Source organism: Leiobunum rupestre, chromosome 2 (genome assembly GCF_980474605.1).
Source record: "Leiobunum rupestre chromosome 2, qqLeiRupe1.1.hap1, whole genome shotgun sequence".
In the NCBI taxonomy this organism is placed as follows: Eukaryota; Metazoa; Arthropoda; class Arachnida; order Opiliones; family Sclerosomatidae; genus Leiobunum; species Leiobunum rupestre.
Window position 1 is genome coordinate 510,132 of NC_143385.1, and position 144,179 is coordinate 654,310.

The window sequence follows — 144,179 nt, forward strand, 5'->3', positions numbered from 1 at the left end:
AACGGACAAGCTCAATCGACTAGCCTTTAACCCGATTATCAAAAGATTTGGTACTCGATAGTCAATGTGAAATACAATTTGTATAATTGAATTCGTTTTCGGGTATTGTTTCCAATAAAACTGACCAATCAATATTTATGAGGGTTATTAAATAACCTTAACTGAGAACAAGAGATACAATAAAAAAAATTAAGCGAAAGACGGTATTATGGATGATTTTATTTTAATTACAATTTTTTTACGAATAAATTGTTTTTATGATAATAGTAAAAAATCTTTTAAATAGAAAATCTTACCGGTAAGTCGGAAACAATATAGTTATTCGCTTGAAAAATCCAAATATAAATTTTAAAGAAATCTGGTGCCTATTCAAGTAAGATTTTGAATCTTATAGGTGGTTTAGTGTTTTGCTGATTGTTCTGATCAATCTTTTTAAATATAAGTAATTGTCACCGTTTAGGATTAAAAGCATATTTTTATGCATTTTGGAAGAACTTGTAATTTATTGAAACGAGCGACCCATTTGAAAATTTATCCTAAACTCACCTCAAGTCAATCATTTCGCGTAGAAAGTGATCAGTATATTTCCCGTAATATATTTTTCGAGTAACAAATCCAAACGTTATTTCACTCAGGAAAAAATTGTTAGCATTTATAGGAATGTTTCCATTTTGCAATAACTTAAAAAAGAAAAATAAAACGTCTCGGGGTGCAAAAAAAACGGCTTTTTTCTCCAACATCATTCTAAATGATGGTTTTATTGATCCTCCACTAAATAAATTTACTGTAGCGATACGATTTTTCTGGATTTTCTCGCAAAAGGTATGATTACTTTCCAAACACCACTAAAATATAAAAAGGTTATAAATATTTGAACTAAGAATACGATTATAAAAAAGGTTGTTTGAGGTGTAAAGTAAATTGTGAGGATTAGCTCCGTTAAAAGTGCACCATTTAGAAGGAAGTTTTATCTATTCATGTTCCTCTTTTTCAATCACACAGTAAGCAGAACCATCTAAATTCATATATTCGTACATGATTTTATAAAATGTGTGATGACTAACCATTTCGAATTCCAATTATTGGAGAGAGATTTCAAACAAAATTTTCATCTACCTAACAATAATGTACGCATTCTACCATTTTTGGGTTAAGATATTTATTTAAGTACAAATAATTCATATGTGGAGTCAGCTCTGTGTTGCGTGTATTAAGTATGTTTATGTCAGTTCTATGTTCATTAAATTGATTAAAATGTTATTTTTGTTTTGTTCGGTGAATAGAATACTATCACCCTAATACCCTATTCAGACGAGGCTAATAAAACTGGGTTCAGTAAACCAAAATTAAATTTTTATAACACATTTCAGTATAGCTAAATAAGCTCTGGTTTCAAAAACGGGATCTAAACCCGGGTTTATAAGCCTCGTCTGTAAAGAGTATTAGCATGCTTAATTTAAAAAGCATTAAAATTGAATGAAACAAGAACTTTACCCGATATAGGTGCACCATGGCGTGTGTTTTGTATGGAACAAGGACTAAGCAATTGTCTTTTTCTACAACTTCTAAGAAGGATTTTAAATGTTTAGATGAAATTATTGAATACGAAGCTTTCAGGCTACATAAATATGCCGTTGAAATAATATATGCATACAGCATCCAAAGCAGATAAAGAAATATATCGCATTGTCTGGAGGGAAAGAATTTACCACCTGAAAAAAACAGAATTATTTATTTTTCGAATTAAAGAACTTCAAAAATATTAATAAAGTGCATTTAATAAGAAGATAAATATTTAAACCTAGACGTCATGAAACGACATTTTAAGCCTTTAATTTAAGAGGCAAGCCCTACATAATACGTGAGCTATCAGCTCCCTATACTCTTTATTAACATTAAGCGCAAGAAGTTTTTATTGAAATCGGAAATCAAAGAACTCGGGGAAAACTGCTTTACGTGTAAGGATAAAACTTGTTTACTCTACGTTGAAGCAATTGTTTCAAAAATTTAATTTTTTCGTATTGTCTTTTTTCATTGAAAAATTATCAGTAATTTTTACATGTAATGCTGAAAATATGTTTTCTCACAGCTCCAAAAAAGGTTTTGCCTCCTAAAACAAACTTGTTCATTTTCATGTCCTTATCTTCGAACCATCCTGGTTTTTGTTATGAAAACCCTTTTCAAAATTTCTGAAAATTTTAAGTTAAATCGTTCCCCACTCAAAACTCTACCTATAATTGTAAATAAATTCAACGTCACTGCGAAATCAGACGCCATGCATATTTAAACCATCTTTCCGTCGCGAGAATAATCGAAAATAAACTGTGTCAAATTTTAAGGTACCGAAGCAAAGATATCTGAAGAAAGTCGTGGAATTATTTATCTCACTGCAAAATTAAATAGATAGAGAAAGAAGGAAAGGTATTCGTAAAATAGACAGATGAATCCAGTCTTGTAGCTGTTGTTAATAAAATAAAGAAAGACGAAGTACAATTATGGCATCGACATTCGAAAGCGGTGAGAAGTTTACGAAATTCTAATGAAATATTAGTTAGTCCAGAAAAGGCAGATGATAATTTTAACGCGGGGAAATGAACCACTTACCATATAAATCAAGGAAAACGCTAAGAACAAAAAAGTTCTTTAATTTTTACCTTTTCTTGTAGTCGGACTTACAAATCTTGTAGCGAAAGATGGATCCAAATACATTATCACATTATAGACAAATTTTCAAGGTTTGCTATAAAGCGGAAATGCGAAACCCCAGACAGATTTAAATAGTAAAAAGAAGATGCGCGGAAAAATTAAAGGCTCTGCGAACTGACACCGGATGAGAATATTGTCGCAACGAATTTGACGAATATTTGAAAGCACTAGGAATAACGAGACCACCAACAGTCCCTGGAACTCCCAAAAAAAACGACGTTGCAGAGCGGATGAATCAGATATTAATGGATATGACCATATGTATTTTTCTACAACCTCAACTTCCAAATTATCTATGAGCTGACAACAGTGGTGTTCATAAGAAACAAATTCTTATCACAAAGTACTACCGGAAACATACCCGAATAAGTATGGATGGGAAGTAAAGTAAACCTACGCGACTTGAAGGAGCTTGGTAACCGTGTATAGGCCAGAGTACACGAATCACTTAGAAGAAAGCTCGATGATAAAGCAACTGAATACGTTTTGTTGGAAATTCGACTGAAACTAACGGATTTAAACTTTGGAATGTTGAGAAGGACCTTTTTGTATGTCGACCCGTAAATTTCTAAGAATACGTGTTGCCGTTCATAATTATGAAAGCTAAGAAAAATAATACAAAAAACAAACACAAAGTAGTTGTAGATAAAAAACGTTCTTGGAAAAGGAAGAAACAGCAGATAATAATACCGAAATAAATATTGAAAACAATAAAGAAATTTTTGAGGAACATAATAAAGACCAGCCCGAAGAAGTTAATAAGGAAAATGAAAGATTTGTAGGACTCTTTGATGAAACCTTTTCACAGAGAGAACGCTTCTACAATTCCCTTAGCTAGCCGTGTCAGCACATGACACAGGTGTTAGAACCTCCCAATGACTATCGGAAAATAGATTTTTAACTTCGAGCAGTATTCTCTGAGGGTATTTATCCCATAAACGAAGATACACAGAGTGTTAATGAGACGTTGTCAGGACCAGAAACAGATAATTAGAGAAAAGCGATGATCAAAGTAAAAAAATACTGAAAATAAACGAAACATGGGATTTAGTGATCAAACTCGACAATGTTATCAACAGAAACTAAATATTTCTAAAAAATCACGTAAAAGATAATCATTGGAGTAAATGTCAATCATTTGCCAGTCATTGCAAAAAGCTTAGCCACTTTGGACGAATTTGGACAGAGGTTAGCCTCAAAATACGACGTTAGAAATTTAGGAAGAATCAAACTACTTTTTTTCATTCGAGTAACGCACTACGAAGAATAGATAAACATGCCTTCATTTACAAAATGATATACAAAATGAGAGTAGCAAAGTCGGTTGTAAGCAGCGTGTTTTTATTTGCTCGAAAAAATATATATTTTTTTAAAACTAGGTTCTCTAGAAAGTTGAAATTTTTATGGTACGTTATACATGCCTGGGTTCACTCGCTGACAACATGTCATCGAAAACATGAATATCGTTGGTTCGAAAGAATTAAACGATTTTTTTACTGAAAAACAAGACTTTAAAAAGTGACAAATTGGGCTAGCTAAATGTTTTTCCTTTAATTTAATTATTTTTGTTGTAAAAAAATACTTTTTCAAGCAAAAAACCCTGTATATATTTATAGAATAGCTTTTATTGTGTAGCAAACAGTTACAAGAACCAGCAAGTTGTTACACAGTTTTTCACTTTGTTAAAAAACATTTGATTTAAATAAAATTATTAAAAAATGTTTTAACGTCGTTCAACATCCTTTAGTGTAAAAACATTTACAGAACACCTTAAATTGTTTGAAAGTGTCTACTTAATTCCTAATGCTTTTAAGGTTGTGTATGGAAGGTTATTTTCAAACTCATGATAATTAAAATTAAACATTATATGCTGCATTGCAGGAAGGGTACGGGAATTGTAATAAAATAAATTTATTTTTCTACACTTATGTGTACAAAAAAAATACTTTTGGTGTTATTCTTGTATGAGCGACATTTTTTAATAATATAGTTTAACTTATAGCCATAGTACTCTTTACAAATATTGTATCATGGAATTAAAAGATGTTTTTTCGTCAAAAATATTATTCTTTTGATCAATCGTAAAAAAATCTAATGTTATTTTAAGACTCGGTCAACTGTAAGAGTGAAAGCTTAAGTTAAGTCTAAAACTGGATAGCTTCCAATTAAATCCAGCATGTTTGCAACTTGTTAAGTTAAGACAAATTATTTGTAATTCTTCGAAGTACCAGAAAATATAAGATAAAGTTGCCTAGGTAATCTGCACAAGGGCTGAAAACTAATTTTTTACCACCCTTATTAGTTTTTTTTATCTTGAGATATATATTTTACAAATTGTTTTCCACTTACTTTGATTGAGAAAGATAATGAACATTTCGTAGATGTAAAGGAAATATCGAGAAATGTAATTTATGTTTTTTCCAACATTCTTCTGACAACCATAATTCACAAAGTAATACAAAGATACGGTGAAAACTGACAGTACTGTATAAAAATAAACCTGAAAAGAATCAGAAAAAAATTATTTATCAAGAAATAAATCGAAGAAAAGAACAGACCATGTAAAATGTTTAAGAAACCCGAAATAATAGTGAACATTTATTTAAGATGAAAGGTTCGAAGTCCCTTTATTACAGTGTGGCTACGTAAAACACTAGTCGCTATCTTAGTCTTTTTGTTATAAATAATTTGAAGTTAAATTGCCATTTTTTCAAATTATAATTTCAAAATTATGCCCATTCTCGTTTTCAAAATATTTCATAACCAGAGTATCTATATAATAAAAAGCTGTTGGTTGGGTGGTAGGTAGGTAGGTTCGTCAACCGATTTTCGGGATTTATTTCTCGCTTTTCTGACGCTTTTCGCGCGCGCGTTAAGGGCGCGAGCGTCGCGTGGCATTTTTTTACGTACGCTACGATTTGCGTTTTCGCATCGAGTCGGCTTCGATTTCCGATTTGGTTTTTAGTTTTTTTAATAAAAATTTTCAAAAGTGAGGCAAATGTCAGTTTCTAAAAATGCTCGAAATCTTTTGCCCCTGAGAGTGGGGCCGTGTTTGTCCCAACACGCAATACACCCGAAAATTTTCTCTCTTGCGGCCGCAAATTTCGGACGGGGAGGTCGGGATCGTGCGGGATAGTATCAGAAGGCCTGTGACTCTGAGTTTTGGAAACGGCGAGGGGGGGGGTGGTTCGGGTTAGTTCCGACGCTCTCTCGACGTACGTTAGTCTCGTGGGCTTTATGCATCAGCCATTGGATACAGGGGGTTTAAAGGGGTACAGGGATGTTCGGAACGACTGCGAGTTTGAGTTATTTTTGCGGGGAAAAGTTTTTTGGAAATTATCGCGTTGGAAATGGGGAGGGGAGTACTACGGAAATTATCACATGGGAAAAGCGGAGAGGGGTACCAAGGTAATTATCACATGTGAAAAGCGGAGAGGGGGTACCACGGTAATTATCACATGGGGGAAAGGGGGAGGAAGGGCCTTACTGCGGTGGTTCAACTATGGGGTAAAGGGTGCCACGGAAATTCTCGCGTCGGAAAGGGGGAGGTGAGTACTTCGGAAATTATCGCATGGAGAAAAGGGGGAGAGGGTACCACGGTAATTATCACATGGGAAAAGCAAAGAGGGGTACCACGGTAATTATCACATGGGGAAAAGGGGAGGAACGGTAATTATCAAATGGGAAAAATGGGGAAGGGTACCACGGTAATTTTCACATGGGAAAAAAGGGGAGGAACGGCCTTTATGCGGTGGTTCGACTATGGGGTAAAGGGTGCCATGGAAATTATCAAAATAACCGGCTCTTGCAGCCGCTTATTTCGTTGACTTTCCGTTTGCAAACGTGACGTCAATCCCAGAAGTGAAAAAAGTCGTACAGTAGCGAATGCGCATTCAACGGTCCAACCGTTTTCTGTTACTGAACGCGGCCCTAGTTTAATTGCCTAGGATGGTAGGGGTAAGCCCTTTATGTCACGCGAGCCAAAAGCCAGTTCACTCACTATTACCGTTAAACTTAACGAGTGTTATTTTAATTGAAAACTCAACGTGGAAGGAGTAGGACCGAGTTTTCAACTGCTTCGCCAAACTGATATCGAACCCGGCTCCTCTTCGCGATCGTACTTTAACCAAGTGCCAGATCGGATAAAGCAGAGCCAAAATAAACTATTTGAATTTCATTTTAAATATAAGTAAATATTTTTGCTGAACAAGGCAAAACCACTTCTGATAGAAAAATAATTTAAGGGCAAACGATAACTTGCAAACTCAACGCTGAAGGATTTCTTCTAAGTTTTCATCCTAAGCCACAAGTTAGGATCGAACCTGGCTAGTCTTGTTTTGAGGCAAAATGCTAACAATTCCGTTATACCAGTTCCAAACTCCCTCCTTAACCGGTAGAAAATTTTAAGAACTTTATTTCTTTTTTCCTATTGTTTTAATAAGTAATTCCTATTTAAAAATATACAAAAATCTTCTATGCTGAATTTAGCTAAAGCAAAGTTTTAATGAAAATATTTATGTCTTGATGTTGAACTTACATAATTGTCGCTTTGAGGCAGTGCCTTCCAAATTCCGTCTTTTTCAGGAGCAGGACCCATTAGAAATGTATATTCGCTTATGTAATAATACGCTGACATTACTCTCACGGTATCGATGTGACTAACAAATGGAACTTCATCGCCTCGAAATTGATTTTGGCCGTTGAAATAGTCCGATGCATCGATAAAGCTGTAGTTGAGCTGTAAATAATAAATGAAAGGCTATTTTATACCCTTATAAGCAGAACGTTACATCATTTCCAATTTTTTATTGAATTCAAAATTTTAAGGTTAATTCCAATTTGTTGAAGTCTAACAAAAAACGAAATGTTTTGTTTCTATTTTACAAATATGTATTATATTCGATTGGAACTCGTTGTGACGACTTTTATTATGCTGAAACCTTTTGACTTTTGAGAATCGAAATAAAACATCATGGGTTTCGCAACACAGACAACACTTTTCATCACAGTCCCCAACAGGTTGAGTTGAATTAGAGGTGAGCGGGCGCACCACTTTTAGCAGGCTCAAACGCCCGCGGGCAGAGTCCCTATGGGCACAATCCCTGTTAATGATGTTTGAAAATCGTGAAACGGGTCATATTTGGCTACGGGCTATTGCCCGTTTACGATATCGGGCTTCCTCCCGAAAGGAAAGTGTTTTATCAAATGCAGGCCCCCAATGGCACCCGTAAGAATACATTTTGCAGGCAGATTGGCGTTATTGTGTTTGAAATGTTTTTTAAGTGAAACAACGGGCTTATTATGGTGAATTTTATCAAGTGCAGGCGGTTGTAAGGTCATACATGTATAATTTTGTATATCAAATAAAATTAAAAAAAATTGAGGGCGGACGCCTGTGTTTCGTAATGCAGCATGGTTTGTATCCGCGATAATAAAATACTATTGCTGAAGCTCGCGATAATAAAATACGCATTACGAAATAACATGATACTAAAATACTATTACCGAACCGCCAAAAACAATACTTACACTGAAGATCTTTATAGTGAAATCGAAGTGCTGAAGCCCCAGATAATTAAGTCCTGTTACAGAAGCGCGCAATAAACAACTATAATTTGCAAAGCCCGTGATCTTACAAGATAATGGTAAGACAAGTATAAAATTTGAACAGGTAATATTGCAGATAAATCTAGGTGCACGTTTGCAACGAAGCCCTCCTAAATGCGTATAAGGTTGTAAACTGGTACAAAAGTCGGTTTTGGCTCCTTATCCGAATATTTTAGGAGCTGGATCTGCCAAGCACTAGTTTTTCAAGCCCAAAAACTTACATTTTGAAGTCCCAATTTCGCCGCTAGGAGACACAGCTTCAGAGGGGCTCACCCAGCCATTTTAAATGAAATAAATATGAAATTTTTAGTTTCATCTAACCATTATTTAATTTTAAAGAAAAAATCCATTGCGCGTCATAACGTCGTTTGGTCTGTCGTCTTCTGTCCTCCCTCTCCTGACGAAGGGAAAGTGAGTCTCCACTGACTTTCGGAATCGACCTATTCTAACTTTTATTCTCAAGTGAAGGTAACAATAGGTGTTAAAATGTAGCAAATTTCTTAACTTTTAATTTTTATAATTTTAAAGTGAGTCTAACCCAAGTAAGTAATGTCCGCTACGCAGGGCCGTAACCAGGGGGGGGGCACTCGGGCAGTGCCCTACCTAGAAATTTGAGATGAAATTGAAATCTGAGGAAAATGCCCTACCCAGATATTTTGGTGATCATTAAAGTTTTTCAGTTGAAGGCATTATTATTTTAATATTAGAAAATTTAAATTTTTTGGTTACAAAAATTATCGATGAGCAGTATAAACAAATAATTTTTTTTAAATTTGAATAACTATAAATGTTAAAGAAAAAACTAGAAAACTAGCAGTGTAAAGAGAAAATGATGTACTTTTGAAAAGGATTAAATAGTGATATCTAGTCTGAAATTTGAATTTCATAGTTTTTACGCCGCCGAAAATTTTATTTATCAGTTCTCAAACATTCTATGGGGCGTATGCCGCGTACCTAATTTATTCAGTTTTGGGAAGCATATCCCCATAGAGGGTATATTTCTTTACTCGAAAAATTATTATGAACTTCCCTCGTTACAAGCTCTGATCGACTGCCCATTGAGACTAAAACATTATAATTTTCATCAATTTGAAAATATACATTGCGGAGCGCCTCGCTCACTCATACTAAGCCACCAAAAACAGTGCCCTACTAGAGCCCTACTCAAATTTTAAGGCCGGTTACGGCGCTGCCGCTACGACGAATGCGGCTATGATCTTTAAGTTTGTAAATAAGTTATTTTCGGCACTATCCTGCTAATCTGCATCTTTAAAGTAGGAAGATTGCCATTAATGGAAGATAAACACTTATCTTCCAGATATAAATTATATAATTCTGGCGTAGCTTATTTTGTTTATGAGTGAAGCGACGGCGAATAAATGGTTCATAAACGTGATTGGCAGATTCAGGACACTAATGTAAATTTGTAATTTGTACACGATGGAAGCCAGGCTCTAGGGCTGTAATTTAGCAAACTCTATTTATCAGTGTATGAAATTCAGTATTAAATTTGCAATCCCCTAATTTCAAAATGTAATTATTTGAGTTAATAGGCTTTTTTGTCTCTACGTGTATGAAGCAATTTCTATAATGACAATTCCAGGAGGGGGGGTATGAAATCTTAGTAAAATCAACAAAAACCCGTGAAACTACATAACTACGGCGGACGAGTACAATTGTTTACGCACTGTGCAACAGTCTATTCGTAGCATATTCGTAGAACCAAGGTCATTACAGTATACCAAGCAACCCCGAGGTTTTTTTTCTGTATTCATAGTATATTAAAAATCAGTTTGTATATGATGCTGCCGGGGGCACAACAAATTTTCACTTTCGTATCAGACTAAAGACTTGCTAATTATTAATTTGAATGTCAGTAAGTACCAACTTAGAAATTAACACCTCGGGGTGGCACTTGCAACAACAGTTACCTGTTTCTTTTATACTATAAGAGGTGAACTGGCCACGTGGGTGAGTAACGTGGACGAAAAATGATAAAACGTCCATGAAAAAAGGGTACATTAGGCTAAACCCTAACAAATATTATAAAACGATACGCGAACCAATAGGTCTTCGTGCTAAAAATAAATGCGCGAAACTCCGACGACATAGACCTTGGAGTCAAAAATTGAAAAAGACACTTTAAATAGCCAGAAATTATCGTTTATTCCCATTCGACCGAAAGAATTTTAAAATGTAGCCCAATTGGCGGGGTGATTTGGTATTTTATTTATAAGGTATGTACTATCGAAGCTCCATGTTTACGTTAGGTTAGGTTAGGTTAGGTTAAGTTTACTATTTCAGTTTTTACTTAACACATCGCGTTTCGGCAAGAAAAATAGCAATTTGTATCTTTCTTTTTATTAAGACGGAATAAATTATTATTATTGAGGTATAAATACCCTCCTTTATTAGCTATCCGCTCCATTGCAAACGACTTCAGTAACTTCATTGAAAACATAGCAAAAGCCAATTTATATAGCAGCGTTCGGTCGAATGGGACACATAAAAACCGCACGTTTCGGCGGAATTCGGTCGAATGGAACACCTCAAAAACCACCTTCGGTCGAAGGGATTTCGGTCGAATGGGACTAAAGCGAAATTCCAACAGAACTTCAGACTGTTTACTCGAAGGCCTATGTGGTCAGAGTTTTGCACATTTTTTTGCTCGAAAACCTATCGGTCATTAACAAAGTTAATGAAACGTGCTTATTATATGTCAAACAAAGTCGGATTACACTCTTTTCTCAAACTGGGTTCAATACGCGCTACAATATGGTCGTCACCGTTACAATTACTTTTGGTCGGTTATGACATGAACATACCATTCACTCTAACAATTGAACTCACGAGGCTAGTGGGTTCAGTGGGTTCAGTGGGACAGTTCGCAAGAGACTAATCGGGGTCGAGAGATGTATAAAGACTACGCCCATCGGTGGGATACCAAAGGAAGTTTGACCACCTCATTTGACCTCATGAGACCCTTAAATCCCCTCCCTCCCTAAATGCGTGGGATAAGTCGAGATTGCCGTCTACGCGGCGCTCGCTACCTGATAGCAAGAATCAAGCATGTCGAGATACGTTACTTTTGAAAGTATTTCGAAATAAGAATCTTCAAATGAGTTTACATAAGAATGACTCAATTCGTCACTTCTAATATCAATTTAAACCATCTTTTTGTACCCATCAATTATAAGATTATCATTGTTATTATTCTAGATTTAAAACATAAAACTCGTTTCTCTCAAATAAAGGTATTTAGATTCGCTTGAGTATCGCTCTAAGGTAGCCTTTCCTATTACTATATTTTTCTGAACTGTAGATGACGGAACATCGACGTTAAAGTATTTCGTAAAATATTTCGAAAATTGCGCTGTTGCTAGTACAGCCAAGCCAGACGAGTATATTTGGTCCGAGTAAATGACGTATAACAATATTATTAATTAATGTGTAATCGATATATATCGCGGGCAATTATCGCCATAACAATGGAGGTTTCTGCACTGTTGTTGTAAAACCGTCTTGCGACTGTTAAATTTGTATGTTACAAGCTCGCGCCCAATATATGTTGATATTTCATAATCCAACCCGAAATAAGTGCGCGCGCCGTACCCAATTACCTGCCCGTGGAGGTTTGTGGGGTTGTAGCCCACGCCTGAAATATCCCGCGGGCGTAACACCGTATGCCAACATACGCTTGTTTCAATGAATCAGTGAACCTGCCCGTGCCCACTTTTATTTTGTCTGATAGGGAGTCCGCCCGCCCGTTTTTTTCAAAACTCAAGGTTTTTTAAATATCCGCCTGCATAAGCAACGGGCCGACCGAATTCGACCCGCGGGCTTTGACGGATTTCGGGCGGCCCGCTCATCTCTAAGTTGAATGTATAATCCATTAAGTATTTAATGAAGTCTTATATAATCCATAAGCCTAAGGTAAGTCAGTGAAATGAAAAATGATCACACTTATACGCAACCAGCAAGTTTAATAAATTTCGACGTTTTCTTCAAGTTTAAAACACCACTTTTAAATTTAGTTTAGAAATTAAACTTAAATAGTGAATGAGAATGTGAGAGCTTTTGGATGGCGCAGGTAATGCAAATCGGGCAAGCCCCTTACAACTTGTCTTTCTCGTTATTCAACGGGAATGACTTCTACGTAAGGAAATAATTTCCACATCGTTCCGAATTTTTATGAAATTTATTTTACCCGCTATATAATTGATTGTAGGAAAACCTGCATAAAATGTATCTACTCTGCGGAAGTAGCGGGGGTCTTACTTATTGTGGGACAAGCGAATTTATGACTGAACAAGCGAATTTATGACTGAACAACACGCTAAACTTATTGTATGGACATTTTCAGCTACAACCACCCAACGTCGCCTTAAAACCAAATCAATGTAACTTGAGTTATGTGTTTTGTTTGAAATAAATATTCAAATTATATGAAGAATTATGCGGATAGTGCTAAAAACCGGTACACTTTTTTACATATATTCGCAAAGATATGATTTTTATTTGAATAAACACGAAGTCTTTAAATCTCCCTAATTTTCAAACATGTAAATATTTTTTTATTAAAATGAATTAGTTTCAATTTGACGAAAAATTTAAATAACTCTATCAATGATATTTTACGAAACATCGTTATTCAAAATCAAAATGTTTTGCAAATCCCGGCCTTGAGAAGTGTACTGGAAAGGAAAATTGTAAATTTCGAGGATTCTTTCTCATTGACATAATTTGGTTGGATTGCGTATCGAATAATTATCAATTCTCCCAGAATACTGTGTAATAAAAATAAACTTAAAAAATTAAAAACTAAGTTTGGGAGAACGGGCAACAAAGAAAGCGATTAGTTAACTTATGTTCATTAAGAAAATATGTACAATGTTTGGGTTCTTGTGACTTCAAGCAAGAACAATAATACGATATTTATCTAGAATACGCAACTTTACTATTGGCCCATCACTTTATTTTGCCTTCAAATTAAGCAACTTGATGTCGTGCACGACCGCAAAATAAGCTTGAGCTTAATTCTTCTATTACACAGCTTCAGCAGCTAATAACACAACCGTTATCCCTATCGTCTACGACTTTCCTGTTCCAAAGTTAGGAAAAGTCGTTGACGTTCGCGTTTGCGCCTGTTTTATAAGCTGCTAAAAATGTCAATTATCTTAAAGTGTAGAAGTCATTTTTGTAATAAGATGATTAGTGGGTGCAGCCGTTAGCATCGTTGGTGCATTCGATTAGGCACGTTTGAATTATTGAAATCTGAAGTGGGAGAAGGGGGCTGTCGTTAACTTAGCTCCGACTTTAAATTTTGAATTTCCTGCCTTCCCCTGATGGTGCATAAAATATTTTTGGTGATGCACTACGGTGCTTGATGGGTGCAATTAGATGCACTTACTTATTTGAAAATTGCATGCTACGAGAGGCTAACTAAATGGAGCCATTATATTATACACTTTTAAAAAAGTCGTTCTGAAGATGTTAAACTTAGAACAGTCAGTTCAAAAATTAACAATAGCTTTCTAAAGGTATGTAACAGAGAACGGTGTGTTCAAGATATTTTTTTCGTTCAAATAAGAACGAATGCTCTTTCGCCTTCTGGAGGAAGGCTTGTAAACTACACAAAAGAATAGATTTGTTACCATTAGAACAGCTTTTATACCCAATCCTACATAGATTTCTTTGTATTGGTTTCATGTACATGTACTAACAAATAAGTCTGACACTATTTTGCGGAAAACGTCGTATGGCCAAAAGTAATAAATGAGTGGTTTAGAGTGCGCTTTGTTATAGGTTTTCTTTTCGTACATTGTTGTTGTTTTAAGTTAGTGTACTGGTTGATTAAACTATTACTCGTTGTTTTTGTATAGGATGTATAAAATGTGCTTCGTAATTTATTTACAGGATGAGTTAGAACATGTTTTAATGAAGTTGTTTTGGCATTTGTACAATGTGTTTCGAAATTTAACGAAGATTCAATTTCATTGTTCGAGCGTAGCTCCTTCACTAGCGACTCAAATGGCGTTATGTCTGTAACGCTGATTATCAGATATAACGATATAAATAACCTTCGTGTCCTAACGAAGCGGAAAACGAAAAAAAGCTTGTGAAAGGTTCGAATTTATAGAACACGCACCGTTCTTCTCAAGAATTTCTTTTTGATTGGAAATGTAGACGAAATTCGTTCGGAAATGTAGTTGCCCAAGTTCCAGAATCAAAATTTACAGAAAATATTTCGTAATATACTGCAATTTGGTTTGACGTGTTCAGCATATAAATAAATTATAAAATCGTTTGTTACCAGTTCTCGGCCTATAGGCGCTATGAAAATGTTTATTTTTTTACGCATATCATTTTCGTGGTAGATGTTTTAAGCTTAATAAGATTGTTGTAGTTGAGGTTGGAACTAAATTTAAATAATCTGGTTTCAGGCCTTGTTTTCCTTTTGGTGGGCAATGGGTTAGGTTGGGTTACTTTGATTAATTTAATATTATGAACCGCTGGCAGGAGACATAAACTAATTGCTTTAAAAATTATAGCTCATGTACTCTTTGTATTGGATAACGACAAAGCATTCCAAGGTGAACGAAAAAATGATCCACGGCTAACGACAAAGCGTTCCACCGCGAACAAAGAAGGTTTGTTCAATATAGAACACTAGCTGGGAAGCCAGTCCTTCGGTCGGGCCCCAGCTAGAACTAACATCCCGTAAAGACGGAGTCAAAAAAACTCTATCCCCCCCCCCCCCAGCGCAACAACTAAATTGACTGAGGCAGAAAAATATTGGTTGTATTGGTGTATCTAGGTTGCATGATTCACGGCACCTTTCCCGGGGCAAAAATACGTAGATTTCGACTCGCTTTTTAACATTATTTAATTAATTAACTAAACCCAAAATTGGAAATCTATGAAAATAGCGCGACTCGCTGCCTTTGCGCCTTACGAGTAGCTGTGAGAAATTTAGAGGTCCTAGGTTGAACGGCTCGGCCGTCTATAGAGAAACACACGCAAGACAGACAGACAGAAGACACTTAGTATATTATATAGTATACTAGCTGAGTAGCCCGCCCTTCGGGCGGTCTCTCAGCTAGTTTATTTTTGGTGTATGTGTAAAGACATTAACTATATGTTGATAACGTTTAATATCTATTCCTTTTTTATGTTTTTTTCTGTTATAAACACTTACAGAAAAAAAATTCGATGAACAACATTAATTTGTTATGGCTTGCAAATAAACAATTTTTCGGGTTTTTGAACTCTCAGCCAGTACGTATAAATTTTTACCCGATCTGACTCTTGATACGGCAACTTATAATTGTCCGTGAGTGAAGCATTCGCTTCGAAGGTCAATACCAGCGACTGTAAGAGACTGACCCAGCGATTTGTTGATAGTGACCGCAAAAGCAACGCGCACCGGAAATTGTAGTCTTTTAAACGCGATTATTGTGTCTGATGGCATTAAGGGAATACGTGGAATAAATACTTCATCACCTTTGCCAGAGCCCGTTTGTATGATGGCTTCAATTGTATTTGGGCTCAGCTTTTTAACACTAAATCTTGTGCCCTTGCACAATTTAGGAGCATCTAAGTTCCTTAGAAGCATAATTGGCGATCCAATTTTTAAAATTAAATTAAGTGGTGGCAGGCCGCTTGAATTAAGTGAATTAAGGAATTCAACAGGGTACCGAATGGCCTCGTCGATTTCCACGACTGTGTCAATAGATTTATAAATAACAGGATTACCAGGCAAGAGCTCTTGAATTTCAAAATTAAGTGCATCTACCGAGTCATTTTTTGGTGCAAGGATAGCTCGTTCATAGAGCCATTTGTGATTTTGGAAGATTTGTACGATGTTAGCAAATACTCGCGTTTTTAATTCCTCTATAGAGTTGACAGTATTACAAAATCCAGCAGGAAAGGTAATTGTATCAAATGTACTTGGTTCCTTTGGAATTTTTCCGTTTCCAATATAAATGAGATGGTCCGAAAATACCGCAGCGTTTTCATCTTGCATTAAATGAACTCTCATGGTTGTTTTCAAATGGATAACTTTGACTAAATACCATAGCCTAGACGACTTTAAGCAGGCATGAATTTCATCTGCCATTGACCCTCGAGGTATAATTGAAAGTGTTTGCCGGAAATCACCAGCTAGTACTACAACGATTCCACCCATGACATTCTGGTTCTGCCTAAGGTCTTGCAACGTTCTACAGAGTGCTTCAAGACCGTGTAGATTCGTCCCATACTATTAATTCGCATTCTTTTAGCACTTGCGCTTTGTTAGTACCTTTACTGATATTGCATGTTGGGACTTCACAGCGAGCTAAATCAAGAGGCAGTTTGAAAACGGAATGCGCCGTTCGTCCTCCTTGTAATAACGTGGCTGCAATCCCCGAAGTCGCGACAGCTAGAGCAATTTTAGAGCGTCTAATTTTTGACAACAGCAAATTTAACAGGAATGTTTTACCTGTGCCACCTGGGGCGTCTTTAAAGAATAGAGTGCCCGAATTATTATCGATTGCTGCTAAAATGGATTTATAGGCGATATCTTGATCTTCGGTTTATAATGGTTCATTAACCGCTACAAATTGCTCTAATTCTATTACGTTATAGCTCGTTTCTTTCAACAATTCTCGATTTTGTAACGTGAAATCGAGATTGCCATTAGGACTTGTAAGGCCGACGTTTTCGAGAGTTTTTCCAATTGTGTCTAAAACCTTGTCTTCAATTATAATTAAGGCTTCATTAAACATGGCTTCCGAATATGATATTTCTAAATTTGGATTCTGGCGACTTACACGCATCAATATATCTTCCGTCATGGATTCCTCCACAAGTCGTTATAAGAATTACGAAGAGTGATCAGTTTTTTGGGGGCGACTGCGACAATTCTGCTTCTCTCAAAGTTTTTTCCCAATGATTGTCGTTTTCCAATAACCCTTGTTTTGGGCACACTTCTAGATACGTTGCGCATATTTCACCTTCGTAAGTTTTCAAGGCTTGAAAATACGTAGGACCCCTAACTACGTGCAGTAAAAGTCTAAGAAAATAGCATTCAAAGTTGTTCGGATGTACTCTATTAACTTGGCCTAGAGCATCGCTTGATTTAACTCCACTGTAGCCTGGTACAGGTTTTCCCTGTTTTCTTCGTTGGAAAACTTTCCTTGTATTATCCCAGGTGTAAAATTGGGACACCTCGTTATACAAAAGAGTTTTAGCAATGGCGTCGTCGTTGCATAGTTCAAAGAATGAAGTTAAAGTGGTTTTTGGCGGCTCCAAAATCTTACTTTGAACATTATTTTCCGTAAAGTAAACCCTTTGTCCATTTTTGAGGTGGACATTCAAATGGAGAACAGTGGGATGCCGCTCGTGAATAGCGATTTCCAAGATGCGCCAAATTGCTTCGTGGCTGCTTATATATCGCCCCGCTTGATATTCGGAAATTTCATCAGTAATTTTCTGATTTCCAAATACTCCTTTGTCTGACCCCTTATTAATGTACTTTAAAATGTACTTAATTGCTTTAACGGAATTGCAATATTCGACATTTATGTGAGCGTCAAACATTCGGCACAGCAATGGTGAGTAAGGCACCACCCACCTGTTATCCACTTCTATTTCTTTATTACCGTCAATAGTAGCTACTGAGCCTCCATCTTCTGGTTTCCTTCTCCTATATAACGGGAAACCATCTTCTCCAGTTAGAGTTTGTTGGATAAGGTTTCTTGGATATCTCTTAGTGCAGTTCTTTTCCTTCATGCAAGGAGATCCTGGGTTAATTTGACCGCAAGGCTTGTGGAACATATTTTTAATGATAATGTTGTGCAGCGTTGGATCACTTGTTGCGTTTGGAATTTCAGCAGAAATGGCACTATCAAATTGATTTGGTCTAATTTTTTCAATAAGCCAAATTAAAAGGTGGGCATGAGGCAACCCCTTTTTGCCATTCTATTGAATACACCCAAGACCTTGATTCACCAAATATTTTACCCTTGTTAATAACGTACATGAGCTTTATGACCTTTTGGCGGAACACTCTGGCTATAAGATCGTGACGGTCTGTGTGATATTGACCAGCAACCAATTCCTCTTGAATTTCGGGCCATTTGGGATTGCAAGTAAAATTAAGAAAAAGGTCAGGCCGACCATAGTTTTTAACGTACGTCATGGCGTCTTGCGTGTATTCATGCATATATCTAGGACTTCCAGTGAAAGACGAGGGTAGGATTACTAATTGTCCTCTGTTTTCCGAATGACCATCAACAACTACGGCATCTCTTAAATGAATATATTGCTCAGCCCGCAGCTGGGATTGGTGCAATCGAAGGAAAAGTAATCGCTCGCTTTCGATTTTCGCGTACATGTAAACTACGAATTGATGGAAAAGTTGCCGACAGTTAATAGTATGTTTAAACTTATCTCGAACCATTATTCCGTAGGCGTAAAATTCCATAGCTGAAACCATCTTATTTTGAGCAGCGCGTGTCTGTGGATGAACTTTTGTTACAGAGATTTGATAACCGTCTTCACCCCTAGGTAATAAAAAAGGATATAGCAATGAATCGTAAGATTTATGTGTTTCTTGAATCCGCTGAAGTTGATTAATTCTTTTTTTTTAATATAATGTCTCGGAGTTCGAAATCGTTACCGACAATAATCACAGCTACTTCGTTTGTTACCGGCGCGTTGTAAACGCGTCCGTGCCCACCTTCTGGACGCTTATCAGCTCGTGTAACCAAACGCATGTCGTGGTGAGGCATTTCGTCTAAAGCGGACATAAAACTTTGTACGTACGGGTTAAATTGGTGTAGCATCTTTTGAAGATTAAGCGTCGTGGCTCTATTTGTCTCAGGGTTATGAAAGCAGCGTTCATTTAACTCGGCTTCTTCATATCCTATAAAATACATTTGTAAAAACTTAGGTTTTTCATTTCCGAGAGGCAAAAGCGATCCGGCTCTATGATATATTTGGCCTTGTACTTTGAACGTTGGCATAAGACCCCGATTTAAAGGAATCGGAACTGACGTCCCTAAAGATGTTATTTGAAAGCAAGAATTGTATTTTCGAAGCAGCTTTAGAAACGCTTTCGAGTCTGTAGTCTCATGTCTCATGAGGGAATTTAAAGGTTCAGGAGGTTTTATGATTTGTGGTAACTTTACCTAACCACCAGGTCAGCACATTCCCTTAGTTTCGCCACTCCACTTTTTAGCGGTACAATGTGGGCAAATGTGCGACATGTTACCAATATTGATTTGAGGCAAGCTCTCGTATTGCACTGTCGAATCATATTTTAGACCTTCGTTGTGTAATGATTTCCAGTTGGAGAGTCTTAAAATGGATGTTTGGGTTACTTGCTGCTGAAGCCTATTTATTCTTTCCAACTCTGATTCCGCCGCAAGCAAATTTGATAGACGTTTGCGATCGGCAGCTCTCCGCGTTTCACTTTGTTTTGAAGTTTCTTTACGGCGGGAAGTTGCTTTTATCAATCATTTCCGTTTCTCGCGCATCTGCGTGACGCTTTCTGTCATTGACTTTGCGAGCCTGTGATGTTTCCGGACTTTCCTCCGATCGCAACTGTGATGTCGGCGCCTTTTTTTGGAGTAAAAAGTGCCCTTTTTTGGGCGGCATTCTATAATTCCATTATTTATTAAATAGTGCCCTCCTACGCATTGTAACCCGGCCACCTGAATTAAGAGCTTCAATAGTCGCATGATGACTTAGGCCTAAGGTGGTGCCTTGGGTATTAGCCTAGCTGATTATTATCTTATCTTATCTATCTCGTAAATAGCGCCCTTTTTACGATAATAATACAAGTTAAAAATACGTCAGAAACTTCCAAACCAACTAGAATCCCGTGAAGCGTCGTTCTTTACGATAATAATACACGTTAAAAAATGGCCTACTAAAACCCCGTGAAGACTGAGTCATAAACCAATCCCAACCCCCCCCCCCCCTCCCAGTCTCCATTCTCTAAGTGATGCTGACGCAGCCGCGAAATTGACTGAGACAGAAAAATATTGGTTGTATAGGTGTATGTAGGTTGCAGGATTCACGGCACCTTTCCAGGGGCAAAAATACAAAGATTTCGACTCGCTTTTTTACATTATTTAATTAATTAACTTAACCCAAATTGGAAATCGATGAAAATAGCGCGACTCGCTGCCTTTGAGCCATAAGAATAGCTGTGAGAAATTTGGAGGTCCTAGGTTGAACGGCTCGGACGTCTATAGAGAAACAGACGCAAGACAGACAGAAAACACTTAGGAATATAGTATAGATATAAGTTCAATATTGAACGAATATTTTTTGTTCATATTAGAACAAATTGGCGTTCTGTTACAGGGACAACCTTCTGAACGGCGATTTGTTAAAATTAGAACAATCTTTTTAATAGAGTATAAAAATCGACAACGATCAGCTTATTTCATAATATTAAGTAGAATCTTTAAAAACCAGCATTAAGTTCCACAAGGCTGTGATTGAAATATGCATAAACCGTAAATAATTCGATCCATTTACAGTTTTACAATAAAAGATAAATCTTTAAAAGCATTATGAAAGCTAGAGTTGCCCTTGCCTGTCCTCTTACTTATGTTCATTTGAAAAACCCACCAAATATGAGAATGCGAGTTAAGCATGAGATTGAGAGTTCAAGCGTTAAATGTTTGATAGTTCCCGTCCTATAGGTAAGGTAAAACACGAGGAAAAGTATAGATATAACACGAGGCCAATTAAAGCTAATACACAAGGAAAATTATAGATCTAACACGAGAAAAGGTATAGACTATTTTCGAGGAGAAGTAAAGACTATACTCAAAACAGAGTATAGATAGTACACGAGGAAAGGAATAGACTAAACACGATGCAAAGTATAGACTTTAATCAAATTCAAGTAGAGACTCTAATCAAGGCAAAGTATAGATAATACACGATAAAAAGTATAGAATATACTCACGGAAGTATGGGCAATATACGCGGAAAAGTATAGATAATACACGAGGAAGTATGAAAAATATCTATAAGATGTATTTTGATCTTAATAATATTTAAGTAACACGACAGACACTTCATGGTTTTAAAAACATTACTTTAATGTTAAAAACGTTAAAATTCTGCAAGTTTTCGTGTATGTGATCCCTTGTCAAGCGCTAAATGTGTTACTTAAATGTTATTATCATTTTCACCATGGACATGAAATTTAATTTATACAACATTATTTTGATCTGTTTTGCGTGCCAAAAAAGTATTGCAGTTGCACCAACTATGGTTTTGTGGCATTTTAATTTCAACTAAAATCAATTGCAATTTTAGAGCAGCACACAACTTTTAACAAAGCTATCACTCATTCAAGGGAGGAATATGGCATTGTATCCATAGAAAACGTATGTACTGATTTGCTCGATTGGAAATTTAACTACACTGTGAGTCGTGGTTTGGTTATCATTTTTTATGGTAGGTCGATTTAAAAATAGGGCTCAAAAACTCAAAAAATTAAGTGTCAAATTAGATGTGTTTTTTTTACTTTGATCTAGCTTAAATTTAAATACACTGATTGTATACTCAATGATTTTCATAATTGAAAGGCCCAAAGTAAGTACATTAATTCCTTTGTTAAAGACCACTGAAAGTTTATGAGGTCAAACTAATATTTTTCATAGGCTTACCGAAAGATTGCACTTAAAGGATTGCCTATAAGGGATTTTACAGTGCAGTTTCCGCGTTATATTTGAAATGAAAATGATCTCCAGTTTTCATTTTTGGGATCTGGTAATCTTAGCATCAATTGAAAGCCTTTTCATTGCTCTATATTTCAAGTTATCTGAGTGTCGTGAATATGATAATTTGAAATCGTAACCACATTTTCCAGATAAAAATTCGCGGGCATTGTTCCAACGATGGTTAAAATTTATAAGTGCAATAATCCAAACTTAAAACTACTTAAATGTTGATAATATTATTTACGGAAAGTGGTACATTTTCATTTGGTGAAATTTATGACACAGTACGTAATCTTTTCATAAAATATTTATGTGCTCAGTGTCCTACATAATGGGTTCTACTTTTGAGATCTCTGTTTTAGATTTCTTAATTAAGTTTTTTTTACAATTTTTATTTCCGTCATACGTATCTCAAAATTTAATAAAAATTATCTTGATTGCCTTTTCTTACCTCAAACATTAAAGCCTCCCTTCTTTCACCGATTTCGTTCCATAAATTTTACTGACTGAAAATTCTGGCCCGAAAAAAATGATTTACCACAACGGATATGATAAATTACTATTATTATTTTTCTAAGCTTATAAGCAGATTGTTCAACCGGTATTTTGAGTTATCGAGAAAAACAATTTTTGTTAAATTCATGAAAAATCATATTTTACAGATTCTAACGAAAATCTTTACTGTCATTAAGATATAATGGTATTAAGGTATGTTAAAGAACACATTTTACAACTATTCTTTTAGTAGATTTAGAAACGATTAAAAATTTAATATTTAAATACGGTATGTACATAAACATCTGGTGTAGGTAGCAGTGGTCACTATCTAAGATGGCGGCAAAAGCACTAATTCGCCGGGTTACCTATGTTCAAAGCCTTACTTACCGTGCTTGCAAAACGATTTTTTAAACGATTAATAACCATTCCTCATTTTTCTAATGCTTGATTGAACAATGTTTTTAATAAAAATTTAAATAATTCCAACTATATATTCGCTTCCACAGATAATTTTTCTCTTATTAATAGCTCAAATGAAAAACAATTGTATGGCATATTGAGAATCAAAGCCTCATCATTAATTATTTGTTCGTTTTTAAGTATGCTCTAAAACGTTATCACGAATAATTTCATGTATCACCCATGTACATATTTTTAAATTTTAAATATTTTTTGAAATTTTATAGTTCTTGACGTTTAACCTTTACCCTAAAAATTTAATAACTAAGCCAATCTTCTTTCAATACATTTTAAAAAAAAACACCATTTCCGAGCAAAAATAGACACCCTGTAATGAGCGATTGCGGGTTTTACCCAATGTGGCTTTAAGTTACATACCAAACAAAACGTTGTTCGAAACTTTTGTTTTTAAAAAAGTAAATAAAATAAAAACTTTTACTTACATCCTCATATCGTTGGAAATTTGGACATTTTAAACCCCAAGGAGTTGCACAAAACCTTAAATAGAAATTACAAATTTGGTTTATAATTTATTTTCAAAAACATTTAAAAATATCTTAAAAGTTGAAATTCAGATCGATCGAAGTTACTTTTAAAAACAAGGCCTTGGATTTTAAACATTAAACCTGGGCGAATTTAACAAAACTAATCATATTAAAAACAGTTTTAAAATATTTTTACACCAAACTGGACTAACAACAAAAAGGTGGTCACGAATATTCGAGTCTTAGTTTTTACTGTTGACCTCACATTTAATTGTTTTAAAATTATATTACCCAAGTCAAAAATGGATTAATAGCTAAAATTGCATCGCCATGTTGCATAATTTTTAACAAACATCTAACGCGAAACGTTTGGCACTTTAAGAATCACCCTGTTTCATAAGTCTTAAATTAAATTATATCTAATTTTGTTCTAGTCCAGTCGGGGGAAAGGGGATGAACTAATCCCCTAAAGGGAACTCACCTGGAAAGGTCATTGTAGCCGGTGATAAGAGACGCTAAAGCGATATCTTGTACTTCGAGAGAGTTAAGGTTAATTACCAGAATGAATAAGCAAACTAAATCTTTTATTTAACTAATGCATATATGTATATATCGTTTAGAAAAAAAGCAAACATTTTGTTTATAAAATAACTTAAAAGCTTAGAAAAATGTACACAAACATTTTCTGCAACCAAACAAATATCCTTATTAGAAACTTAAAACTTGAACAATTTAAAATCTTTTTTGGTTAAGTAGGTTTTTTATAAGTGAATATTTTTAAAATTGTTAATTTAATTTAATTTATACACGATATGCAAATATTATAAATTAAAACGTATAAATTAAAAAAAATTACTAATAATGTCTGTAGTTTTCGTTCAAGAGATGGCGCTCTATCACTAAGAAATAAGGCAAGGCATCGCTATAATAGCTACAAACTACAGTCCCAAATTCTTCCTGGCGCAAATCGGTTAATAACAAATAATAATCAGCTAGGCTAATACCCAAGGCACCACCTTATACCCAAGTCATCTAGCGACTTTTAATGCCTTTAAACAGGTGGTCGGGTTAAAATGCGTAGAAGGGTGGTGGCAAGCTCTTCAGGCCACGCGACGCAACAGCAACCTACACTAACTATTACCGTTAACCTCAACAAGTTTTAATGAAAGGGGAAACCGAATAGCTCAGGGAAAAACCCCCTTAACCAGTGGGGACCCAACACACAAACTCAACGCAGAAGGAGTTGTTTCGGGTTTTCACCCAGTGCCACAATCTGGGATCGAACCCGGCTCCTCTTGCTGCGAGGTGAAAGTGCTAACCACTCCGCCACCCCACCGTGTAATATATTTACAGGATCACTTAGTTAAAAGTAAAGTTTCATTAAATAAAAAACATTAATCGAAAACCCCGAGAAAATCTCAACAAAAGCTTAATGTTATACTTAAATGCAGTGTTTATTAAAATAAGTCAGATCACGTTATTTAAATGTTAAATTTAGTTTTAAAATCCAACAATTTTAATATTTTCATGCATTTTGTATTTCTTATATTATTCGACATACTCCAATTAAAGTGATTGTTTAATATTTAACTTCTAGATATTTTACCCTTAAAGCTTATGTTTAATATTAAGCAATGTCCAGCGATGTGAGCAATTTCATAAAGACTATTTTAATAGATGGTCTCAGTACTGGAATATTTACATTAAATTTTAAAACTCTCACCTGTATGTGCCATTGTAAATCTCTGGCCACTTCATTAAATCATGAAAAAGATAGTGGAACATTTCTCGCTTTATGTCAAAAGTGACTTTTTTAGGAAATGGATTATTCTTCTTTAGAACATCCCAATAACCATGTACCTAACGACAATACAAAAAATTATATAATTAAAATATACCCTCTATTTGATCCTTGTTTTTAAAAACTAGTTTGTGAAAATAAACCATTTAGGTTAAAAATAGTTGAAGTTCAACCGAAGTGTAGACAAGTTACTGATTTAGCAAAATCACACATGTATGACGGTTAAAATTACAAGTAGTTCATCCCTGAGAAATGAGAGAGTCGTCTATTTCAACACACTAAGGCGCTTATTTATGCTTTATTGATTTTGTTATTTCATATGATTAATTAAAAATATTCGTGATTTAGGAGTAGTGTTTGATGAAAAACTTAGTTTCTCATTTTGAAAATAGGTAGATACAAATATTGCTTTAGAACTTTATGGATAGCGCCAAAAATTGCGAGAAACATTACCTCTCTTTTATGTTTTGAGAGATTATACTCGAGTAAAACCAAAGTGATTATAAGGAGGGTCCTTAGTTAATAGTGGCTTAACGTAATCACAAATATACAAGCTCGAAAGAATCCAGTAGAACACGTTTTACCAGCAACTTGATTACGACCAAGCATTAACCTAAACGCTCTTTGCAGCTATAAATTAAAATCGATAAAGGTCCTTCACAAAGTTTTCATAATAAAATGAAAGAGATTGTAAAACACTGCACATCCCGAAGTTGATGAAGAAATAGCAAAATTTATGCCTTTGCATTAAATTGCACCAAGATTCAACCTTTCATCAAAAATTAACAGCAAAAACTAAAATTTAGATCTATAGGCCCAAATCTAAACACATTCACTGAAATAATTTCCATATGCATTGTCAAAGGATTCACCTATCTAACAAATTGTTAACAAAACAACGGAATTCTAAGATAAAAAAGTGAAAGTGTTTTGTGTCGTTTGATGAAGTATCTTTATTTACATCGGGCACATTGAACGAGGCTATTTAAATTTTCGAATCGAGACTCCAATCGAAAAATAACAATGGACTCGAAATGGGCTTCAACATATTCCCATTCTTTTGAGACAATTTTATAAATGACTTTGAAACTAAGCTCTTAAAAAACCATTAAACGAAATTTTGGTGAACGCTTTGTTGACTATGCGCTGGCAAAAAAGGAGATAAACTTTTAATGATTAAGAATTATTTATTTAATATCTTAATACCATCAATAGTAAAATTAACTGGACATTTAAATATAAATTTATAATTATAACCCTTTTTTAGATATACTAATCAAGCGAGCACCCTACAAATTCGTACCGCCGTTTATCGCAAACCCTTTTCTATTGTAGCTCCCCCTACAAGAAATCGGCTCATTAAGAATCCCAGAAAAAACGGCCATTTGTGGCTTTATAAATTATATAAAAGCTTCAATGGCATACATAGGCCAAACGATATTTAATGAAGAGACTTGATGAACACTAGGCGGACATTAGACATAGTCGTTCAATGACTTGAGTCAAAGGTGGTGCCTTGGGTATTAGCTTAGCTGATTAGAACGTAAAAATACATCTGCTAAAGCTAAAAATTAGAAAAGAAATTATATAGATTTTAAAGGACTAGAACTTGTAAAGAGTACGAAGAACGGTTAAACAACTAGAACTAAAACCATCAATAATCAAATTAATCTGTATGACCGCCCATAACACCACCGAATATTTCCCTCTGCAAAAAAATGTAATAATAATCATAACCCTGCACCCCTCTGCTCATTTCCACCCATTCCTATGTTTTTGCTCTCTATTGTAATCAATTAAATTAATTTAAGATCAATAGTATTATTCTATAGATATTGTTTGTTTATTAATCATAACAAACGTTTGTGGTTTTTTATGCGGTCGTGATCTGCAGAATCGTTTATGGTTAAAGTTATTTTATTGACTAACGACGACTTGACGTGAGATCAAGTCGAAACTTATGTAGCATAATGTTGTCAAAAAACGTTTTTGTTTCAATCGAATTTACAGGGTGTTATTTTTGTTCGAAAGCCATACCTTCTAGAAATTTCAAATTTTTACGGTAAGTTATCCGTATCAGGGACACTCCTTGGCAAAATTTCATCGATTTATATATAATTTTTCCACTGCTAGGTGCTGGAATAAACTTGACAATGATAAACGTAGGACTTTAAAATATAATAATAGTAGTAATTAGCTAGGCTAATACCCAAGACACCACCCTAGGCCTAAGTCATCAAGCAACTTTTAAAGCCATTTATTTCCGTAGCCGGGTAACAATGCGAAGGAGGGTGGACTAGGTTGCCAGCCCTTCATGCCACGCGAGCCAACATCTCCCTACACTAACTATTTCCGTTATTATAAAGGAAAAAGGAAGATATCGGAGGAAACCCTTTAAACGTGTGGGGAGAGAACTTGCAAACTCAACGCAGAAAGAGTTTTTCTCGTTTTTATCCAGTGCCGCAGGCTGGGATCAAACCCAATTCCTCTTGCTGCAAGGCAATATTGCTAACCACTCCGCCACCCCAATTCCTATAATTTCCGAAATTGATTGTTGGAAAAATTGGGATACTTTTAAAGGGTACGTAAAAAAAGTAGGTTGGAAAATAATTAGGATTTTCAACCAAAAAACATTTTCCTTTACCAAATGTGAAAAAATCATTTGCTTAATACGAATTTTTTTCATAACACTCCACCGTCGGTTGCGATGTTAGCTTGTTGCCTTGTTCATATTTGGTTTAGTAAAATGTTTATTTTTGAAAATTCTAATCCTTTTCCAACAAACGTACTTTAAATCAAAATATATTTTAAAAAGTATCCTACTTTTAACAATAAACGAAATATTTAAATTGTGGAAATAATTGGACGAAATAATTTAGGTTGTCCAATTTGACTCATTTCCAAGTCGAAGTGTTTTAAGTGAATAACTCGTAAATTGTTTTCGAACCAACGATAATTTTACGTTTTCTATGACCCTCTAGAAGTTAGTTATTGGCAAATTTATTCCAGCACCTGATGTGGGAAATCTAAGATTTCAAGAAATGTGGAAACTTTATCCGAAATCGATGAAATTTCGACAACGAGTGTCCGTACCTCAAAAATTTCAAATTTCTAGGAAACACAGTTTTCGAAAATAACTTTTTGAGCACAAATAAACACCCTGTTTATGCACAAGTTATAGCGAGGTTTCGACAAGGATCTTACATTTTCTTTTAAATATATACACGAGTAGCGAAAAATATAAAAAAAAATTATTTTGCTAATTACTTAATTTTATCATTCGGTACATCATTTTCATAAAAAAACTTTAATCTTCCAGTATGAAGATAAATTTTGGAGTAATGTTAAACAGAGGTTGAAATTTACTAAACATATTTTTAGGGAAACATTAAACTTGATAATTTCAGATAGCTAAATTGCCTGGATCTAGAAATTCCAAACAACTTGCTTACTAGTAAGAATTCTAAAAATATATCAGCATTTACTACAAAATCATAAAAATATTTTAACCATTATAAAATAAGTTTAAAAGTGATACTCGTTTAAAAGTAATTTTCAGTAGTTTTAAAATATCATAATTAAAAGATCGTCGGGAGATTTAGCGTTTAGGGTTATTAAGGGACTTAAACAAATAATTGGAAGAATCAATCTATTCAATAACTGCCGTGTGCCTATCTTCCGCTACAACATCGTCAAAAAATATGCTTAAATAAGTAATTGTTTTTAACTAAAATGTAAGAAATATTCGATCGAAATGAAACAAATAAATTACTTACAAAAGCGTAATAGAAAGTAACGTATGGTTCCATTTTCCTATATCAAATAAATCAATGAAATTTGAATTTGAACTTATTTTATTTGATTTTAGAAATCCTGAAACCAAATTATATATATATTCATTACTATTAAAATTCATTTGACAAAGGTGGATTGCTAATTAAAGGTTGAAAGAATTTCAAGTGATTGATACTACGTGATTTTTAAAATAAGTTTTGGGATACAAAGAGATCATCTTGACTTGATATTCGTGGTCCGGCCCTCAAATGGATAACGCTATTATCTCCATAGGAAAAGAAATAAAACTAGAATAAAAAATGTGTCTTCTCTGAATTTATTATCTGTGGTGGCCACTGGGCTCAATACTGTCTTCCCTGTTATTTAATCTCTTTGTTAATGGTATCTTAAATATAGATAAAAATGACTTTTTAACTTGATACGCTGATAACTCTCTCTAGGTTGATTCTGATGAAAGTCAAAGTATACTAGAACGTAGAATTAACTTAACAAAAAGTGGTAATATAATTTTTCCGAACAAAAACCAAAATTTTATTTCTTATCCGTAAATTTCTTCAGCCCTTCTCTGGACCCCTCGCTACCCAGACTGAATTTAAGAAGGGTTAATACGAAGGTCTAGATAATCGTTTCTCGTTAACAGCAGTTGCTTTCGAAACTCTTGGTTCTTTCGGGCACGAAGGCCTAACCTTATTGCACTCTAATGGTTGGCGAATTCAAGAGGCCACCAGCGAGCCCCATTCATCAGATAACCTCATGCACCAAATCAAATTTTCGGTTGAAAGGGGAAACGTGGCCTCAGTTCTGAACACATTTCCATCCGATGCCTCGCTATGGGGTCTATTTTTCAACATTGTAAAATTCTCTATTAAACTTTACTTATATTAATACCCTTTTATTTAATATCAATAAAATAGGTGGAATAAAAAATTATAAATATCTCGAAGTCTGGTTCGAGGTAAAGTTAACTTGGAATATACATTGCGCGGAAACTTATCTTTGGTATCTACACTTTAAATCGGATTTGAAAAGTTTTGTCTACACTACGCGTAATGGGTGTACAGGCACCGATAAATTAGTATTTAATCACGGCGTACTCTGCGTCATCCACTATAATCCACATAATCTTGACGTTATCAGCATATCTGCGTAATCTCTCATGTTTATCTATAAACCTATATAACAGTCAGACAAACTCTTTACTCCAACAACCATAGATCTTTTTGTGTCTAAATCAAAAACGTCAAAAAAATTATTTCCCTATTTAAGAACGTTCTGAAGTCTTTTAATATCAATATCCATCGAATGTCAATGCCTATAAAAATATATTAAAAGTAATATTTAAATTTGTAAAGTTTAAATAAATAAAGGAAAAAAGTATTGGCGTAATCCGTCTTTCCATAATTGATAATAAAAAGTCTTTTTCATCCTTGAACACTGGCTATTATGAGGCCTAAAGGTCTATTAATACTTGACCATACAAACTCTCTTGTACAAACTATTACATGTATGTGTAAATAAATAAACCTTTGAACTTTTTGATTGGTTGTGAACCTATTTTAATGTTTAATTTCATAAATGAGTTCTGTGGAGTTATTTTTTTTTCCTTTGTGTTCTTTTACTAGGTTGCCAATTTTATTCTGAAAAATTTGGCTACTGGTTGTGTCGACCATTTAACAATTACCACGACAGGTCGAAATTCAAGGTTATTTTGTGAAGTTTTGGTGGACTATACAATCCAGGGGCTGAAAAGTAAAACACAATTAAATGTTTAAAATATTATAACGATAATTAATTCCGTAATCTTATAGTTTTCTTTACTTTTTAGTAAAAGGAACTTGTGTTATCTTTCTTAATTATATTATAAGGATTAGGGTCACGGAGTAGTTCATTGTAGCCGTTGATATGGTCAGTTTTGTTAAAAAGTATAATACAACCTCCCTTATCAGCACGAGTAATTATTAAATCTTCATTGTTTTTCCTTCCGTCAAATGGGAAGAAATATTTAATTTCAATCAATTTTTTATTCGTTCATGAGATTTGATTTTTATTTAAGAGGTTTCAATCAAATGGTGAAAAACACTATTTCTTAAATTTTACGAAAGCCCCTAAAATGACAAACAAGTTGACAGAACAAGCGGAAATTGGAAATCAAACGACCAAATTTCAAAAAAATTCCAAAACAAACCGGTCGAAACCACAAAAAAACTAAATCGCTCAAATTTCATTGGTATATCGACCATAGCTGTTGAAATTGAAAAACAAAACAATGAACGCACAAATGACGAAATAATAAATAATGCCTTTCTTACGAAATTCGACGAAAGTGCCTTGAATGGATATGTGCATACCGCGCAATTTACAAACTTTGCCCAAAATTGCAGAAATCAGCGAAAACGAGCAAAAATTGAATTAATCGACTCTTGCGAAAACCCTCACCATTTAGCGTCGGTGGTTTTCCGCTATCTCATCGAACGTAACAGTTACATCCATTTTATATCATAGAAACCAGGAACTCCCATTTAATTACTAAAACATAATTGTGAAGTATATAAACGTTTTATAATAATAGTTTTTGTGAAGTTGGAGTTTAATGATTTTTATGTGTGCAATAGCAATAATTAAAAAAGTAGAGCAATTACATCGTTAAGAATTCTCTTTTAATGAATCTTAGTAAACCCAATCGGTTTACATTCAACTAAAATTTAAAAAGTGGGCGGAAAAAAACATAATATGGTTCTGTGTCATTGATCGAGTGACAAAAGAAAAAAGAGGTAATGACTGAAATTCAAACAATCATTTGTTTGAAAGTTTTTAAAAGCGTACTGATGATTTAAAGCGTACTTTATTCTATGCTATTTAAATCATAATTTAAACAAAGGAAAATATAAGTTAAAAAGTTTAGAAATTAAAAGAACTTTTAAACATTGATAATAGTTGAAATTATTTCAACTTTATTTTTAAGTTAAATAAAGAACATTATAGAATTTTAAATTTTAAATCGTCAAATGGTGTGTCATGGAAATTTAAACAAAACTTTCAAGTATTATTTAAGTGAGGTTTTTTATCACCGACTCAAATGCATAATGATCGTTTTTAAGGCAAAGAAAAACTGACCTAGTTGAGTAACGAGAACTAGGCACCAACGGTCCATGAATTATAAATAAAGTAAAGGTTTGCAAGAAAAATCAAGAAGAACTTTTCGTTTACTTATTAAAATTGACAGTTATATTCCCATTAAAAAACAACTCCACAGTTTTCCCTTGCCGTAGCATTATTTTTCAAAATTCCACATTGGTTCAAGATATATAACACGCAAATCGATTGGAACCTACTTTTTCCTAAAAATGCATTTATTACTCAGCTCACATTAAATATTTCAGAATTTCCGTGATATTTTTTGTAAAATAACAATGCTCTCGACAATTTGAAAGAGTAAATGGGGGCGGATTTTGAAGCACATGGAAGATCAATGCAAGCACTTCGATCTCCGCCCTTGAGATAACAATTCCTAAACACTATTTACAAAGTAGCTTATTTTGATTCAGAATCAGTTCGAAAGAGACAACTAGTGTAAGAAATAATATTTAAAGAGTAGCATTCTAGTTAATTTACATTTAAGTATATTTTATTTGGAAAATATTTCTGGGCCAAAACACCATTCCGTGGTTGATTATACTTGAGTGTGGGAAAATTCTATGTTATTCGCAAAGTTTCTATTTTTAACAGGCATTCTTCTTAATTTGGAGAGATTAAACATTAAATTAATGCCAAATCACTGTCTCATATTCCTTATCAACCACAGAATGGTGTTTCAGCCCTGAAATTGTTAATCTAATTCCTATAAATTATATTGGGGCTAAATTAAATTTACTTAAGAGGAATTAGATGGCTTATTTGAAGGTTGTAAAAATTGAAAACTCTCGTGAAAAAATATGGATTTCTACATTGTGGTCCATTTTTACAATCCCAAAATGACTGATGACATTTAGATAAAAAATTTCGGGACAACATTTTTATTATGATCTTAAGAAAGGCAAAAAAATATTTAATTGGTCATAAAATTAATATTTCATTTAAAATTTTAAGTATAACGGTTGAAAAAATTGGCAACTCTTGTGAAAAAATATGGATTTCTACATTGTGGTCCATTTTTACAATCCCCAAATGACTGATGAGTTTTAGATTAAACATTTCTGGACAACATTTTTATTATGCACTTAATAAATAAATAAAGAATATTAATTTGGTCATTTCAATTCCAAATTTTAAGTATAACAGTTGTAAAAAGTTGCAACTCTTACCAAATAATAAGTTGGAATTCAGTTTGTAATTAGTTGGCATATACATTATTAGTTGATATTAACTTGGTATTAAGTAGGCTCAAGTTGTCAGCATATTTCAAGTTACTAGTTCAAATGGTAATAAGTTGTTATTCAGTTGGTAGGAAAATTCTTCTTTTGCTAAGTTTGTAATTAGTTGGTTTTAGCAGTCAGGAAGTTACATATTATTTTTAAGTTGCTTTTAAGTAGTTAAATGTAAATATTTATTCTGGTTTAGTTGGAAATAAGTTGATTAATAAAGACGATTTAAGTTATTTTTAGTAGGCATTTGTCCCAAATACAAACTGAAAACCAAGTTGATATACAACTTATTTTTTGGTAAGGGAACTCTCGCACCAAACTACAGATATTATTATGAAAGATTGGTGCGATGGAACATTCTATAAAAATCAACTGTCAGGAAGCTTTTTTTTACAAATAATTTTAAATGTTGATGATGTGGAAACTTGCAACCCTAAGTTGTCTTTTTAACTTAACAATTAGCCAATATTACACCCATGTTCAGGTCAAAGCTTTATTCAAAGCAACTGCTAGCATTGTAAAATCCTCATACATTAAGAAATTTGGCATGAAAAATATTTCATTAGATTTGATTCAATCTTTGAATCGTCTAGATTTGGGGTTAAAGGTAAATGTTGTAACAAGGGAATTAACTTAGATTTTACTGCGCACACCCACATATACCCCTGCCTCGTGTGGGCTATGGGGTTTTAAAGAAGGAGTTGGATTGGCCCATAAGTGTTGCAGAACATGTCATGGTTCTAAGCCTAAAGTTTTTCAGTTCTTTAACGAAGATCATTTCAATTTACGCACAACGGAAGACCTCCTTGAATTGTGTAATATTTTAGATCAAATTTCGTCCAACAAAGCTAAAGCTGATTGGACTAAAGAATATGGTGTAAATCTACGCTCCCCCCTCTAAGATATCAATGGAGTAGATTTAAGCATTGCTACCCATGACCCCATGCATGTTCTCTTAGAAGGTAAGGTTCTCATGGAAATAAAAGCCTTCCCAACTTATTTAATTTCCGAAGCCAAATTATTTTCAATAGAATGGTTAAATAAAGCCATGAATAATTTCAAATACTCGTATCTCGAAGTTAGAAACTAACCACCAGTTATTGAAAACTATATTCTTCGTGACAAAGGATCTTTAAACATTTCTGCAGCTTGTCTGACATTCATAGAGGTGTTACCATTTATTATAGCTGAGAGAATAGATTATGATTCACGGGGCAATTTAGAAAATTTTATTCGTTTGGCACAGATAGTTTACATTGGTACATCTCCTTACGCAACATTAGAAACAGTTTACCAACTGAAAGGTGCAATTGAACTTTACGTAACAGAGTTTCATAGACTATATCTCTTTATTTCGATTAAACCCAAATTTCATTATCATGTCCATCTTCCGAGACAAATTTCTACGTTTGGCCCATTACGACACCATTGGTGTATGAGGTTTGAAGCTTTCTTTTCTATATTTAAAGGTCGAAAATGGGGTAGCTTCAAAAATATAGCACTAAGTATGTGCAACTATAGTTTGCTCAGGAATTGTTTTTATCAAAGTGGTCCTAATGGTAATCCAAATGAAAACTACCTGTATGGTGGAAATGAGATTTCAGTCAAAAAACCGTTTGACTTTTCAATATGTCCGGAAAATATAATACCTGAAATTACAGCTTTTGCTGGATTATCTCACGTTTTGGGAAATTAAAGAAGCTGTGGTACATGGTCATATCTACAGGGAGGGAATCTGCATAGTATTAAACCATGTTAGTGAAGCGCAGCCACAGTTTGCACTAGTTTATATAATATTAAGTGTTCAAAATGACCTGTGTTTTGTAATCCAAAAATCACAAAAACAGAGTTAAATACAGATTATAATCAATATAAATAAACCATATTCTATAGCGCTACAGTCATCTTTGCAAAACCCATTTCATTTGGCCCCAAGGTACTTCAATGATGAAATCTATATTGTAAACAAATATTTATGTCTTGTTCCAAATTTATAATTCCAGTTGCCATTAAAAGTTTAAAAATAATGAATTTATGCAAGCAATTAAAGTGGCATATAATGATTTTTTTTAATTTATTATTTTTCTATGATTGTAAAAGGAACTCAATGCAAAATTTCCAGTTTTTATTAAAATTAATGAATTATTATAAAAAATTGGTTAAAGTGGTATATATATTATACATTTGGTCCAATATTATATTTTTTCTGGAATAATTGAAAATATTTTTTTTTATAAATTATAAGTCAATAACAAATTTTACAATTTTTTTATTTTAAATAAGTTGTGGTTGGTTTTATTTAGTAGATCCCAGGGTTTGAATATTTAATATTTAAGTACATCAGTTTTTTTTTCAAAGTCAAGGACAGATTGTATTTTATTTTATAAATACTACTTTGTAGAAAGATATTAAGAGGTTCCTGCAAGGAATGAGGAGCAGATGAATGCGTAGAGTATCTAAGAAGTGAAGATGTTACAAATAATAATTGTGCATATTGTTGCTGTTCTGTTACTAATCATGTTAAAGGTAATTTTTAGAAAAACAAGTTGGCAAGCAAAAATATACCTCTCCTCGGAAGAACTGTCCCTGGTGGTATTAATCTCTCGAGATAACCATTAAAGATATATCCGCAATTCAGAGTTATTTACTAAAAACGTAATCCCGGTTCAATCCCGCACGGTATACAATTAAATTATAATTAAAATAATTGAGACGAAACAACTGAGTTTAATTTATTCAGAATATTATAAATTAAGTAGTTACAACAGTGAGTTAGACGAACTAGAACAACGCACAATTGAATTTAACCATATTTACAGAACAAGTTTATCAGTTAAATGTAATACGAAGCAAATTTTAATAAAAGAAATATCTACAGAGGGTATTTGTATTTTTCTCGCTTACGAAATAACAACACAAAAAACCTTCTTTAAACCACTTCACACGAAAAAATGATAATTAAAAGCCAACAATACCGCCCAAAAGCTCAACACAATCAAAAAATTAAATTACCAAAACCCAATCGACCAAACTTTGGAGCCAAAACGACCAATAGAAAAATATATAATAACAACCCAATCAATCAAACCAGAGCAGAGCAAAAATAATTAATTGAATAATATATAATAACAACCCAATCGATCAGGCTAAGAGCAAAAATAACGAATAGAAAAATATTTAATATCCCAAATTATCAGGCTTCAGAGCAAAAATAACGAATAGAAAAAAATTATAATAATATCCCGATCAATCAGACTTCAGGATCAAAATAGCTCATAGAAAAATATTATTACGCAGTCGAGTAATAAATTAATTCAAAACCAAGCAATAGAAAATAGAAAATCAAGAAGCGCAACACCTTACCATTCACAAATACGAATTGTCGACGTTATTATAATGAAACCAGATAAGCTTTAAGCCACGATGTAATGACTTTAAAGGTTCCACTAAAACTGAACGATTTCGAAAAATAAGCTTAAAAAACCAACAATACCCAAGATTAGACCAAAAACAACGTTATCTCGATCAGTAAAAATAACATAAAACCCTTACTTTGCCTGAAACCCAGATACTTTTTATATTTTAAAACAAGATTTGACCTTTAAAATTTCATACGTAAAAAATGTAGATTTAACAAGATTAAATCAACATAATTTCATTCGTAAAAAAAAAACAGATTAGGCCTTCATAAATCCATTCATAAATAAATTCAAGACTTTATTACCTATTATGCTTACTATGAGTATCTTATTTTCAGTGAAGCTAAGCAGCTATCGGTGGTTCTGTGATAGAGCGCTCGACTGCAAGCCGAATGGCCTGGATTCGGAACCTGGGTGGCGCATTTGTTTTTAATCAATAGAGAAAACGCTAAATTAGAATTTCTCCGATGCAATAATTTCAATTCTTTTTCAATTAAACCAAAATTTCATACTCTATTAAATACGCTTCCGAACAAACAAAATAAACATCTTCGTAGGGTGTTTATAATCTTCCCACCCAAACAAATATTGCATTTATTTTTATCTCGGTTTTACTGGTATTTCAAGTTTAGGGAAGTCGGTTGGACGTTTAAGGACGTCCAAATCTCCGGTTTGTCCATAGCCGTAGTGCGTCCCGGGGACGAGTTTTCGGACGTCCAACGGCGATTACGGCGGTCGTCTTCTGGATGTCTTTCTATAAAACCTAGAGTTGTCTTTAGGCCTTTAATTTGGTTCAATCATGGCTCAATAGGGATGAAACTAGGACGTTCGTTGGATATCGTATTCTGAACAAATAATTTAAAAAGCCAAACTTGATATTAAAATTTTATTCAAAACATTAAAATACAAGATAATGGAAAAAATCCAACAACAAGTGTACAATTTGATTGTAATAACACGAACTCTGGATAAAAATTAAGAATTTAAATTAATTATATAAAGTTATTAAATATTTACGATAGGTTTTCGAAAGTTGGAAACTCAAGTATTAGCAGTAACTTAACATATAAATTACAAAACTTATATAGTTATTTAATTTTTATATAACAAAATAAATTTCAAACTAAACTATTAAAAAATTAAATAACCTTCCTTATACAAATGTAAAAAAACCAATAAAATTGATTTTCAAATCAGAACCAAAATAAAACTAAGCCATTTTAATACTATTCTTAAAAAAAAATTAAGACTATGGGATGAAGAATGTACTCCAGAAATTTCTGTTTCTCGAAGCTTAATTTTAATATCTATCCAAATCTTACTTTTGGAATAACAATTTAAATACATAAAATATAACAGTATGAAATAAAGCTTTAGGCGAACCGTTCAGTGAGAGTAATGAATAATAAACTTAAAAAGTTAAATTGAAACATGTACAGGTCCAAAATGAACTTTAAAAACAGCGAACCTTCCTTAACTTTCGGAGAATACACTGCAAATCTAACTTTTGGAATTCCAAATTAAATACATAAAATATAACAGTATGAAATAAAGCTTTAGGCGAACCGTTCCGTGAGAGTAATGAATAATAAACTTAAAAATTTAAATTGAAACATGTACAGGTCCAAAATGAAAAGAACTTTAAAAACAGCGAACCTTCCCTAACTTTCGGAGAATTCAACGCAAATTTTACTTTTGGAAATACAAATTCACTAAACTATTCACGGAACACATTTGAGCTATAAGTCCACTATTCAGTGAGAGTGAAGATGAATACTCCATAAAGGTAACGAGTCAAAATAGACTTTTATCAAACATATTTTCTTCCTACCTCTGTAAAAGACACATTAAAAAAATCGAATTAAAATCATTAAAAAAATCAAACAGTTTTTTAATAAAATACTTACTCATATGATACTAGAGATTACTATGTTATAATCTTTAACGTTTGTGTAGAACAGATGATGGACTTTATGGTGACCGATTCCAAACTATCGAGTAATGGCGTCGTACAAAAGCAACTACAAACTGGGCTACCAGATATTTTAAAAGGACTTTAGCGCGGCCAACTTAGATCAGCTTTTTCGCAGTAATTGGCTGTGATTGTAGAAATAATTCATCAAATGAAAATAATGGAAATAAAAATTAAGAAAATAATAATATAAAAATTAGGAACAGATAAAATTAAGTAAATAATTAAGAAGTTTTGATTTAACACGTTATTTCATTAATTCACGTTAAATAAACTCGTAAATTTAAATAATAATATTCATAATAAAATTAATATTTTGTGGTTCATTAATCATTATCAGCTCAAATACAAATACAGGTGAAACAAATTAAAATTAATTGCTGATAAACGCGCCTCTAGATAGCATTGATGGACGAATAGTGGAGATCCATGCGACGTCGATTGGGCTGAATATCGGATGTCGCAAAATTGGTACTACGAGGACTAAAATGGGACGTCGGTTATTCGTCCCGTAGGATGAATTTTGGACGGGACCAAGCTGGGCTCTATGGGCCATGTTGGGACGTCCCAGAGACGATTTGTGTTTGCTGGGTAGTGGCGTAAAGTTGAACGTTTTCAGCTCGGCGTTTATTATCGTCTTTCCGGCATACTTCCCGTCGAGTGTGAATCCAGCTTAAGAAGAAGTTGGGAAAAAACGTGCATACATAAAAAACACAAACACAACAAACACAATCGTCATAAACAAACTCAACGGTGAACGTTAACGAAAAACAAAAACCAAACTCAACGCAATCACAAATTTATCCGTTAACGCTTACCGTCACACTGTGGTTTTGCCAAACTTTAAACTACTAAAACGGTTATTCAGTGAACCAAGAAACTGCGTACGCAGTGATTACCCTTTGCCCCGAAAATGCGAACGCGTTCGCAGGCCTGACAGACAGACCCATAGAGAGACAAATACTGTGAAATTAAGTTCTTATATAGGAAACAAGAGTCAAATTGGAGCTAATCCAGAAAAATGTCCAAGTAACCAACAAATATCAGCTATTTCCAAAAACCAGGATAGTACCGATTTTACCGGAGAAGACAGTTGAAAAAATACTCAAGCACTCGGTCATATTTTTTCATATTTTTAAATTTAATTACTCAACTTTTTAGTAATTAATTTAACTCTTACATATTAATGACTTTGGTGTACCTACTTTTTCGAATTTCATTCAAAAGTCCCTTGAGGATGGAACAATTACCAAACCTCAAATTTGGAATATTTTGGTCAAAGAGTGTTGTTTTTTTATGGTATAAATCCAAATGTTTGTACTAGAACTGCATACACTGTAATTGGATCAAATATGTATGAACTTTACCCAAGCATACAATTAGAAGGAACTACACCATGGGTAATTTTTAAGGAATTAATTTTGGCTGATTCATCATTTAAAGTTTTAATTCTTCTTTCGAAGGCTTTATTAGCCATATACTATAACCTAGAATTGGATTATCCTCAGGCTTTTCAACAGCCAATGGCTCTTTTTGCCAAATGGGTTATGAAGCACAGTTATTTTAAACTGGGAAGTAGAGCTTCTAAATTGGATAAGCAAATAAAAGAAATGTGGGGGAAAGTTAAATATACAGTTTTTTTATATGTAAAATGGAATTTTTTTTAACATTTTAAACACGCTTTCCATCTCATATCCAGTACACTTAAAACGTTCTTAAATTGGAAGAATTTAGAACGTTATATATTTTCAGAACATATTGGGCTCACTTAATACTGCACATTTTAAGTACATTGTTTTAACACTTTAGGAACAATTTAAAATGCACTCAAAGTGTTATGTGTTCTAAAATCGACACTAAATTATGCGAGCTTGAAGTGTGCAATTAGCGTTCTTAGTATGATCCTCAAATTTGCAGTGTAATATCCTTTTTCTTCGTTGATATACATTTTAGTCCTACCCATTGATAGACTTTCTAATCGACCATATCATCTGGGAAACAGTTTTTAAAGTTTCTCTATCCGCACCAAGATTTAAAATAGTAGTCCGTTGCTCATCCGCGGCTTCTCTACCTTTACGACGTAACATTATCACCAAAAGATATTTTTTTCTACCACCAGTTCCAGTGTTTGATCTTAGTACCGAAGCCGAAAACCTCAATGCCGCCTGGAAGAAATGGTGTTTTATGTTCGAAAACTCCTTGATCGCATCTGGAGTTAAATAAACAACTCGACACAAGGCGCTTCTTTTACATTGCGTTTGTGACCCAGTCCAGGACATATTAACGACTTACCAGCTAATGAAGAAGCCACTGATTTTGAAAGTGCTTAAGCGCTTTTTAGCATTTAATTAGCACCAAAACATAAATTTGATTAAGATATTTTCAAGTTGAGAAATACCAAACAGTTTGACAATAATCTATCGACCAATAGCATATTCAACTTAGATCTCTCATCGCTTGGTGATTTCTCGAATTTCGAAAGTTAATTAAAAACGTCACGTCGTACAGAGCTTTATGTCAAAAAAATTAAAGCTGAAATCCTTTCAGGATCCAACCATCGACCTTGACAAGCTGATGCAATTGGAAGGCCTAATGGAAGGTTCAGAAACTCAAGCGGTATTAATTAAGAAAACCAAATGCCCGAAATAGGGTTCTTGCGAAAACCGAACTATGTAAACACACTCGAGACACAAAACGAAAAGGCGGTCTTTGCGGAGGTCATTACCCACAGACTTACTAACCATGCACTGCTAAAGGGAAGAAGTGACATAGCTGTGGGAAACTCACCCACTTTTATAAAATGTGTTGCTCACCATCGATCCGTCAAGAAAATGATAAACGTTGTTCTAGATTCCAATGAGCTCCTGTTCGCCTTATGCAGTCAGTCACTAACCACTTATCGTTATTCTTAACCGTTCATACAAATTGCTGGCCGATTTCAATTCTCATTTATATCGTCGCAACTGTAAACATAGTCAACACTTCTGCAATCAAAGCTCTTCGCCAAAAACCAACGATAAGGCCGTCACATCTGGGAAAATTCCCGTATGGATCAACCACACTATTAAATCTTGTAGCCCAGTTTACCACGAGCGTTTCTCATCACAATAATTCCACCAAGGCTTCATTTAGCGTTGTTGATGACAAAGGTCATACCATACCGTCAATATTAGGATACCAAACTCTACAAGATTTACACCTAGTGCCATCAAATACCTTTTCGAACATTCCACTGCATTTTTTATGTGTCAAAGACATTGCACAGGACCACTCGAAACAGTACGGAGGTACCAGCCATATGAAGGGTGTAAAAATCAAACTAGCAATTGATCCATTAATGAAACCAGTCACGGCGCCACATCGTAGAATTCCGTTTTACCTCAGAGCAGCTTAGGACGAAGAACTGGATTTTTGAACCCGTTACCAGCCCTACATCTTGGGTGTCACCTGTGGAACAACTAATTATAAGGAAATAAAGTGCGTATATGTATTGATATGCGTCTACCGAATAAAGCAGTCGAGAGAGAAAGTCACGTTATGCCAACCATAGAGGACGTTGTAAACAAACTGAACGGCACGACGGTGTTCTCTAAACTAGACTTAAACAAGGCTATCATCCGATAAGGTTAGACGAAAGTTCTTGCTATGTAAGGTTTTCAGTACGAACCGAAGCCCCTACCAATACCAACGACTGAACTTCCGCCTGTACCAAACGATGGAATCTGCGATTAGCTCCATATGACATGTCATTACAATTCCAACCCGGGAAACTCAATCCCGCTGACTACTTGTCGCGTCATCCGATTGAAAGCATCAAGAGGAAGGAATGCAAAGCGCTTTCAACTGTTCGTCATGTCAACATGGTAGTGCAACATGCAATACTTAAAACAATTACATACTCTGAGATCAACGAAGCTACAAAAGTGGATAAGACAATCCAATATGTAGCGAATTGTCTCATGAATGACCGTTAGACAACTAACTTCACGGAAACATCGATCGACTGGGATACGGTCTTATCTCTACAAAAAGTCAAATATGAACTTTCAATGGTAGACGGAGTTTTAATAAAACATCGAATGTACGTTTCTCATTCGTTACGAAAAAGAGTTTTAGCCGTAGCTCACGAAGGTCGTCTGGGTCAAGTCAAGACGAAACAACTGCTACGCACCAAAGTTTGGTTTCTTGGGAGGGATAACTACGTAGATCAGACGATACGATCACTCTAAGAAATAACCGTAACCGAAGGGTAAATTTATCCAAAAATTAGGTCATATGAACGTATAAAATTTTGCCTTAAAATTAACAGTCAAATAAGTGTTGTTACTTAACGGTAATCTGTTATTTAAAATTACGATAAAACGGAACTTTAAATTTTTTAAATTTTTTTTTAACTTCACAATAACACTACATTAAGTAAAAGTGTTGACCGTTGAAATAAGTTTTCATACCTAGAGCTGGTGGGAAAATGTTTAACTATGGTAACGCCAAATAAAATAAAACACTGAAACGTCGAGCAAAATGGTTTAAAGGAAACTTTAAGCTTATGTTTTGAAAGAACATTAAATATTTCTTTTTATAAAGTAACGTGACCTTCTTCTTTAAACGTGGCTCTTACGTCACAGTCTCTAACTTTTACAAGTCTAAGAGTTTGCGCTTCAGACCCGAGGAATACAGGTTTTTCTACCATGCGTCTAAATTGCACGTGCGAAGGCAATATTGAGGCTGTGTCTTGTGACGAAAATTAACAAATTATTAATTATTTTATTCATTTAATTTATAGAAATATCTATTGAAATAAAATAAAACTATAAAAAAATTAAAGCATAAAATATTTTTCTCTACCTCAAGGGTTGCTTTTTAATACTTTATTGACACGCCCGTTTAGTACGTGGACATATCTTAATCGAGTCGAGAATGCGCTCTAAATCTTCAATAACTTTAGCTAGTGACGTATATTAACATTAACACGTAACTCCCGTATTTTATAGAAAATATTTGGCTTAGTAGTGCCAAAAAATCTCAAATATATTGATATAAACAGCGAAGGAGCCATATGAGGCAACTCCTTCAAATTGAATTCAATTTGCGGGTTTGTGAACCGTCTCGAGAGACTCGAGGTGACGTCATACAAAAATAAAATCTAGGTTAGTGTTGACCTCATAATCAACGTTCTTAAACCTATTATGGTAATGGTAGAATTGGGATCCAAGAATTATCTTTTCGCCACGAATGCACGACCGAGCTAGGCGTACTCTAAGCAGACGACGGTTCTTTATTCTTCTAGGAGTCTTAACAACGTGCATTTTAAAATGAATTACCCAAAGGACAGTCACGCCTTTCGCGAATAATAGTTGGTTCTTAGATCTCCTTTAAATATCTCTAGCTCAAATTTAGGCTTGCAAATGTTTTCAGTTTTTTCACTCAATTAACTTCTATTTAAAGAAGAGTGTTTGTTTCTATGTTTGTCATTTTAAATATATATACAGGGTGTCTTAATTTGATCGGCCCAGGCGTTTTTCTCAAAAACTATAGTTGCTAGAACTGTGAAATTATCAGGATATACTCCATCGGGGCGGACCCTTTTCTTTTGGAATTTTCAGAAAAATCGTGAAAATTTTCACGGTTTTGAAAGTTTTATATTTTGAACTAGAGGTGGTAGACGAAAATTTTCAATAAGTTGTAGAGCGTACTCAAAAACCTTTAATGAAATTCGTTTGGTCAAAAACGGACAATTTATTGAAATAATACGTCATGAAAAAAACAAGTTGGTACTACGCAAAAAGGTTTACGTCTCATGAAAAAGAAAGAAAAACCTATCTTATTTGAGTTGGAAATATTAACCGAGTTGGAAATATCAAACGAGTTGGAAATATCAAACGAGTTGGAAATATTAACCGAGTTGAAAATATCAAACGAGTTGGAAATATTAACCGAGTTGGAAATATAAACCGAGTTGGAAATATCAAACGAGTTGGAAATATCAAACGAGTTGGAAATATCAAACGAGTTGGAAATATCAAACGAGTTCGAAATATTAACCGAGTTGGAAATATCAAACGAGTTGGAAATATCAAACGAGTTGGAAATATCAAACGAGTTGGAAATATCAAACGAGTTCGAAATATTACCGAGTTCGAAATATTAACCGAGTTGGAAATATTAACAGAGTTGGAAATATTAACAGAGTTGGAAATATTAACAGAGTTGGAAATATTAACCGAGTTGGAAATATTAACAGAGTTGGAAATATTAACTGAGTTGGAAATATTAACAGAGTTGGAAATATTAACAGAGTTGGAAATATCAAACGAGTTGGAAATATCAAACGAGTTCGAAATATTAACCGAGTTGGAAATATTAACCGAGTTGGAAATATCAAACGAGTTGGAAATATCAAACTAGTTGGAAATATTAACCGAGTTGGAAATATTAACCGAGTTGAAAATATAAACCGAGTTGGAAATATCAAACGAGTTGGAAATATCAAACGAGTTGTAAATATCAAACGAGTTGGAAATATTAACCGAGTTGGAAATATTAACCGAGTTGGAAATATTAACCGAGTTGGAAATATTAACCGAGTTGGAAAAAATAAATAAAATTTGCCAATAGTATTTCCCTAAAGGCCTTTTAACACGAGTGAACTCTTTGACCCAACTAGTTGGTTCGTTGACTTATTCACCAAAAAAGTACAGGAGAAAAAAATGGTTCACTGATACATTTCTGGTAACTCGGCATTTTGATTTGAAAAGGTGGCACATGTGGCTTTTACAACTGGAGGATCACCTGAACCCCTGATATAGAAACCGAAGTTATTTTAACGCTAGGCTGATGACTAGGTTAGCTTGACGACGTAATTCCTCCTTCAAAAATCGATAGCTTTAATTTTTTATGTAAAATTAATTCTCCTGTGTTTCAACCGGACAATGGAAATGGAGTTTTCCCATAAATACTCATTTTAAAGGAATCTTGCTCGTAGCGCCGTAGACTCACGGCTGCTAGGCATAGATCTGTTTTAAAGGGACCCGCCATTTTATTAAGTTGTTTTCGTAAAGAATTTTATTTTTTGATTGCGAATATCTTTTCTTTTAGTTTTCTTTTTTTAAATGTTTTTTTTTTAGAAATAAATTTATAATATTATCGAAATGTTGTAGTGGTTGACCCAACATGGAAGATGGATTTCGTTCGAGCACATTTTCCAAAGGCAGATGCAAAAACAATTAAGGCAAAAGTACTTTCGGTATTCAACAATTACTACGAAAATAGTTCGACCGTACCTTCAACTAATATGAACACTACTGAGGACGTAAATAGTATTTTAGCTTATTTCCCTAAAAGGCCATCGAGATTAGCTAAAGGATCGGAATTCCTTAAATATCTAAAAGATGACCTCCAACCACCAAAAACGAACATTTTAGATTGGTGGAAGGTTTGTTACTTTTACTAAGTTATCTGTTTTTGGTCTTCAAGTAAATTTTAAAATGCGTTTTTAGGCTAATGAAGATATATACCCTAATGTGTCAAAAATGGCTAAAGATTATTTAGCAATTCCTGCCACGTCTGTAACAGCTGAACAATTTTTTTTCTTCTGGGTCTCATCTCGTAACATCGAAAAGAGGACGCCTAGGCTCTGAAACAATATCTTCTGTGATGTGTTTAAAATATTGGTGGAAGTAACTTATCAATCGCAGTTTATTAACGTGTTGAGTGAATTAAAAATATTACTTTAGTTGCATTGAATGTTGTAAATTTTTCTTGTGGAATAATTTTAGGTTTTTCAAGAAACATAATCCTTTTACCATAACTTATCGTCATTCAGGAGAGATCCGCGTGTTGCATTATTTTTAAAATCGTAATCTACCTATGACTTCCGCGCTTCTACGAAAAGTAAACTGTGAAGGTCGTGGCCTCTGAGTAAAACCTAACAATTAATTGTTGCATATCTTGCCAGGGCGGTGCAGAGGGGAGCGGGAGAGGCAAAATCCTTGGGGCTGGGCAGAAAAGGGGCCCACGAGAGACTGATAGGGACCCGTGACTGTAGGGGCCCATCAAAACTCAAAGGGGAGGGATGCAAATCAGAACGATCATTGAAATCGGGGGCGGGGAGGTGCAAATCATAATAGCTTGGGAAAGGTTTTCAGGGCTCAAGGGGGGTGAAAATCGTTGGAGCCCGCGAGTAACGTTTGCCCTGTACCACAGGAAACCTTCAAAATACATTTCTAATAGTGTTGAATAGGTTCTATTAAAAAATAAATTGGTGATTTAAATATAGATATGTAGTAAAAAATTATTACATCAATTATATTCTGAGTACTTTGAAATATTTTCTACTCTTTGGATAGAAAGGAATGTTCATTAAATATGACTTCATTGAGTCTTTCTATGGTTTACGTGAAAATTAGTGATTATATCATTTATATGTACATATAAAGAAGTGCTATTTCATTCCATAAAGTAACAGATGTTACAGGGTGTTTTTTTCCAGAAAGTTGAAAATATTAGTGTACGTTAGCCATACCTGGGGGCCATCGTTAGCGAAATTACATCGAAATCTTTAAACGTTTTTAATTTTTTTTTTAAATTTCATTGTCGGCGAGAAACTTGTAGAGCGTCATCGAAAACATAGAAATATCGTTGGCCCGAAAACAAAAACATTTTTCACGGAAAAAAAACTACTTGAAAAAGCGGAAAGTTGAGCTAGCTAACATAAGTGCTATCAATTTCCATAAGTAAAGTAGTATAACTTTATGAACGCCGCAAGTTCGCAAACGTTTCTTCAATTCGAAATTTGAGGGGACAATGGCGAAAGAAGATATTAAAGGCCTAGGTTTTTTTCTGCCTGTCCCTTTTTAAATTAAATTAGTGGAGCACAATTACCCTGTTGGTAGGCCAACCGCTGAACATGTTGGCCTAATTTTGAGGGGGACAGGCAGAAGAAAACCTAGGCCTTTAAGCTTGACAATTTGCATGTAACACCTAGCGGTGAAAAATGAAATTTTCAAAAAATATTAAAATATTTTACGATTTTGATAATTATTCGCTCACGAGTGTCCCCCGGTATGAATAACGTACACGAAAATTTTTAACTTTCTAGATAACATAGTTTTGGAAAAAAATCACTTTTCCGAACATACTGGTTTTCCCCCGAGTTCTTCGGTTTCCCCTTCTCATAAAACCTTACTGAGGTTAACGGTAATAGTAAGTGTAGGGAGCTGACGGTTGGCTCGTGTGGCATGAAGGGCTTGCCACCACCCTCCTACGCATTGTAATCCGGCCACCTGTTACTTGACCACGCACAAGCAAGATTGCTTATGTGGTCGAAGGCGTTGCCTATTAAAAAAAACCCTGTATATAACTACCATACCAATTTTAAATATTACTTTATTCAATCTTCTACTTAAAATTCCAGTTCGAATTTTGTAATCATTGTTAGAAGTGGAATGAACTGTACTGCTGCTCTTACATTTAGCAGTAACCAATGCAAATGTTAAAATATTATAGTTAACCCATTCAATTGATAAAGCTAAACAATCACAAAATTCGCCATAAAAACTAAAATCCTAATGGTACAATTTTTAAATATAGTTGGGTGTCAGGAACCTCAAACCACAGTAGTAATTATGAAATCCGTTACATTGGCAACGTTAATCTTTTAAATTAGAAAATAATTATAATTAATCGATTATACGGTCTGTTTTAAGAACGAGTGATTTTCACTATGGATAAACCAATGATGATTTTTTTAGTATAATAAATAAAACTAAAACCAAAAAGTTACTGTATATTTTACACTTTCACAACGTGTTTTTTTGTAAACATTAGGCTGGTCATTAATATTTTGACTTTAATTGATACTTTTTAAATGAAATTAAAGATTTATTGAACACTTTAATCGGTAAGAAATTAAAATTTTTTTTCTTAAAAATACATTTTCGAAAAAAACTTTTGAAAATTTAACTTTCATCGAAAAAGGGAGTGTTTCATTTAGTCGATTTAAACCAAAAATAATTAATCATTTATAAGATTTTAACGATAAATTAACTGTAATTTTTCCGATTATTCATGGTTAACCAAATTTTCTGTATTAAACGATCAGAAAACCCCGACCTCTACGCAAATCCAATGTGAGCCTGTTTCGCCCCTTTTATCAAAGTTGATGATAAGCGATTGAGGGTATGTCGCGACGGGTTTTAAAATATCGGAAAAAAACCCCCAAATAGTTCGGTGCCTGAGATAAGTCAACGTTTGTCGTAGTCATTTTAATAGTCTCGAATTATGTTCCTATTTGTATCTTTCTGCAAAAAAAATTGAAATTCGGCGTACACGATAACAACCGTAGGTTCTTTTAAAGGGGTACCAAATCCTACATCTAAGCGTAGCTACCCTATCTTTACGGGGTTCCAAAACGTGACGTCACTGGCCGAATTATCACGAGTCAGATCGAAAGCGTATAAGGCAAAGCCTAGAGGAAAGTCAGCCAACGCGACGTGGTTTTCTTTAGTCTTCGTAGTGTATCCCAGTTCCCGAGAATAGCGAATGATAGGCTAGCGTAAATTGTTTACTATTAAAATTAGGTGTCAACGCTTTCGAAGGGATTTGTTCGTTATCTACATATAGAGCCAAATAATTAAGACCGAAATTTTCAAAATTATTAGAATTAGACTGAATGGACCCATTATACGCTTTGTTGTTGGCAAAACCAATAATGACTCTATTTGGCATGGGACCTAAGAATATTTTGTCAAAACTATCGTTGTGAATCGAACTAGCCAATGTTTTAGCTTTAATCTCGGTACGAGTAAAGGGGTAATTGGCTTTACTTCGTAATAATCCTTGCTGGTGGGCTAATAAAATTTTTGGCATAATTTTCACTTTACGTGCAATTAGAGCAGCGTCTATAAATTCAACTTTATACGCGTCGAGAGTGTCGCTAAAAAAGGTAAAATTGTCAAAAAAAATGTTTCCGTAAAGTTCAATTTCTTTCGAACCCGCGGTGAGGGCTTGACGCTTCGTGAATCCGGTGTTCGTCAGGAGGTTCATACTTCCGGCCGTGTCATTGTACAGTGTGTTAAAAAAGTTTTTGCCCATGGGGTTGGTTTCGGTTTTTCCAAATTTATTCCTCAAGGAAGTGACGTGGGTAAAATACGGTTTTATTCCTGGGCAACTCATAAATTTTTGCATCGCAATGCAAAAAGTCCGAAAGTGCACGTGAAAATAGGCAAAAACACTTTTCAATGGGGCCAATATTTGAAAAGAAACGGGAATGGGACCAGCACCATGGGAAAGATCGGCCTCGACTTATATGTGTAAAGTGCAAACGGTTTCTTTCTAAACCAAACCATTCTAAAGTTAAGGAGCTTCGAAAATCCACCTCGTTCAGGGATAATTCATAATGGGGGAATTTCCCTTGATTTATTATTAATAGCGCTTACTTTATTTACTCAAAGCTTATTAGATTTAACGCATATGTTTTTATCTGAGGAAATTCAATAATTTATTAATAGCAGGAAGCTACTGTGCACCATTATGACAATCACATCCTCATTTGAGGGGAGAATATATAACTTCACGTTTAAACAAGTCATCATCCTAACGATTTTCGGTTCGCGAACGTGAACAAATTCTACTAACAAGAAAATGTTCAAAATATGACGCGTATGAAAATGCGCGTTCCGATTTAAAATTCCAGGAACTTGCGCACCCGGCCTGCTCGTGACCTTTTTTCAAGGTTACTTAGACTGGCGCACTTATTCTTCAGTCCAATTATGTAAAGTGATTTATTTATTCATTGATGTCTATAGAGTCCTATTACTGGAGTTTATTGTAAACTTCTGGTTACACGAAGAGACCAAAAGATTGAATAGCTGTATTTACCAATATTTAAGTTATGGGGAAGCTATCATATTGGTGTGAAATTGGGTTTTTTAGTCTATTATCCGAGCTCTTCAATGTGAAAGAAAAAATTTGTGCCAAGGAATTAAAAAAAAATCTACTTAGCTCAAAATAGTGTTTTACTTGAAATATAACATTTGGGCCTTACCAGCCCTTTTTATCTCTCAAATTATAGCTTATGTAAATATTTATTTTTAATAGCGAGTGTGGCCACCCTTATTCGCTAAGCACGCTCTTCGTCGTTAAATTACGTATGGTTTGAAGTGGAATGGAGTCGTAAGCAGCTTGAACCATGTTGACTAACTCTTCGCGATTGGCCGAAATTCGGTTGTCCATTTGGCAAACCATCAAACTCCATAGATTTTCTATCGGATTTAGGTCAGCAGAGTAGGCGGGCCATTCGACAACGAGGATGTCTTGATCTCTTAAGAACGCCGTAGCTAGTCGAGCTCTATGGACACTGCAATTGTCTTGCATAAAATAAACTCTTGAAAGTGTGGGCTAAATAAATACTCAAAAATAACGCCCGTGATAAAGTGATTATTCTATACTCTGGCTGTTCGTCTTCGTTATGAATAGCGGCCAATGAGAGTAGCATGTCATCGTTTAAGATTTCAGCGTAGCGAGCTCCATTCTGCCTTCAATTACTCTAAGGATCCCCTTCTCTCCATCGCCGATGCATGCCCATACATTCACTGAGAAGCGTCCACTTCTTTGAGTTTCATTTATGTTTACATCTGCTAACCTCGTATTAATTCCTTCGTCTGCTAACCCACAAAACAGGCGACGATGCGCTACTTTGAAAAACCTACGTAAATAGTCGTGTATAGAGTTTGATTTTAATCAGGTGTTACTTAATTACCATACCTTTTCGTCTGAGAACAAAATAAGTCGTCGCAAACGATCTTCTGGCCACGTGTGCAGTTCCCGACCAAATTCACGCCTGGCTACTTTGTGGCGTTCAAGAAGTCTCGGTTTGTTTCTCATTCGTCGTCTTCGAATTCCAGCTTTTTTCAGATGTGACCAACCAGTAACGTGACTGACGCGAGAAGCTTGTGTGCAGTTCCAACAAAGGCGTAGTTGTCGAAGAGAAGACTTTCGGTGTTCTACACTACGTCTAACGAGTCGCCCATCGTCAATCGGTCCAATGACACGAGGTCTTCCAGTTCGTGGAAGGTCCTAAAATTTTAAATTTGTTTAACACAAAATAGTTTTATCAAAAGTAGATTACAATTTAAATTACTTGAACTGTTCCATTCCTCTGAAACTTGGCCCAGTTATATTTAGCGCTTCTTTCAGAACAACCAACGGCCAAAGATATATCAGCCCATGTTTGTCCGCGACGTCGTCTCGAGATTATGTCAACGCGTTGCTTTTCTTTGAGTCTAGGCATTTTGTAGTTTCAAATAAAGCTTTTAATATCCATATTTATATGCGTGGACATTGAACATTGATCAAATGCTTTAGCTCAGCTTTAGTCAGCTAGGCTAGGCTAATACCCAAGGCACCACCTTAGGCTTAAGTTGTCAAAGGAAGCTTGCTAAAAAATATAGCACGCGATACTGCAAGCAACGGCTATGCTTTTATTGACATTTATGGGTGAAATTTTTTAAGTAGTTCCATTTTAGAGAGCAAAATATCTCTAACCGTACGCGTGAACTTGCGGCGTTTAACTGAACCCTTTGTCTTAGCGCGGGGCTTCTTCTACGATTTCTTAGAGGTTTTTCTTCCATTGCGACGACCTGAACCTTCTTGCGCAGCCATTTCGTCCACAGTTTCTCTCATTCGTTTATTTACTGACGCGCATAAGTCCTGACCTTGCAAGACATCTCCGAGTACTTCCCCACGTATTTAAGCCATTTTTACTTAGCTCGTTGTAAATGTACTTTACACCTGACTGTACCAAAGTGAAATGGCACGAATTCACCTAAACTAGTTATATTAATGTCGATACTGTCAAAATAATTTCTACTCAGCTTAAGGTAATGTGGAGAATCGAAAGTTTTTGAAACGGTAGTTCCGTGAGAAGCATTTTGGTCTACAACAATTGTCCGAAAAAAGCGGTGCTAACGTATCACCCACCATTTCATTTCCTACCAAATCGGAATACACGAACAAAAGATCAGGGACGAATAAGTTTAATTGCATGGGTTTATCTGATCTGAATGTTTGCTTAGGTGGATTATTAGTGGCATTATCTCTAAATCCTAAAACTTTCCTTAATCCTTCTGATAATATGAGCGAGCAAAAAATGTTTACTAAATGACAGTGTATTCAACGTGCCCAGAGAGAAGGGTGTCCCGCTGGTGATTGAGAATTTCATTCTCAATCACCAGAAGGACACAAAGCTGTAGCTTGGCTCCCGCCGTTCACCCGCGCCTCTCCCGTTCCTCCCGCCGTTTACCCGCGCCTCTCCCGTTCCTCCCTTAATCACCAGAATTTCTAATCACCAGATTCTCGTTCACCCGCTGCTTTCTCCCGTTCCTCCCTTAATAACCAGAATTTCTAATCACCAGATTCTCTCTCCCGTTCACCAGCTCCTTTCCCCCCAACCCCCATTCACTGGATACTTTATCTCTCGTTCACTGGTTGCTTTCCCCCATCCCCATTCTCCAAAAGTAGTTTTGCTCGTGCAGATATCTGGAGATAAGATTTTTACCCGTTTGCTTATCGCTTCAGAACTCCTTAATTTCTAATCTCTAGGCAATAAAAACAAGAAATATACATTTCCAATTTTATTTTACTTTTAATTACATGATTGCGTAAAACAGGTTCTAATATTAGACCGACAATATAAATAACGCGTTTAAATCGCATTTTATCAATATAAAAAAAATTAACTCGATCTTCGTAAGGAATATGTACAATTTCATTTAAAGGGCTGAAACGAACTACCTTCTGCAAGTGCAGTTGGTATAAATAATTTTATTAAAAGTTCTACCTCACCACGTCTGACCGGAATAGATATGAAATCGTCATCCTCCAGTGCCGCTGACCTTGGTGGTGCCGGGATCTCCCATTCTTGCGAAAGGTACTTTTTTTCCGATGGTGAATTATCCCTCGACGGACAGTGTGGAAAGAATCTAGCATGTTCCCATTCTGGTACGTCTCCTGATTCCCATCCTTCTATTACGCCATGGCACTTGTAACATCGTACTTCATCGCCTCGCTGAATATAGTAGAATCCAGCCTTCGCTAGTTGTTCCTTAGTAACGTGCGGATTTCTCCAGTGACGAAAAGTTTCAAGTCGATACGCTTCGATGTCCATACTGTAAACTGATAGTTTCTATAAGCTATTGTCAACATTCTTAAGCCTAATTGGTTAAGCCTAAATTTCAATAAATGTTTTTCTATTTATTTTGGTTAGACTCTAAGACTATTTGACTAGAATCTAAGTCTATTTACTTCAATTTAAACAAGCCCTAATTTCCCTCTACAGTAAAATAATAAAGTCACTTACTTTTACGGAAATCCTTAAGCCTTTGCCTGTAAATAGAGTCGAGAAGGCGGGGTACGGAGCGCGAAAATCTACGAGTCTCTTCTCGATGAGGTCCAGGAACTAAAAGAACGCTGAGTCGTATATCTAGAGATCAAATAACACTCGAAACTTCAAGTAAATCCTGATTTCTCATTGGCTGAAACCAATTGACGTCACGGGAGATTGTAAAATGTAACCAAAAATAGAGGTTACTGCTCATCGGTTAGCGATAAAAAATTCGTCACGTGTTAAATTAGGCAAATTAGAATAGCTGAAAATACATTGCGCTTACTTCGCACTAATTTACTTCTGATACGACTTTGATAAAAATTAATCCTGTTTCGGGGAACCCACAGGAGGAAATCTTAGAGACTATTAACTCGGTAGTATACACTATTTTAGCAATTGCATATAATCCTTGTTATTGTAATGTTTGATATATACTGAAATGATTATTGTTGGATAGGAAAATAAAAGAATCGTGATAAATGTTAATTTTTTTTATTATAAAATAATTGGGATCCCAATATAATTGATGCTCCAAGACTTGAAGAAGCATCCGGGGACCTCCCTTGAGCTCTCCCACCTCAAGGCTAACAGAACAATACATAAAATTTTAACTTTAGTACAGTATAAATAATTCGTGAAATTTAATTTATTACCTTATTCTAAGCTCAAATTTAATTGAATCGTCGTTTGCGCTTTGCATCACTACACCCTTCAATTCTTCAATTCTACATGAAGAAAATTAAAATCTAAAATTTTTGTTCTAAAAGTTATTTAAATCTTAAAATAATATTTACCTCATTTTGATTTCGTTTTCGGTTTGCTCCAATCAAAGAAAAAAGGTTGGAATAATTTGTTCTAATATTTTTTTACCCCATTTTTGTACCATTTTCCCACCCCACCAATTCCTAGCCCCTATAGCCTATCTCCTTCTTTTCCGTGATGAAATCTAAGTTAGATAGTGTGGAATCTATTCAGTGTGTAAATAAGTGGGTAAAGTCGGTAAATTTTTCCATGGGTTAAATAGTGTTCGTAGATAATTAATTTCGTGAGACTGGGAATTTCCACCATCTTCCTCTTAGCGTACGTCACGATAAGATGGTTTAGGTTCGTGCAAAGTCTAACAAATTTACAGATAAGAGTCCGCATTGTAGTACGTTCTTGCATCGGACTGGTTGACTTAACGAAATTCTGGAAAAAAGGGGTAAGCGATTTTCAATAAAGAGTCTTTTTTTTTGTTACATTTTAAAGTATTTATTAAGAGTGAAAAAAGTTACAAAGGAAAAATTGTTTACAATTGTTTTTTTTTCGCGTACATGAGTTTATATTATTAAATAAAATGGCAGAGTCAAATTTCAATCTTTTTTATCATTACAAGACCCAAAGCTAACTAAATCCCTGTTAAATTATCTAAGGCAATGTTTTTTTTTTCACCAATCTTATTTTGCGTGTACTTAAGATATTTTGTTAATGACGGGTAGAAAACATCTTTCAATGGTTCAAGACGGTAACAGATTTCAATGACTTTTAGAAAATACTTTAAATAGAACGTGCAGGAATATATTTCAACCAATGTTTTGTTTTCATGCTAGATTGCGTAAACCACCCCCTTTGTCCTAACTAGTATACCAATACTTTCTGATTCTATTTTAATTTTTTTGTTTTTGGATGGTTTATTTTATTCGAAAGTAAATGGTTTGGCGCTCGTAGAAGCGCGCGTATGTTTTCGAGACAGGTCGGGTCATATCTCTAAAAGATACCAGATAGCGTGGGAATATATTGTTTTATCCTCTGGACCCGGATTTTTTCCAGTCAGTCACCATACCTCTCTCTCTAGCTAATGGATTCGCCAAATTCGATGTGATGATTTTTCTAGCATGATTTGCGAAAAATAAAAATATCTTGCTGTCGTTTTTTTTCCCAATTTTTGGAAAACTTTTGGTAGTACGTTTTTGTACTCTGTCCTTTAGTTCTATGCAAAATATACATTACGCAATATTCGCCGCAAACGTTACTAGTTAGTCCTTGCAATCGTCTTTTGCTAAATGTCCACGTCTTACACATTGAATTTAAATATTTTCTGATTGGGGGTAAAAATGGGGGAAGCCCCATTGAATCAAAATAGAACCCCCGTTTTCGGCCATCGACGTAGACGCAAATCCAATGAGAACCTGTGTCTCCCCTTTTATCAAAATTAATGATAAGCGATTGCGGATATTTCACCATGGGTTTTAAATTATCGGAAGAAAAAACGCTTAAAAAGTTCGGTGTTTTATACAGTGCCTGAGATAAGTCCACGTTTGTCGTAGTCATTTTAATAGTCTCGAATAATGTTCCTATTTTTATCTATCTGTAAACAAGATTGGAATTATGCGTATACGATAACGACCGTAGAATCTTTTAAAGGGGTACCAAATCCTAAATCTAAACGTAGTTGCCCTCTCTTTACGGGGTTCCAAAACGTGACGTCACTGGCCGAATTGTCAGGGGTTAAATCAAAAGCATATAAGGCAAAACCTAGAGGAAAGTGAGCCAACGCGATGTGGTTTCCCTCGTCTTTGTAGAGTATCCCAGTTCCCGAGAATAGCGAATGATAGGCTAGCGTAAATTGTTTACTATTAAAATTAGGGGTCAACGCTTTCGAAGGGATTTGTTCGTTATCAACGTATAGAGCCAAATAATTTAGGTCGAAATTTTCAAAATTATAAGGATTAGACTTAACGTAGCCCTTATACGCTTTGTTGGTGGCTAAACCAATAATGACTCTGTTGGGCATCGGACCTAAGAATATTTTGTCAAAACTATCGTTCTGAATAGAACTAGCCAATGTTTTAACTTTAATTTCGGTACGAGTAAAGGGATATTTGGCATTGCTACGTAATAATCCTTGCTGATGGGCTAATAAAATTTTAGGCATAATTTTAACTTTACGTACAATTAGAGCAGCGTCTATAAATTCGACTTTATACGCGTCGACAGTGTCGCTAAAAAGGGTAAAATTATCGCTATTTCTAGTGAGTGAAACCTTAAGTTGTACGCCATTTATTAAATATTTGTTGAAATTAAAAATGTCACAAAAAATGTTCCCGTAAATTTCAATTTCTTTTGATTCAGCGGCTAGAGCCTGACGTTTTATGAATCCGGCGTTTGTTATCAGATCCATACTTCCAGCCGTGTCATCGTACGATCCAGATGTCGCAAGGTGAGTGTTTTTTGCATCATACCCAAAGTGAGCAAGGTTTCGATATAGGCCCTATAGGGGTAATTTGCGGCCAATGGTGAAACCGTCGTATCATTGAGTTTCACTTCGCATTGTTTGAATAGCGAATGCAGAGAATTGTTCACGAGCGAAACGTTAGACCCGGCATCCAAGTTGTCACCGTTGGTCTTGACGATTTTGCCAAATCTGTGTAAGAGTCTCCCGTACCCGGTACCACGAATTCGATGACAGAACTGCTATCGATAGATGAAATTGGCTTACACCATACCGTTTGACCTTTTTCAACGCTGAGTTGAGTTGGTAGTTCGTTGAAAATATTTAATTCGATTTTAAGTACTTCCATTTTTAGAGAGCAAAAATATCACGAACCGTACGCGTGAACTTGCGGCGTTTAACTGAACTCTTTTTCTTTGCGCGGGGGTTCTTCTTCTTCAATGCTTTCTTAGTAGTTTTTCTTCTCTTGCGACGACCCGAACCTTCTTGCGCAGCCATTTCGTCCACAGTTTCTGTCATTCGTTTATTGGCTGACGTTTTTAAGTCCTGACCTTGCAAGACGTCTCCGAGTACTTTCTTTCCTGTAGAAAGAGCCCTTTTCCCACGTATTTGGCAGACTGTTTTAGGAATGGGAATACAAACCTAGCTAGCCCTGAAAAAAAGCTACCAATTCCGTGTCCTTTTTGTCCCGCAAACCCAGAGAAATAAGGTAAATCTACTCCGCCCCCCGCCTGATTTAAATAATATTGCATGTAGGGACAATTTCTATCAACGTACTGATAAGCCATTTTTTTACTGAGCTCGTCGTAAATGTACTTAACACGTGACTGAACCAAACTGAAATGGCACGAATTCACCTAAACTAGTTCTATATTTATGTCGATACAGTCAAAATAATTTCTACTCAGTTTAAGGTAATGCGGAGAATCAAAAGTTTTTGAAACGGTTGATCCATTGGGGGTGTTTTGGTCTACAACAATTGTTCGCAAAAGGGGAGCTAATGTATCCCCAACCATTTAATTTCCTAAGAAATCGGAATACACGAACATAAGATCGGGGATGAATAAGTTTAATTGCATAGGGGAATCTGATCTGAATGCTACCTTAGGTGAAATATCAGTAACATTATCTCTAAATCATAAAATTTTCCTCAACTTTGGCGTTAACTCGAGTTGGTAATAATGTTTACTATAGGAAGTGTATTGTACGTGTCCACTTTCTAAACTATATTCAAATTTTCCTAATGAATCATTATCGAACTCTGAATTAGCGCTTTCCTTTAAATCAAGGTTCAAACTTTTAATACTTTCATTAAGTACGGCCAAAAGTTCATGAGGATTTTTGTAGTAACCCTGAGGTATCTCGCGGAAGTCGTACGTATATTTGTAATCTACTATGTGGGCTGGAGGTTTCGATAGTAATTCCTTAATTTATATTCCACATCCCATTGGCTCGCTTACGTTATAAAAAGATAAAGGATAAATAATTTCTACCAGGGCAATTTCCCAATCTCCGCGTAAACTAATGGGTTTGGCCAACGTTGTAGAATACGAGGCTAGAGTATTTTCTGAATTATTCTTATTCTTAACTCTAGTATTACTAGGAAGAGTTATGTTAATCCCAGACGTCATCTTGATTAACCCAACTATTAAACGATGGAGGATATCCTAGCCAACTAACGTACAATTGTTTTACTCCGTTTTTAGTTCTCTGACGTAAAATCTTGTTTAACTTGAACGAACGAGGCGCACTGACCTTTTGAAGCTCTCGAAAATAGAACGTCCCTTTTATATCGATTTCTGCTAAGTCTTTTATTTTATAAACGGGGGGATGTCTTTTAACTATAGCTACGACTTTAAATATTTCTTCGGTATAATTAGCTTCGAAACCCTTTTGAAATATCACTTTAGTTGTATTTATTCTAACCAAATCCCCTACTTGGAATTGTGGTTTCATTTTCAGTTTCTCGGCATAATATTTAGAGTAGATATTATTGTACACACGTAATACTTTATTTTCCGAAACGTCATTAGGGGCCATTTTAATTGAGCTATGATAAGAGGAATTGTACGCTTCGACCAAGTCCTGTAAGACTTCCAAATATCTATTTGTGGAGTGATGGGTAAAATATCTATACATTTTTGTTTTTAACGTTCTATTAAACCTTTCTACGATAGAGGCTTTTATTTCGTCATTTTCGGTACTAAAAAATTTAACTTTATTCTTTTTGAAATATCCTTGTACTTCTTTATTCCTAAATTCCGTGCCCTTGTCCGATTGAAATTTATCTGGAATTCCGTCTTTAAAAACAATTTTTATATTTTTCAAAACCTCTTTCCCCGATTTAGTTTTAAGAGGTAACCCCCACGCTTTTCTACTAAAACAGTCTATAATTGTTAAAATGTATTTGTATCCGTCATTATCAGCCTCTAACGAGCGCATATCGTTAATATCCGCCTGGTATTGTTCCCTTATATTACTAATTACTATTTTATTTCGTTGAAACTTTTTATATTTCGGCCTATGCATCGTAAAAGCGTCGATTCCTCTTAACCATTTGTCTACAGTTTCCCTACTTAAGCCGTGAGACTTAACAGACTGGAATAACCTTTCAGCGCCTCCGAAAGACGCCGGATGCTTCGGGTCAAAATATATTTTTTCTAAAATAGCTTCGCCCATATTTTCGACTTTTGCGCGCGACTCCTTGTTTGTTTATAAGAGTGATGAGAAGAGTCGGACGTGGAGTGATCTCGGTCGAGGCTACGAGTGGGGCGGGGCGTATCTGTCTTGCGCGCGCGTCCTCTTTGAGGAACCGGATACTCACGCTTAACGGGAGAACTTCGTTGTCGGGCACTCGGAGCTAGCGGGGAGGGAAAGCCTGGGATCGCCGGTGAAGAGTTAAATTGGGTTAAATTGGAAATAAACGCGAAATATCCGATAGGTTTTGGGTAGGCTTTAGGATTTAAATACGCTTTGGCAATTTCGCTAATATTGGAACCTTTAATAGGTCGACCGTTTATTACGAGCTCCCCGTTTTCATCCCACCGTATTCTTTCGGGTACAGTTTCCAACTGATCCACCATGCTTTGCGCTTTTTGGTAATATATCAAAGGCAATTCGTCTATCCAGTCCCTACTTAGCGAGTCGAGTGCGGGGGCAATTTCGATTTCTTTAGGAGCCGAGGCTTGCTTACGTAGATTTCCATGTCTCATTAAAGCTTGTTCGTATAAAATCCATTTCGAGACGTCGTCTAAATCTTTCATATTTAATATTTGGTCCATCTTAACGTCTAATTTAGAGACTGTCAGAGCGAGGGGGCGCGGGAACGGGTCGAGCTTTAAAACGCTGCTAGGGACGAGAATCATTTTTCTGGCGTGTTTCATTGTTTACTACCAAATATAGAACCAAGAAGGGTAGAAACGACGGGTAGAAGAAACGAGAAAAATCCGCCCCCAGACTGAAATAACAATTTCTTTTTACTTTTCCAAGCTACCCGCTTACTAGCTAGTTTTCGAAGGGTATTTTTATGACGAGATAACCTGGTTTTTTGGGTATTTGATAGTTTTACGTTACCAATTAAAGTGTTATGAATACATTCACTGATAGCGTCTATGAGGGATTTGTCGGCTTTAGCTAAAATGGCTTTTCTTTGAACGGGTTTGCAACGACCGAGATATCGGAGAGCGTCTCTCTCGATACGTACTCTACGAGACATGATTCATAACTGATAGAAATTACGAAATGTTAGTTCTATTTATTTAGGGAGATAAGCGTAGCACGTTTCTCCCGGTAAAATATTAGTTAAGACTCTTTGATCTTCGGGACAAGTTTGAGTTAAAATACTAGGTAACCGTGAGGTCTCGAAGTCGCGTCTTCGTAGGCGTCAACTACAAAACGCCACTTATCAGGGAACATTTGTCTAGCGAGATAAGCCACTTGCTGACTGTCTCGGGGGCTTTTCAATAAAATTATGTAATGCGAATTCAGGGAAATGGTTCTGCTATCTTTTGATTGATGGAATAAGTTCTGTGTAATAAAAATAACACTTAGTGAACGGTGATGAGTCCCTTTCACGAATAAATCGCCAATTTGACCTTTACTCTCGCTCATCTGGTCGTCGAAAACTAATAATATAGGATCTTTTCCGTCATAATCAGATAAAACAGGCAATCCTTCTTTAAAAACTACCCTGTGCTTCATTTTATCGTATAGAGCTTGCCATTCTCCGTAATACCAATGTATTTCTTTGAAACCTGGAACAAACATTTCCTCTTCGTGATTAATTATAGATTCAATTAAATAGCTTTTGCCACTCTGACTCGGGCCTGCCGTTACGCAATTAAACGGATGAATAAATTACATGGTTATCTCCCTTCGAGTACTAACGTACAAATGAAAATGTAAATTAAAATTCGGTTAAATTTATGGGACTCTTCAGCGGAGGAAAAATATAATCGAATAACCTATTTCATCCCTTACCCCGTATAGGTTTGATATTCACATTATAGTCGCAAGACTATATTTACTTTAGAGTCGTAAGACTGAAACCTATATTCACTTTAGAGTGGAGAGACTAATTTTTAGCGAGAATTAGCGATTGAAGGGCTCTACGTCCCCGTCCTCAGGACCAATTAGATTCGCTTTATAGCCGTAGGGTACCGTAGTGAAGTCGTCCAGTAACCGTAACTTGTCTACTACGGGTCTATAGATTTTAGTACGGTCGACGGAAACGACCGTATGATCGGGTAGACGCAAAATCTGCCTCGGCTGTGGTACGGTTACTGGCTCGTTCGTTTCTCCGTCGACATCTATCAATCTTTTAAGCGTGTCCATATTAACCAAATCTTTAATGCCTTGATTTATACGGAACCCTTTGACTTTCATTTCGTAGGAGACTTTACCGGTCGTAGGGTTCAGTACTTTAAAGGCATAATTTTTTGCGCCACCTGTTGCCAATTCTTGGATGTACGAACCTTTTCCGTACTTCTCCAACTCATCGGTCATGTCTCCGAGATAGTTTCCCGTCTCAATCTCTATTCCATCTCGTTCTTTTAGATAAATGCAACTGTCCGTATCATAATAATACGTAAGCTGGCCTAATCTCCTTAAATAAGAGTATAACTTGATCCTAGCCATTGCGGTCATATAGGCTGCAATTACTACGTTCGTGTTTGGGTAAACAAGATCAATATCTTTCAAAAACGCCCACTTGATCACGCAATGCGTTTGACTTAAGGGAATAACCGATTTAACTTCTATGTCTGGGTCTAAGAATAAATCGAAAATCTTTTTGGGATCACTAATAATAGCCGATTGGTCTTTGCGAGGGTTTAAACCAAAACGACCCCAAAAAGAGTTGAGGCAAAGCTTCGCGATGGTACGAAGTCCGGGGTTTTTTATATTGGTAGGATCAAGTTTTACTCCTTTCTTATCGTACAATTCGTCAACGTATTTCTTAATCTCTTCATCGGTCTCTATCCCCGAGGGTAAGCCGCTGGATTCCTGTTTGAGTTTAAGAAACGCGTTGACGTACTCGGAGAAAAGACCGCCCTCTTTCGATATCGGGTCGTATTTTACTTCCTCGTATTCCGAAATTTCGTGAATAGAAATGACCTTGTAACCCATTTCGATTGCCAACTGTACCTCGTCTGCAACCCAAGTACCAGTTATTTGTCGCTCTGATTCTTCGTGGGGACAATCCTGCTGGTTTCGAGACTCACAACATTTTTGGCAGTTGGCAAACACTAGTTTCGATCCTATTCTTTGGGGTAAAAAGGGATGGTAGAGAGATTGAGGCGGTAACATTGTGGCTTTTATTAAACCGTTTACGGTAGAAATGTCAGGGAAAGGAGCTTTTACATGTATTTTAGGGTGTCCCACGGGTAACTTGCAATACTTGTTACACCACGGATAGAGTGAACAAATATCAATGTATTTAATTTCCTCTCCCTCTTTACACTTGTGATGTAATTTCAAGGCTGACGTACGTCCTCCGAAAAAGGCTTCGCGGGGTCGGATTGGCTCTTTAATTTTAAATTTTAAATTTTAGGTAGAAAGATATGCGTCGATGACGGAGTTAGTACTCCTCTCAGCTTTGAAGGTAAATTCCCATTTTTCTTGGACAGTGTATCCCAATTGTTTCAAGCGGTTTGTGATAGCAACGGTTGAGGCGTATCGCGAATTATGGGTCTGAATGTGATCGCCGTATAACGCTAAGTTTCTATTGAAAGGAAAACACTTTTTACATCCGTGATAATAACAACCGTGATATTGAAAGACTTCGTTATCGAGAAGTCCGTCTACGTTAATGTTAAGAATTCTAGGTTCAAATCCATTAAAAGCAGACTGAATTTCCGTCCCCCGTTAGTGAGACTCCCATTCAAGCCATTCGATCGCTCCAAAACTCTGGTTGCAGTTCATACGATAGCCGAAAGGGGGCACTACACCAATCGTATCGGGCTGTAAAAAGTGTTTCCTAAAGATAAAACTGCATACTCCCGCAATCGTTATCGCGGTTAAGAACGGGTCTATTTCGAATTTATCCATGAAAATAGAACGATACGATAAACAGCCTTGCAAAAGAATGTTTACGTCCTGGCGACAGTACCGGATTAAATCTCTTTTAAAATCAAAATATTTAAAGTTGGGGTCCGAATTAATCTAAGCTTCGGACTGGGAATCGTTATACCACTGGATAAATTCATCGTAGGCCTTACCGCTTAAACGATTAGGGTCGTACGCGTCCATCGGAGGCATGTCATTATGTAGTACGTAATTGGTTTCGTTCAAACGGGCTGGATCAAATTCATGGTCTACGGTATTAAACAGTAAATGCGGGAAATGTCCCTTATTTAAATTATTATCTAAACCAAATGTGGAAACGAATCGAGAAAGGGCAAAGGGCATAAAATTTAAGGAATCTAAGAATTTTAATTTTTTATACTGTACATTCATGAATTTGGTCCCGTCTGTTAAGACTTTAGGGGTCCACATTAAATCGACCATTTTACGTACTATAAATTGCGCGTCGTAACCTTTAGCGTTATGGGCGATACAGATAATCTTATCAGCCACTCTGTTAAGCGTACGAAGATACTCTAGAAAGTCGCCGACGGGGTCTTTTGAGAGAAATATTTTCTCCCGAGGACCACTACCGCATTTAGCGCATGCGTACTGACTATCTTTTTCTTCGAAACAGAATTTACACGCTTTTTGCGAAACGCATAAAATTGGTTCGTGAAGCAAAGCATCCTCATCAGTACGCTTTGTTTATTTACATTCCAAGTCATAAAAAACAAAGACTTCCGTTTTTGGAGTACTTCTCTTAGTTGGTGGTGATTGTTCATTGTCGGAGTCGTGGACCCGTTTATTATTGCTATTTATTCGAGAACGAGTAGTTTTATCGGCAGAATCTTTACGGTCGGTCTTTAAAGTTTGCATGTAACATAGATGACCTGCGGGGTTAATCTCACTACACGAAAGACAATAGGTCTCTCCGCAAACGTGTACTGCCTTACGCTTAAACATACTGATAAATTTTCCGCAAAGATTACAAACGTAAATTTTATTACATAAGGGCTCGGGTCCTGATAAATGGTAATCGTAACAATTTTGATTAGGGAAAACTCTTAAACATGTTTGGCAAGTTATTTTATCTACGTCCTTCAGGCAATCTTGTTTTCTACAACAAGCGTGACAGAAAAGAAGGCATTTATGGTCAGCGAGATGATTAAAACCTACTAAACATTTTTCGCAAAAGTAATTAAACGCGAAAAGGGGTTTAGGGTTAGTAATTACGTTCAAATGTCTGTCAATATTTAGAAGATAAAGACGTTTGCGGAGAGGCCCTTCTAGTTCCCTCTCTTCTTCGACGTCGCCGAAAATAACTAAGGGTACGGGATCGCGTAATCGCAAAACGATAATACTGTATTCAGGCAAGATTTCTTGGAACCGAGTTAAAGCGTCCGGACCCGCGCATTCTTGGTCTGTTAATGCAGAATATACCAAAAGGGTTCTAGCTTCGCTGGTCTGTAATAGCGTTTCAATATTTTTTCCTCTACTCTGTCTTATAGTAGTATATTTTCTTTTAAGTTCTCCATCATTTTTATTATCCATGTATTCTCTATGAGCTATGGCTACTACAAGAGCTCGTGCTAAACAAATTTTATCAGGGTTATTTATCGTTATGGTGCATTTTTTATAAAAAGAAAACTCTTTTTCGAGGGAAATCCCTAACCCAACTGGTCTAGTTCATCCTTGCGGTAATCAAACTCGGTTAAACGTAACCGTAACTATTCCTTCAAAAAAACTACCATCGTTCTCGGATCTATAGCTTTTTTCATCGATATACGTCATCAACCATTGCAAGTCTAATTGGTCCCGACGCCGGAAACTGACGTTAATTTGAAAACCGGGGTTAGTGACGTTCACGAATGAAACCGAATCCATATCTGAAGGCAAACAGTCCTCCAATAGGGTTTCCATCAATATATAAATACCATTTTCTATATTATTTTCTAGTCTGACATTTAAAGTTCGTCCCATTAGTCCGAAATTTGGGAAATTTTGGATATTATTATTTCATATTTAAATAGAACATGGTAAATTAGGAAAGGACGGAGGCGTTATTGGAACGTCAACTAAACCACCTCCAACTAGAGGGGGATACGAAGTGGGGGCAGCCAAATTTGCGTTCTCGGGGTTCGCGTTTTTCTCAGCAGTCTGAGACGGTGGAGGTGAATACTGCGGAGCTCGTGAGGGGCAAGCGACCGCTATAGGGTCATTATTACGCTGAGGGGAAATATTATGATGGGGCCTGCTACTACTAGCCGTACGAGCAGCTAACAACGCTTTAGCTTCCTCGAACATTTCGGCTGCTCTTGCGGCTGCGGCTGCAAGTTCCTCCGCGTCCCGTCGGGCAACTTGTACGTTCTCAGCTAAACGCTGAATGCTGTCCGTACTGGGGGACGACGTGATTAAATTATCTTCCAAAGATAAAGAGTGGCACGTGTCATCTGATTCTAGAAATGGTGAGGGAGCATCCATAGGCGTATACGAGGGCGAATAACGTACTTCGTCAGGTGGGATAGAACTAGGTCTTAAAAGGGGTGAAGGTAAATTAACGATAGGGGGCGAACAAATTTGATGGGTTAGTTGATATTCTCTAAGATAATCTCGTACCATTAACATTTCTTTTAAACGTTCCAATTGCGAATCAGTTACTGTAGTTAAGGAAAGGGTAGGGTCTTGGGTATCAGTTAAATCTATTTTTTCCATTTCTGGAGAATCGGGTAAAGTTACTATGGGTACTTCCGGGAGCTCGTTATCAGTTATATCAATCAATTCAGGGGAGTCGATTGAAATCATTTCCGGTGTATCAACTAAATTAATTTCTGGGTATTGTACACCTTTCATTTTAATGCCAATTTACTTAAACCTTATTCAAAAAAATTACGATAAAAAAAATCAAAATAAACTTACGTAGAGAGAGAGAGGGCGCGCTTCAAAAATCCTGGTACTAGACGCACAAAGAACAACAATAGAGTGACGTTCCCCCGGTTCAGGCACCCCCTTATATAGGGACTAGGGGAAGATAGTAAGCTTATCTCTTATTCCCAAAGAACTTGTTCAGTTCTCGAGAATATATTAGGGCTATGCTAAAATTTATACTTATTTACGCAAAATACTCCATTTAACTTCATTTCCGATATGGACACTGAAGTACAAACATCTGCCATAATCACCGTCCTGAAACAACCTTCTAAAATTATAGCCGTAGTGATTATTTTAATTACAATTTTCTTATTTGAGTTCATTTTGTGGTATTTTGAAAACGTTTCTACCGTAAAATTGTAACTTTTTTCACTGTAGTTCACAAAATGGTATTAAAAGTATACTAATTTTATTTTAATTTCTATTAATTGTATTGTTTTCTAGGATATGAATGCATCACAAGCTCTCGAGAGGAAACTACAAGGGGTTTTTTTTTCTTCTTCCAAGTGGATTAATATGTGACGTCAATGGGAATAATTAGAGGCAGTTTCGAGCACGAGACGGTTTAATTTCGAGTGTCTAGAACTGTTATCTCAGAGAGACAGCTGATAGAATTTGAGGGTTATTTGAAGTTTAGATCACGTGATGAATTAATCTCAACAAGATAGGAACTGATTAATCTCCCATGCGTCATCTCTCTGAGACGCTGAACTGAAAAGAAGTGCATCCGCTTTGCTCTCGTCATCTACCGTAAACATGGAAAAACGATCTATTGGTAAGCATTATTTTATTAATACTATTACTATTTCAATAGACAAAGGCTTAACATTTTCATTTTCTATAGCCGAGACGCATACCGTATCCAAACGCAGGGGCAAAGAAAGACGTATCAACATAAAAATCACGTTAGGAGGATCAGTCTACATTTCTTTTGGTTTCGACGGATCAAAATTACAAGTTCTCTTCTTCAAAAAATCGAACGAAAATATTCTGTTCCTGATCTCCGAAGCTTTCACCAATCTACTCTCTCTTTGGGGAGAGCTTTTCGCCGCTACGCAAACCGGAGCATCGTCTCTAACCCACAACATCATCGACTATCACGACAACAACGTATCCGTCGTCGCCACGACCAACAACATCAAATTGAACTCTGCCTACGGTCATGTTCTGCATCTGGGAGCTCGCGAAATCGGTGAGTTCCAAAAAAAAATTGATTTTATTCGGTTTCAAATAAATCTTTTAAACGAACATAAAAATGTTTTCGAATGCATGTACTTAACTATTGTTAAAAACCTTAAAAAAATTCACGAATTATTATATGGAAAACCTTTCGAGGGTTTATTTTTGTACCCAGATCAATTTAATTCGTACCATCAAGTAAAATCTTATTTTGGCTGTTTTAAATCACCCTCGGAAGTACTACAAGATTTTACTAATTTACTCGTAGATAATCAATTAACCTGTAAACTTAGCTACTTTAATTTGTTTCCATTGTGTAATGCACAAGATAACCATCTAATGGAATATCTGATAGTACCTACTAACATGTAAACAAAGTTCTAAAATAAAAAATTAAATGTAAATAACTTGTTATTATTATTATTGCTTATATCCTAGAATTTAAGGGGTTCGGAAGCGATAGGGGAAATTATGGTTAACGAGGTGGGGGTTAAGAGTAGAGAGGGGTAAATTCCATCCTTCAGAAATCTGCGCGAGGAAAACAAATTCTGGAGAATGGGGATGGGGGAAAGCAACTGGTAATTAGAAGGGATGAAAGCAATGGGGGAAAGGAGCCGGTGAACGAGAGATAAAGTATCCAGTGAATGGGGGTTGGGGGGAAAGGAGCTGGTGAACGGGAGAGAGAATCTGGTGATTAGAAATTCTGGTGATTAAGGGAGGAACGGGGGAAAGCAGCAGGTGAACGAGAATCTGGTGATTAGAAATTCTGGTGATTAAGGGAGGAACGGGAGAGGCGCGGGTGAACGGCGGGAGCCAAGCTACAGCTTTGTGTCCTTCTGGTGATTGAGAATGAAATTCTCAATCACCAGCGGGACACCCTTCTCTCTGTGCCCGCTTTCTAAACTGTAATAAAATTTCACCAGAATTTTTATGTTTCATTAATTGATCGAATAAATAAGTCCTTTCTATTTTGAAAGAATTCCGAAGCTATTTTGCTAAATGGCGCAAGTCCGAGAAGTTTCCTAATTATTCGTTAACTATTCTGAAATTTTCTACGTTTCTTTTTCTGACCGAGTAAATCAGTCCTTTTTCTTTTGAAAGAAATACGCCGTTTTTCAAAATAACGCACATCAATGTATCTCTTAGTGAGATAAATTCCGCATTGTTATTGTTAATAAAAATTATAGCAAACTTCACATAATGGGTAAATTTTAATACATTTCGGCAAAATCAAATAATATTGGGTAAGTTCTTATATCATTTGATTAATTGAAATAATTATGGTTGAATTCATCATTTAGGCATAATTTGGGTAAATTGAAATATTATTAAATTAGTTCTATTGGCCTTGTAGACATTTGAATAATATTGAGTAAATTCCAATAAATGCACATTAAATTAGGAAAGGAATAAATTTGGGTAAATTGAAATAAGTTCAAATTACATTGTCAACATTCATATAAATTGGGAGAAATTAAACTATATTTGGTGTTTTTAATAATATTGAGTAACTTAAAATAATATTAGGCAAATTCAAATAATTTTATTTACATTGGAAAAAATTTGAGTTAATTTCAATAATATTTGGTTTATTGAAATAATAGTGGGCAAACTTAAATAAAAGTGTATATTTGAATAATATTGGGAAAATACCAATACTATTGTGCAATTAACATAATTTTGTCGGATTACTTGAATACCGCACAATATGGAAAAATATTTAACTTTCACATTAGTAAGGTTGCGATTTTTGGACTCTTTACAGTTTCTAAATAAGTCTTTAGACTCCTTGGTTGCTAATCTCCGAGTTGAAGGTTCAAACGCTTTTCCGTTGGTTGTGGAGCATTTCAAGGACAATGCCGAAAGTTTGACCAGAAAGGGTGTTTTCCCATATGAGTATATGGACGTATTCAAAAGGTTCAAAGAATCGTCACTACCTCTCAAGGAATAATTTTTCAATAGTCTTATCAATGAGCATATGTCTCAAGAGGACTATGACTACGCCCAATTAATCTGGGATAAATTTAACCTAAATAATCTTGAGGAATACCCAAATCTTTACGTGCTAACTGATACGCTTCTGCTCGCTGACGTCTTCGAAAACTTTAGTCTTTTGATGACTGGTGTAAAGCTGGAGCTCTTGACTGATGTTGATCAATATCTTTCAATTGAAGACGGCATTAGAGGAGGAATTTCTATGATTTCTTTGCGCTACGCTGAAGCTTTTAATAGATACATGGAAAACTATGATTCCTCAAAACCAAGCTCCTATCTAATTTATTTCGACGCTGTTAATCGTTATGGGTGGGCAATGAGTCGGCATGTGCCTACAGATGGATTCCAGTGGATGGATGAAGAAGAAATAGATTTGTTTGATATAATAAAAGTTGGGGATGATAGTCCAGAAGGCTATATTCTACAAGTTGATTTGGAGTACCCTCAGGAAATTCACGATCTGCATGATGAATATCCACTCGCTCCCATTAGAAAAGCTGTCAAACAGGAAGAACTATCTGCGTATTCTTTAAAGCAATAGCAGATTCTCGGTGTAAATTTTTTGTAGAATCAACCAAAGCTAACACCAACTTTAGAAAATAGGAAAAACTATATTATCGACTACAGAAATTTAAAATTATACTTATCGCTTGGTCTTCGCCTTAGTAAAATACACAGAGGATTAAAGTTCAATCAAAGCCCTTGGATTAAGAAGTATATAGAATTCAACACTCAGCGTCGAAAAGAAGCAAAAGATGAATTCAGCAATTCATTTTCAAACTTATGAACAACGCTTTCTTTGGTAAGTTGAAATTTATCAAAAATAAATCTATATATATAACTTTAATTCTTAAAGAAAATATTTATTTGTAGGAAAAACCATGGAGAATCTTCGGAAACGCCGAGACATCCAACTAGTTCATAATGAAAACAAGTACAACGAATGTGCTCATTACCTAGAATTTTTAATGAAAATCTCGTAGGGATAGAAATTACTAAGAAAAAGTAATGAAATAATTTATTTTTGTAAGAATTTTGTGTACTATTTGAAGTTATTTTGAATTATAAAAACCAAATGCCCTCAATAGGACTTAACAAGTTAGAAAACAAAATGGCCTACATACTAAATAAAAAAAACAGATGCCCTCTAATCATAGATTAGGTTCACAGGAAAATACTATCTTAACATGGCTTCCACAAAGAAATTATAAAACAATTAGCGAGGGGCTGTGAAAAACCTTGGAAACTCTCAACTTCTAAACAAAAAAGGTTCGGATTTCAAAAAAGGCATATATAACCATAAAGGAATATTAACCAATTTACAAACAACATCATACAAAAAGAGTTATCGAAAAGAGAAAGAGAGAGAGCGCGGCGGACCAACAGTGCCACCATATTTTCTATTAACTCTTTCATTATTTAGCTAAAAAACCAAATATATTTTATTATTTTTGTATTAAATTACGGTTTATTTTTAATTACCCCCTTTTCCTCCAATTCCCAACCCTGCCATGGTTAATTACCTATTAAAAGGTATTTTTAAAATTATTCTACGACGTTCCATTCCAGAGAAAAATTGACGGGGGTGAAAATTCTATTTCGACCCCATAAAAACACCACTGGTTTAAAAAATGCAAACCTCTGAAAAATATAATAGGACACGAATAGAATAAATTCCCGTTGTGTTTTCGCTTTTTACACGCCTAAAACACCAAAGCTATTTTTTTACATTCCAGACCCGACTATCTCTAGTTTTGGTGAAGTTTGACAGTTACCATAGGAAATGCTGAAAGCCTTTTAAATTTCACCAAAAACTATCTAATAAGAGATAATAATTCCATATCCTCATTTAATGGTTTTAGAATATAAATACACACTTCGTAATTCGTATGCAACCGCTTTGGTTATTAAATTTGGATAAAGCGAAATATAAGCTACAGTGAGATACGCGAGTAGGCAAACTATTTTAAGACTGTACTAAAAGCAAAATTTTAGTTTGCTTTTATAGCACAATAAATCAACTTTCTAATTTTTTTAAACTTAAATATTATCTTTTTTGAAATGTACTTGCATCCTTTCTCTTCTTGGACAAAACCACGTATGTGGTCCCTCTTTTGAAAACTCTGACTATATTGTAGATAACCACTAAAATATGTTATATAAATTATAATCTAATTGAGTGAGTTAGATGGAATTTTAACCCCAGTGGACTAGGATTATTAATTTATTTTAAATTCTGTTTCTTAGTTGTTTTCTATGTCGTACATTAATTTTGGTGGGGGTGCTACTGTGACTTAAGTCTTACCATTTTTATACAATAATTCATAATATCCTGGCTATATGCTAAGGCAAAGCCATTAACTGTTTTTTTTTCAGCTCATCGTCGAAAACCCGTATCCACAGAAGAATAAGTCTTGCTCAAAAGTACATCAGAACAAGGTTTTAAAACAGGACAAAAAATTTTAAACTTTTGCAAGATTCCAATCACATACTTCTACAAATGAACTGTCGGATACGGTGCTGTTTTGGCTTGATGTAATAGGTGACTGAGCTAATACATCGAGCCAAAACAGCCCCGTATCGGACAGTTCAGTTGTATTGTCAGGAAGTGTTCAAGATAAAGCGAAAGTTGGGGCGATAAATGAAACTCTCATAAAGTTGAACACTTCACCAGTTTAACGTCACAACTTACTAGCCATTCAACAACTAACGTATGCGAAAAAATAACTGGAAAAAGTCACCGAAGCTGTGAAATCCAAATTAGTCAAACTCTATAATATATCTGAAGAAGAAAACGCAACAAGAACGTCGAGAAAAGATAATTTTGAAGATCTTAAAGTTCTGCTTAAAGCAAAGGTAGACCGATCAACAAGACAGGAAAAGTATAAGCTTCTTACGCTAGTTCCTTTGACATGGATAATTAAGAAAAATTTCCGATAATTTAAAGTATCTCGATATTTGGGCAATAAATCTCGATTGTTGAAAAAATAAAGAGGCCTTCCTGAAATAGAGAAGAGATTAGGCAATACTCTTTCGCAAGACACAATCGATCTTGTTATGCGTTTTTACGCAGAACTTGGGGAAGAAGATGATATTTATCAAAATTTTTCAGGCAAGAAAGATTTTGTTTCGTTTTCTATCGTAGGAAAAAGGGTTCATAGGCAATAAAGACTCTTATAAACTAAAATAAGATAAATTTTCATTCAGTTTAAAGATAATATCCATATGTTAAAATTGGCTTTTTAGATTCTGCTCGTTGAGACCCAAATGGTGCGTAACCGTCGATTCAAGTGGCTCCCATTCAATTTTGGTTTGCGAAATACACTAGAACAATAAATTAATGTTCATGGTACTTCCCAGACATCCCGATTACAAATATTTAATATCAAAGTTTGTATGCGACATAAATACACGTCAATGCATGTCCCACCTGTGTTAAAACTGCCGTGAGGGTTCCGTGGACTTCGTAGAATCTTTGTTTGATGATAACAAAATTGTTCTAGAAGACAAAATTTTTTTCAAACAGTGCAGTGGATTCATAAAGATTCTCAAACCAAATTACAAGAAATTGTACTTTCACTAAATGATTTTATCGATTATCTAAAAAGTAGTATTGAAAAGCCTTAGCACATCACTTAATTCGTTAAAAGATGAGTTGGCAGAAAACGAAGCTATATTAGTTTTAGATTTTGCTGATAACTATAAGTTATTCGTGCAAGATGCCGTGCAGGGCTTTCATTGGGAAAATAAACAAGCAACGCTTCCCCCATTCGCCATAAGAAAAATGGGAAATTTGAATGTGTGAGTGCATGTATCGTAAGTGACGAAATGGAGCACAAACTCAACCGTCCACTGTTTCATCTTAGACCAAGAAACATAGGGACGTCTCGCTCATAGCTTACCCAACGCTTTATTTTTCGGCGGGGCTTTGTTGCGGCTGCGGTAGGGAGAGGGGGGTTAGGTGATGCAGATAGTCAATAGGCGCCATCCATGATAGATAAAAATAACGTTTTTTAAAGAACTTGAAAAAAAACAGCTAAGAGTTACATATTTTATATTTTTTTAATAATTTAGGGACACAAATATCAAAAAACATACCAGAAATTTCGTTTTTTGGAGCCACGCTGTTGCAGGCCCCGTGCTGACAGATTGTAGGGCTGTGCACGTGACTCAAATAGCCAATAAAAATTGACTCACCTTCGCTACTAGCGACACAGCGCGATATTAATAGGAAATAGGCAGCCGCAACGAAGCTTCGGCGCGAAATATATACCGTGCGACGTCCCTGTGTTTCTTGGTCTAAGGTTTCATCAAATCTTCATTTCAAACTCTAAAAACGTTACTTCCTCGTTTAAAGCACTTCCAATCCTTTAGCGATGGGGCAGTCCTCTCAATACAAGAATGGAATAAACTTAATCAACCAATGCGATTACGAAGTAGATTTTGGAATACCAGATGAGTGGAATTTTTACGGTTCCAGCCACGGTAAAAACACTTGCGACGGTATTGGAGGCATAGTAAAAAGTATCGTAGCCAGAGATTCAGTGCGAACCAAAATATTTAGGGAATTGAATTTTTTTTCGTCTCGACAGAAGAAGTGGACCGCCACAAAGATTTATTAGACGGGAGATTTGCGAAGGGTTCCACTGTGTTAGGAACAAGAAGTTATCATGTCCCGTTAAATAAGGTTGAACGATTAAAAACCAAATGCTCAGTAAACGGAAACAATCGGGTCCACGGATTAGTAGAAACTGCACATTTGCCCGTTTTTCAACGTTTTGGAGGTCGATTTTTGATAGCCAATTACTCGGATATGCTTCTGGAGTGGCGGAGTGGTAAGCACTATCGCCTTGCAGCAAGAGGAACCGGGTTCGATCCCAGCTTGTGGCACTTGGTGAGAATTCGGAACAACTCCTTCTCCGTTGAGTTTGCAAGTTACCTCTCCATTGGTTTAATGGGTTTTCCCCGAGCTCTTCGGTTTCCTCTTCCTTATAAACTTGTAGAGGTTATTGTAGGGAATTGTTGGCTCGCGTGGCATGCAGGGCTGACGAATGACGTCACCAATATGAGACCCAGAGCTTGCGGGGAAGTTCACTCTTCCATTTAAAATCTGAAATTTTTAATAATTATTTTTAACTTAAATCGTTATTACCACTTTACTTATCATGGTCTTTTTATATTTTTAATGTAAAAAATTATATATGAAAGGAAATCTGTCACTACCTATTAAAGGAAAACGTTTCTTAAGACCTTTTTCACTCCATGTTACCAACAGAACACGCCTGTAAAATTGTGCCAGGTTTTCTGAAACACCCTGTACAGTATATTAACAACTTGTTTACAACTAGATATAAAAGAACTGCTTGTTTAAAACTGGCTTTATGAGAACAACTTGTTTACAACTGGTTTAAAGCTCTTATCTAAAGATTCCGTTAGGGTGGAAAATCAGAAACACATAGGTCATTGATCCATTAAAGCATTCACCGCAATCAAGTCGTAAAATATGGCAATAAAACAAAAATGGCGACATTTAAAATGTCAATTAAATGGTTGAAAGGTTATTACAGCATCCCCGAAACTTACAAAAAATATCCGTTACGTACGTGTGGAAAAAGATTTACCCTAGTAGTGAAATATGTCAATAAATTGTAATTAAACCTAACCAATGAAAACACATGCTGGTTCTAGGCCCGCACATGTCATGCATAGCTGGTTAAGCGAAATGCGTGAGTAAACCCAACACGAATCCACGTTTAGTATCCCCCCCCCCTCCTGCAACGGGCGATTTCCGCGGTGGCTGTTTAACTCTAGGAATACGGTACTTAGCAACTGTAATTGTTATAGAAAAGGAAAGTACATTTAACTTTAAATAATTAGCGAAAATGATTTCATGCTTATTGCTAAATTAAGTGTTCGTGCAGCATTTAGATTAGGTAATTTCTATTCGCGTTTGTGGATAAATTCAACTTTTTAATCGTAGCTCAGAAAAGTAACAGTTTTGGTTGGCAAGAACGGATATGTTAGAAAAGCGTGATCTCCAAGGGTACTGGTGTGTTAGGTGATACGAATTGGCATCTTCATCAATTAGTCCAAAGTGAGTGTTATAGATTTTCATTAATTTGTGCTTATACAGGGTAGCCGCTTTAGCTAATCGTGATTAAAATCAGCCGTTGAGATAAATTTATAGAAATTCCCACATTTTTTCATCGTAGTTAAAAATCCTATAATAATTAATCCTATAAATAAATAAATACGTAGTTTTAATGAACTTTTTTTCAATAAAACGAATTATAAAATAATAAGGGTATTTGAAAGGTATTGAAAGGTTATTCATAAGAATTGTATAGCATTTGAGTGATGAAAGAAATACCTAAAAGGTCTAAAAATGGAATCACAAAAAAAATCGTATTCTTATTTTATTCCCTGTTAGTTTTTTGTTACTTGTAAGGTATAAATTAGAGATTTAAATATAAAATATACCCATTTAACACCTTAATACTTATGTGATAAATAAAGTATCAAAAAAGAAATGTATCGTTTTTAAACCTTGTATTTCCTTGTCGAAAAACATATGTCTTTTTGAGCCTTTAAAATTTACAGTTTTAAAGGGTTAAAAATGGCATAACTTTTTGGAAAAATGCGAAGAATTGATTATTTTTGGTAATTAATAAACTAAATTGTTTTAAAAATAATGCGAATAATATCGTGATTACTATATATGATTGAGCGAAAATCAAATGCGAACAAGTAAAAATTAGACGAAAATCGGTTTTCAATCATTATTTTTTTTTAAACGTTTGATGTTACAAAGAAACTATTCTTTTTTCTTCGGTTATATTTTAAGTATTATTGGCGGTGAAATTTAAATAGTTTTCTACGTCTCATTAATTTTATGTTGTATTTAGATTTGTAATTTAATAATTTTACTAATTAAAATTGCATGAGTTTAAGTGAAAATTTTTATTTCGCTACATAAAATTTTTCATTACTATTTATTTTCATTTTTTGAACTATAGTTGATATATTGGCCAATCCATTTTAAAATGGAATCAATATTTGTAGCGATTATACTTAAAAACTATAGAAAACATTTTATAATGTAAAAGTGAAAACACATAACAATGGAACCATGTTATAATTAATATAATAAAACTTGAAAGAGATTTATTAATTTGGTCGTGTTTCGGTACGATTGTCGTTTTTTTTTACTTTTTCATTCAAGCCACGACAATTTCAGTTAGGCACCAAACTAGAAGGGGGCTGGGAGTACTTAAACGTATTCTTTCTACAGCGATCAGTCGTCATTAAATTATACCTCGAGACAAATGATTTCTTTCACTATTTCTTTGTCAATGAATATGCGATTTTTTACCCTAGTATTCACGCCACTTACAACCGCTCTCAGATTTTAACTACAGGTGTTCGCCATTCTCGTGCTACAGTAAAAATTTCGTTTCCGCAAAACCAGTTCCCTCTCATGTAGTTCGAATATACACTCTTTTTCGCGGTCTTTTCGACCCCTCTTTTTGGTCGCCCGCTAGTCTAGGCTCGGGTCTTTGGTCCCAGGATATGGATAATGGGGGTTAAGGGGGGTAAACTCAACATGAACGCGCCCAGCAAAATCCCCCAAAAAAGAGTGTATAGCGGCCCCCATAAATGCCGCTCGTAAAATGAGTGGAAATATACCAGAATTTTCGTTAAAATTTACCCCCCCCCCCCCAACGGCATAGATCCATCTTGCCTCGATGTTTGAAAATCGTCACTTTAGGCTATCTTTCCCCTTCCCTCATTCCAAAGTGTTAGCCTTTTATTGAATGCCAACAAAGGTATTCTCTTTGGAATCCTGCCCCGAATTTCAACAAAAAGATGGGTTTCATACCAAAAAGCGAACATTTTCCGTGTCTTTCTAGTTAGATGCGCTACCAGACGTTTATAATTAAAGTTTGAATTAGGTATAGTCAAATATATATATATATAAAATAATTAGCTGCGTTTTATTTGTAGATTCAATTAATAAAACGTTACGTCTAACCTGGCTATAGACTATATTCCTAAATTTTGTCGTTCGCGCTGTTATGATTGGTTTTACTTCCCAAAAGGGCGGATATAGACCCATAACAAAAGAGGGGCCGCAGACGTGGCTTAACTGAGACCTCTGGACGGAACATCCTGTATGTGACGTTTCGAACCACGTGACCGCCATTGAAATATACAGGCGGAAGTAAGGAAACGGATGTTCCGTCCAAATGCTGAGTTGCCAGGTAAAAATGTTAATTTTCGGCCCCCCAACTTTCAACATGGGTGTATTAAACACATGATGTTGCCTATATGTACAAAATATAGTTAGATAACCTGACCAAACATGGTATAGAATAAGCTATAACTTGCCTAAACTTTGGTTAACGATCTAGAAATATTAATAATTTTGCAATTTAGTTCAAGAAAAATTTAAACATTTTTCTTTATTAAAAAGATAAACCTTTATTACAAAAATTAATTCATTGAAATTTAATAGGAAAGTATACAATATTTAAGATTCCAAAACTGCAGAACGCATTGTTATATATTGCTTACCATTTGCAATATACGAATCATGTTTTACAAAATTAATCCCAGTTTCGGCATTTACAAAAATCCAGTCAGCTGCAGTCGGTGTTGAAATTTCATAACAATGCATTTTTTGACAAAATCGCAATGAATCGTAAGGTTGGCCACATAAAAAAATTTCTCCATTAGTAGAAAAAATGTAAAATATTTTTAAAAATTGCTGAACATGATTTTCATAAACTTTATAAACAAAATAACAATCCACAGCATAATGGACATTGTTAAACGTTGCAGATTTTACGTTAAAATTTTTATTTGGAAAATTTTCGGGCAACTTGTCTTGTAAACCAATTGGTAATTTTGATTTTTCTATAAACTTTCCTCCCGTGATATTTTGAATTCCCGGTATGGATTCTGATATTAAATTGTAGCATTCGAAATATTGGTGCCTCATTGCTAGAGTTTTCGTAATGTTAATAAAGTTTTTCGAGGTCATAGCCACCGATTTGAAATATCTGTGTTTACTCTCAAAGCGCATAGAAGAAATGGTATTTAAGGGTCCATATAGTTTTATAGCGCTAACATAATGGATAATATAATGAAATTTAGGTGTCATAATAATCGCACCGCGTGTCTCTCTAACGTATAAAAGAAATTTGCTAATTAAATCTTGAAGAAAGGGTAAAAATTCAATAGGTACACTTGTTGCAAAAATATGATCACACAATTGTCTTAATTGTAAATATATTTTCCAATCATTTGATTGGAAATCTATAAAGTCATATAAAATGAAAGGTAGCAGCCTGAATAAGCAAAACATTTCGCTCGCTGAACCTTTAATTTTCCCTTTTTCACTCAAGGCCGTACGATTTTGTTTTTCTGGTCGGTTCGATTCGGTTTTGCCATATTTAAAATCTTCAATTTTTTGGTTCATATCAATAAGTGTCATTTTTCCATTAGATATCATACTTTTCAAATTAAATTTTAATATTGAAGGAATAACTCCTTCTAATAAATCATGCATTATATCGGGTGGAAGATTTTTAGTTACATCAAAGTAGTTCAAGTTCATTAAATCACTGCGGAATTTCACACCATAAATTGAGCATTCGCTTTCGTCTTTCGTTATGCAATCAAGATGGTATTTATGTCGCTCTAGAGATCTAAGTGTAACTTCACTTTCGTTAGATTTTACGCTAATTTCCTTGTGATCTATCATGCAGAAACGGCAAATTCGACCGCTTCCAAATGTCGGATTAAAACCTGCTAGTTTGTGTAACCCAAGGTTATCGCCGGTAAATATTGAAGCAAAACCTTTTACGATTTTTTCCAAGTCTTTAATATATAATCCTTCTGTAGCTAATATATTTAAGTCATAAAGCAATGGCTGTAAAACTTCCGACCAGCCATATCGATCCACGTCTATTGCCTTGGTTAAAAACACTAAGTGAATGTCGCTAATTTTAGTACGGTGTTTGGGCTCTCTATTCAATATTGAAAAATAACACCCTAAGACTTTTTTTTTTACCTCGCTTTGACCCCAATGGGTTAACGACTTCAAACTCATCCGAATAAATTTGTAACTGAATTGTATCAGAAGCTAAATTTTCGTCAATTGCAAGCAGCCTTTTTGATACTTCGGCTTGCAGAAAATGCGCTATGTGGTTTTTGGGTAAAGAGTCCAAATCCGTGTGGTAGTATAGTTCGTTTCCAAACTCGTATAACTTTTCAAGAGATTTCAAAATTGGCACATAATGAAACTTATCTTTTTTCAATTTGTCTTTACACTCTGCAAATGTATATTCCACTGGTTCTAATAATCCTAATTTAGTTTTGCAAACATTATTTATTTTGTACCTGGAGTTGATACTTTCAAATGAGCCACGAACTTCTTCTATTATATTTGAAAAGTTAATTATCTCAACAGGTAAATTATTTCTGACAAGTTCTTTGCGAATGTTTTCATTTTGGGCTTCCATAAGATGTATAGAGAATTGAAGTAAATCGTTTGAAAGGTCTTCGATAACTGAATGAGGCATAACATGCTTCTCCCTGTACTTTAGAATTATTTTAAGAATAGTTTCTCGTATTTCGGACGGCTTAAGTGAATTCTCAAATCTCTTTGATTGATTTTTACATCCTGTTTGACCACCAATTTCATTTGGATCTACTTCCATATAACCTTGATCCGTTGCTATATTATCTTCGCAAATTGTTTCGTCAACAGTGTTATCAATATTTTCTTCCGCTTCGTTTAAAGCGTCTTCGTGTTTGCTATGCACGTGCCGACGGTATGTATCCATTTTCTTAAACATTCTACCGCATCCGTTCAAACCACAAAACATTTTAAAATCTTTTTCACTTTCATGTACATTTTTCGTATGAGTTATAAGGCGATTAAACGTTCTTGCAAAAAAAGTACAACGTTGACAGCGTATCTCCATAATTAGGCCGACTATTACTTATTTATCAAAATGCATTACTCTCTCGTTTTTATTAATATTTTGGTATATTGTGACTATTCAATGGTATAAAAAATATTTCATATTTTCAAGCTGGAAATGTTAGCTAGAAAACCTGCCTCACTAATAACAGAGAAAACGCAGCGGGTGATTCCAGGAAAATTTACCCCTAGGGTCAGGGACTTTTTGTCCAGAGAGGGGACGCACCTGTGTGTCGGACAGTCGGACTACATTCCTAAAACATTCTCAACTGGACCAATCCATTCGCCCTACCCGTTTTTCGTCAAATTTTCTCGTTAGAAGAAGCAGACTTTCGTTGCAATCGGCTCTACGTGTACGAGTTCGCGATCACCCTTTTCAAAGTATTTAGTCTCACGCGGGTATATAATTGAATAAATAGTTTTTTGCGAGCGTTATAAATATGAATGGTATCGATACCATTGTGTGCGGTATAAAATATGAAGACCACGCAAAAAGAGTACCCTTAAAAAAAGGATCAACAATCAAAACCTTAAGAGATGAAACTGAAAATGTTGAATTTTTAAAGGACGTTTATCAACAGGGAGATATTATATATCAGGTAAAAATATTTTGATATGGGCCCAGAAATATCAGTTTACATTACCTATTAGAATCCTAACAGTCAATTAGATTATGTATTTTAAGCGTTAATTCTGTATAATTAATGAAGTAATCTTCATTAAAATTGGTGGTAATTCTAACCATTACTACGAATTTCTATTTATATGAAAACAATATTGTGTTTTTTTTAATAAAATTTTGTATTAATCTATAGATACATGATGAGTTTTTAAAAATTTTGGTAAACTTGGAAATGAATGACGTTATCAATGATGGCGATGTTATTCACATCAAACGCAAAGTAACGAGAAAATTATATAAAAAATAGTAACATAGCTTAATTTAGGTTTTACCCAAATTTAATTTTAATTCGTAGAAACGAGTTATAGATGACGATGAAAGTATAAACGATAATACCACAAAAAAATCCAAATCTGAAGACACCAGTGCACTTTCGCCAGAAAATGCGGTTAGTTTTTTTGGTTCTCTAAAAATGTTTTTAGATTAACGATGACAAAATATATTTTTAATAGGAAATAACCGTAGTTACCTCAACCAGTGGAGTAAATGAACAAAATGATCGAATTTTGTAAATTTATTTAACAAAATCAGAAGTAAATGAATCGAAATTATCGGATTTCAGTACCTGTAAATGTAGTTATTGCATGCCATGTAAAAAAATAGTATTTTACGCAATGGTGCTCTGGGGTGTTCTTTTCTATCGCCACGCTAAACGCTTGCGAGCCTCATACCGCTTTACGTGAGACGAAAGTGGGTAGTGACAGCAGCTGGCGCTAGAAATCAACTGTCCCCACCCGTCAATAACAAAATTTCACATAACATTTAAGGAATATTCTATAAATTATTTTCATTTACTTCTGACGAAATCCGTAAATTTGAATCTAATAAGCCCTTTCTTATATAACCAAGGTTAATTCATAATGATAAAGAAATTTTGAAGCCAAAACTGTCCAGATCCGAGATGAAGCACGAATATGTTTTGCCCAGCTTTCCTAATCACGTTACAGACGCCGATCTTTATGCAAAAGCCTGCTCTGTTTCCCAAAAGGAGAAAGAGAGAGTTAAGAGAGAAATTATAAATATTTTATACAATGATCTCAAGGATAAATATTCATAGTAAGTTATTAAAAATCGTCAATTTATATTACTTCTTTAAACAAGCATGTAAAATATGCACCATTGGCTTTAAGAATAGCTTTTGACAATGATACTGTTTTGTCTATATATTAGTCCGAGAGCCCAAGAAAAAATTAAAAGGAGTGATAACGTACATAATGGGTTAATATATTTTTAAATGATTATTCTGATAACAGTCAGGGCAGATGCAAGAGTAGGGCTTGGAAAATCGTCAATCAATTTGGAGATTTCTTTCTTGACTTTTAGATAAACATTTAAAGAAAATAAATAAAAATTGACCGAAAATTCCATGGATTTATTATTGGATTGTCCTTGAAAATTCATTGGGTAATTTCGAAATAACACCTATTAAACATTTAAGATATTTAAAATAAAATTTATTTTTAATATGCCAAGTTTCCCTTTGTCATGGGCTCTTGGTCTATATATTTTTTTAATGAAAATAGAGTATATAACTAATGATTTTCAGTAATGTGACGTTTTTTCAAAAAAAATAACATTGTTAAAAAACTAAATTGTTATTTAGTACATTTTGCGCATTCAATATTTATTAATTAATATACCTTTAAAATTAGTTATCCTGGAAATCACCTCTTCGTAGCGCAAAAACTTGTACGTCAATATAAACATTTAAAATGTGGAGACGAGCCTGGCTATGTAATGAATTATTTTTATTTTTATCGATAATAATTAAGTTTTTAATTTTTATCGATAATAACTAGGTGTTTAATTTTTATCGATAATAACTAAGTTTTTAATTTTTATCGTCATTAAGTTTTTAATTTTTAGCTATAATATATTAACCAAATAATATTTTCCTAGAATCTTTGGTGGATTTGCCTAAGAATTAAATTTAAAAACAGTAGAGCCCATGTAGATAATGAGGAAACGTTAAAAGCCAGAGAAACATTTGCATCAAAAGCCAAAAACCAGGCACCGACTGAAGAAGTTACTTGTTTAAGATTTGAAGTGAGTACTATGATCAATTAAAAATATTTTTTTAAACAACTTAGTTAAGTTGATGTTTTTTAGGTCGATGAACCTTCAGTTGAAAATCAAAACTTTGATTTTGAAGATGAAATTTCAATTGAAAGACACAAAAAAGACATGTGGGATATGATGAAAAGAAACGAGACTGATTGGGTTCAAATAAATTCAAAAATGGACAGAACTTTTCGACATAGGACTATGGCGATTAGAGAAAAAAAAACAATTGAGGACATTCTTCAAGAATATCCTGCTCTTAGAGATATTAATCAAGTAACTAAAATCAATTTTAACTTTAACCAAGTGTTATACATAATTTAATAACAATTTTAACCATTTCTTAGATTCATGTAGAATTTAAAAGAATAGCTAAATTCCGAACTGATCTCAAAATTTGCGAAATACTTGACGAAAATGGTGATAAAATTTGGAATGGCGCCCCTAAGACATCGGTTGTGACAGAATTGAAAGCTAACATAATGACGCTTGTAAAAATAGAAAAAAATGTGGATGCACAAAAAAGTAATTTTAAAATGGATAATTTTAGCGTTATGATACTATATTTAATTTTTTAGGAATAAAAAATATCTCAACATTGCTTTTGATGCCATCTTTTTTTAAAGAAAAAATTCAGAGGATGTTTTATGATGTAAATGGAAATGACGAAATCCCCAATGGACCCGTAATTAAATATAAAGGCCAACACTTCGTTAAGAGCGAAATTTTTGAAATTTCTGTGGACGGGGTTACCGTCGGAGATACTACAGACCTCACATCAGCTTTGACAGCATATTTCGAATGCTATTGGATTTTTAATATTGTGTACAATGGCATGCTAAAAAAAACATTAGTTTTTATTGAAAATGGACTGTTGGGCCTTAATTACACGCCAATTTTAAAAACAGTTCAAACTGTTATAAATCAATATTTGAAACCCAGAAATTAACTATTAGATTTAATAAAGGTAAATTTTTTAGTCATAAAAATGTATTAAGAAATTATTTTATTGGAATACTTAAAAGGGAATGCCTAAATACTTAAAAGGGCATGTATAAATATTTAAAAGGGCATGTATGAATACTTAAAAGGGCATGTATAAATCCTTAAAAACAAAGAAGTGTTTAACAGGGGTTAAAGACGTTATTTAAAGGGTTTAAAGAAGAGCTTAAAAGGGCATGTATAAATACTTAAAAGGGCATGTATAAATCCTTAAAAACAGATAAAGAAGTGCTTAACAGGGTTTAAAGACGTTATTTAAAGGGTTTAAAGAAGAGCTTAAAAGGGTTTAAAGAAGAGCTTAAAAGGGGATAAAGAAGAGCTTAAAAGGGGATAAAGAAGAGCTTAAAAGGGGATAAAGAAGAGCTTAAAAGGGGATAAAGAAGAGCTTAAAAGGGGATAAAGAAGAGCTTAAAAGGGGATAAAGAAGAGCTTAAAAGGGGATAAAGAAGAGCTTAAAAGGGGATAAAGAAGAGCTTAAAAGGGGATAAAGAAGAGCTTAAAAGGGGATAAAGAAGAGCTTAAAAGGGGATAAAGAAGAGCTTAAAAGGGGATAAAGAAGAGCTTAAAAGCGGATAAAGAAGAGCTTAAAAGGGGATAAAGAAGAGCTTAAAAGGGGATAAATAAGTACTTAACAAACACAAAAATAGGAAAACAAACGGAATAGAATTAGTACATAAATATTCCCGAAAAGGTTTAAATTTGGGGAAATTTTAATATCACCTTTAGGGTATTAGTTTATACCTTTTTTTACGAGCGTGAAGTCGTAAAATATGGAAATAAAACAAAAATGGCGACATTTAAAATGTCAATTAAATGGTTGAAAGGTTATTACAGCATCCCCGAAACTTACAAAAAATATCCGTTACGTACGTGTGTAAAAAGATTTACCCTAGTAGTGAAATATGTCAATAAATTGTAATTAAACCTAACCAATGAAAACACATGCTGGTTCTAGGCCCGCACATGTCATGCATAGCTGGTTAAGCGAAATGCGTGAGTAAACCCAACACGAATCCACGTTTAGTATCCCCCCCCCCTCCTGCAACGGGCGATTTCCGCGGTGGCTGTTTAACTCTAGGAATACGGTACTTAGCAACTGTAATTGTTATAGAAAAGGAAAGTACATTTAACTTTAAATAATTAGCGAAAATGATTTCATGCTTATTGCTAAATTAAGTGTTCGTGCAGCATTTAGATTAGGTAATTTCTATTCGCGTTTGTGGATAAATTCAACTTTTTAATCGTAGCTCAGAAAAGTAACAGTTTTGGTTGGCAAGAACGGATATGTTAGAAAAGCGTGATCTCCAAGGGTACTGGTGTGTTAGGTGATACGAATTGGCATCTTCATCAATTAGTCCAAAGTGAGTGTTATAGATTTTCATTAATTTGTGCTTATACAGGGTAGCCGCTTTAGCTAATCGTGATTAAAATCAGTCGTTGAGATAAATTTATAGAAATTCCCACATTTTTTCATCGTAGTTAAAAATCCTTTAATAATTAATCCTATAAATAAATAAATACGTAGTTTTAATGAACTTTTTTTCAATAAAACGAATTATAAAGATTTTCATGGCTAATTGAAAACCGTATATTAAAATCTTCCCTCAAATGTTGTCATTGTTCAGCTGCAACCTCACAAGAACCATTGTATTAATCAAAGTAATTTACATCATGGAAATGGCAAACCTCCATGAGCAAACATTGTGAAAGTTAAACAATTAATTTCAAGTCAAGTTTATTTTTAGGTGCTTTTTCAAACTACAAAACTGGTGATATTATGACCAGTAGGCATGATTTATCAGCATAGGACAACATTATGAATTCTGAACGCAAATATTCACAAATAAACAGCAGCCTTAGCTATGGTTTTCGAAGTTGAATGCTTAGATTAATTTGTACAAAATGAGACGGAAATTGATTAAAAGGTCTGTCACGGCAATTAGTTTACTTTCGTTACCCATCACCAACAAATATGACTTAGGCCTAAGGTGGTGCCTTGAGTATTAGCGTAGCGGATTATAATTATAATTATTATTATTATTGTTATCATTATTTAAATATGCACACTTTTTATGATCATTAACCACTATTTTCACTGGTCATTAATAACTAATCACTAGTGATACTTTGTTTAGGGGATAAACGATAACAAATAAAAGTCGTCATTGTGCTGCTTCAAAGTTGTGCCCTAGTAACTTGCGCCATGCGACTAATGTGAGGTGGCGGAGTAGTTAGCACTTTCACCTCGCAGCAAGAGGAGCCGGGTTCGATCCCAGCTTGTGGCATTGGGTGAAAACTCGGAACAACTCCTTCTGCGTTGAGTTTGCAAGTTCTCTCCCCACTGGTTTAAGGGGTTTTCACCCGAGCTCTTCGGTTTCCCCTTCCGTAAAAACTTGTTGAGGTTAACGGCAATAATTAGTGTAGGGAGCTGTTGGCTCGCGTAGCTTGCAGGGCTTGCCACCACCCTCCTACGCATTGTAACCCGGCCACCTGAGTTAAAGGCTTTAAAAGTCGCTTGATGACTTAGACCTAAGGTGGTGCCTTGGGTAATAGCCTAGCTGATTATTATTTATTATTATTTATAGATTAGTACAAGAAAGATTCATTGCATAAAACCAAGTTCCGTTTACCCGTTGCTATAAATCCACAGGTTTCCATAGTTAGTGTATTCAACCAAAAGAAAATAATTGTCTTGCAATTTTTAAGATACTCTCAACAAAAACCAAAGAAATTACCAAAAAATCAGATTGTTTTTAATCCCGCCATCTTTAGTGGGTTCTTTTTCGATGAAATCAATAAGTAGATCATTAGCTTTTGGAACTGACAAACAAACGTTAGTAGGTTTTTAAGAGCATCGAAGAAATTCCTGTTCTGAAACTAACCAAATGTGGTTCAATAATAACGATTGATCAAAATATTGATTTTCAAATTTTATAATAATATAAAGTGTCCTGAACTACTTTTAAATGGACGAAAACCACAATTCAGTGGCGAGTTCGTCTAACTTGCACGTAAATGCATCATATATGAATCGATTCTCGTGGAGTTAAATTACTCTGCGATAAAGGTCGGCCCTTTCGTTTTTTTACGTTGTTTTGCGTGTCACGAACTTTTTTCAACACGCTCTTGGCGGCTAACAGATCTCCCTTTATTTCAAAAGCTATTTTTGACAAATGAGTGAACTGTTGTAACGTGTTATTGGAAATTGGTAAGTAATATCAAACTCCAAACGCAAATATTTCATTTTTAAGCTAAAAGTTTATGTACAAAAATTAGTTCTTGAAAATGGCGAAAGCGATTTTCTCAAATGATACTAAGTTTTACTTAATAGCCCATTTTAATGGAAGCCAGTCATTACTTTGAAATAAATTAGTTAAACGTTAACACTTTCCTGCGTATATTCCCGGGTTTTTTATATTCATTGTTAAATTAAAACTAAAATACTTGGCTTTATATTTGTAAGATTTAGTTGTGTAAAATCGCACAACTTTTTATCGAATGTTCATTCAAAGGAAAATATTCTACTGTTATAAAACAGCAAATATATTAAATTATATTTCAGTGGGAAAAAAAATTAAGTATTTGAGGTTCATATTATTTATTGGGTGCTGGGTTACAAGAAAAGCGAACTATGAAACAAAAATGTTTTTTGAACAAGTTTCTTACTTGTTCAAAACCATAAATCGCTCTTCATAAATTATGCACCTTTTGATTATAAATTCACTTACGTAGTAAAAATATCTAAGTTGTGGTCACGGCCGCCGTTTTGGGAGCCTATATTTTTCGATTAACATCGGATGTATAGATTTGAGATTAAAATAATTAGTTTATGACCTATTTTGATTGAAGGTCCCCGCAATCTTAAAATAAATGTTTCAAAACACCTCTAACGTGACTAGATAAATATAATTAAGCAAAGATGGGCACTATCATATCTTTTTTTAATCTGATACTTTTTTGATCGATTTCAGAAATATACCTTATAATTCTATCAATTTTTTTACGATTTTTAACCCAAAAAATTCTATACAAATTGATTGATTGTGATTCCATGGATTTTTATTGATAGAAATATTGATCATAATTGTGATAGTCGCGTTATGGTAAAAAAAAATGAGAGTGGTAAAATTGATCGGGAAAAGTTACTCATCTTAGATTTCAAATTGATATTTCAACATTGCGGGATTTTGAAAAAAAATGATCGCGATATTTATATTGGCGCTATCTAAATAATTTTGAGAGATAAATGGTAGATAGGATAAATTTGCACACCTCGTTTCTGACGCGTTGTTCATTTCCATCCCCCCCTCACTGACGTTCGAGAAGAGATACAAATTTGATATTCCCCTTCTCTAGCAAACGCGCCACCGTGATGCCAGTATAAAAGACAGAATAAGAGGACTTTAAAGTCCTTTTATTCTTTATTTTTTCCGATGAATGTTGCCAGTGGCAAGATTTTTGCGCCTGATTTGAGAAACTAAATAAATACCCCCGGAAAAAAATTTCCCCGAGGCCACCGATGGCCCATGAATGCATAGGTTGTCCCTTGCCATTTTACCGCTGAATGGTATTTGATTTCATTGGTCTGTGATAATATAAAATTTTAAGAACTAACATTTCGATAAAAAAAACTGAGAATCAGGGGCGGATTCGTTTTAAAAATATTTGTTGTCCACAACGCCTTCATGCTTGTTATGTTTAAAGGGGACTCTACGTGTTCAATTTCCATCGGGCAAACTCCTAGAATGAAAAGTCTACCAGTGTTGAATATGTTTGGGTCCACTTGCGCAGGTTTCATTTGCGCAGTATCCATTTGCGCACTTCCCACTTCCGCAGTTTTCGTTTGCGCACGTTCCCAATTGCGCGTTTCCCATTTGCGGAATTGTTATTTGCGCAGCTCCCCATTTGCGCAGTTTGTCATTTGCGCAATTTACCATTTGCGCGCTTTTTCCCGATTGCGCAGTTTCCCGCTGGCGCGGTTTTCTCATTTGCGCGGTTTCCCGTATGCGCGGTCCTCTGTAGTAGAACACCTATATGAAAACGGTGCCTACGCGCCTGCGGCGCGCCCGGCTAACCTAACCGTTGCCCACTTCGCGCGCTAGCCTTGATATAACTACCTCTATATGACAAACCTGCGCAAATGGAAAAAGCGCTAATGGAAAACTGCGGAAATGGGATACTGCGCAAATGAAAACTGCGCAAATGGAAAACCGCGAAATTGCATTTGCGGAAATGGGAACTGCGCTAATGGGAACTGCGCAATTGGCCTATTACCGTTGAATATAACTATTACGTAAGGAAAAAGTCTTTGGTATTTAACATAACGGACCAATTTGAATGGTGGTAGGTACTTCCACCATTCAAATTTGTCCGTTTCAGGAGGAATCGAGTCATCTTTTAAGTATTTTAAACGCTCATCCCCTGTCACTAATTTTCTAGAGCGGTTGGGGGAAATGCTACGCGTGTCGTAATTTTTATCGGAAACGGACTGGAAATTAATTGCAGAATGGCTGGAATCTTCTCTATTATCGTAAAATTCGATAAAAATTAATCGTAGATTTTATTATTTTGAGTTCGTTTTGGATGTAGTGCTTTAAAAAAAATCAATTTTCACTGTTGGATCTAAAATTGCAAAGTACGTAAGTGTTACAAAATGTAAAATACAAAACTACAAAATGGTTATAAGGGCTTCTACATACCTTTATATTTATAACTAGCCTTTCAAGTGTTAACCAAGATTGGATAAAAGTTAGACAGTTTAAGTCAGCCTGTGAAAACGTGTAGTTGAAACTTTGAGTTGCCTAACGATAGTACACAATAAAACTGCAAATACACTCCAAGTTCCCCTACACGTTTTCTAGAGGCTAAAGCGGGTGAAACCTTCTAAGAATTAATATACGCTATTATTAAAATCTCTACGTTTGTCAAACTTGTTAAAATAATAACTTAAAATAGGTCAGTTGAAGCCTTTAAATAAATTGACAGGATATTTCGTGAGAAAGCTCGATTTCAAAAGTCAGTGTGTCCAATTTTGTACCCCAGAGAAGTGAAGCTTCTTTTGCTCCATGACATAGCATCGCGCAGCTAATATGTAGCTTTATTTGAAGACGTAAGACGATGGAACAAATGACGTAGAGGACCAGGAAAGCGAGTATTCGCTTCACAGGGGTACGAAATTATTGACCACTGACTTTGAGAAAAACCATAACAATAAAATAATGATAATACAACTTGGCTTTTTTAAGGTTCGTTGGGGACAACATTCTTACGAATTAATCGTAACATCTTGGAGGCCAAGATCGTATTAACCATGAGGCCCACCAAGCGTGGGCTTCGGGCACTTAACTAAATGGGTGTTACTGAAAGGTTAAGAAAACGGCCACCAAGCGTGGGATTGGGGCACCAAAACAAAAGGCTGTTTCTAAGAGGATTTTACGCCCCCCGCCCTCCCATAATAACAATACTATAGAAAAGCGATAGCTTAACATCGTCTGCTTTTTCAAATAAGCCGAGGACACCGTAGTTAATAGGTTCGATGAAAAAATTCAGTGGATGTAGCTTTTCGTACCCCCAAGAAGTAAAAACAAACTGTCCCCTTCGTCATAAGGTCATCTGTTCCATCGTTTTCCCTTAAGCCAAAGATATTGCAAGGGAAAGAACGGAACATACGACGTTATTGCGTTGGGTTTAAGAAATTTTTAACTGACTGACTCTTGAAGTTGTTCTTTGAGTAAATGTAAAGTAAGTAGCTTACGAAGATATCCAGACATTCCTAAATATAAATGTAACCAGTTTTACCCCCTCTTTTCAATATTTTTGCACCCCAATTTTCTGGTATTTTGAGGCCCTCAGATTAAGTTTAGTTAGAGGTGGAGCTCATTCAGCCTCACCTGTGTGCTCGCAGCTCACCCTTGTTCAAATAACAAATAAAACGCAATCAGTAGATAATAATTGTAATATTTCCTAGTAGGATTAGTGGGGTACCACAATTTGCGTGGGATTGACGCCCCGAAATGTCTTAATCCGGCCCTGTTGGTGCCACTTAGAAAATTAAAGCGCTCCCTAGTTTCGGGAGTTGGATATAATGACACTTGAATTCCCTTATAGTGAATTCGTGCTTTTATCTTGACTTGTTGTGTGCTCCCCCAAATGTAGTTTAACTGTTGCTAGTACAGACTTTAAAATTATACGTTTACGGTTTTGTGTAATTTTAACTGAAGCAAACCAAAATATAAACGAAGAATATTCAACCATATTTGGGTGTGTTCCCTCTGTTATAGCCTTGGGGCGTACGTTATACTTTATAGATTATCGTTATACTTACGAGCTTAAAATGAAGGGCCCTTTCTTGCATGAAATACGTTGAATTCCATCGGGTCTTTAAATCTAATATCCAACTAATTTCGCCCAATACATAGAAATAATTAACAACCGTAAGGCTTTTTCTTTTAAATTTGATAGGTTATTTTTTGCAGTAGCTGCTCTTATTTGCAAATAAGTGTTCCGAGATTTCTTATTACCATCCTTATACAAAAAACTTCAAGAGGCGTTGATTCTTATGACATACGAAGTAACTAGCCTTATTCATATTTCATTTCCTCCGCTTCTCTTTCAAAACTTCTAAATAATAGCCTACAAAAAGAGATTTCTATATTATAATTTCATTTACTTTCGCTTGAATGCTAAAGCGGAATTGGCGTGCCAAGCTACAGCGTCCAGCCGGTCACTGGAGTCACCCGCTCGTCGGTGATGCGATTACTACTGGCTAAACGTCTCTATTGAGAGTTAAACACCAGGTGCAGAGAAGTCTAAGACTCGGATTTTGCGCTGGGATCGTTTTGCTGCAGCCAAGTCATTGTAATCCCTCGTTTACTAATAGCGCGTATATAAGACAGTTTATCGTTGGGGCCCAGTAGGCGGTTGAAAACCTAGGAAGAGAGTGACGTATTAGGATAATGCCTCCGATATTTAAGTAATACTATCTGATAACTTCCGATCATTTACTTTTGGTTCAAAGCCTTAACGTTGCCACTTCCGATTTCCCGTCGCAATTTAAATTATCCTAGTTAAGAATAATAAAATTGTAAATTTCGGTGGACACTACCTTTAAACCTGACAATTGGCGTACACCCTCGCGCCCTAAAATGCCTAAGCCTACCTTGTGGTTTATTATTCTTTATATTTAACTTACCTTAGTTACAGAGTTACCAATTGAGTCACACTCGGAATCCAAAAGCTCAGAATCTTCAGGTCCATATTCTTCTTCACTACTACGCTTTGGTTTCGAATTCAGGTGGTCAAGAATCGCAGTAAAATAAATATGTAATACATAAGCGAAACAACGATTTCTATTTCCACCTCGAAATCTTAGTGTCTATTGTAAACGTCTCATTATTCGAAGCAATGTCCGTCGTAATGGATAACACCTGCCAAAGTAATAACCGTCGCGAGTGTTAGCGTTGGGATTTGAAAACAATTAGAGTTGAATTCTACCTACGAATTTAGATGGCTAAAGTGGCATACCTTGTTTACTTGCCTTTCAGTAATCAGTTTAAAAATCTATCACAAATATTCAAGCCTGTATGTCTGGACGGAAAATGTACGAATCCAAGTAAAATGCTTTTAAGAAGGCCAATGTGCAGTTACACCCAGAAATGTAATGCGATTTGGCAACGTCCAACAATAGAAAGTAAAAGATATTTCACTTGAAATTTACCCCAAAACTCTCTCGTAGTGAAGATTGGAAAAAAGTTAGTCTAGGGGAAAATAGCATCTTACCTTGCAAAATTCGGAAACTTGATCAACTTCAACCAAGGGGGGTGCATTCAATATACGCGTTTTGGACGATTTTCCGAAACGGCTCAGAGAGAGAGAGAGATAGTGACGTCATACGTGGGCGACTCACATTTAGGGGGTAGCCTGTTTTTATATATGTGTGTCTGTCAAAAGCCAAATAATCAGGTAGAGGGCTAGAGGCTCAAGCACATTATTAAGGAACAACTGTTTTTAGTGTTTTATTTATTTATTGTAAATTAAACTAGGTTTTTGTTTTTTAACCTAATATATAATATGAAATGTATTATAGTTATTCTTAGCATTTATATTATAATTTAATATATATCTGTAATAGAATATATAACATAATCACAAGAAACAATTATAGATATTTATATATATATATGTACTAATTACGTATATTATATACTTTTTATTTATATTATATTCTATTTACTTTTTATTATATATTATATACTATTTATTTTTATGTATACCTTTTCCAATACCGTCCTGAATAATTTAAAAAATATTTAATGGTTTTTATTAATATATAGTTTATGGTATGGTTACATATGAGGCTTGAGTTCAATATATTTTGTTTTAATATCCTTTTAATCAATAGTACATTTTATTATAAAAACATTATGGTTGTGCTCATCACAATAACCATAATATTAAATCTCTAGAAATTTTAAAAATACTGCTCATTTAAGGGTACGTTTCAATCAAAGAATGGTAAAATGACTTAACAAAATATTCCTATAGGATTAAAAATGTACTAATTTCCAATTACAATCATTTACACAATTACAGTTCTTAATTAAAAATACATGTGATAAAGTTGAGAACAGTTGATTGAGTTATCAGTCATTTTTATTAATACTTGACTGTAAGGTACATTTTCCTCATAAGTATATAAACACCCTTTCACTAAGGTAACGCACATTGAAAGCATTGGCAAAATCTTCATTATTCCAGTAAACCTTCTTTTTCCCCATAAGCTGCTTTATTTGGCAAAAAACGTCTTTCGTAATACAGAGTCTCAAATTTTGTTTTTCCTAGGCCAAGGCGTTTCACATATTTTATTAATTTGGAACTAGAGATTCTTTTGAGTGTTAGCTGTGTCATTAAAATTTTGTTTTTGAACTTGTTTAGTGGTTTTCTAACGTTGCTGTAATGGTTTTTGTACTTTTTGCAGCGCATCAAAACTTGGTTTTTCCAGAGATGCTTTTGTAAAAACATTCATTTTTTTTCATCTTTCACTATCTCCATCACCCGTTGAATTCATAAGGTTGAGTGAAAAATAAATTCAATAAATTACTTTATGATTTGCAGGCTAGAGCCTCTCGCATCCCCTACCAAAATTTAAACTGCTCCCAACGCATCGCCAAATTGAATTGGGCTCCATTATCATCAAAAATAGTTGAAACACTCGGGTTGGATAAAAGCTAGACCAGTTATTTTGGTTGTATGAAAAACTAGTCAATATTTACATTGGAAGAAAAACTAGCGGCAGAAGTTTGACGATTTAACTTGGAGGAAGTTCGATTATTCAGGTGGTTTTCAATAGTACTAGAAACTTTGCATACGTAATATTGTTGGTTTCAGTAATTCTAGGAATTTCGATAAGATTCACTTTATCAGGTACGTGGTTATTAATCACAATATCAGGAACGCCTTAAGTTTCAGTAATATAACTAGACTTTAAAATTCCCGAAAATCTGTTAGGATTTGATTGAAGATTTCTTAGTTTCGTGGCATTATTTGTATTTTGAAGATAATCCGTTATTGTTTTAAATTCCCCTCGGGACAGCCTGTTGTCTGAATGATTTTCTAATAACGTTTCACAACCTCACAGATTCAGAATAGGAACTGATGTTTTTTTCAAATAATTGCGGTTTTTCTGTGTTGAGTAGTTCTGATTTTAGATTATTTTTGTATTCATCAGCTGTGAAATGAGCTGAACAGATTCTTGCGATTTTCACATTTCTCATTGAAGCTGAAGTTCTTGTAAGCCAAAGACATTTAAAATTTTTATCCTTGGGAAAACAGTAATATGAGACTTTAATTTTGGTTTTCCCAACACAATTTTTACACCCCAACACATTCCTGACATGTTGTAGTTATATCACAGAAACCCTAAAAGAAATATTATATTAAATGAAATGAAATGAAATAAAATAAATATTTTAATTAACGTTATAAATAATTCTACCTTGTCAATTAAAGAAAAGTGCTAGGAAAAATTATCAACACTATTCGGCAATAGCTGAGCTGATATAAACATTTTCATGTCGGGTAAAGGCTTAAGAGAAGCACTAAAACATTACTAAACAATAACTATTTTACAATATACTATACTATAAACCGTAAAAAATAGCCAAAAATATAAATAAATGGCCAGATGTACTTACTATTGACGAATGTAGAAGAAAAGTTAAATGTTGTTCAACTTCAAAAACAACTCCGAGGAATCTCAGGATGCGAGTTGCGAATTTACAGCGTCGGAAAAAAACCGCGACTCCCGTGAGTCCCGTTTATCGCCCACGTATGACGTCAAAATCGGGGCACAAGGTCTCTCTACCCCCCGACTACAAAAATCGGCTTTCGACGATTTTAGTGAAGCGGGAATGCTCCAACCTAATAGTGTATTTTTCTCTACGAACCTTGAACTTCAACAGCGTGTTATTTAAGTAACCCTGTTTTTATAGTTTTAGCACTGAGAGTTACACTGTCATGTGTTATTTAATAGATGGTGAAAGTTCTAGAAACGTCGAATCTTCAGCTACGTCAAATGTTTTATCTTTCAGAAAAATCCATCTATAGAACTTCACTTTTACACCATCCACTTCAAGGGTACTAGGCTAGAATTGTAACAACGAGTTGTATATAATTATTCAGTAGTGACCGAGTGAAGGACTGAGCATAAATAAAGATAGTTTCTTTCTGGGAAAATGCCTCTTAGAGAATAGAGTTAAATAGAGTAGAATATTATAAAATTAAATTTAAAAATTTCAAGAATCCCTTTTCACGTACAAAACCCATATTTTAAAGCACGCCTCCTCTCAATTTTAAATCGCATTTGAAACCCGTATATAGCCTTAAGTTATTGTTTCAGATAAACCAGTGAGCAGTAGCGTATTCAACTATTTAAAAAAATCAAATGAAAAGGGCTACGCCCTTTAATTTCATGCGCCCAACGCAGTCACGAAGTATTCTTTACCATAGCTAAGCCACTGCATGTAGGAAATAGCGAAGTTAAGTTTTTTAAATCATTAAATCATAGCCGATTCCTTCGCGTCACTAACAAGTAAATACTTACATCAATTGATTAAGGATCATTGAAGTGTTCCGGGTGCTTCTTCCGAATACGATATTTTATGATCGAAGTGCTTTGCAAATAATATAAATAAAGAGTTTTAAGCTTTAATCAAAAAATTACCACTTAGGAAAGTCTTATCGGAAGTTAACTATATTGCTCACTGTCTTCTTACGAGAACCATGAATTTTAGGCACTCGACACTCGTCTCGAGGCAGATTTCAATTTGCATTAGTTTAAACCTGACCCTTCCGACAACACGGAAACCTACACCATGACCGTACACGGTTCATAACGTTCCGAAAGTATTATTTGGCAGATAGTCGTGAGCCAGCGGGCCTTGAGCACGTGTCCGATTTTGAGCGGGATCTAGGAGAGTCGTTATTTTGAATCTTTGAAAATCTAGCAAGATGCCCTTATATATCAGGGTATACACAATCCCAATCCAGTCCAATATCGCAATTTTGTCCAATATTTATTAACTTAACAATTTGTATGACACTCGAGTGCCCAAATTGATAAAGAACAACAAAGCCTTGAATATTCCCATCGACCAATTTCCTTTCTACCCTTTTTGGTACGAGCTACAGGCTACAGCCAAATTATGGTCCCCTGGAAACCGATATTGATAAAGTAACAACGAAGGTGATAATGATTGATCTATTTTTCTCATTTCTCGTTAGAGGTATACGGTTCCGCCATTTCCCAAAATATGAGCCTAATTTTTAAAGCAACAGGGAAAACGCCTAATATTATTCCTTATAGATTGCGCACCATTTTCCTTTCTATCCTTAACAGAACGTGGAACAGTCAATGCTTTAGTTAATAGGCAGCTGATGACCCCACTTAATAAGCAACAGCAAAGACGCTATTATTTCCTATTGATTTATGTTTAATTGAGTAACGTGATAATAGCTTTAACCAAGAGTTACGTGAAGATACCTGTAAACAAGAGTTACTTGAAGATACATGTACGTGGTTTCACTTTACACAATGAGTTATCCTTCGGCTAAGTCAAGAGTGATTTATACTTTCCTCATAAGAAATATATAATTCGGCTTTTACTTACGCCTTGCAGTAGAGGCATTGGGCCTTTATGTAGTTCGTTTTACACGTAACTTCGCAGTCTAGAGGTACCTGCCATGCTAAAATAACGAATCCTGAGTTAACTGTAAATAACCATGTGACCTCCCGCGAAACCCACAATGGATTAACCGATTCAATATTTATTTGTGAAAACAAATAATTCTAGAAAAACCAAAAGATAAAGGTTCTGTTTTTTTTATCTGAAAGGATACTTTATTTAACGAACAATATTTTTTCAGATAGGCTTTCTTATTAGAAAAGCTAAGTCAATGTTAATTAAGATTTATCCGTTGATAATTGAATTGATAACATACGCGACAGTTTATTTACAGATGAGGGGTCAAAAGTGAAACGTATAATATTATAGGTTTTAATAAAGCTTTACTTTTATCTGAATTGACATATAATAAGAATGTCTATTATCATTCAAATTGATTAACTCGTGAATACTAAACTATCAATTATCTAATGGATACAAATTCCGAGCACTAGTTACAACACTGGCTACGAGAAGTATAAAAAGTAATCCTTATCAATTCGTGTGCGGAAAATTGATTATTGAAATGTTACAATTGGCATCACTTTTTTCTGTGAAGAATAATCAGCTTTAGCCATTTCGTTAATTGGGTTTCGGAGGCGAATCTCACAATTGCCCTAGTTTTCATTCGAGGCCATTTCTGCGTTGTACCAAGGATCCTATATGTTAGAAGGATATGAGGCGAGGGATGAAAAATGGCAGCGCCGTCGGTGGGTCATGCGCGATAGATAGTCCGTCTTTAGATTCCGTCAAGAAATAAGCATGGAGGAAGCACCGCCAAAATTTGTCCTTAAGGGAATAGAAACAAGACGTCTAACGTTTAGAGGCTCTCTTAATATCGACGACTCTGCCGGCGTTTTGAAAACACGGGCTGGCCGGATAGCTACCTATCCTTCTAACATATAGGATCCTTGGTTGTACTGCTTTTCATTGTTTGAGCTATTAGAACACTTTAGGCTGTGGCGTCCTTCCCCCGTAGCCTTCTTCGTTTCCAAACCAAAACGGATCAAATCAAAACCACATAAATAAACTATAAACTTTTCTTATTAATTTTCCAGATCATTTGTACTTTGCATATCACACATCGGTGGGCACAGGAAGCCTCTTTATCGCTTTAAATGTAGTTTAGAATCTCTTCAGATGAATAAAAATACATAAAAAGTCAGCTTGTTAATTTATTAATATATCTTCCGTTTCCTTTTATTGGTCGCGAATTATTTCTGTTCCTTTCCGTTTCATTTTACTTATCGCCATATATTTCCGTACGATTCAGTTTTGATTCCCTAATTTCCATACTTTTTAAAGATACGTTCGGTTTTTATCTATTTAAAAATATACGTTCCCATTTTAATCCGTTTCATCATCTAATTATTTTTAACAACGATTCCGTTCCAGCTTTGCGGAATGCATTTCGCGGAAATCAAATAAATTGCGTTCCGATACAGCTCTCAATTAAAAGCATTCATAACCTCTAATTCTAAACTTATTGATCAATATCCTTATATAACATACTTAAAGAATCGTTTCTTTGTAATGTTGGCAGGTGACTTTGAAAGATTTCTAATTCTGTCATTACTTTCACATTCGACAGAAAATTTATATTTCAGCACTATTAAGATATTAAATTGGTCTCAATATTTTTGTGATAATAGCACAACTTTTGCAGGCAGGTTCTTCGGCTTTTCCGTCATCTTCATCCTTAATTTTATACCCATTAGTGAATCACGAAATTCTCAATTATTTTAAAATTAAGAATCAGAAGTGAAAGTGCCACACCGGCGTCAAAATTGCAATAATATGATCGTTAAGAGGTGCTATCTAAACGTGCAAAAATTCAGAAAAGATTACTTCTAAATTTTCACACACCTTTTTTCAATCGTAGATGAAGCCCTATAACGCTGGTTAAAAACAACTTTAAAACCGCTGTATTAAATTTAAAAACACAGCATACACGTTTAATATGTAAACCCTATTTGCTTTTGTAGATCATTTTGAATATAGTCCCGTGACCTACGCCTAACTGATAAATGAACGTGTAAGAAAACTTACAAATGAGATCTCGGAGTTCGTCGTTCTATCTTAAATTGCCAGACGATAATATTTTTCTCTGGTGTCTAGTTTTAAGGTGTTCTTAACCTCTCTATTGAACAAGTTTTCAATTATAATCTAAGTCCATAATTCAAAATAACGGTCATAAACGCCGCTGATCAGTTTAGTAAAATATTTCCGGTGGCGTAATCGTCGGCCATTTTCTGTATGGAGATACAGGCCGGAAGGCAGGCAAGGCTGCCAGATTTCTCAAATGTTTTTGTTTTCAAAACGAAAATTTTGCGGCGTAGCTATCGACTAGGACTATTCAGAATATTTTTATCAACTTACCAAATTGCAATAACAAAAATGGCACCTTCTACATTATATTTCCTTTTCGGATTCGCTTAATATTTCTGGTTTTATATAAACACATTTCATTAAGTCGAACTCGTTTCATCACGCGCTCAGTTCTTCTTCGGAACGAGATGAGAGCGCAGAGCCTACTACTTTTAAAAAAACCTTAATTTTTCCAAAACGCGGGAGCCTGGTTAGAAACGCATTTCAAGCATTTCATATAAGCTCTATTGGAAAATGGGTACTTATCTCTTAAGAGATACATTACAAATCTCTGATATTCTCCAGTTTTTTATTTTAACCTAATTACGACAACGCTCTTAGTATACTGTTCAAATAAAGCGATAATCTGGAAAAATTCCAAAGTCTCACTTTTGAATTACTGGAATTAAATGATAACTAGTTGATTATTTTATAATACAGTCGTAGCCAAGAATTGAACCCTGGTCATGGTCTTAGCAGGTGTATCGTTTGAAAATAAATAATATCATATATAAACCATGGAGGAATAACATGATAAGTTTAAATTTGCTGCACTATTTAGTACAGTACGACAGGCAGGTGACGCTAGCATCTAATTTCAAAATAAACTTACATAGCCCAAAGACTGAGCCGGCCCCGTTGTTTTTTCCCCATTTCGAGCAGAGGTTATTTCACCACCTTGGTCGACTTGTTATTCCTATACATGACTTCGACCACACTAAAACACCCTAAAACCCTTCATTACACTCCCTTTTTTAAGGGTGCAGAAATATTATTTATTCTTGTTTATTTTCCCTACTCTAGTAAGATTGGCAAAACTCGTTTGGAAAATGCATTGGCGAGAAAGCTCACTCGGAAGCTTCCACTTATTTCTCATGCTTCTTGTCAGCATTTGCGCAGCAATCACAGATGAACCCATCAACTGGCAAAAACACAAGCCGAAGTATTGCATCGATGGTGATAATTTTACGTACACCAAAGGTATCAATTAATATCCTTCTGCGTAGAGTTTGCAAGTTCTTTCCCCACTGGTATAAGGGGTTTTCCCCCGTGCTCTTCGGTTTCCCCTTCCATAAAAACTTGTTGAGGTTAACGGTAATAGTTAGTGTAGGGAGCTGTTGGCTCGATCGCGTGGCATGCAGGGCTTGCCACCACCCTCCTACGCATTATAACCCGGCCACCTAAATTAAAGGCTTCAAAAGTCGCTTGATGACTTAGGCCTAAGGTGGGGCCTTGGGTATTAGCCTAGCTGATCTACATACAGGGTTTTTTTTTCAAAAACCACTTAAGGTAGAAATTTTAAATGTTTTGGTTAAGTAAATACCCCGCGGGACAATGATTGGTAAGAAATTTATTTATCGGTGGTCTCATCAGAATGCCCTATTCCAGTGACCACAAGCCTGGACAGTTGACAAATCCAGCATGGGTTGTAGTAGCCTACTATTGATGGTCTCACCCTTGACGCAAGCCACTCATCCCGACAAAAGACGCAGGAATGAGGTGACCGGCTTCCACTTCGCGCCAGCAGTGGGATAGAGAGTTGATGCTATAGAAACTCCAGCCGACACTCTACTTACGTAGGTAGAGCGCCACACCCTTCAGAAAGAGCTCCTAAAGGGGTACGATGGGCACACAGCGTTCCACGTTACCCGGCACAGCTGGCACCGGTTATCCCGGTGTGCCCCAAAAGCCCGGGAAAAAGAACCACTGCGCCTCATACTGGCAACCGAATGAAAAGAACTATTTTTCATTGAAAAAAGGACTGGAATGAAAAATCGACAATTTGGGCAACCAATATAATGCCAGGACAAAAATCATCACTGGTGATTCGACAAAATCACCAAGTTCAGTTCCAGAGTTTAAATGGTTGGGTTGGACTTTCAGGAAATCATTTGATTGGTTAATATTCAATAATCAGCTATTCTAATACCTTAGGCCGAAGTCAACACGTGACTTTTAAAGCCAATAATTCAGATGGTCGGGTTACAATGCGTAGGAGGGTGGTGGCGAGCCCTTCATGTAACGCGAGCTAACTTCACTAACTATAACAGTGTTCTAGCCTATATCTCAATGGCCAGTACTATTTGCAGATGTAATCGATGACCTTCCTTGGGGTGAAAGACGCCGAATTTGGTTTAAGAACGATAATTTTCGAAAAGTGTGAAAGTATTTCCAGAAAACTATGAATTTGCACCTATCAATGTCACCCGATGTATTCACTTAACTGTGAAAAATTTCAAATATCTACAAGAAGTAGTTTTCGTAAAAAATTACTAGTCCGAACAAACAAACACCCGGTATAAAAGTGTATATAACATGAAATTGTTTATTATTAAATAAAAATTTCCTAAGTACAATAAACGGGTTCTTCTAGAAACGTTGATAAAATCTTAGGAAGAATAAATTCGAATATGTATGCACTGGAATCCGGAACTTCTTTTTAGGCCCGTTTTTCGTACTACGAAAAACTATTTAATTCCCAATAGACTCTTAAATGCGCCTTCAAAATCGACCGCCATTACCAAACAGTCTACGGGGAGGGTGATGAAAAAAAAGGTTTTGGGGGTATGAAATTTCTGCGGTAGAGGGCTGGCTCGTTGGATGTCTGTTCGATAATGGCGGCGCCCAGTAAACGTTTCTTTAAAGGCATGAGATGGCGGAGATTTGATTTTCTGTAGCGAAAACTGGTGTCAATCAAGGGGCTAGTTATTACTGTCATTATAAATGATAACATAGAGCCAAAATTAAAACTCGGCTCTAACTGTTATCCTTTCGATCAAAGTGCACACCGGTTATGTAACGATTTCAGCCCATCGGTGTGCACTACGTACTATTTGTCAGAAGGGTATATCGAGCGTTTCTCTTACTTAGCACTTAATATGCATTATTGAGATAAATAAATATTTTGTGAACAGCAGCTGGAACTCGAGTGTTCGTTTCTGTTTCAATTCGAGGCATTTACGACATCAGGGAGGATCAAATGGAAATAACCATGCAAATGTTTCTGTACGAGTTTTGGTTAGACTCGACTTTGGGTCTGGAAAATACCAATATCAAGTCAGCGCAGCAGATGCCTAAGCATTTTTCCAAATGTATTTGGACTCCTGATATCTTTATCAGGAACGAAAAGGTATCATCTTTGTACGAGGTAACTTCAATCAATCAGGATTTCAAAGTTTTTCCAGGTGGATTCATATACCGCTCCAGCAGGTCTATTCAATTTAACATGTTTTCAGCTTAGCTTCCTAATCTGCGGTTTATTTAGAAAATTCTGTCTTTCAGATATCGTGTTACATTAGACTGCCCGATGGACTTCAGATTGTATCCAATGGATGTTCAAATTTGTTTTCTTTACATGTCCTTATGTATGTATTATCCCACATTTGAATTCGTAGGGAAAGTTCTTTTTAACATGTTTAAAGATTTTTTTAAGATAAAATGTTTCCACAATTTATTAACCTTCGGGAATAGCTGTAAATAAACGGCTGCACGTGTGTTTTTGCACGCAAATCATTGTTTAACCTTCCAACTTAAGCGTTATGCGAGCTAAAATATAAAAGGTGCGTTTAAAAATGGGAAAATGTTACGTAGTGAAGGGCGTGCCATCACCTCATGGGCAAATAAACATAGCAAGCATGAAAAAATAATGGATTTCAAGCATTAGTACGCCAAACATCTAGGAGAATATCAAGTTGTCCATAAAAGAAGCTTATCTTAAGCGCCTATAATCCAAATTAATGTTTAGGAAACCATCGTTGAACTGATTTGAAGTAAGAATGTGGTTTCAAGCCAATTTTAATTTTCATGATGTGATGGATTTACATTAACTTTGAAGGCCGTGTTCCCAAGTTCAATTCCAGATGCATTTCAATGAGTACGTCCGAGGTTCAGTACCTAATAACAAACGCTCTAAGGTCATATTTAAAAAAAATAATAGATGATTTAAAAAGCGCGTTGGTTCCATTTATGTTACCATGAGATAACAAATAGTGCTGGCCAAAAAGTACTTCAAACGATGGTAAGATACTGTTCTTAATGTCAGATGATGATTGTTTTTCCAAATTTTGGAAAAAAAACTTGTTCGAATAGATACTGGTGAAAACCTTTGCATTAAAAAAGGTAATATGCCAATATTTCTTTAAAAATATGTTGATGGTTAGCTCTGGCAGACTAAATGCCAACAAAGAAGCTCAGCGTTAGATAAAAGAAAGCTTATTTCACAAGAACGAAGAAACTTTGAAATATCGGAACTTATATTCTTGATTTACACAATGCATTTCTTAAAGGCTTATACGAATTGAGACACAATGTAAATGATCTGAACTATGCTCTTCATCATTTCCTTGATGGTTGGCCTGCAAAATGGGAAACTTTAAAGAAAAGCCAACAATAAATAAGGGTCCCTGACCATACATGTCACAATACGCTGGTTAATCATGAAAAACCCTGCAGCAAGACACAGGTCTGGTACAGTGGGTGGGCAGCTGACATGTGGTCAGAAATAGATATACCGGTGCTCCAAGCGATTATACAGCCTACTTCTCATCAGAATGCCCTACTACAGCGTCCACAAACTAGAACAGGTGACAGATGCAGCATGAATAGTTGTACCCTACTACTGATGGCCTCACCCTCGGCGCCAAACATACATCCCGACAAAGATGCAGCGATGGGGGGACTAGCTTCCACTTCGCATACAGCTGTGGAATAGAGAAAGGATGTTATAGCATCTCCAGCCGACACCCTACCTACATAGGTAGAGACCCGTACGCTTCGGAAAGGGCTCGTAAAGGAGAAAGATGGGCACACAGCGGTCCACGTAACCCAGCATAGCTGGCACCGGAGATACCGGTGTGCTCCAAAACGCCAGGATATAGTACCACTGCGCCTCATACGGTGACCCGCCGCCCTACAGCAGGCTTCCCAATCCTCCGAGGCGGCCAGTTTGCCTGGTCTTCTCTGTAAGCCTGAGCCGAAACTTAGTTTCCAGCCCATACCGGAACGAAGTCGGAGGTGGAGATAGGACCATTTGATCAGAGCTAACATCTCTCAGTGCGCCACCGCCTTTATGGGTTACAAGAGCCGGACCCAGACTGCCCGGTAAAGCCACCAGTTATTGCACACTCTGACCCATTAGGGCCGGGTGGCAGTTGACAAATGCTACTTGTCTAAAAATGAATCAAATTAACTGAAGCTATCGGTTAAAAGAAAATTCCATCATTTCTTAAACTGCCAAAAATGATAGCAGAAATCATGTTTGTGATATCAAGTGCGAAGGTTTTTACTTAATTTACTGAAAAGATAAGTCATTTATTTATGTATTACATAGCTAACTGAATACTCTGCTCTTTGTTTTATCAAATAGTCTGCAAACTGGGCACTTTTGCCAAATTTCAAGACATGTCAGTTCAATATATCAAGGATGGCAGTATATGCGGATAATTTTTTAAAGGAGCTTAAATTGTGCACAAAAGGAACATATTTGTTTTGAAATTGCTAGAGAGCATTATGTTAAAACATGCTAACATATTCTTGAAGAGAAGCCCGTGTCAGCGAATAACTTTCTTAAGTACATGCGCTGTTAAAAACCAGGAAAAATGAATGTGGAATAAGTTGCAATTATATTGTCTCAATAGAGCGTTTCCTATATATTTCAAACATACGAATGAATGGATGCATATTAAAGACTCTTTATACCCGTAAAAACAGAAATGGATGGTATCAAGTACTCAAATCTTCCAAAGCTAATCAAAGCAGCTCTTTCATTTTCCCATGGAGATGTAGAAATAAGATTTTCCAAATTTTTAACTAGTTTTAGTGAAAGGACCTTAAACAACAAATTTGAAGATGTTTTAGTTACAAACGAACATATTAGGACAAACTACGTGTAAACACTAAAACATTATTTGGAAAATCAAAAGGGAAAGAAAATGGAACGTCACTTGAAACAGTGAAGAAACTGAGTTTGGTGGAAAACGATATGAACGTCTGTAGAGAAAGATGGTCAATCAGCTTTTTGATGAAGCAAACCAAAGGCTATACGTTACTAGTCAAAACGTGTAAAAACAGCATTATTTTTATCCTTAAAAGTTTTCCTAGTTATTAAGTCTCTTTTAAGTGACTGTTAACCACATACCTTTCTTCCTTGTAGGCCAAACCTTTCTAATGATGCTTCATGTTTGACTCTTTTAAAAATTGTAGATTCTTCTAAAAACAACGATGCCAGATTGAGCTGGATCGGCGAAGCAGGAACTCCTACGTTATTACGCAAGAGAATCCCGGCTGCGTCTTTGACCAGTAACGTCCGTGCCTTGCAATTCACTCTGTGTTACCCACCCAAACTCAGAACCTACAACTTAACTCTTGTCACCGGTAAGACGTTGATTTTCAGCTTAAGTAAAAATTGTAGCAAAACGAAATAATGTGTTAATACTTTACCCTAGTGCTTCCAATTGATTCTTAGATAACATTAGTGTTAAGTCAGATTTTAGTTTATGTGCGGTTACGTTCCTCAGATACCAAAAATTATGAACTCAATAACCTGAACTGTTAGCCATTGATAGTATTAGTTTCCAACATCGTATCAATTTAATATAAACCTTCTTAATATAAATAAGGCAATTCAACAGTACTGGAATGCTCATTGGAATTCCACCGTCATATAACGGCTGGATTGGTCAACATGTACATTCCCAGTCTTTTCGTCGTCTGTTTGTCGTTCGTCTCATTTTGGATCGACGTCCGGGCCATACCGGGCCGGGTCACTTTGGGAGTGACTGCCCTCTTAACTCTGGCAACGCAGATCGTCCACGCCCGCAGTGGATTACCGGATGTGGAGTATTTGAGCGCCATGGACGTCTGGCTGTTCGGATGCCTCGTCATGGTCTTCTTGTCACTAATTGAGTTCACTCTGGCTCATTCGTTGTATCAGAGGGACATGCAGGTTAGACATGCTGTTATTTATAATTAAATACTTTTTCTCGGTATAGAGTGGAAACGGGTATTTCCAAAAATTATTTTCACATTTTCTATTTACGTGTGTATTTTATTAATAATTAAGACTATGAGAGTCTGAACATTTCTAAGGGTTTTAAGATATATTTTAAATGAAAGTGACTTTTGAATAAGAACCATCAAAACAACCCCCTAAAAAAGTTCCACTACTGACCAATGAATCCAAATCCGATGATTAAGGCTGGCCTTTAAAATCCATATGCGGTCGCAACAGTGCAATTCCAGAAATTGATTGGTTAGTTTTTCACCCAAGCAACTTATATTAATGGGTTATTTTTATTGACCCAAATATTGGTCAACCTTTATTATAACCCAGCATTGAGCTAAACAGTGGCTCAAAATATGGTTACAAAGATCATTATTCTGGCTGAAAAATTAACCATTATTTGGGTTGAATGGATTTCATTGATTTAATTATCCTAAATAGACAGTCCATCAAAATTGCTGATTGTCAATCATGGACTCTTCATATAAGCAAATTTTATCCGCAATTCAAACTCTGATTAAGGAACTGACATACACCTTAATATAGTCATTTTTAGTTTAAGGTCTAGAAATTGTGACAAAATGTAACATGTACCTGTCTTTTCATTCAAGCAAACTGACCTTTTAGTTATAATTAAGACCTAATGCTTTGCGAAATTTTAACCTAAGAATTATTTATCTTAACGAATGTTCAAAGAACGTAAGAAAAAGATCCCTTGTGGCAGCCTTTTAATACATATTAGCTTATGAAATAGCTATAGGCATATTGATTCAAGTACAATATCGTATCAATTATAGGTCCATGAGTATTTTCCACTTTTTCTGTGTCTAAATATCAATAAAAACAGAAGACATTATGCTTGCAATGACCGTTCAGTCAATTTTCATAACACATATCTATCCACAAACGCATAGCTATATTTTGTAAACAAAAGAATCAATTTCATGCAATTCAAAAGCCTACGTTATAATTATTTATTTTGAATGGTGATCTTTAAAAGTCAGTTTGAACAACTTCCAACTTGTTTTTTCTCTTGCCGAATCATCGTTTGGCGCGCAGCATTGGATATTTATAGAAGGGTCAACTTTGACAGCGCTTGTATGATTTTAACTACGCTAGTCGATATTAGGTGAAATGAACCAATATAAGGCGACTTTGAATTAAAATAACCCAACTAAGGTTATATCTATAACCTTATATATGCTGAAAATAAGCTAGCCAAAATAAACCCAAAATTATCCATTTCATCACTCTTGGGTTATTTTTAACCCAAAATGTTAAAACCAATTAATTTAACAAAACAATTTTAAGAGACCTTCAACTTGATTATTCAATTTCATTTTATCAACGAACGTTCGGCAGAGCTGTCCTTATCAATTTGTTTATAAAGCAGTGTAAATAACGACACTTTAACATGAATAACGGAGTGTTACTTACATCTAAACCATAAGTAAACAACCGCTTGAAATCATTCACAAAGATGTTAGCGGCCCTATTAAGCAGCCAACCTGCGGCGTAAGCCATTAAGTCCTAACATTTATAGACGACTCTTCAAGTGTCACTCAAGATTGTCTCGTTAAAACGAAAAACTCAATTCTGAAAGTATTAGAAAAGTCGAAATTGTAATTATAAATTTAAAACTGGAGTTTACAGAAAGGGTAACAGTTGGATTTAACTGTCCCATAATTGTTGAATCCACCGGTTCCGATGATAAGCCTCATCGCAATAGTGCACAAATTATTTATTTTAAGATATAATACACCATTTTATTTAAAGATTAACTTGTAGCAAACTAATACGCTGAAATATCATTAGATTAAAGGAAAAGCAAAGAACGAAATGCCAGATGTCAAGCCAACAGTTAAAGAGAACGAAGACGGCAATTTCTTTAAAGGACACGTTAAAGTGGCTTTTGGAGAGAATCAGCCTAAGACTAAGAAAGAAACTAATATTTCTATGGTCACGGAGGTGAATTACGAAAACAAGTTCGACCGTGTATCTCGCGCATTGTTTCCCATTTCAGCGTTAATTTTCTTTGTGGTATATTGTAGCTATTACATGTTGTTCTGGAAAAACGACAATGTAGAGGACGGATTATCATTGCACAAAGTATTTATTTAATCAAAATACGCCAAAGTAAACGATGAACAGTGAATGTATTCAGATTGAATATTTAATATAAATTTTAAACTGAAAAGCCAAAGAAGAGAAAGACAGAAATATGAGCACTGCTTGTTTCTTTAGTATTATCAGTAAAATATATTATTTATGTTGAAAGAAAAATATCGCAATATTTTGAAATTTTAAGTTATGTTTTTCAATTGTAGAATCGAATTTATTTTAATTTTTCAATTTAATAAAATTGTAAATCATGATTCTTAATAAAAATAATTTATTCAAATAAATAAATAATTGACTTTCGCCTACAACTTTTGTTGAAGGCAAGTACTAAAGGCATTAATAATATCGAGTAATTCGAATAAAAGCAAAAAGATGTAAAATAATAAATAAACCCTAGTCAGTTTTGAATTTGTTTTTATTAATTTTTAAAGAAAATGCATTAAACTGAAAAAATTATATATCTTTGTTTTAATTACTTATCAAAAGCTGCATAAGAATTTAACAAACGTCTTCATTGTATCTTTTGACATTTTTATATTGATGGCTTTTCACAATGCCCAAGTGTTATATAACTCAATTACAACGGGAATAATATTTTAACGCGTGTTTCAAGTATATATTTTAAGTGTGTATATTAATATGGTCGTAATACCATTATACTATTAGATTAAATTTAATAAAAAATACCAACGAAGATAACTAAAGTATTTAAACGTTTAATGGCCGTGAATGGAATCTTAATAGTAATTTAATAAAAAGGAAGAAGCCGCATGGTGGGTTTTTTAAATAAAATGTTACTATTATTAATGGGTGTAGAGAGCCCAATATATACGGTTTGGCTCGTGAGCTTCATTAGTCACAATAAAATAAAACTAGGTTTCATTACAATAATTTCAAAACACACACATCACGTGACAATTTGTTTTTTCCCGTAAAACAAATTGAAACCGTTAGATTGACGTTGTCTTATAAATAAAATTAATTGTGATTGTGATATAGCGCACATAGGGGAAACAAAAAGATCGTTAAGAAAACGTAGATAATAACATAAAAATTGCGTAAGTAAAAAAGACGCTAACAACGGATTAACCAAACCCCATATGAAATAAATGATCATAAAATTAAATGGAACAATACTAACATTATTAAAAAAATTGGTTTAAAAGAAAGTTCGCAGAGGGTGTTCATAAAAGCTAGTGAAGATATAAACCTTGACGAAGGCTGTAAAAAAAACCTGGATTTTGGGGCGTTGAACGGGGAAAAAGAATTGTCACGTGATGTGTGTTTTTCAATTATTTTAATGTACTCTTTCTTATTTTATTACAACTGATGAAGGCTCTCGAGCTGATTCGTTTTTATTGGGCTCTCTACACCCATTCATATAAGTAACGTTTTACTTAGGAAAAACCACCGTCGAATCCTTTGAAGATAACTTAGTTTTTGAAATGAACAAAAATGTAACGTTTTAGTGTTTTGAAAGTTCTACCACTTTAAGAAATTAAACTTACTTCAAAAACGGTATTTGAAGATTTTTTTATGTCTTGACGTCAAACGCGTCAGTGTTTACAGTTAAGCTGGCAGAGAAGTTAAAATTATACAACAGTACTTTTAATCAACTATTTTACTAGTTCGGTCAAAGGCCGATCATAAATTGGAATGCCTCAGCTACTGCAATAGCCATTTTCACTTATTTAATAAAAGACTGATCGTTATAACAATAAATTATATTGTCATTTACCAACTCATTAATTATTAAAAATATTTTTCGCTTCCTCTGATTTTCGAGTTACGTAACATTTAAAGCTGCCATCTTTAAAAACCGCACTGACTAGCAATAGCACCGTTCAGTAACTTCCTACGTCACTATGACGACAAGCGCTCATCAAGCAAACACCGATTTTTCCCAGAGTTGCGTTACTGAACGTACCCCTGGAATGCATGGATTCGGACGAATGCGAGCAATAAAAGTATTTTTTAACCTTTAAGCTTAATACAGTTAGAGAGAAGTGTTACCGTCTGGAGGACGAGATTATCAGTCTGATATCTTATCTTGTCCTCCAGAAGCTAACCCATAAAATCTCTCTCTGCTTTCCCCATTCTCCAGAATATAATCTCGTCCTCCAGAAGGTATAACGAATCAGTAACTTTCTTCCGATTTAGGTTTTCTTTTTTCGTTTACACAGTAAAAATCTGTCGCTAACCTTTAATGAAAGCAAATTCAATTTAAATCTTGGCGCCGAAACTTTGCGAATTCCAATTTTACGAACTACAGCGCCACCTAAAGTTAAAACCCTAAACTTAAAATAAATAAACCGGCCTCCTAATCAACTACCCCCAAGAGTGCAGATGCTGTATTTTACTATATAAACCCATGATAGCCAGCTAGAAGCATTCAATATTTTTGTAACTTAACTTAAGTGAAGTTAGGGAGACTCTTCGGAACGAACGGATGGTGCGTAATTAGCTTAGGGAAAGTTAACACGTCCAATCTGGAGAAGTAGTCAGATGTGTTTGTGAATCGATGAACTTGACCGATTGTTGTGGTACGGCTATTTTGCGTGTAGAAGCCAAGCAGTTGGAAGAAGGACATTGACGGTGATCGTAAATATTTAAAACCATTTTTCTGAACTCTACTTTACCATTATTGAATTTAAGTGTCTTATTATTTCATATCTTATGTCTTGCCCCTTTAAAAACCTAATAACAGACGACTGTTACCCTTAATACCAATAGTGAAACCCCTTAGCCCCTTTCTGATTTACAGTTATTCACGCGGTAGTTATACTTTTCTGAATCATTGTAACCGGTAAATTGTTCGTGAGAAGAAGCTGGTTAAGTATGATAGCTTACCAATAGTCGTTAATCATTGGCCCCTAATTCTAAAAACTTAATTATAACTTAACTTCTCCCTAGTATTTAATGGTCTCCCAGAACCTTAATTAATTTGAAAACTCACATTGCTTGGACTTCCAGTTCCAGCATGTTTTTCCCTAACTTTAATTAAGCCTTGTCTACGTCCACCAAAACCAGCTGGGTTTAACACGTAGCCCCTCTATTGTCCCCCTGAATACAAGGTAATATTTATTATTTGTCTAAAAGTGTATTATTAGCTAAAAAGTGTGTTAGGGTCCATAATTGATTTTCGTAGTTGCTTCATTTTGTTAAAGAACTTATTGGTGATTAAAAGTAACTTAGCATTCATTTTACGATTTCATTTATTCACATATATTTGGTAAATCTAAAAACAAATCCGTCATGCCGATCCAAAATCGACGCAAGGATAGTCAGCTTCACTGACTATTCCTTTAACACTATAGTGCGGGAAAAGCTGATATAAATTCCCATTTTTTGTGACTTTTTTAGTTACTGCGCTATACAACTTATTGAATTTTCCTTCGGAAATTTTAAGCGTCGTTATAAAGGCAATACCTAGAATCTCTCCTTCCCCCATTCTCCAGAATTAGTTTTCCTCGCGAAGATTTCTGGAGGATACTGCTTCCCCCTTCCCTATCCCCATTCTCCAGAATCTAATCCCTAGAATCTCTCTCTGATCCCCCTCCCCAATCGCCGGAATATATTCACCAAGATTTTCTCTCTGCTTTTACCCCTTCCCAATAGCCATAATTTCCACTATCGCTCCCATTCGCTTGAAATCGGTTTTCCCCCATTCGCTATAAATCGCAGCAGTTTGCCAGAATTAGTTTTACCTCTCCGAAATAATTCATGTACCCAAAATTGGACCGCAAGTTTTTTTCTTTTTAGGGGAATCTCTATGGGAGTTTAACATTACAATAAAGCTAATAGGTCCAGTTTGGGGTACTTTTGGTATGAAATGGGGTACATAGGGCCGAAAATTGTGACTTTGGTCGTTTTTAGGGTGCATTTGGTCCATTTTGGTCCATTTTTTGGGTACATCAGAAATGCAGTTAAAAAACGAAGAGCCGTTATTTTTTCCACCCATCCTCAAACTCCATAAATATATCGATATAATTCCGAAACTGTATAATTTCTTTATCGCTTCCCAACCCCTTAATTTCTAATCTATAGGCAATAAAAACAAGTTATTTACATTTAAATTTTTTATTTTAGAATTTTTTTACATGATTACGTAAAATTGGTTCTATGACTAATTCGACATTATATATAATCCGTTTAAATCGTAATTTATCTATATCATTGTAATTAATTTGAAATGGATATATACAATTTCATTTAAAGGGTTGAAACGAACTACCTTCTGCAACTTGTATAAATAATTTAATTTAATGTTTTAACTTACGTATTTGTAACGTCTAACAGCAGTATCGTCTGACATACGAGGGACAGTCACAAACGTCGTCTTCTTCAGATGCAGGTGAGAAGCATTTGTCAACGACCGTAGTAGTTGCTTTTGGCGTAGGTGGAATGTCCCATTCTTGCGACAGGTACTTTTTTCAGATGGTGAATTATCCCTGGACGGACAGTTTGGAAAGCATCTGGCATGTTCAAGTTCTGATACGTCTCCTGATTTCCAGTTGCCTAAGATTCCATGGCACCTCTAACATCCCAGCAAACACAAAAACGTCCTTTGGACATCCGATAGACGTCACACTCGGATCTTGCCTTCGTCCGTACGACATCCCAAAATCCGGGGTTGACGTCGGTTGGACGTTAAAGGACGTCCAAATGTCCGGTTTGTCTATAGCCGTAGTACGTCCCGGGGACGTCCAACGGCGATTACGGCGGTCGTCCCATGGATGTCTTTCTATAAAACCTAGATATGTCTTTAGGCCTTTAATTGGTTCAATCATGGCTCAATAGGGATGAAACTAGGACGTTCATTGGATATCGTATTCTGAACAAATAATTTAAAAAGCCAAACTTGATATTAAAATTTTATTCAAAACATTAAAATACAAGATAATGGAAAAAATCCAGCAAAAAGTGTACAATTTGATATAACAAAATAAATTTCGAACTAAACTATTAAAAAATTAAATAAACTTCCTTATACAAATGTAAAAAAAAACAATAAAATTAATTTTTAAATCAGAAGCAAAATAAAACTAAGCCATTTAAGACTATCGGATGAAAAATGTACTCTCGAAGCTTTATTTTAATATCTATCCAAATCTTACTTTTGGAATTACAATTTAACTATATAAAATATCACAGTATAAAATAAAGCTTTAGGCGAACCGTTCAGTGAGAGTTATGAATAATAAACTTAAAAAGTTAAATTGAAACATGTACAGGTCCAAAATGAACTTTAAAAACAGCGAACCTTCCTTAACTTTCGGAGAATACACTGTAAATCTTACTTTTGGAAATACAAATTCACTAAACTATTCCCGGAACACATTTGAGCTATAAGTCCACCATTCAGTGAGAGTGAAGATGAATACTCCATAAAGGTAACGAGTCAAAATAGACTTTGATCAAACATTTTCTTCCTACCTCTGTAAAAGACACATTAAAAAAATCTAATTAAAATCATTAAAAAATCAAACAGTTTTTTTATAAAATACTTACTCTTATGATATATTATCAGCAATACTAGAGATTACTATGTTATAATCTTTAACGCTTGTGTAGAAAGCATTATGGACTTTATGGTGACCGATTCCAAATTATCGAGTAATGGCGTCGTACAAAAGAAACTACAAACTGGGCTACCAGATATTTTAAAATGACTTTAATTTAGCTCGGCCAACTTAGATCAGCTTTTTCGCAGTAATTGGCTGTGATTGTAGAAATAATTCATCAAATGAACATAATGGAAATAAAAATTAAGAAAATAATAATATAAAAAATATAAAAATTAAGTAGTTTTGATTAAACACGTAATTTCATTATTTCACGTTTAATAAACTCGTAAATTTAAATAATAATATTCTTAATAAAATTTATATTTTGTGGTTCATTAATCATTATCAGCTCAAAAACAAATACAGGTGAAACAAATTAAAATTAATTGCTGATAAACGCACCTCTAGATAGCATTGATGGGGGAAAAATTTCGGACGAATAGTGGAGATCCATGCGACGTCGATTGGGCTGAATATCAGATGTCGCGAAATTGGTACTACGAGGACTAAAATGGGACGTCCGTTATTCATCCCGTAGGACGAATTTTGGACGGGACCAAGCTGGGCTCTATGGACCTTGCTGGGACGTCCCAGGGACGATTTATGTTTGCTGGGATCGTACATCATCTCCACGTTGAATATAGTAGAATCCAGCCTTCGCTAGTTTCTCCTTAGTGACGTGTGGGTTGTTCCAGTGACGAAACGTTTCAAGTCGATACGTTTCATTTTCCATAGTAGATCTAGACAAAATGTTCTATAGTTTCAAATGATACATTCACTAAGCCTACATGCTAAACCTAAATTTATCACAAAGCCTACTAAACCAAATTTTCTCAATATGGTTAAATTTCTACGCTAAAATTATCAATATAAACGCTTTTTCAATATGCAAATTGTTTGGAAAATTGTCTTATATATATATATATATATATATATATATATATATATATATATATATATATATATATATAGTTTACTTCAAAATAAAAATAGTAACTTACTTTCTACGCTAGTCTTACCCCTACACGACCTATATTTCTCTCTAATATATAAAAGAACGCCTAAAACTTTCATTTTAAATATAATAAAATAGAAACTTACTTTTTTTCTCTTTGACGGTCGGAAACCCTAAGCCTATGCCGTAAAATAGAGCTGACGAACGGCTGAAAACGGAGCAAAAACTGCGTGACCTTCAATGACAATTCCCTACGACTGAAAGAAAGAACGCTATGTGACGTGTAGATAACTCTTTATTGAGATATTGAAAACTGCATCTAAGAATTGATTCCCATGACTACACTGACGTCATATCTTAAGTACCAGTGGAAAAAACCCCCCCACTGACGGTTTATCAGGAGGTGGACCTCTAACGAGACTTTTCTGAACCCATTATCGTGTGGAAAAAATCCACTGCTCAAAGTGCAGTTATCTTATTAAACGTGCGTGCGCACAGAAATATGAACGAGTCACATGAGAATCGGTACGTCACGAGCCCCTATCGATAATTTTTGGTACTATGAAATTCTACGTGTAAAAAAATTGCTCAAAGTTCAGTTATCTTATTAAACGTGTGCGCGCACGGAAAAATTAAAGTCACGTGAGAATCGGTACGTCACGGGAAATAGATGAAGTGTCATCACTTGAGCCCTTTTATCAATATATTTAATTAAGGATTATTTCAAAGTTTAGATGGCGCCATGGTACTAAATACAGTAAGCCCACACTAAAATATGGTAATAGTATGCAATAAAGAACGCAAAACGTATTTAAAGGCTTTATTATTATTATTTTCGATCGCGTTGGTTCTTTTTCCTCTGATCTCCTAGTTTCTGCTTCTGTCTTTAGTATTTATAAATATTTTCCTATAAATAAACCATTTCCTAACTGGTGGACTTTGTTAAGACTAAATTTTTACTTATAATAATACGCTGAAATACATTTTCCAATACGTAAAAAATTAAAGCTAGACCTAAAAACCTGTAAAGTGTAAATAGCTAAAACTAAATTTGTTAGCCTAACCCATGAAAGTACATTTTCCATAATTCATATCCTAACATGAAGGCATTTGTTAAGAATAAATGTTTTTTTTAAAATACGCTAATTAAATTCGTAAACAAGCATACATTTTAGTTCGCCCTTCCACCAAAATATCTAATTGAGCTGGTACATTATCGATAAATATACATGTTCTTGGGGAAAAAGAGACTTTTTTATCAAAGATAAGCCAAGTTTATAGCTTATTGTCATTGGTTCCATAACAAAAAACCACATTGTAACGTGATAATGGCTACCCACTAGTCCAAATTCCATGATAAACTCTTTCAGTTTCTTTAAGTTCCTTTTGAGTTACAAAATAGGGTTTTAGAAATACATTTTAATATTTTTCCTATTTCATTAAATATAAGTATTAAAATTAGAAATGCTTCATTAAATTATGCATTTGTACTGTAAACAATACCTGCATTTGAAATTGTATAACATAAAAACACAGTTTAAAATATATATCAAGGTTTTCAATTCAGTTAAAAATAATTAAATTAGATGCATTGTGTTTATATTTTTAACTTAATTGCATATTATACAATTATCTATTCTTAAGTGTTAGAGACTTTATTACCATGAAATACAACCATGTAGAAATGTATATGATATAAATTTAAGAAAACTCAAACATTCGACAGACATACCTTTTCTGTTTTAAATCAACAATTTTATTATTCTTTCTTATCATTTTTTTATACAAACATTTGTTTTTATATAGATAACCTGAGGACGGCTATAATATAAACATATACCTAAAAAAATCGGGAGTTAAACAAAAACAACCTTAAGATTACTATTTTTATATTCACACGTCCTGAATTATGCAAATTTTATATTAACATTTCTACTATACATATTTCATAATTAATATTTACATAAATAATTATTTTTTATATAAAATCGTACAATTCTATCAGAACTTAAACTGGAAGATTCAGGCATATAATTTCCAAATACACAAATTACATTTGGAGTACTAATATTTTTACTCACACAATTATATTTCGTACTAACAATTTCACCATCTTTTAAACTTTCAAATACTTCCAAGTGTTCGTCGCATATTTTTGTACTTCTCAAGGTGTTAAAGAAAAAGTGGGTCACACAAGAGCAAACTTTTTTCAATTGAAAAAGCATTTCACTCCCCGAAACTGTCACTTGCTGACAATGTGTAAAATTGGGCTTACGGGATTTTAAGTAATTTAACATCCACGAGAATTAAATGTTCCAATAAACTTTTCTGCCATGGTCTTAGTTCTATATCTTTGTTTATTCATTTAGGGGTTTTCATTTGTTCCACCCAAGCACTTGTCAAATTTCCAAAGAGATGCGATGGTAGTCCAGATCGAGCAACGGCTTCTGCGAGGACTCGTTGTTTATCAATTTCCGCTTCTACTTTGCCTAAGTTTACTTTGTGAGGGCTTAGACTGCAACTTCTAATATGTCGACTCAGTTGTGATGTACACGATGTACGTTTTCATTTATGGGTTCTTAATCTATAGCTACGTATTTGTTTCGACCCATTTGGAATATATTCAAAGGAGACAAATGGTTTTGACATGTGGATATTGTAAATATCCGTAAAACGTAAACGTATCACGATAAGAAATGGCATATAATGAGATAATATAACTAGATAATGTTCATTGATAAAAAATACTTTATTTTAACTAGCCATAAATCTATTTTAATAGATGCTTTGCTGACATCTATAGCCATCAATGGAAAATATTATACAAAATACTAAACTGAACTAGTTTAAAAAGGATAACTTTACTTGCATGCAGAAGACACTCTTCTACTCGTTGGAGGAAAATGTATACGAAAAATAATAAATATTACCAATGCCTGTCTGTCTAAAATCACTACATGATAATCTACTAATGGCTTGCAGTTAAATCTAGAAAAATTTCAATATATAATTTTTAATAACCAAGGTAAAAATGTCCTGATGCCCGAAAATTTAATTAAAATTAGCGACCATCCCTTAACTAGAGTCGATAAATATAAATATCTTGGACTCTGGTTCGATAGCAGCCTCTATTGGAACCCCCATGTAATATATTTACATAAACCACTCACTATTTAATTCCTCAATACCCTACGGTATTTAAATCTGGGGAAATACGTCCAATTCGAATATAGATAAACTTCAAAAATTACAAACAAGGGTAATACGCTCATTTATAATGTTCATATCGGGCACACACTAAAAGTCTTATTAAAAAAGCAATGAATTAAACGTTAATCAATTAATAAGTTTCACTTTCTAGTATTTTTGCACAACGATATAAAAGCAGGTTTTAAATTAACTATAAAAATATTCGGAATGTAAATACGCGGTCATTAAACTTATTAAAAATCCCTAAATGCAGAATTTCGAAAAAAATGACATCGGTCTTTTATAGAGGAGCAAAATTGTTTAATTCATTGAGCCCAGAATTTCAAATGTTAAACGCGGCAAACAAATTTAAAAGAATTGTTAAACTTAAAATTATTAACGATGAAACTCAATCTTTTTAACTTGTTTAGTTATCTTATAAGTGAAATTAATTTTTGTGTATAGTTGTTCTATGTTGACCAGTTTAATTTAATTTATTTTCTTATATTTTATTCAATCTCATAATGAAAAATTTTAAACACCTTCCAACAGAGGGCTTACAAGTCGCCAGTTGACTTAGCTCTCTAATCCCTTCGAAATTGTAAAACCAGTGAAAACAAACAATAAATTGAAATTGTTTTGATTTTTCTATATTTTTATGGTGATTTCTTAGTTTGGCAATATAAATATAAATTGTGTACATTCAATTATTCTATCACCCATAGAATCATTTAATTTTATACTTTTAAATTAATGTCTAATTAAGTTTTATTATAGTTCTATTCTTAAATGATTTTAATTTTAGCTATTGTGGCCGTTCTGAAACATGTCGGTGTTACCGTGAAAGGCGTGATTCCCACAGATTCTCAACCTAAAGGCATTATCTATTATGACGACAAGGATCAACAATTGATTAAGCCTTGTTCTGTTGAAATAAATGCGCCATGCACCGTTGAACCGGCTGCCGAAATTGAAACCATTAATGAGCATTACACTGCTCAACAGGATGATGAAAAAGAGGCAGAAATTTGGCAGAGTAGACAGAAAAGAAGAATAGTTTTGAATTTTTCTGGTTACAACCATAGTTCATGTTTTAATATCCTCCAGGACTTTATTTCTCACCATTTATTTATATATTTATAATTAATTTTTGATTCATTAAAGAGTCCCGACGATGTAATAAGCACTCCTCAAACCAAGGTAATACATCCGCGAGTTATTCAGTCAGTTTTCCAAGAGATCGCCGCACTAGCTCCGATGGTTCCTGAATCAGATGGTGGTGAGCCAGCGCCAATTGGTTAATCGAGTAGATGGCGTTGGGGCAAACGACCTTGTGCCGAAATTCAAAGGAGGGGTCTTTAGGACTCATTTGATGATGAGCAGCCCCTCCTTAAAGCTTTCAATGAGTATTTGGAGTAAGTTGAAGAAAACATCAGTCCGAGTAAGTCTCTTTATTTGTATTTTAAACATATTGTTGGTTTAATATTAGAAAGTTGTTATTATCTGGTATATTTTGATTATTCACAGATGCTCGGAAAATTCACATTCGTCACATACCCAAATTGCTGAAATTTTTAGCCGTTAAACAAAACAGGACGGATACGTGCGAGGCAGAGCTAATCCAAAACCAAGAGATGATTAGTCAGATTTTCATTGAAATCATAGACTGCAAAGTACGTTAAATATTTCCTCTCCATATATCTTTCGAGTTGAAGACATAAATTTATAACCCTACCTTTAATTATCATAAATATTTTTTATTTTTGCAGCTTCAAGCTGAACGTGTTTAAAACATATATGCAACTTTAAAACGGTAACGCTATTCGAAAAACAATGCCGAATGGACAAAAGAGTGAAAGGTTTTTGGTGACCAAGGATAAAAAACGCGGCAAATAACATTGACCGGTAGGAATTGTTTTTTTTGCTTAGAATAATAGTTGGATAAATAATTGCCATTTCAAATCTTAGGCTATAAAACTACCCAAAGTGAGGGCCACAACATGAAGAAAGGCCATCCAAAGCGCCATGAAAAACAAGGCCCCAGATCAACAAAATCTTGTTTGTGGGTTCCTTGCCCATTCAAATGCCACCGTTAATCGCCATTATTGGCACCACACCGAGGGGAAAGTAGCGGAACAGGTTTACGACATGGTGAGATTTTATGCATTTACGAAAGGTGTCTTCTTTATTTTAGTCTCTAACCTCAATTTAAACGTATTTATCAGAGATAAAAGTAAATTATTGAAAATCGTTAAGAGACCCCTATCATACCGTTCAGCTAATGCCAATATCGTATCGTATCCCATAGAGCCCTATCGATTCAATTTCCTCAGAACTATATCGTATAGTTTAACTTAGACCCTTATCGTATGATTATTAGGGCCTCTTAACTTTCTTTATCGTTTCCTTAAACCACTGAAATATTTTTATTTAATATACATAACCTATTAAAATTTATTTTTAATTCTATATAATTGAGTTTAATTAAAAATCTTCATCAGATGTTACAGGAAGCGATAGTTTAGTAGGCAACTCTATTAAGCAAGATCTGCCACTACCACTAGTCGGTCAAAAAGAACAGGAAGGTCCTTTCAGAGTAAAAACCCAAGATTCGGAATCAGGGTAGGTTTAACTACACAATATCGTATTTTCAAATTCATTTTTACAAAATAACTCTTTCGTGATATAGTAGTGAGAAAACCGAGGGTTCTACCTCAGCCGATACAAATACTTCCGCCTCTGGTAGATAATATTCAATGTCCTTTTTATATTAGGGAATTTAGTTAATTTTATAATTTTTTTGTTTTTAGACGATGCAAAATACAAAAATATTAGAAAAGAGATCTCTTTCTTTGTTCCCCCAGTCCTCGATAAAGTTTTCCGTCGAAAGAAACGTTTCAAAATGAAATCAGAGCAAAATACACTGATAACAAGTTTTAAACTTTAAGTGACCTCTGATTTTCTAAACCATATGAGCAACGGGCCCTGGAAATTTAAATATGTAAGAATGTTTAAATGTTGGAAAGCAACGTTCCTGGATTTTAGTATTTTTGGAGCTTTGAATGCTATAATATTAACTAGTTCCAATAATTCACTTTTTCTATTTAAAAATACAAGTACCATGGGCCACAAGGTTTTTTTCTCTCTATATACCACCTAGGTTCTGTTTTCGAAAATTGAAGTCTACGTGCAAAATAAATTACCTAATTCATAAAATTTTCTATTCTTACTTGTGTGTTATTTCTGTGGACTGAATCAAGTCTTGGTGTTGATACCAACGATCACGGACATTTTATATTCTTCTTTTAGAGGTATTAAATTTCACCTCTTTTTCTACTAGTGTTAGATAATCATCAGAATATTGCCCTAGGAGTTGTGGGAACTAATGTTTATATTTGTAAGTAACATATATATTTATTTAAATGATAAAGAGTCAACTTACATTAAAATATAATAATTACAAGACAGGTAGGATTTCAGGAATTCGATATTACTAACATAATAATAAGAGTACCTTTAACTACACCCGTGAAACAATTGATCCTTGGAGGAGTTATAGGCACGTTACCTGATGTTATCGGCCCAGTAGCATTTTCTGCACTCGAAGTAGAAGCAGCGGACGATTTGGAAACACTAACAGTACCTACAAAGAAAATTGCGATGTTATGAATATAATGTGATGTTTTTTTGGTGCTGGTATTCTATATCTACGTTGAGCGTAAACTTAATTTTTGGACCCCTCTTATTAATTCCATATTTTGAAACACGTTTTCAACTGTATAGCAGCGGTAGTGTCGGGCCGATGTGTCCTCACTATGTGCCATTACCCGGGACACTTTTTCTCTTTCCAACGTCGACTTATTTGCTATACGCGATTGGTTTGCAGTCGTTTTGAAGTCCTTCTGCATCTTCGAATCTTCCATTACGTATTTAAAAATTTTATATATTAAAATTAAATTTTCTTACCTGGAAATCTCGTTTGAATCATTTAAGGTTTTCCCTCCGGTGTTCATGAAAAACATTCGTAGAGATTTTGGCACGTGGCATTACTAAATTACATGAAACGCCATATTTTAAATTTTTTGGAATGTTATACAAAAATATTGTTTAATTTTTACTAACGTGTTTAGCGGCTTTCAAATTTCTACGGCGAACTTTCACTTGGTTTCTGTAATATAAATTATTTTATTATGGAAAAATTTTATATATTAAAATTAAATTTTCTTACCTGGAAATCTCGTTTGAAACATTTTAGGGTTTCCCTCCGGTGTTCATGAAAAACATTCGTAGAGATTTTGGCATTACTAAATTACATGAAACGCCATATTTTAAATTTTTTGGAATGTTATACAAAAATATTGTAAAGTTTTTACTGACGCGTTTAGCGGCTTTCAAATTTCTACGGCGAGCTTTCACTAGGTTTATGTAATATAAATTTACTTTATTATGGAAAAGCGACGGACCTTTCTTGGTTAACGTAGAAAATTGGGGAAAAGAAAAGTTACGCGCTCTTACTCTTTTTTCGGAATATACTACGTCTTTTTTTTGGAAAAAAATAGTCAATTCGCGATTTCATTTTTTCCGACATAGTCGTCAGAAATCGAGTGAGATCGTGACGTTTAAACAGGAGTCGAGAGTAAATGCAAAAATAAACCTTTAGGTGGAAAGTATTAATTTTTTTTGGCCACCGATAGTTGAGCTTAGTAACAACGTTACGGCGCGTAATTTATATCCGAGGCAAAAATAACTTCGGTACGCAGTAATCGGCTAAAGCTTTGGCGTGGATTTCTAAAAGCGAGTCGCAACGTTTGTATCCCGTCGTGTGAACAGTTACCGTTGCGCGTCCCAGCGTTTCAAAACGCTTCGTGGCGTCATTGAATCTGTTTTGTGAACCATCAGCCTTTTTTTTTTACCAAAAGTCAATCGTGAATTTTTTGAGACTAATAAAATTTTTATGCATTTTTTAAAAGAAAATATTTGTTTTAAAAATACAACAAATTTCTTCTGGGTGCATTAGTTTTTAATTAGTTTGTTTTGAAACGAAACTAAAAATGGAAATCGTACGAACTTAAATACGTTTTATAGTGCAACGTACTAGTAACGCCGTTACTTGTCGTTCCCTTTTCAAGTCCGCTACGTTCCGGAAGTCGTCATAACCGTAAGAATATTTTCTTCACCGATTATTGCATGGCGGTCGCTATTCAGCAGACATCTTCTACGCTCGGGCTTCCTTTGAATTCCAACGTAAAGATAATTATATCAAAAGTCAAATTTTTTTCTTTAGTTAGATCCCTTAAACTAGAATCATTACAAAATTTTGTTAAATGACAGCTATCAAGGTTCTCAACGAACGAGCACGTTTCCAATTTGTTACTGAACTCATATAAGACTTCTTAACAGGTCTTTATATCAAATACGAGTGGTCACATGATTAAGTTAGATTCATCGTACTGTTAAAGTTAGAGCGCGCGCAGAGTTTTCTTTTTCAGGGTGTTCATTGCGAAAATGCACGAGACTCAATATACTGTAATATTATGAAGCGCGCGCTCTAAGAAATAACGATTTTACATATGCATTTACTCGCCTTATCAGAACAATAGGGAGAAGTACGCATCTATTCAACTTTGGCAAGGCATTACTTTTCTCGGATTTTGGCGCCAAATCGGTTTAACGGGAAATCGCGGATGAATTAGACAAGCAATGGCTCTTCCAGCGTCTAGAACTCTATACAACTATTTCAAGGATCTGAGAACTCAAAGTGGGTTTAATTCAGCATCTATTCAGGAACTGAAGAACACGATTAATTTTGACAAGCTAGAATTAAGACCACCAAAATATATTTCCATAATGCTATATGAGATGTCTATAAAGCAGGAGTTATTAACACTGTGAAGTCTAAGAAAATTAAAAAATTGAGGTGGTTGATGTTGGAAAATAAGCAGGAATGAAGCTTATACTTTTGTCTCACTTTTAATTTCACAATAAAAATATTACTGCCACAATTAAAAAACTGTTTCTTAAAATTAGTAACTTTGAAGAGATTAAAAATAAAACTATCACGGCCAAAAAATGTTTGATGTTTGTACTTTTAGGTTGTTTAAAAATATCGCAAAAGACTTTTAATAGTTGAATTAAAATCACATTTTTAGGAATCCTTGTGCGAGTTTCTTCATCTAAGGAACTTTGACTTTCACTTCTTTAGGCATTTCTTACTGTTTTTGTTTTAATTTTTTTTTTCGCATTGCGGCGGCCTCGAGAGATTCTCTTTTTAGTTTCTGAATTTCAGTTTTCATTTTTCCAGTCAAACCTTTACCCATACAGCTCATGTAGTAATTTTGCATGCTTTACGTTACGAATTTTCTGCAGCTTATATTTTTTAGAACTGAGGCTAAAAACCTTTCAACTCGATCATTAGTGCTTTCTGAAATAATTTCTTTGCTTCACTGTGTATCTTCACTACAAAAGTAAATGCTTTTGGTTTTAGTATTATTAGTCCTCCCTTATTTAAGTCTACACTCCACTTACGTCGTTAGTGAGATCATTTGATTTTTCGCCCTTCAATTTAATAGAATTTTTAATGAATTCTTTTGACAAGGAACCATATATCAATACTAACTGGCGGAGCTAAATCTCTCTTTTTGCGTAGCTTGTTTCTCCATCGAAAGTGGAATTTGATGATGATTAGTGTCAGTAGTGTTGACTTCTGTTTTTTTGACAGCTGAAGATTGTATTTCCACTCGGTTTATCAACCCGTTATTCAGTAGTCTTCTTGTTAAACATTGAGAAAGTAAATATTTCTCTGTCTCGTGTAGCAACTCTAATTCCTGAACAAATGTTCAAATTATAATTAAAAATGAATTTTTAATAAATTATTTCAGTTCCTTACATCTTTTTTAAAACACTTTCCAATTTCATCCACAAAATGATCATTTGTCATTAGCTTGTGGATACCTGCCGTAAAATCAAATCTTTCCAGAAAAGTGTATACATTTACCGATATAATTTTTTCCGGATGATTTTGAACTTTTTCAGGCAAGCCTCGATTAAAAATTAAAGTATTAATAATGAAGTAATTTATGGTTAATCCTCAGTTTAATGAAGCATTTCTTACACATATTGCGGGGCTAAGATTCTTTGTCAACATTGTTTCTAAATCTTTGATGGCACTTTTCATTAAGATCTCACTGTACATCTTAAAAAACGAATGGCTTACATCATGAACTTTTTGTTTCTTTTCGTTGGACATACGTTCGACCTAAACATCCAAAAACTGTTACAACTGTTTAATATAGAGAAATAATGATATATTTACCATTATCTGTTGCATTGCTAATGGGCTTAGACAATGCACTATAATTATGTTCTTGTAATAATGAATTTATCACTATCCCCAAATTTGAAGGTTGCTTGCTTTTCAATTTGCATATTGCACCTATTTTGTTAACTAAATGTTCATGGTCTATTCCTACTAAAAACTCGAGACAAGAAATACGCGAACAGAAAAACTAGCAGACGAAAAGCCAATTAAAAGTTTTAAAAAAAATTTAAAAAGTTCTTACTGGCCCGCCTAAAACGGGAAAAGACCCCTCCAGGTTAGCTTGAATCCTCCTAGCTCACACCTTCCAGATAATCACTCAATTTCTCGCGTTAATCTAAAATTTCGACGAAATTGTTCATTATCATCCCTTAAAACCATTTCAATTCGCAAATCTCAACGTGCAGCTCGATTACGATCTTCAAACGACATTCTTATTATTTCTAACTGAAAAAACTACGCAGCCATCCTTAAAGAATTTATCCAAATAAATCAAACGAAAACGCCAACTTTGGCAGGAAAGAGGAAAGACCGCACGAATTTGGATGAGGAAAAGTTATTTAGCCAGCTCTTTCCTCGGCGAAACATTTGGACAGTTCTTAACCAAATTATTTAGATTTGGACACTACAGAATTCAGTTTTTTCTCATTTGGGGTGCCAACTGTCCAAATGATTTCTACAGACTCGATCCAAATGACAATTTTAGAATAGCTTCTCTGTACGTTTCGTCGACATCCCAGAATGCAGTTCATAGTTTCGAAAAACTATTACATCAAATAAAAGTCAACTTTTCAATTTCGACTTCGAAGTTCAAAGCGCGAAATCTTCCATCATTTTATCAAATGATTATAATATATATATACAGGGTCTTTTTTTTTGCTCGGAAAAGTGTTTTTTTTTTCAAAAACTATTTATAGTACCGATTTCAAATTTGGAAGGTCAATTCTATATACCGGGGGACATCAGTTTGAGAAATTTGAGCGTTTTCGGTAATGTTTTTCACCAATTTTGAAAAATTATTTTTCGACCACTAGGTGCGAGATAAAAAAATTATATTATAAAGTTGTAGGCCGTCATCGAAAACCCTTAAAAATTGTTCACTCGACGAAAAACAATTTATTTATCAGTGAAAATTCGAGCTTGAAAAATTTACAAGTTGGTGAAGCCAAATTACGATTGTTTGAAACGATAATTGAAACCGAATTACCTAATCCAGTTGAAACTTTGGTTAAAAAAACGACCGGATTTAAAAAACACGAGGCTATAGTTCAATCCTAAACATGCATTGGGTATTTAAAGGAAAACTTTGGGAGATTATTATCAGTGTTTGATAATATTTCGAACAATGCCTCGTTATTCAGTAGCTGAGCGTACCGAGATAGTTGCCATTTACTATGGAGAAGCAGCGCAAAACCTTAGAAGAGTGACTGAAATCTTCGCAGAAAGACATCCAAATGGAGCACCATCTGTAAATACAGTAAGACGAGCAATTCACGATTTCAATCAATTTGGTCACTTGCAACCTAGGTTTCGCGGATTGGGTCAACCGGATTTAGACTTCGAGAACAATGTACTCGCGTAGTTTGTGGCATATCCTCGTCACAGTTGCGCTAACACCGCTGCTGATTTGGGTTGTTCTGCAAATCGTGTGTGGAAAATTCTTCGTAAGAATCGCTATCACCCATACAGAGCTACACTCCACCAAGGACTAATTGACGGAGACCATCAAAGACGTTATGAATTTAGCAACTGGTTACTAAATGCTGTCCAAGAAGATAGACAATTTTTGCGCCATGTTTTGTTCTCCGACGAAGCGTCATTTTCTAGAGATGGGCCCTTTAATCATCAAAATAGCCATCTTTGGTCTGACATCAACCCACATTGGGGTTTTGAATATCATCACCAGGTTCAATTTGAACGGGTCAATGTTTGGGTTGGACTTGTTGGAAACCGTTTGATTGGTCCCTTTTTCCTGCCGACGAACCTCAACGGCCAAAGGTATTTACATTTTCTACAGAACGAACTGACTGACGCAATCGACGACCTTCCATTGGCTGAAAGACGTCAGTTGTGGTTTCAGCAAGATGGCGCCCCTCCGCATTTTTCCCGGCAAGTAACTGAGCACCTCAACAACGAGTTTCCTGAAAGGGAGATAGGGAGAAATGGTCCAGTGCATTGCCCAGCAAGGTCACCTGACTTAACACCGCTGGATTATTTTCTCTGGGGATTCGTTAAAGCAAAGGTATACGCCACGCCCATTGAAACTAGGGAGGAACTCATTAGACGAATAATCAGTGCTTGCCGAGACGTCACACCAGAAATGGTAGAGAAAGCGTTTGAGAACTTAATTGTCCGCGCACAAACCTGTGTTGCAGCCAATGGTGATATTATTGAAAATGTTTTGTAAAAATTTATGTGAATAAAATATCTGCATTTAAAAACCAAACGTGTACATTTTTTCAAGTGTGAAAACTCTACTACGTTTGTATTAGACTTGTTCCCTTTTCAATTATCGTTTCAAACAATCGTAATTTGGCTTCACCAACTTGTAAATTTTTCAAGCTCGAATTTTCACTGATAAATAAGTTGTTTTTCATCGAGTGAACAATTTTTAAGGGTTTTCGATGACGGCCTACAACTTTATAATAGAAATTTTTTATCTCGCACCTAGTGGTCGAAAAATAATTTTTCAAAATTGGTGAAAAACATTACCGAAAACGCTCAAATTTCTCAAACTGATGTCCCCCGGTATAGAGAATTGACCTTCCAAATTTGAAATCGGTACTATAAATAGTTTTTGAAAAAAAAACACTTTTCCGAGCAAAAAAAAAGACCCTGTATATATATATATATATATACTTTATATAACAGAAAGGAATATTCCTAACGAATGTGAGGGCCTTTTTTACTACAGAAATGATGGTACATCACTTTTCCTTCGCAAAACTTTAAATATCTTCGCGTCAAATCTCATTTCGTGTAAAGCGCGAAACATTAAAAATTAGGGTTTTTGTTATTTGTAGAAATTCCAACGTTATATTGATTTCGAATATCTGCATAGTATCTTTTTAGAAAAACCACAGTTAATAAGGGTTACAGCTAGGATATTGAATTTGGCGGCCCCCTCATCGACAGGCTATCACTCGAGCGAAGTGAGTGCGCGTTGCCGTTAGGCGCCAATTCTTAGAAAACGTTTTACCTGGGGCGTAAGGCTTGGTACTGTACGCTAGGTCGCGTTATAGACGGCACATCGCTTTTTTAGTATGGGGTTTGCTTGGAGCCGTGCGCCCCCAGCGCTTGAGCGCAGCGAGTGCACCTCGCCATTAGGCGCCAAAACATTGAAAACGTAGTACGCCTGACTATACTTGGTGCGTAAGATTACAAATATCCGATCGTCAACGCGTAGGTAAGAGAACGTCACGTAACGACGTTACAATTTCGTTACGCCCCCAAATATTTTAACGTCCTTACGACTTTCGGATGGAAGATGCGGAGCGCAGAAAATGGTACGACACGTAACGACGTTACTAGAAAATTACGCTAGAAAATAGCTTTACTTCCTAGGATTTTGAGGATGGTAGACGAGGAGAAAAAAGGGAACGACACGTAACGGCGTTACTAGTACGTTGCACTATAAAACGTATTTAAGTTCGTACGATTTCCATTTTTAGTTTCGTTTCAAAACAAACTAATTAAAAACTAATGCACCCAGAAGAAATTTGTTGTATTTTTAAAACAAATATTTTCTTTTAAAAAATGCATAAAAATTTTATTAGTCTCAAAAAATTCACGATTGACTTTTGGTAAAAAAAAAAAAGGCTGATGGTTCACAAAACAGATTCAATGACGTCACGAAGCGGTTCAGCCGAAGCGTTTTGAAACGCTGGGACGCGCAACGGTAACTGTTCACACGACGGGATACAAACGTTGCGACTCGCTTTTAGAAATCCACGCCAAAGCTTTAGCCGATTACTGCGTACCGAAGTTATTTTTGCCTCGGATATAAATTACGCGCCGTAACGTTGTTACTAAGCTCAACTATCGGTGGCCAAAAAAAATTAATACTTTCCACCTAAAGGTTTATTTTTGCATTTACTCTCGACTCCTGTTTAAACGTCACGATCTCACTCGATTTCTGACGACTATGTCGGAAAAAATGAAATCGCGAATTGACGATTTTTTCCCAAAAAAAAGACGTAGTATATTCCGAAAAAAGAGTAAGAGCGCGTAACTTTTCTTTTCCCCAATTTTCTACGTTAACCAAGAAAGGTCCGTCGCTTTTCCATAATAAAGTAAATTTATATTACATAAACCCAGTGAAAGCTCGCCGTAGAAATTTGAAAGCCGCTAAACGCGTCAGTAAAAACTTTACAATATTTTTGTATAACATTCCAAAAAATTTAAAATATGGCGTTTCATGTAATTTAGTAATGCCAAAATCTCTACGAATGTTTTTCATGAACACCGGAGGGAAACCCTAAAATGTTTCAAACGAGATTTCCAGGTAAGAAAATTTAATTTTAATATATAAAATTTTTCCATAATAAAATAATTTATATTACAGAAACCAAGTGAAAGTTCGCCGTAGAAATTTGAAAGCCGCTAAACACGTTAGTAAAAATTAAACAATATTTTTGTATAACATTCCAAAAAATTTAAAATATGGCGTTTCATGTAATTTAGTAATGCCACGTGCCAAAATCTCTACGAATGTTTTTCATGAACACCGGAGGGAAAACCTTAAATGATTCAAACGAGATTTCCAGGTAAGAAAATTTAATTTTAATATATAAAATTTTTAAATACGTAATGGAAGATTCGAAGATGCAGAAGGACTTCAAAACGACTGCAAACCAATCGCGTATAGCAAATAAGTCGACGTTGGAAAGAGAAAAAGTGTCCCGGGTAATGGCACATAGTGAGGACACATCGGCCCGACACTACCGCTGCTATACAGTTGAAAACGTGTTTCAAAATATGGAATTAATAAGAGGGGTCCAAAAATTAAGTTTACGCTCAACGTAGATATAGAATACCAGCACCAAAAAAACATCACATTATATTCATAACATCGCAATTTTCTTTGTAGGTACTGTTAGTGTTTCCAAATCGTCCGCTGCTTCTACTTCGAGTGCAGAAAATGCTACTGGGCCGATAACATCAGGTAACGTGCCTATAACTCCTCCAAGGATCAATTGTTTCACGGGTGTAGTTAAAGGTACTCTTATTATTATGTTAGTAATATCGAATTCCTGAAATCCTACCTGTCTTGTAATTATTATATTTTAATGTAAGTTGACTCTTTATCATTTAAATAAATATATATGTTACTTACAAATATAAACATTAGTTCCCACAACTCCTAGGGCAATATTCTGATGATTATCTAACACTAGTAGAAAAAGAGGTGAAATTTAATACGTCTAAAAGAAGAATATAAAATGTCCGTGATCGTTGGTATCAACACCAAGACTTGATTCAGTCCACAGAAATAACACACAAGTAAGAATAGAAAATTTTATGAATTAGGTAATTTATTTTGCACGTAGACTTCAATTTTCGAAAACAGAACCTAGGTGGTATATAGAGAGAAAAAAACCTTGTGGCCCATGGTACTTGTATTTTTAAATAGAAAAAGTGAATTATTGGAACTAGTTAATATTATAGCATTCAAAGCTCCAAAAATACTAAAATCCAGGAACGTTGCTTTCCAACATTTAAACATTCTTACATATTTAAATTTCCAGGGCCCGTTGCTCATATGGTTTAGAAAATCAGAGGTCACTTAAAGTTTAAAACTTGTTATCAGTGTATTTTGCTCTGATTTCATTTTGAAACGTTTCTTTCGACGGAAAACTTTATCGAGGACTGGGGGAACAAAGAAAGAGATCTCTTTTCTAATATTTTTGTATTTTGCATCGTCTAAAAACAAAAAAATTATAAAATTAACTAAATTCCCTAATATAAAAAGGACATTGAATATTATCTACCAGAGGCGGAAGTATTTGTATCGGCTGAGGTAGAACCCTCGGTTTTCTCACTACTATATCACGAAAGAGTTATTTTGTAAAAATGAATTTGAAAATACGATATTGTGTAGTTAAACCTACCCTGATTCCGAATCTTGGGTTTTTACTCTGAAAGGACCTTCCTGTTCTTTTTGACCGACTAGTGGTAGTGGCAGATCTTGCTTAATAGAGTTGCCTACTAAACTATCGCTTCCTGTAACATCTGATGAAGATTTTTAATTAAACTCAATTATATAGAATTAAAAATAAATTTTAATAGGTTATGTATATTAAATAAAAATATTTCAGTGGTTTAAGGAAACGATAAAGAAAGTTAAGAGGCCCTAATAATCATACGATAAGGGTCTAAGTTAAACTATACGATATAGTTCTGAGGAAATTGAATCGATAGGGCTCTATGGGATACGATACGATATTGGCATTAGCTGAACGGTATGATAGGGGTCTCTTAACGATTTTCAATAATTTACTTTTATCTCTGATAAATACGTTTAAATTGAGGTTAGAGACTAAAATAAAGAAGACACCTTTCGTAAATGCATAAAATCTCACCATGTCGTAAACCTGTTCCGCTACTTTCCCCTCGGTGTGGTGCCAATAATGGCGATTAACGGTGGCATTTGAATGGGCAAGGAACCCACAAACAAGATTTTGTTGATCTGGGGCCTTGTTTTTCATGGCGCTTTGGATGGCCTTTCTTCATGTTGTGGCCCTCACTTTGGGTAGTTTTATAGCCTAAGATTTGAAATGGCAATTATTTATCCAACTATTATTCTAAGCAAAAAAAACAATTCCTACCGGTCAATGTTATTTGCCGCGTTTTTTATCCTTGGTCACCAAAAACCTTTCACTCTTTTGTCCATTCGGCATTGTTTTTCGAATAGCGTTACCGTTTTAAAGTTGCATATATGTTTTAAACACGTTCAGCTTGAAGCTGCAAAAATAAAAAATATTTATGATAATTAAAGGTAGGGTTATAAATTTATGTCTTCAACTCGAAAGATATATGGAGAGGAAATATTTAACGTACTTTGCAGTCTATGATTTCAATGAAAATCTGACTAATCATCTCTTGGTTTTGGATTAGCTCTGCCTCGCACGTATCCGTCCTGTTTTGTTTAACGGCTAAAAATTTCAGCAATTTGGGTATGTGACGAATGTGAATTTTCCGAGCATCTGTGAATAATCAAAATATACCAGATAATAACAACTTTCTAATATTAAACCAACAATATGTTTAAAATACAAATAAAGAGACTTACTCGGACTGATGTTTTCTTCAACTTACTCCAAATACTCATTGAAAGCTTTAAGGAGGGGCTGCTCATCATCAAATGAGTCCTAAAGACCCCTCCTTTGCATTTCGGCACAAGGTCATTTGCCCCAACGCCATCTACTCGATTCACCAATTGGCGCTGGCTCACCACCATCTGATTCAGGAACCATCGGAGCTAGTGCGGCGATCTCTTAGAAAACTGACTGAATAACTCGCAGATGTATTAATTTGGTTTGAGGAGTGCTTATTACATCGTCGGGACTCTCTAATGAATTAAAAATAAATTATAAATATATAAACAAATGGTGAGAAATAAAGTCCTGGAGGATATTAAATCATGAACTATGGTTGTTACCAGAAAAATTCAAAACCATTCTTCTATTCTGTCTACTCTGCAAAAATTCTGCCTCTTTTTCATCAGCCTGTTGAACAGTGTAATGCTCATTGATGGTTTCAATGTCGGCAGCTGGTTCAACGGTGCATGGCGCATTTATTTCAACAGAACAAGGCTTAATCAATTGTTGATCCTACTCGTCATAATAGATAATGCCTTTAGGTTGAGAATCTGTGGGAATCACGCCTTTCACGGTAACACCGACATGTTTCAGAACCGCCAAAATAGCTAAAATTAAAATCATTTAAGAATAGATTTATCAAAAAACTTAATTGGACATTAATTCAAAAGTATAAAATTGAATGTACACAATTTATATTCATTAAAATTAAAAGTGATTAAAAACCTGTAGATAATTACTATTTTCTGTGATAACACCATTCTCCTTACACTCCTACACGATATTTCAAAGGTTTTCGATATCTATCTTTTTGGGCTCTTTAATTGATGGAAAAAAATCATCTTGGCCCTGCTTATTCAGCTCATTACGTTTTTTTAAGGAAAGCTCAGTGCGCTTCTTTCTTAAATGGCGTGGCAAGTCCCTTCCTGTGAGAATCTTACACAGGGGGCATGGGACGTTAGCCCTCCATTTCTGCTAGGAGCTTCTATTAAAAATAAAAATACCATAAAACTCCTACATCAAAAATTTATATTGCCAAACTAAGAAATCCCTTCCCTCTGTTGGAAGGTGTTTAAAATTTTTCATTATGAGATTGAATAAAATAAATATAAGAAAATAAATTAAATTATAATTATATTAAACTGGTCAACATAGAACAACTATACACAAAAATTAATTTCACTTATAAGATAACTAAACAAGTTAAAAAGATTGAGTTTCATCGTTTATAATTTTTAGTTTAACAATTCTTTTAAATTTGTTAGCCGCGTTTAACATTTGAAATTCTGGGCTCAATGAATTAAACAATTTCGCTCCTCTATAAATGACCGATGTTAATTTTTACGAAATACTGCAATTAGGGATTTTTAATAAGTTTAATGACTGCGTATTTACATTCCGAATATATTTTTAGAGTTAATTTAAAACCTGCTTTTATATCGTTGTACAAAAATACTAGAAAGGTCAAATGTATTAATTGGAACATTATAAATGGAGCGTATTACCCTTGTTTGTAAATTTTGAAGTTTATCTTTATTCGAATTGGACGTATTTCCGAAGATACAAATACCGTAGGATAATGAGGAATTAAATAGTGAGTGGTATATGTAAATATATTACATGGGGGTTCCAAGAGAGGTGTCTATCGAACCAGAGTCCAAGATATTTATATTTGTCGACTCTAGTTAAGGGATGGTCGCTAATTTTAATAAAATTTTCGGGCATCAGGACATTTTTACCTTGGTTATTAAAAATTATATATTGAGATTTTTCTAGATTTAACTGCAAGCCATTAGTAGATAACCATTTATGGATTTTAGACAGACAGGCATTTGTAATATTAGTTATTTTTCGTATACATTTTCCTCCAACGAGTAGAAGGGTGTCATCTGCATACAATTAAAGTAATCCTTTTTGAACTAGTTCAGTTAAATCATTAAGGTACAAATAAAATAAAATGGGCGAGATAATAGACCCCTCGGGTACGCCCACCTTCAACTTCAGAGTAACTGGACAGGACATTTCATTATTGTTACGCGTGTAGCAGTGTCTGTTAGAGAGGCAACTTTTTAGCCAGAGCCCTGCCTTTCCACGGATTCCCAATTTGTATAATTTAATTATCAACCTCACATGAGGGACGCTGTCAAAGGCCTTCCTTAGATCAAGGAAGACCCCCAGGCAAGTTTCCCCCACGTCCAGAGTGTCAGCTATTGCATTTATCTTTTTCCAGAGCGGAAGCCAAATTGGAAATGCAAAATTAAGTTGAATTTATTTGTAAACGAGTTAAGGCGGTTATAAAAGGCTTTTTCGAATTTTTTTCGATAGACGATAGTAATGAAATGGGTCTATAGTTGGTGGGGTCACTAGCATCGCCATTTTTAAATATTGTAGAATAGAGGTGATTACGAGTTTCATAGGGCGGGGGTGGAAATCGTCAAAACCTGGTGCGGAACCAGCAATTAGGTAAATTTCATGGGTGGTCACTGGAAATAGGGCCATGGTATTCGGAATAGAGTTTGGGTAGTCAAGTCCAGAGTCCAAGGAGACGGGCGTACCAACAGAGGTAAAGTGTTAGTTAAGAATGTTAGGGTCTATTGGAACTTTTTTTGGTGCCGAGGTTCTGCCGAGAAGATTATTTAGAATTTTCCATTTATGTTTTGGGCAGTTGGCTTTACTGCGTATTTCTAATTTTATCATTACAGATATTTCTATAGAATATATTTTTTTCCTGTTCTCGGTGGAGGGGTGGCGCTGAAATGTTTTACGAAGATTGTTTTTGGTTTTAATAACGAGTTTTAATTCAGTCGTGAGCCATGATTCGTTTTTAGTTATAATCTTTTTAAATGCGAAAGCCTTTTTATATTCAAGGTTGATTATCGATTTGAATTTATCGTAAGCCGTATTTATGTCAGTATATTCGTACATGGGGGACCAATCGATATTTTTTAAGTTTCGCACATAATTGTTGATGTTTTTTTACTAATGTAACGAATCATATACTGGTTAGGTGGTTTTATCTCAGTGGTCTGCTTTATGAGAATGGGGCAGAGAACTGAAATATACGCAGATGTATTAAAAAATGAATTGTCCAGGCAGGTATAAGAAGGAATTCTGGTAATTTCCTTTACACCCATTTTTAAGTCAAAGCTGGAGAATAGATCTAGTAGCGACGCAGTGCAGGGCGAGTCTTTTAAAAAGTTGATATTGAAGTCTCCAGTAATAATTGTTTTATATGACAGTTAAAAAACAGAGATTATTTACGGGAGAGATATCAAGCGAACTATGACAGTAAAAACCCACCCCGCCACCTTTGCGGTCACCAACTCCATAATAAGTGAAATTGGGTAGAAAAAAAGAAATATCGTTACGAAACCATGTTTCAGTAAGAGCAATGACATTAAAGGAGATCACCAGATTTTCGAGGTGAGCGAGGAGTTTAGGAAGATTGCATTGTGCACTTATAATATCGGCATATTTCCATTAAAAAGAGAGACGGATTTCTGTACTAGGTTAAATAAATTTAAGAACTACCGATTTTGTAGTTTCATTATAATGGTGTTTTTGACCTTCAAATTGGACTACAAAATTTGAGATAAACTTGGCTTTGTCATTTCCGCGCTCTTTAATAAATTTTCTAAGGTAATATCGGGAGGTTTCTTGGCGGGGAGTGAAATCGTGAGAAATATATACATTGCACCCTTTAATCTTATAGGCGTTATTAAGTATTTCATTTTTACTGGTAACGTCCGGAAGTTTTAAAACAATTTTTCTAGGAGCTTTGATATCTGCTGATAGATTACCACGTCTTTAAACTTGATAAGGGTTAATACTAACGATCCAACCCATATTTCACTAAGAAATTCTACAAGTGAATTAGCTCGATCTTCTCCATTTTTTTCGGGAAGCCCCGCAACTACTTAATTATTTCGTCGGGTTTCAGAAGCTAAGTGATTAATTTCCGATTGAAGGGAGCCTATAACTTTATCTTTTTCGGCCACGTTTTCGGAAACATTTTCACAGAGTCTGTCCATGTTTAATACTGTTATCTCCGATCCTAACGCTTGTTCCTCTAGTTTGGCTAAACGTTTCTCATGGTTATCGACCTTAGACGTTAATTGGTCTAGCATAGCGTTGGTTTTGTTAATGGCCTTGGAAACAGACGATATATCACTTTTAAGTTCGGTTTTCATGGATTTAAGTTCATTCATCACGTCTAATAGGCTTACTTTATCGGTCATTTTACAGATTGTTGGTAGAGCACCAGTAAATTAACCAAACAGATAAAATAATAAAAAATAAGAAATTAATAGGTACCTTTAAGGTACGAAAAAATTTAAGGACCAATGTCAATAAAGGCTGGTGCTCTACTGGTGAAATGTCGCGGGTTGGGTCTCCTTATATAACCTTCGGCGGAGGTTTTTTTGTCGGGCGTAGTTAAAACTTTATAAAAAAGAACAGCCGGATGAATGCACAAAAAATACGGATGTATTTTCTTGCTGCGGGAGCGTCAGCGTCGAGTGTTCTAGACGATCTTGTAGCACATTTTCAAGCGTGAAGTTACTGGTTTTTTTGAAAAGGCAGGAAGATAACGGTGCTCGTTCGAATGTAACCAAGGTTCCACAAATCCAATGATAACTGTAAACTGTAAGATACGAAAAAATTTAAGGACCAATGTCAATAAAGGCTGGTGCTCTACTTACAAGGTGGTCCCTTAATCTAATTTAACTTTAAACCTTAAGACGTTAAGTAACAGAAATTTTTAATTTAATACTTAGAAATCTTCATGAAAGATCTTTTCAATTTCAAATCTCTTCTGAACACGTATTACAAATTCCACTTCGGATCGATTCCGTTTACAATTAATTACATCCTTTTGGAATATACCATTGAGTTCAAGAGGTACTTCATTCATGATTAGAATAATTTTAAAGGTTATTAATTAAATAAACCACTTAAATATCAACGCACTTTTGCGATTTAACAAAAATAATTTATTTTTAAAAAATAAGAAAATATTTACGTTAAGGTTAACTAAGCACACCTGATAGCATTGTTAAATAGATTTTAATGATTATTGTCAAAGGTTGTTCTTAAATAATTTTTAAGGTCAACGAACATATTTGTTTTAGTACCTAACCATTAATTGTAGCTTCAATATATGCAAATTAACTGAAAGTAAAAGGTCCTACTTTAAAGCAATTTGCTAACATTTCAAGAAGTCTTCATTTAATGTTTAATGAATAATTTAGTTTTTATAATTAAGGAAAATGGGGTAAAATGTTATTATAATTGTCCAATATTTTATTTAAAATCCATGAAACGCGCTTATAAGCTTATTTATTGTTTATTTTTATGAAATTTATCGCATTTAGCGCGAAATTAAAAACTACAGGGCTACATTACAAATACTTAAATTTAAATTTTAGTGCTTAATTATTTCCTTGTATAAAACAATTAAATAAACGCGATTTATTCGACACTCAGACCATTTCCAATGGTTTGTTTGTGTTGATTAGAAAAGATAAAAAAATGTCTAATCCCAACTTAACTAACACTAGTGTATAAAAATAAAATAATATAATACACAATTTCCTAAAATTAATAAAAAATACCCTTAACTAATAAAAAGAAATTAAAACTTATAAATCCCAAAAAATAAAAGATACACTTAAAAATTTAAATCAATAACCTAATTTAAATAACAAAAATTCACAAATCACAAGTATCCAAAGAGCGCAGTTAAAAACTAAGGAATTATTCGAGATATGTTTTTGCTAGCTTCTTAAGCTTGACCGGATATAGGACGTATAAATAAAAAACCCAACCCCGTTACTTTAACAGAAAACAAGTATAAGAATACGCCTGTTGAAAAACCTTCGATAAATATAATTTTCTTTAAAATTCCATTTGTGTCAACTCCAAAAATTTTCATTAAAGGACATGGCACACTTTCTTTGGGATTTGGCTTTCTACGGATTTCCGTGAAATTGAAATATATTGTTAAGCTTAGTTTAAGTGCAAAATTGTCCACGGGCACTTTTCCCTAGCGCCAACGGAATTTCCAGTATCAACGATTAAAATTTGGTCACTTGTAGTTGGGTCCGGGATTTGCCATACCATTGTTTATAGTCTTGAAACTAACCAACCTTTACCTCGCTTAAAGTTGCGCAGTTGGTAAACGCGTTATCGATGTACCTGCAGAGACCCGGGTTCGAATCTCCGAGTGCTTAACAATTCGTTAAGCTGTGCGTAGGTTTAACCCCTAATAAAAATACTTCGAATCTCTGTAATTATTTCTTTTTGAATGCTTAAAACGGTAGTTGCTTACGTAAAGATTATAAAAATAATAATATCTAATAGACACTTGCGTATCATAAAGTCAGGTTTTTTAATGCACATGGAGAATATAGTATAGTCACTAGTGACACATGTAGTTTCTTTTTGCCAGAAAGGGGTGGGAGTATAAACCCGCGTCCTGACTTTATGATACGCAAGTGTCTATTAGACCCATAATCTTCGATAGTTATATTTTTCAGTGGTTCTTCGAAAAATTATTCCATTTATTAGTTCATATTCAGGGTGTCTTCCGATGGCCGGGTGATATAATGGGGCTATTTCCGGATCTTCTTGTTGTAAATCTGCCCATTTATTTTCATTAAGGAGTCAAATCTCAGGTTCTTGAGGTAGAGGATATGCATGGATTGCGCATGGTTTATTTAAAAAATAGGTTTCACTTGCCTCATCTGTTATTTTATTATCTTCAGATTCTTCTGTATATGGGTTGTCTATTGATAAAATTAGTGCTAACATAAGATAAACAGGAAATTTGGGTGTCTTAGTTCTTTTTAATATTCTAGGGTGGGTTCTTGAGGTAGAGGGGATGTTAATTGGTTCGGACCTTTGAACTTGGTTATTCTCTTTGACAGGATATCTTGACAGTGGGTCGGCAAGTTTGTTGGTGACTCCAGGACTGTATTTTATATAAAAATTATATGCTTGAAGTTTTATGGTCCATCTTGCTAAACTGCCGTGACGGTCTTAAATTCCAAACAGCCATGTTAAGCAACGATGATCAATTATTACTGTAAAATGGGTGCCTTCTTCGTAATGTCAGAATTTTCGGATAGCAATGATAACTGCAAGGTACTCTTTTTCTGAAATTGAATAGTTTTTCCCGGCTCCTTGCAAGCTTCGGCTTGCGTAATAAATTACTTTAGTGTCTTTTCCTTGCTCTTGGAGTAACACTGATCCTTTACCTGTATTGGAGGCGTCCGTGACTTTAATATATTTTCCAGTTAAAGTCGCGGTTGATACAATTGGGGCTGAAGTCCGATGGGTTTTAACTATATTAAAGGCGTCTTGTTGTTCTTCTCCCAATACTCAATTTATTTAAGGGTGCTGTAATTCTTGAAATTTTTTAAATAAATCGTCGAAACCATCCGGCCAGGCCTAGATACTTCATAATTCCGTTGACATCTTTAGGTGGGGGAAATTCTTGTAAAGCCCTTACTTTTTTGGGTCTGGTCTGATTCCTGTTCCAGCAATTTCACTTCTTCCTGGGCAAAATCCCTTTTGTCTATACAAAATGTTAAACCTTCTTCATTCAGGGTTTAGAATACGTAACGTAGGTCGTTTAAGTGCTGTTCCTAAGATGGAGAGGCTGTTCCTATGTCGTCAAGGCGAACTCCTACTCCGTGATTTCTTCTTATTGAGGTTGGAAAATTTTTATCCATGGCTCTCTTAAAGGATGAAGGCCCAGAAGATAAACCAAAGGGCATTCGTATAAACTCATATTTTCCATTATGACAAATGAAAGCCGTTTTAGGGATGGATAATTCTTCCATATGTATCAGCCAATATTCTTTCTTCAAGTCCAAGGTTGTAATATATTGAGGGTTTTCTATGTTGTCCAAGATTTCATAAATGTGAGGAAGTGGGTTCTGATCGGGGATTGTAACGGAATTAATTTTTCGATAATCTACACAAAATCGGGTGTCTCCAGTCTTCTTTGGAACAAAGACTACAGGTGCAGCCCAGGGTGAAACAGAAGGTCTAATTATGCCTTGAATCAGCATGTCACTAATAATTTATTTTCTTGTTTCGGAATTGATACTCGGTAAGCAGGCATGGAGGTAGGTAGAGCATTTTCAGTCTCTATTCTGTTTCACTGGTTTGAATCTCCCTGTTTTTACTCCAAAAACCCCCTCGAAATTCATCAACAAGGTTGCCTAAGTCCTAACGTTGTTCTTGGATTATTTCTGGAATTTGTGGTAGTAGCTGTGTGGGTTTTATTTTCTTTGTGTAATTGGCTTTTCTAGAACCAAGAAAAGGATAAGTCCACCTAGCTCCATCTATAGTTATGGAAATCTCCGGTGCTTTGGTTTCTGTTATGAAATCTCGTCCTAAAATTATTGAAGAGTGGGTGTTTTCCAGAATGAAAAAGTTAAATTTTATTTTGGACCCTTGTAGTGTGTCAATGGAAATTTCTTGAGTAATTGGTCCTTTTCTTTCGGCCTTTGATTCTCTGGTTGCCATGGTGATATCTGAGCTTGGCAGTTTTCTAGCTAATGAATCTATTTTATGCACCAGATTCATTCAGTGCAACAAACTTTCCCAAAAAATTGTGATACAGGTGTCTCTGATCGGGTCTGCGGTTATCATTTGAACTGTAGTTCCTGAATAATCTTCGGATGAGTTGGTCCTCCATTTTTGGGGGAAAAGGTTGGTGTTAACCTGTTTGGACCGCTTCTGGCGAAATGATCCGTAGATCCGCAGCTGTAACATTGAAAAGGACGGAATTCGGGTTTTCTTGGTGGCATATGGGGAATCAAAAGGGACGGTAGTCCCTATGCAAGGTCCGGGTAAAGAGCACCTACCCGAGCACTAGCTACATTATCTAGAGTCAGAATGACGCCGATTTTACCCGGTCGTATCAAAACAAGTGATGTATCGTTTGGAAGGTGACAGGCACGCGACAAACATATACGAATTCCATCGAACAGGGTTGACGCGACGTTTCGTAGTAATGGGGCAAAGTTAGGCTTAATTTTTCTTCTTCTTCCATCTTTTCCTCGCAGCCCGCTCTACAGCAAAACGTACTAAACCGATTTAAATGCAAATTGGTATACAGATTGAAATTAAGCTCCCATTGTGTCCTTCCAAAGGATAAGTTTCTATCTGGTATAGTTCTTGAGCTACGTCGACAAATGTACAGTTCAGCTAGTCCATAGAGTAATAAACACATAAGTAGCACTAAACCTGAGCGACCAGCGATTTAATAAAAATTAATGCAAAAGTTTTGAGGGTTGATTCTAGGTGAAGACGTTGCACAGTGTTCGAAAAAATAGTCATGCAAGTCGCAGATTGGACAGTTAGCTGCCAGAGGGCGTTTAAGGTCAAAATGCCCGCTTTGACGGATATACTTGAAAACTATGTATGCAACATATTTATATGTGGATTGTAGGTAAAAGGGGGCGCTATGTTCGGAAACAATAGTCTTGCGAGTGTCAGGGTGGGGGTTGTCCGCCATAGGGCGGTAAAGGTCAAACTGGCCGATACTAGGGAAATAGATTAAACATTCGAATGCTACTGCTTCATAGGTTGTTGCTAAGTGAAACAGGTGCTGTGAGTTCGAAGTGTCTCGCCAGTGTCAGGGTGGGCAGTGTGCCGCCAGAAGGTGGTGAATAGGAATGTTTCTTAGTGTCATTACTTCACCCTTTTTACATGGTTTATTTATACATTTATTTAAAACTTTTATGCTTTTAGAAATAATAATATGGTTTGTTGAATTTGCAAAAAAAGTGAAATTTTACGCTATATGTGATATTGATAATAATTTATCGTTATTTAGTTTTTCTTCTAGCCAAGTTTTCGGTCGATGATTAAATATATCCATAATAATTTGAAAAAAAAATATATATATATATTTTATCATTGGATAATTATAATTGTACGAGTAAAATTAATGATACTTAGCTAATACATAAGAATGTAATATACCAATTTCATAACTGAAATTATTACTCCTTTAATATTGTTTTAAATAATTATTAGCTAGCGTTATTTTGTTTTTCTTATTTATGTTTATTGATAATATTTATATTACATTAAGTATTTGTATGCTTAAAACGCACTCGAATCTATTTTATCTAAGAACCCTATGTAAATAAGGTATAAAATAATTTTTATGAAGTAAATTAAGAACCTTATTAAAAGTTAATTAATAAACTATATAATAAATAACGCTTTCTATGCGTTCAGTACTGTGTTTACTTTCTTCTTATATAAAGCGATTTT

At 34.9% G+C, this 144,179-nt stretch overlaps 3 protein-coding genes across 3 annotated transcripts; 1 reads left to right on the forward strand and 2 right to left on the reverse strand.

Annotated features, from left to right (window-relative positions):
• Positions 1-15,634: 15,634 nt before the first annotated feature.
• LOC149954636 (uncharacterized) lies at positions 15,635-16,501 on the reverse strand. The gene has a single exon (XM_090165275.1). The coding sequence runs from the start codon at positions 16,499-16,501 to the stop codon at positions 15,635-15,637; it is 867 nt and encodes a 288-aa protein (XP_090021401.1).
• A 689-nt stretch (positions 16,502-17,190) lies between these two features.
• LOC149954637 (uncharacterized) lies at positions 17,191-25,224 on the reverse strand. Its single transcript, XM_090165276.1, has 4 exons — positions 25,212-25,224; positions 18,977-19,222; positions 18,336-18,696; positions 17,191-18,217 (listed from the first exon to the last, which is right to left on the reverse strand). The coding sequence occupies exons 1-4, from the start codon at positions 25,222-25,224 to the stop codon at positions 17,191-17,193; spliced, it is 1,647 nt and encodes a 548-aa protein (XP_090021402.1).
• A 32,060-nt stretch (positions 25,225-57,284) lies between these two features.
• On the forward strand, positions 57,285-70,051 carry LOC149954638 (uncharacterized). The gene is made up of 4 exons (XM_090165277.1): positions 57,285-57,417; positions 67,366-67,696; positions 67,766-68,364; positions 69,866-70,051. The coding sequence occupies exons 2-4, from the start codon at positions 67,678-67,680 to the stop codon at positions 70,049-70,051; spliced, it is 804 nt and encodes a 267-aa protein (XP_090021403.1). The 5' UTR covers positions 57,285-57,417; positions 67,366-67,677.
• The last annotated feature ends 74,128 nt before the right edge of the window (positions 70,052-144,179 follow it).

Bases quoted from the DNA above. Each gene is read 5' to 3' on its own strand.
- LOC149954636 (XM_090165275.1), bottom strand. From the start codon at position 16,501: ATGGGTGGAATCGTTGTAGTACTAGCTGGTGATTTCCGGCAAACACTT.
- LOC149954638 (XM_090165277.1), top strand. The intron at 68,365-69,865 runs GTAGATAATCAA...GACTCTTTACAG, and splicing joins AAGATTTTACTAATTTACTC to TTTCTAAATAAGTCTTTAGA.
- LOC149954637 (XM_090165276.1), bottom strand. The intron at 18,697-18,976 runs GTAACGATTTCG...ATCAATTCGTAG, and splicing joins AGTAGCTGTGATTATTGTCG to TTTACATGTACGCGAAAATC. The intron at 18,218-18,335 runs GTACGTTATTAA...TGAAAAAATTAG, and splicing joins CAAAAGGTCATAAAGCTCAT to ACCAAATCAATTTGATAGTG.